General features: G+C 47.8%; 2 protein-coding genes and 2 long non-coding RNA genes across 4 annotated transcripts; 3 read left to right on the top strand and 1 right to left on the bottom strand.

Annotated features, from left to right (window-relative positions):
* Positions 1 to 24,264: 24,264 nt before the first annotated feature.
* LOC119464562 (uncharacterized) lies at positions 24,265 to 40,259 on the bottom strand. Its single transcript, XM_037725579.2, has 5 exons — positions 40,068 to 40,259; positions 34,688 to 34,803; positions 32,106 to 32,185; positions 28,247 to 28,321; positions 24,265 to 24,505 (listed from the first exon to the last, which is right to left on the bottom strand). The coding sequence occupies exons 1-5, from the start codon at positions 40,194 to 40,196 to the stop codon at positions 24,297 to 24,299; spliced, it is 609 nt and encodes a 202-aa protein (XP_037581507.1). The 5' UTR covers positions 40,197 to 40,259; the 3' UTR covers positions 24,265 to 24,296.
* Positions 40,260 to 62,353: 22,094 nt separating this feature from the next.
* LOC119464563 (uncharacterized) lies at positions 62,354 to 80,644 on the top strand. The gene is made up of 6 exons (XM_037725580.2): positions 62,354 to 62,478; positions 65,180 to 65,333; positions 67,731 to 67,858; positions 70,787 to 70,881; positions 73,987 to 74,070; positions 80,402 to 80,644. The coding sequence occupies exons 2-6, from the start codon at positions 65,208 to 65,210 to the stop codon at positions 80,551 to 80,553; spliced, it is 585 nt and encodes a 194-aa protein (XP_037581508.1). The 5' UTR covers positions 62,354 to 62,478; positions 65,180 to 65,207; the 3' UTR covers positions 80,554 to 80,644.
* Positions 80,645 to 86,269: 5,625 nt separating this feature from the next.
* LOC119464015 (uncharacterized) lies at positions 86,270 to 104,195 on the top strand. Its single transcript, XR_007463345.1, has 4 exons — positions 86,270 to 86,396; positions 91,775 to 91,921; positions 100,951 to 101,069; positions 104,092 to 104,195. It is a non-coding gene; the product is annotated as an uncharacterized LOC119464015 (long non-coding RNA).
* Positions 104,196 to 109,281: 5,086 nt separating this feature from the next.
* Positions 109,282 to 117,044, top strand: LOC125940165 (uncharacterized). Its single transcript, XR_007463403.1, has 2 exons — positions 109,282 to 109,546; positions 116,829 to 117,044. It is a non-coding gene; the product is annotated as an uncharacterized LOC125940165 (long non-coding RNA).
* The last annotated feature ends 27,135 nt before the right edge of the window (positions 117,045 to 144,179 follow it).

Below are 144,179 nucleotides of genomic sequence, written 5' to 3' on the forward strand. Positions count from 1 at the left end.
ATTAGACCATGGACTATCTTACCCAGTGACTTAAGTTAGCGTGACAATGGTGAGATGACACCGACAGACAGACAGACGCGGAAAGTTCGCGAAGTACCTTAATAATTCTAATTGCAATAAAAATTAGCAGTGGCTTAGCTCGGCTATGTCAGGATACACGTAGCGTGAGCTAAGTTATTGGCAATGAACGTGCCGATCAAGCTGCTCGTTCAGCTCATGAACAAGACAACCGCCTATCGATCCCGCTGTCTAGGACAGATGCTGCAAGGATGCTCCGCCTACTTGCACGCCAATGCACTTCATTAGACTGAAATAAACCACATTTTATGCACGCCCGATTATACACCTTGGATCCAACCTTAACTCTTCGACTTCTAACAAGACTTCCCCGAAGAGATGCGACCCTTCTGTGTAGGCTATGGTTGGGCGTCGCGTTCACCAATGCCTACGCGTTCCGCATAGGGATGGCCGACAGTGCAGCATGTGACAATTGTGGAGATGCGGAAACGATTCGCCATGTTCTTTGTCAGTGCCCACAATACAGTGTGCAGAGACAATCGCTCTCCGTCGTGCTGAATCAGTTGGATGACCAGCCGTTATCGGAAGAAACAATTCTGCAACATCGACCCGACTCAACATCGCATCAGAAGGCCGTGCAATTTCTCCTGCGGTTCCTGAAGTCCACTGGCCTGTGTGAACGTCTGTGATTGGAACGCCTCCTTTGTTACCAATGCCTGTGTTTTTTTCTGTTTTTTTTTCTCTCTCTCTCTCTCTTTGCACTGTCTCCAACCCCTTTATCCCCCACCCCAGTGTAGGGTAGCAAACTGGAAACTGACTTCTGGTTAACCTCCCTGCCTTTCCTCTCTCGCTTGCTCTCTCTCTCTCTCATCCACATCGTTCACAGCCGGTAGACCTGGTGGCATGGGCAGGTTACGATACCCATTGGTAACGCTAAAGAATGGAATCTTCTGCTTAACGAGAAAGTTGTTGCACGTTGTACAAACCCGCGCCACGGTTTCACCCCACTCAGGCGGCGCCGCTAAACTGAACGTTTCACGCATGACACTACTTACCGGCGTCAAGTCTTTCATGTGCCACAGTCTTAAACACACGTCGCACACATATCCAAACGGATTATTTACGAAGTCCGTCTCGAACGTCCGAGTCGCACTGGCGCTTTCGCTAAGTTTCACTGTACAGACCGAATGGCATGACCTTGAACTCGTAGAGGCCGTCTGGCGTGATAAAGGCGGTCTTTTCGGGATCTATCTCGTCGACTTCTATTTGCCAGTAGCCAGTCTTGAAATCCACTGACGAGAAGAATTTATCGTTGCAGAGTCGATCCAATGCGTCGTCTATCCGTGGGAGTGGGTATACAAGTTAATCCCTGTAGTGATTTACAGAGTAGTCATTATGATGCTTTGTCCATTAAAAACATGAGTGCGAAGTCAGTTTTCTTCACTCCTACGAATTGTGCTGAGGTTTTTTCTTTTATAAGCTCTGTTAAAAGTAGTAAATCGCAGGACACAGATGGTATTCAAATTGGACCTGTAAAACATGTCCTTGAAATTATTTGTCCTGTTCTTACTCAAATTTACAACTTGATTCTATCGTCTGGCCAATTTTCGAAAGACATGCAAATTGCTCGAGTGCAGCCTGTGTTTAGAAAAGGTGACAAAAACTTGCTAGACAATTATCGCCCAATTTCGATCCTACAAGTATTTTCTAAAGGCATTGAAAAAATAGTTCACGCTAGAATATTATCATATCTTGACAAAAATAATTTATTAGGCGATTTTCAACATGACTTTAGGAAGCATCGCTCCACCGAAACAGCTCTTTAAACAGCTCTTGGTATCGCCTTGGAGCTCTTTGAATCTTATTTATCGCATCGAGCACAATATGTAGAGTTGGAGTGCCGCAGGGAAGCATCCTTGGACCACTCCTGTTCATAATGTTTGTAAACGATATGCCAGCAAGTTCAGCGCGAGCAAAATTTATTTCTTATGCTGATGATACAGCAATGTGTATTACTGCTACGTCAGAAACTGAACTACAGCTTCAGGGGAACAGAGCGTTAAGAGAATTTAAAGATTGCCTGATGCAAACTGTTTCGCGAATAAATGCCAGCAAGACAAAAGTTGTTGTCTATATGCAAAGAGGCAAAAAATTACGACGTTCAATAAACATGAAAATAGATAGGGATCAATTAGAAATTGCTAAAACAGTCTCTGTCTTAGGCGTAACATTCGCTAAAGACTTAAGTTGGAATGATCACGTGGAACATGTAAGTAAAAAGCTATCATCTGCTGTAGGGATAATAGGTCGATTGAAATCCTTTCTTCCTATTAAAATTAAAATTTTACTTTATAATACTTTAGTATTGTCCATTCTGCAATACTGTAACCTCGTTTGGGGCACTACTAGCAAGGTAAATCTTACGAAATTGCATTTGCTCCAGAACAGAGCAGTGCGATACGTTGCCAATGACCCTCGTTTATTTTCTACGACAAATCTGTTCTCAAAGTTTAAAATCTTGCCTGTATTCTCCTTATACAACTACCGTTTAATTTTGAGCTACAGGACATATTTGAAGTCTAATAAATCTATTGTGTTTTCTCTGGCCGATTCAAAAGCAAACCGTAGCATCCGTGATAACAGACATAAAGAGGAATAGCACGTCCGCACACCTCGGACCAATTACGATAAACAATCATTAACACATACAGTACCCATTCTACTTAATCAACTCGCACAGGAAGACTTTGATCCGGTATGCAACTCCAATAATGAAATAAGACTATTCTGTCAGTTATGCGAAATAGACTAGTATCCCATAAAAGTTTTGTTCACATATTACAGTCATGAGTGCGTGTTAGCACACCTGTACATACGTGTATATAGATCTGTGTGCATTGCTTGTGCATATGGTAGGTATCTGCATGTGTGTATATATGTATAAATGCGATATTGTATGTGTACATAAGTACTTTGGAAACATATTGGATTTTTATTGCGAAGTAAAGAGTCAAATTCATTTATATATCGATCATACGTTTAAAATTATTCCTGGTTCAGACAGCATAACAGTCCTTTTAAAAATTTCATGCAATTAAATGTTGTCACGTAGTAGTGACAATGAAGAAAACAGTCGTAAAACTGTGTATGACGAAACTGGTTGTTTATTGGGCGAACCTGTATCCACAAAAGCAAACTACACTCAAAGCACAACGATAGCGGCGAAAACAGTCGGCGATCGTCGAAGTCTGATCAGCGGGTCAAGCGCGTGGGCTGCTATACATGACTCATCGAAGGTTCCAGAGTAATCCCTGGTGCCCGCGTGTCTTCCAGAAAGTACTAGACAATTCGCGTCGCGCATACATGCAATGAGATTACACAAGGTTTGATGACAACAGACAGTGGATAGAACCGTCGATAACATTCGAGAAAGTTCCGATACATGCAGGCACGTTCTGCGCTGAGCGATAACATTTGTTAGACGGTGAAACGCGGTCACCCGAGAAATATAATCAAGTACACGTTTCACTTTCATGTCACAAGAGTAGTTCCGTGAAATGAAAGCCAAAATGTCACCTACATTATTTCATCCAAGACATCCAACTTGCCTGTTTGTTTTTAAAGACACTACGCATGAGTCAGCTTCTCATTACTTAAATCTTTCTCGACGCAAGACATGGAACTTTCCAATTTATATCTAATTACATGGCTGGAATGCAGTGACCAAGCTGTTTGCGGCGTGACGAAGGCCAAGAAAAGCTACAACGACTAGGATAGACTACAGATGATTTCATCTTCTTAAGAGCACTCCTAAATTGTGTAGCGACTACCTCTCTACGATCGACCTACGCAACCCGCATAAAGTATACATGATCGAAGGGTCTGAGAGAAGCTGCTTCTTGCAGGCTCTCCGTGTGATAGCATGAGCCGATTTTTTGTATGTTATAATTACGCGTATGGCAAAACATGAAAATGTTCATTTAGAAGTACTTCTGATTTTATTGAATTTTATTTCTCAATAATCGTTTGCGAACTTATGGCCGATCAAAGGTTCCCCATTTTTACCCCGTGTGACATCATTCTTCAATTTCTTTTACACGTGAGCAAACCTGAGACGACACCGCGCAATTTTGATATATTCATCTTGTAGAATGTCCTGCTACAACCCCATCCTCAAATCTCCTTACGAAATGCATTGGCGTTCCGCGTAGGTTTAGCATATTGTGCAGGAAGGATTTGTTATAGGCTGTGGCTGAAGGTACATAGGACATATCACTTCAAATTTTTTACAGGTACAGTGCGACCTACTTATAAGAATATTCCACTGCCAAACAGAATAGACTCTTATAACCAATGATACTTCTAGGCGCGCTCCGCGAAAAAAAAAAGAGGCAAGAGAAGGACTAAACATTTTAATCCAAAGGAAAGAGCGTCACTTTCAATACTGCAGCCATAATCTGCTTGCTTCACGCGAAGCCTGCTGACAGGGTTTTTTCTAAAGCATACAAGTGATCCACACAATTAAGTGACAGGTCCTTCACTAAGACAAAGCTCCGTAGAGACTTAATCTTTGGCATCCTACAAAGACAAAACCTGGACAGGCGGCACTATAGCGTGTCGTCTTCAGAGTTACCATTGCTGAGGCTCGCGCTTTCGCTGGCTTCCCGAGCCGCTTTTTACTCTCTAAACCAGCTCATAGCAGCCACGTCCATTCTTATAACCAATTCCCAGCCTTTCCATCCTAGTTTCTCTCTCTCTTATAACCAATAATGCGACCTCGGAACATTTTAGAAAGCGGGTTGTTTTACATGGAACACCTACTAAAGGTGATGGTGCCGCGACTGTTACTCTTACACCTGACATATTTTTATAACCGGCCTTGTTATGACTGGGTGGGACTATATGTTAGATGGGATCCGGCCGTGTTGTTGTTGTTGTTTTAATTTTTATACGAAGGTACGTCTGACGTATCTTTGGTTTCGGCATGTTTCACATTAGGATACTGAGGACATAAGCCCACGGAACAGCTAAGTACGCACTCCTCTAACGTCAACATTCCTGCGGTGTGTGGCGGTGAAGCGCATCTGAGTGAGCGCAGACCGCAGGGCGAATCATTTCCGGAACAACTGCTGCACCTGCTTTTGTGGCCTCGATGCACACTTCCACAAAAAGAAAAAAACGTATTCTTTGCGGTGCCTGTTGACACGATACTATGACAACGTACGCTTCTGGCCAAATAGATGCCCAGTGATACAAATACGATCCGCTACCGTTGCTGCTTGGGTGATTGGAATAAATGCGTTCGTGTCGCAGCTGGTGTTTGTATATGTCGAAGTTATAACTATGTCAAGTCTACGCTGCGGTCCACAATATAGCGGAAACATTGATTAAACCGAAGCAGCGAAGTGCAACTCATCGCCTAAGAGTGAGCTCCTCTGACCGCTCTTCAAGTCGTTGTGAGATTTCATTTGCGAACAGGCGCGAGGGATCCTTGTTGTACCGTTTGTCTTGTCACTAACAAGCAGTTTCTCCTTGATGTTTCTTCGCGAGACTGTGTTTTAGTTATGCATGTATTGAGACCACTAATAAAAACATGGAAATTGGTAGCGCGTGAATATGGCGTGGTGTGAGACGTGCTTTTGCATAAGTTTAATTCGGTCGTTGTCGGTGCACATTTATGCTTTGGTGCTTCTTAGCTACTTCAAGTAGGGAATTCTGTAGGAGGGGTTTTGCTCTAACACACGGCAGAGTCAACGCGCAGTAGCTGACTTCGACGCCAATCAGCGTGTCTGAGGACTCGCTCTACAAACGAAACAGATGATTCGAAATGGCTGTGGGCGTGGGGTACGTTATTCATAAAAGCTTAGAGTATATAATGCACGTAGAGCGCACAAGAATTGGCCTCCAGAAACGTCGAAGTTATAAAGAAAAAAATTGGAGGACGCTGAAGTTTCGCCTTTAAGAGTAGAACGCGATAGCGTTCTACTCTTAACCCGTTCGCATTGCATCGTTCGCATACGGCAAGTAGGCTTCATTCCCTGTCACACTGAACGTGGCTAAGCCAGCTTGTAAAGACCAAGCTTACACCGATCCCCTTAAAGTCGGCTTCACTTTTAAATTGAAATACATTGCTGGAAAGACGCTTTTCCAGGGGCAATATAAGTGCTTTTATATTAAAATGTGAAAGCCCTGGCACGTTTTTTTATTAGTTTATTAATTGTTTGCTATTGCCCCGACGCACGCAGGTCTGGTAGAAATGCTGGAAAAGGGGTTTGTGTTTCAGTTTCCTCGTAGCAGAATTAGGTTTTCTCGCACATTCAAATTACAATCCGACGCCGATTGATAAACAATCCGACGGCGAATCCAACGCCAAATGGTAAAGTCGTACTTTACCTTTTTTCTGACGGATTTCACTCTGAGAAATTCAATTTTTGTTCACCAAAACCTTGCACCACGTGGAGGGCCTGCGCGGTCGATGTGCTTGGATGATTTTCTCCACCACCCGCGATCACACGCCGGTTGCCGACGCCGGACTTTCTGCGACACGGGGCCCTAAACGCTATCGCGTTAAAAGGTTACCGTTGATGGCAGCAGCGGCACCAAGAGCAGAACCAACAAACCAACCAAACACGCAAACAAACAAGCATTATGGAGTCTCCATGTCTAAAGTACGAAAGTTCATTCTTTTGACTACAAATTAAAGCTTTCCCAGAAAATATGTATAAGCGTTCAGTGGTTTTAGATAAAAGTCTTGTACTTTACACCAGACGCTTTTACATGCTTTCATTATTGACAAAGGTGCAATGCATTGTGAATATTACATGACAAATATCACTGAGAAAAGCGGACCCAGGAAGGGCTTTCCTTAAACAACCTGCAGTCATGAGATGTACGACGACGGTACCGAATGATCCTAGCCATATCAGAAACTTTTTTGGAGTCTACATTGGGCATATTATTGTCTGCAGATACGTTTTCCCAAGCCATTAATGCATTTGATCAGATGTACAAGGTGGGCACTAAAAGTTATAATACTATATTTGATGCCGTTACTATATTTGATGGTTACGACGCTCGCTTGGGGACCGCGGGGGTACGCGGGATCGAATTCCGCCTCGGCAAGAAAGTTTATTTTCTTTTCTTTCCTGGTAGTGCCCTTTCTACGGCTGGCTTAAACAGCTTCGCTGTTAAAGTAGGTTTATCGGCTGCATAAACTTGGACATGGTCGCTTACTAACTGAATTAACAAGCATGGTGTCAGTGCGCACAAGCAAACATAAATAGATAGCACTCGATGACCGCAGACAACCGCTGTCAAAACGCTTGCGTAAGCAAGCGTGGTAGCTGCAGTAAGCGAAAGTTCGTACGGTCTATCGCTTCGACGGAAGAAGGAGAGAAAGCTGCTATTTATTGCCTTAACAATCGCTCAAACCAATGTGGCTTATATAGCCAGCGACTCTAAAACAACAATTCTTAACTCTGCCCGCAGACGCGTCCATCCCCCAGCTTGGCAAATATTGAGAATGTGCATCCGAAATTCCGATAGACGTATTGAGCTCGTGTGGGTGCCAGCTCACTCTGGCAATCCCGGAAATGAGGCCGCCGATAACATAGCCCGAGGACTTGTTAGCCGGGCAAATGGCGACCCCAGCCGGGATTTCTCGAGGGAGCGGGCGCACACGTTCTCCGAAATTACCCAACAAGGACGCCTTGCCCGTCGACTCTACCCTCCTCCCCACCCCCGACTATCCCACTCCCAACAAATCCTCTGGAGGCGACTCCAGACCCGAACTCCTCCCACCCCTCAGCTCCTATCCCACTTCCCGCCCGTTTCCCCACAGTGCACTCTCCGTGGAGAGTCGCACGCCAGCTTAGACCACATCCTCTTCGGCTGCCCTGCCGATCCTCCCCCGCAGGGACAGCCCTCCATCGGGACATGGGAGGCCCTCCTTGCGTCGCAGGACCTGGACACCCAACTTCGCTGCGTGAACAGGGGTGCCAGTGCTGTGGCCCTACGTGGCCTGGACACATGCGCGTAATGTGAGGGCTGTGCGGTGGCCCTGAGCCCTTGAAGGGTCCAAACCCGCTCACTTAATAAAGTTTTTCCATCCATCAACGGAAACTGAGTGGCGAAAGCATAGCGGAAGGTAGGAGCTGTGTACAGATCGCTTTCAAGATACGGTGCGCGCCACCGCTCGCAGCCGCGCAAAGTACAAGTGCGTTGTTGCGGGCAGAGTAGAATCCGCACCCGCTCCCTCCAGCGTCGCTTTCCCATTTCTCCTTTCGCGCGCGAGATTGAATCGCCAGTTCCCCTTGAGCCGGGTCGCTAAATGCGCAGTTTATTCGGGAGCTCTACGGCGTCCCCCCTCCCCCCCCCCCCCCCTTTGTCGCTTCCATCCCCCACGGCCTTTCCGCCGTGCTCTCCGCCTTTGCTCTCCGCCGTGCGTTCTCTCTCCGTGGAAGCGCGCGTCCCTGGCGCGCTGTGTGTGCGTCCCTCGTACATACACATACGGCACGCATCGACGATTTTATCGCCCTTGGACTTTATACGGAAGCTCACGGCGACGACGACGGCAGAAATCCGCTTAGAGTGTCCACATAATTGCTATCACAATAAAAGCATGCGGCAGAACCCTTGATACATCACCAGTGGAGAAACCAATGCAAGTTGCCGGCGGTTGGGGTTAAGCTGTAATCTCTCATTGTCGCGCTAGGGCGCTCAGGTCAGATCCTATGCCGGGTTAGGGCAGATTTTGTAACGTGAACTACACTGGCCGAGGTTGAGCAGTTTCGCGTGGCTACGGGAGAGCCGTGCTGCGCATGCGCGAGGAGCGTTGGCGTCACACGGCGCACAGCTGGCGCCGTGTGAACTGGGCGTTTGCCGGTGTGGTATAGCCACGCAGGAGAGCGAAATTGCTGCTCAGCGGCGCAGAAGAGCGAAGAAGCTTAACTCATCGGATCCCGAAGTAGTTGCCTGGCAATTGGCGGTTGAGCGTAGGAAGAACGAACAGAAAAAGGCTAAACGTGCTGCGGAGACACCGAAGCAAAGGGAGGAACGTCTAGCAAAGCGGTGTCGCCAGGAGGCTGAGCGACGTGCCCGACCATCTCAGCAGCAGCAACAACAAGACGCCGTCGATGACGTCAAGGCTCGCCAGTGCGTGAGTTCCAGTGCGTGATGGACACGGTGTTAGCTGTGTTGAAGTGTTAGACCTGTCTTGTTTACTTGGATGACGTTGTCATCTTCGCCTGGAAATTTCGACGATCACCTTAGGCTGCTTGCGACAGTACTAGAGGCCATCAAGTCATTAGGGCTCACTTTGAAGCCGGAAAAGTGCCGCTTCGCATACGATGCGCTTCCGTTCCTGGGCCACGTCATCAGCAAATCTGGAGTCCGCCCCAACCCGCAGAAGACAGCTGCCATCGCAAAGTTCCAGCAGCTCATCGACAAGAAGGCAGTGCGTAGATTGCTTCGCATGCGTGCCTACTACAGGTGGTTTGTCAAGGACTTTTCACGCATTGCTGAGCCACTGACACATCTAACTAAATCTGATGTCAAGTTCAAGTGGGAAATGCCACAGGCCAAAGCATTTCAAGAAGTCGATCGAACGACGCATGGAGTTGCCACGGGTACTTGCGCACTTCGACGCAGACGCCGATACTGAAATCGACACTGACGCCATGTAGCCTAGATATCGGTGCCGTCCTAGCCAAGAGGAAAGACGGACTTGAACGGGTGATAGCTTACGCTAGCCGGTAGTTGTCAAAGGCGGAAGGCAATTATTCTACGACCGAAAAGTAATGCCTCGCCATCATTTGGGCTACAGCAAAATTTCATCCTTACCTATATGACAGGCCGTTCAAAGTCGTCAGCGACCACCACGCGTTGTGTTGGCTAGCGAAATTAAAGGACCTTACGGGACGCCTGGCCCGGTGGAGCCTCAGACCGCAAGAATATGACATCACTGTAATCTACAAGTCCGGACGAAAAAACTCTGATGCCGACTGCATGTCTCGCACTCCCGTGGACCCACCGCCCCAAGATGACCAAGACGAGGATGCCTTTTAAGAACAATAAGTGCAGACGGCTTTGCCGAACAGCAGCGAGCGGACCCGGAGCTAAGAAGCCTTGCTGAGTACTTGCAAGGCAAGACCGACTTTATCCCGTGGCTATTCAGGCGAGAATTGTCATCGTTTTTTTTCTGCGAAACGACGTCCTAGTGAAGAAGAACTTTTCGCCAGCCCGCGCAAACTACCTTCTCGTTGTGCCCACAGCCCTCCGGTCAGAAGTCCTGCACGGCCTGCACGACAATCCGACCACTGGGCACCTCGGATTCTCCCGAACGCTGTCGAGGATACAGTAAAGGTATTACTGGCCGCGCCTGACCGCCGACGTCACCCGTTACGTCGACATGCCGGAACTGTCACCGACGCAAGACACCACCCAGAAGGCCAGCAGGATTACTACAGCCGATCGAGCCTCCTTGCCGACCACTTCAGAAGATCGGGATGGATCTGTTGGGGCCCTTTCCGACGTCAGCATCTGGAAACAAGTGGATCGTCGTAGATGCCGACTACTAGATTACCCGCTACGCCGAAACGAAAGCTCTGCGTAAAGGAAGTGCGGCCGAAGTTGCTAAATTCTTCGTCGAGAACATCCTGCTGCGGCCTGGTGCCCCAGAAGTCCTCATCACCGACAGAGGAGCGGCCTTCACTGCAGAGCTCACCCAAGCCATCTTGCAATACAGCCAGACAAGCCACAGGAGGACCACTGCCTACCACCCGCAGACAAATGGTCTTATGGAGCGGATGAACAAGACCCTCGCCGACATGCTTGTAATGTACGTCGACGTCGAGCACAAGACTTGGGATGTCGTCCTGCCGTACGCAACATTCGCTTACAAAACGGCGATGCAAGAAAGAGCGCAGATCACGCCATTCAAGTTAGTTTACGGCAGGAACACTACGACGACTCTCTACGCCATGCTGCCGCACGTCACCAACGTCACCACCTCGACGTCGCCGCCTATCTCTGCAGAAACCCCGGAATCGATTTTCACCAACGCACTTAACGATTTCGGCCTGACGCATGGTTGCTTATTTAAATAACTATAATGCTTGTTATTTTTCACTTATTCTCGTAATTATGCGCAATAAAATAATTTTTGGTAATTAGAATAGGCAGTGCGTAGTAACTAACACACAGTTCGTTCTATTTGCGAAAACTTTCCGTGGGCGTTTAGCAACGACAATGCGTGCTTGAAGAGCAACTTAAAAGGTCGACAATATATGTCACTGCTATGCAGAAGCGTACAAAAACTAAACTGAAGAAATCTTCATGGCAACGTAGTATAGACAGTGACAAGTACGTGACAGTTAAAAAAAAAAAAACCGAAAGACCCAACACATACGCTGATGCTATGTTGAGAGTTAATTCCCATCAGACGTCGCACTGTACAGCCGTCCTGTGAGTCTCAGCATCTGTTAAGTACCGGCTTCAAGGCAGCTCGAACCGTGCATTGCATTTTTCATGCTTTGCTTTAGGTAATACGTCTGATTCTACGTTTAGTTTTCTTGTAAGAGGGGAGTGCGTGTTGTGTGTGTTTCGAATAAAACTGCCTGTAGGCAGTCGGCACAAATGTCGTGCTCTTTTCTCTGCAGCGAGGTCCTTTCCCGCTACGGCGCGCGTAGTTATACTGCTGATATATTGACCTAGGTACCGCCATATTTAGGAGAAGAACGTCTGCGCCAGTTTATCGCTACAGTACGCTATACGCCAAGCGAGTATTAGTCCGAAACATCAATAGCTGAGGCGGTAGAGGCCGCCTACCGCGAGTAGGACAACCTCTCTCGCCTTCTTCACGCAGCCCCTTCAACTTTAAGATGGGATAAATAAAGCCGCTTCTCTCTCTAAATAGTTGTTCCATATCTCGCTATAAAACTTACTGCGGCCTTGGCTTTGTTCATCTATACACACCCTGATTTGGACGTTACGGCAGTTCGGCCTGGTCCCACTGGAAAGGTACCAAGACAAAAAAAAAAAAAAAAAAAAAAGCCGCCATGCCGCCCTGCGAACGTGAATGTCCAGCGAAGCTGTATCAAACACCGCACTGTTCTTTTGGTGTCTTTAATTTCCGTGGTCTACCCATGACAGTCATAGAATGAACTGAGTTAGTTGCTAGATGGGTCTCCCTTTCATATATGAACGTGTGGCGACGTCACTAAGTATATATATATATATATATATATATATATATATATATATCCATTTCCTCACCAGAACAGGAATTGGCCTCCCTGGTGCAGTATTCGGCCACTACCTCCCTCATGACTCCTACAAGTTACCCATGGCCCGCAGTCCCCAGCAGCTACGGCGCACACGACCAAGGCGGCGGTCAGACCTGCGACGCGGCAGAGGGTGCTAAGAATCTCCGGGTCCGGACAGGCCGCCACTGGAAAGTGAACCTGGCAACGTTCAACACTCGCACCATATCGAGTGAGGCTAGTTTAGCAGGGCTATTTGAAGAATTATTAGGTATTGCCTGTGATATTATTGGCCTTAGTGAGTTTAGAACTGATGAAGCTTATACAGTACTGACTAACGGCCACGTCTTCTGCTACAGAGGTATTCCAGATAAGTGATAATTCGGGGTAGGATTTCTAGCCCATAAGGACATATCGGGCAACATTGATAAATTCTACAGAATTAATGAGAGGGTAGCAGTCGTCGTAATAAAGCTGAATAGGAGGTATAGAATGAAGGTGTTACATGCCTACGCCCTAACATCCAGTCACAATGATGAATAAATAGAACAGTTTTATGAAGATGTTGAATTAGCAATGAGAAAGGTGCAAACTCAGTATGCTGTAGTCATGGGCGACTTCAATGCAAAAATGAAAAAAAAAGCAGGCTGGTGAGCAAGCAATTGACAACTACGGCATCGATTCTAGGAACACTAGAGGGGAGATGTTGGTAGAATTCGCGGAAAGGAATAGGCTCCGAATAATAAATACCTTCTCCAGGAAAAGCAGCAACAGGAAGTGGACATCGAAAAACCCTAATGGAGAGACAAGGAATGGAATAGATTTCTCTGCCGATCCCAGCATACTGTAGTGTACGGCAGTACCGATAGATGGCAGCACTGCATCCGCGGCTATATAAGGGCTCAATAAATACAGTTGGCAACTTGCCCGCCTGGAGAGTAGGCTGCTGTGTCATTCGCTCGCTCGACATGGTGTCAGAAGTGGGATTCGAACAATGCCTCGGGTTGCTCGGAGAAGCCACAGTTTTCTCCAAGCTAGACGCCACGTCGAGCTTCCACCAGGTCAAGTTGTCACCCGAGTCCCAAGAATACACCACGTTCATAACCCGGCTTGGCCGATACTGCTTCCTCCGGCTGCCGTTTGGGATCACGTCTGCACCGGAGTACTTCTAGTGGCAGATATCCCGGATCCTCGAAGGCCAAGCGGGTGTGGTGAACATGATCGATAACATCCTTGTCTTTGGGTAGACACCCTCCGAGCACGACCACCATCTCCGACAATTCATGGATCGGCTAGCAAAGGCAGGAGTCCCGCTCAACCGGGAGAAGTGCACGTTCGCCACTTCCAGTGTCAAGTTCCTTGGCGTCGTGGTCAGCGCTCAAGGCATATCTCCAGACCCAGAGAAGGTTGCGGCGATCCGAGCCATGCATGCACGCGAAGATGTCGCAGGGGTCCGTCGCCTGCCTCGTGAACCACATCGGGCGCTTCTTACCACACGTTTCGGAGGTGGCCACGTCGATCAGAGCATTGCTGCTCAAGAAGTCTGCCTGCACTTGGGGCCATGCGCAGCAGTCTGCCTTCTCCCAACTGAAGAAGCTGCTGCGCTCAGACATCTGCGTGGCTCGCTACAACACCACATACAGGACCACGGTCTCGGCCGACGCCAGCTCCTATGGCCTCGGAACAGTAGTTTTCCAGGAACAGCCGTCGGGTGTGCGTCGGGCCATCGCTTTCGCATCGCGGTCCCTTACACCCACGGAACCCCTGTACAGCAAAACGGAGAAAGAAGCTTTGGCGGCCACCTGGGCGGTGCAAAGGTTCGAAGAATATGTCCGGGGGCTTCAGTTCTTCCTAGAGACGGACCATCAACCTCTGGTGGCGCTCTTGGGTTCCATGGACGTTGACCTGCTGCCACCACGGATCCAACGGTTTCGCTTGAAGCTGATGCGGTTCCAGTACCAAGTACTCTACGTACCGGGGAAGCTGTTGGCAACTGCCGATACGCTTTCGCGCGCATCGCTGGATTTCCCTCCATACAACCGGGTGAATCAAGTCGAGGTCTTTGCCCAAGAGGTCGTCCGCTCCTGCCCAGACATCGTGTCGTCACAGCTCGAGCACCTGCGCCAGGCGCAAGCCAACGACGGCGAGTGCAGTCTGCTGCTGCAGTACTGCGGTAACGGCTGGCCCCGGCAGTCCCACTTGCCTCTCCACGTGAAGAGGTACTGGCCGTACCAAGGGGACCTCAACGTCTGTGAAGGACTGCTTCTGAAGGGGTCCCGCATCGTCGTGCCGTCCGCCCTCCAGCGCCGCACGCTGGAGCTCCTTCATAACGGGCATCAAGGCATCAACCGGTGCTAAGCTCTGGCTCAGGAATCAGTCTGGTGGCCGGGAATCAACAACCAGATAGACACACTGGTGTCTAACTGCCCCACGTGCGCTGAAACCAGGGTGCAGCGCTCGGAACCCATGTTGCCGTCAACCACTCCAAGTCGGCCCTGGGAAGTGGTGGGCGTCGATCTTTTTTCATTTGAACGGCCAGGACTACGTCCTTCTGATGGATTACCGGTCACGCTTCCCCGAAGTCATCAGCCTGCGCTCGACGACAGCACCTGCTATCGTCAACGTCATCAATGCGTCTTCGCGCGCTACGGGATCCCGAGACTGGTGTGCAGCGATAACCTACCTCAGTTTGCTGCAAGAGTGTTCTCCGCCTTCGCCGAGTGCTACGGTTTGCGCCACGCCACTAGCAGCCCCCATTTTCCACAGCCGAACGCGGAGGTGCAACGGATGGTGAGGACGGCCAAGGACCTGTTGCGGAAGGCGGATGATCCGTACCTGGCGCTTCTGGTATACCGGGACACCCCTGGGGTAAACGGAGCAAGCCCTGCTCAGTTGCTCATGGGCAGGCGTCTACAGACCCGGGTACTGAACACGTCGCACCAGCTGGAGCCAGACTGGCCCCCGTCCGTCCCATTCACTCGGCGTGACCAAGACAACCGGAGGCGCCAAGCATCCAACTTCAACAGATGACACGCGGATAGACAAGACAAGATAGCAGGCCGGCAAACAGGTTTGGGTACGGGACGCCAATTCCCCGTGATCTTCATGGGGCCAGCTCAACGCCACCGCTCCTAGGTGGTGGAGACTCCGACGGGTGTATTCCAGCGCAACCGGGTGCACCTGGTACCTACGACGGGACGTCCTGCGGAATGCACTACCAGCCCACCTGAAACTCCCGCGGTGGCGCAGACCGCCATGTCCCGAACAACGCCTGGAGCTGATCAAGCAGGCCAAGACCAGAGAACCACATCGCCTTAGGAAAGCACCTCCGCTGCAGATGCACCCCGCGGTTCTACTTCTACGCCACGCGTCTCAAAGTTCGGCAGAAAGATCCGCAGGCCGAGAAGGCTCGACCTATGAACGTTTTCTTTCGGAGAAAGAATTCCTTTGTTTTGCTTCTTGATTTTGCAGAAGGGAGGATGTAGTGTACGGCAGTACCGCTGGATGGCAGCACTGCATCCACGGCTATATAAGGGCTCAATAAATCCTGTTGGGCACTTGCCCGCCCGGTGAGTAGGCTGCTGTGTCATTCGCTCGCTCGACGCATACTGCAGGATGTAGAAGTGTTAGGTAAGATAAAGTGCAGTGACCATAGGTTAGTGAGGTCTAGGATTTCTCTCAATTTGAAGAGAGAAAGAATAAAATTAGTCAAGAAGAAACAGGCCAACCTAGACGCAGTAAGGGTAAAAGCATACCAATTCAGGCTGGTGCTCGCAAACTAATATGCAACTTTAGAACAGGAAGATGAAGACAACATAGAGGTAATGAATGAAACCGTAACTAGGCTGATCTCAGAAGCAGCAATTGAAGTGGGAGGTAAGGCACCAAGGCAACCAGTAGGTAAGCTCTCCCAAGTAACAAAGGGCCTAATAAAGAAACGGCAAAACATGAAAGTGTCAAACTCGAGAGATCAGATAGAATTCGATGAACTGTCGAAACTGATCAACAAGAAGAAATTAAGGGATATCCGAAATTATAACTTGGAAAAGATTGAGGAAGCAGTAAAATATGGACGCAGCATGAAATCAGTGAGAAGGAAACTTGGCAAAGGACAAGGCCAAATGTATGCACTGAAAGATAAGCATGGTAATATCATCAGCAATTTCGATGACAGAGTAAAAATAACGGAAGAATTCTATACTGAGCTGTGCAGTTCCCAGAGCAGCCAAGCTACTTTCATTCGAAGTAGTGATCAACAGGATACAGAGGCTTCTTCAATAAATAGCGATGAAGTTAGAAGGGCCTTGAAAGACATGACCAGGGGAAAAGCTGCTGGAGAAGATGGAATAACAGTCAATTTAATCAAAGGTGGAGGAGACATGATGCTTGAAAATCTTGCGGCCCTTTATACGCAATGCCTCACGACTTCAAGTGTACCAGATAGCTAGAAGAACACCAACATTATACTGATCCATAAGAAGGGAGACGTTAAAGATTTGAAGAATTATAGACCCATTAGCTTCCTTTCAGTATAGTACAAAATATTCACCAAGACAATTTGCAGTAGAATCAGGGCAACACTTGACTTCAGCCAACCAAGAGAACATGCTGGCGTCAGGAAGTGATTTTCTGCCATAGATCATATACACGTCATCAATCAGGTAATCGAGAAATCTCCGGAGTACAATCAACCTATCTATATGGCTTTCATAGATTACGAAAAGGCATTTGATTGAGTAGAGATACCAGCAGTCATAGAGGCATTGCGTAATCAAGGAGTACAGGAGGCATACGTGAATATCTTGGCAAATAACTTCAAGGATTGCACAGCAACCTCGGTTCTCCACAAGAAAAGTACAAAGTTACCTATCAAGAAAGGTGTCGGGCAAGGAGACACAATCTCTCCAATGCTATTCACTGCATGCTTAGAGAAGTATTCAAGCTCTTTAGACTGGGAAGGCTTAGGAGTGACGATCAACAGCGAATATCTCAGCAACCTTCGGTTTGCAGATGACATTGTCCTATTCAGCAAAAAGGGAGACGAATTGCAATAAATGATTGAGGACCTTAATTGAGAAGTATAAGAGTGGTGTTAAAGATTAATATGCAGAAGACAAAGATAATATTCAATAGCCTGGCAAGGGAACAAGAATTCAGGATCGCCAGTCAGCCTCTAGTCTGTAAAGGAGTACGTTTATCTAGTTGAATTACTCACAGGGGACCCTGATCATGAGAAAGAAATTTACAGAAGAATAAAATTGGGTTGGAGTGCATACGGCAGGCATTGCCAAATCCTGACTGGGAGCTTACAACTGTCGTTGAAAAGAAAAGTGTACAATCATTGCCTTCTACCGGTGCTAACATATGGGGTAGAAACTCGGAGGTTAAGAAAGAAGCTCGATAACAAGTTAAGGACTGCAGAAAGAGTCATGGAACGAAAAATGTTAGGCCTAACATTAAGAGACAGGAAGAAAGCGGTGTGGATCACAGAGCAAACGGGGATCGCCGATATTCTAGTTGACATTAAGAGGGAAAAATGCTATTCACTGCATGCTTAGAAGAAGTATTCAAGCTCTTAGACAGGAAATGCTTAGGAGTGACGATCATGGCAGGCCATGTAATGCGTAGGATCGATAACCGGTGGACCATTAGAGCTACAGAATGGATACCAAGAGAAGGGAAGCGCAGTCGACGAAGATAGAAAATTAGGTGGGGTGATGAAGTTAGGAAATTTGAAGGCGCACTTTGGAATCAGCTAGCACAAGACAGGGTTGATTGGAGATCACAGGGAGAGGCCTTTGTCCTGAAGTAGACATAAATATAAGCTGATGATGATGATGATGATGATGAATCCGCGGTATATATAGCAACGTCACATTGTGCATTGGTCTGCGGCCGCTATAGTGGCATGCAGGTGACCGCTGCCCTTGGCAGGGACCGTCCGTGTCCGGCCTTGTGGTAAAGCATAGGTAAAGAACAACCACTGCAGAAGTCAAAGGCGGAAATAATATAACAATGCAAATTGAAAAAAAAGAAGAAAGATAAAATAAAAAAACGCTTAACCTTGCACTCGACCGCGCAACGCTTGAAACAGCGATGCTGGGCGATGGTAGCCTAGCATTTTGCGGAAGTGCGCGCGAACTTTTATTATTACTCTCGATGATGATAATTTCTTTTCGCGCGTCCCGGGCATACGGTCGTCACTGCGCGTTAAATAGCGCAGTTTGCAACACCGACACTGCGTTCCATTGCCGACACCGCGTTACAGGAGATCGGCTCCGCGAATGAGTCTCTCTCTCTCTCGCTCTCATACAGCGCAAAACTTCTTCACCTTGCACTCGACCGCGCAACGCCTTGAAACAGCGATGCTGGGCGATCGTAGCCCAGCATTTTGCGGAAGTGCGCGCGAACTCATGATGATGATAATTACTCATGATGATGATAATTTCTTTTCGCGCGTCTCGGGCATACGGCGGTCACTGCGCGTTATACAGCGCAGTTTGCAACACCAGCACTGCGTTCCAATGCCGACACCGCGTTCCAGGAGATCCGCTCCGTGAATGAGACTCTGTCTCTCTCGCTCTCATAGCGCGCAAAACCTCTTCACCTCGCAGAGCACGAGCGTACGAACGCGCCAGCTGTGGACGAAGACGACGACGCTCGAACGCAATCATATGGTTCGCATAAATGCAGGTTCTGCAAGCATGGCTGTATAGCCTAGTGGTTACGACGCTCACTTTGGGACGGGGGATACGTGGGTTGGAATACCGCCTCGGCCAAAAAAGATTATTTTCTTTTGTTTGTTGGCAGGTTCTTGCTACGCACCACAAATTACGGCTGTCTTACACAGCTTCGCTCTTAAAATAATGAGTTGGTAGTTTGCGCGTCCGTCCACGTCTTTGTTCCCTACTGTGTTATTTTTGGCCAGTGTTGAAACTGCGCGCAACGTGATCATCAACGTGTACCACCTAGCTCCTTTCATTGCTTTACTTAAGGTCTTCAGCCATACGACCCTAGCGTGGGGTGTCACCCCCGCGTACGCCAACCAATCAGGTGTCTTGCTGTGCTCCCCTTCCACACCTGCGCTTACTACCTCTGCTCCTTACTCTCTTCCCACTTTTCACAGCGGAACGGTTAGCCTATAGTTGGACGGGATTTTTCAAGTCAGGGTGCCAAATGGTCACACAAGAATGCCGGCCGATCCCGTAGACAGTGCAAAGAAGCGAGAAGCGCAGTGTGCTGCTGCTCCAAGAGGCATCGCGTGACATCATCGCGTGACACCATACCTTGACGATGACGTCATCGCGTGACGTCACGTTTGACGTGATGATGTTACTACGCGACGTTTCAGGTGATTACGTTATCTCGTTCCGTCGGCATGTCAAACGTGATGTCACCACTTGGTTAAATGGGTTGTGGTACCGTCGGATGTCAACGCCGGATTTTTCGCTTCATGAGTCATTTAATGATTTCGTATTTAAAAAGAATGCCGCCCCCCCCCCCCCCCCCCTCAGCAGTTGCAGTGGCGGCTTTCCACAGCTTCGCTGGACATCCCCGTTCGCAGGGCGGCGAGTCATTTTGCTTTTATTGTGCGTGATCGGGTGACGCCCTTACAAAGTGGGCGAAGTAGCTTAATGACGTTATCGCTTTTTTTGCCACGTAGGCACTTTAATTCTAGAGGATTGTCCAAGAATGGGCACATACGCACTGCCGAAGTGTTCTGTTTGGGCAGATACGTAGCGACGCACACCCACTGTGCCTAGTTGTCTTCTAGGCCAGGCTGCAGCCAACAGCTAGCTGTCGACTCGAGCGCCCACCCATGCAGTCCATTTTGTTTGCTGGGCAACGCAGAAGCATACCTTGTGACCCAACTTGACTCTCCTCCCGGTTTTCTTTGTGCGAGATCGACCGTCGTCCTTTCAAAGTGGTAGAAGTAACTAAGAAAGCTATTGCTACAAAAACATCACACAAAAGCTCCTCTGGGAGTTGTATAAGTATGCGTAAGCATTGTGCCACTGGCTCATCCAGCCCGGTGTCATTCTCTATGTTAAGAAACTTGATCTGACCAGCATAAACACTTATCAACCATCATCAGGTGTTATCAAGCTTATGGGACTCGATCCGACCCTTATCAATCCTCATCGATTGTTAACAAGCATCTGGGGCTCGATCCGACTCTTATCAACGATTATCAGTTCTTATGAACCTTAGTTCTTATTCAGACCATTATAAGCCATCATCTCTCTTGCACCTTATCCATCCTCGTCGAACCATTATCAACCCTGATGAGACCCATATAACCCCTCATCCCTCCTTATCAACAGATTGACTGCTTATCTGTGTGTGTTGCGCGGAGTGAAGCACATGAGCCTTCAGGGATCGGTTGCATCTCGGTTGGTGAAGGAACGCCCCAACGGAAGGCGCATCCCATGACCACCGAAACGCATCGGGAATATAGCATGCTTGACATAAATTTTCGAAAAAAAATCGAAATTTTCCAGATGTCTACAATGCTCGGCTCTACATGTGGTCCGGCTCTACATGTCGGCTCTACATGTGGTCCTAGAGATGGCTTTTATTCCACCATATCTAAATATTTCAACAAAGCCTTCATAGGAACTTTCTCCTCCTGAGATTTGTTTTGTACCGCCGATACAACACTTTCATATGGTTTAGATATATTCATTCTTGAGAGCGATAAGGTGCGTTTCTCGACGGAGTACCTCAGCCACTTTCCTAAAAATATATATCCATGTTCAATGTAGGTAGTGAAAGAAAACTCCTAAAAAGGGTAAAGCATATGCCTATCGGGCCATCGGGAAAGTCTTTCTTTTTTCAACTACATTCAAATACGCTACCAGTAAAAGCATGGCTTCAGGAAAGAGGTATTTTCATTCCCTGGGCTGTAGATTGTTTACTGTGTCACAAGGAAGCAACAATTGAACACATAGTCATAGACTGCGGGGACGCCGTGTTCCACTGGGATATCATGCAGCGAACGACAAAAGATGTCGCAGTTTCACCCGAAAGGCGAAGCATCAATTGCGATAGCAACTTAGTAGAGAGCTATACGGAGTAAGGATAGTAGTTTTGTCAGCTGTATAAACTTGGACATGCAGCAGCACCGGCAACGCGCAGAACTGTTGTCGACGCCGTCGCCGTTCTGCCCGCGTTCGCACCGAACGGGCGCGGCTTTGGTGACTGTTGCCAGGGCCTCTGGGGGCGGCTCGGAGCTTTTCGCCGAGATCAGAATGGGACACTCGTGGAGCAGCATCGGAAATCTTACCCATCTTCTCGCCTCGCAACGTTTTTATATAAATACACATTTGGTCCCTGAGCTAAACGTCGCCTCCCCTTCCTCCCTCCCGTCTCCCCACGGCCTTTCACGCGACGGAAGAAGTCGCGTTTGCTCTCTCTTTATATATATATATATATATATATATATATATATATATATATATATATATATATCTATATAGTTATTGTAAAGGAGGAAAGAAACTCTTAATTCTGCAGCCCTTCAGGGAGCACGGCGCAGAACGCGCGTTTGTTCTCCCCCGTGAGTTCGCTACCCGTGAAAGCGCGCGTCCCTCGCGCCCTTTCACTCGCACATACAGCGTCCGGCGCGCGGCGACGATTTGTTGACTTCATACGGAACCTCACCGTGACGGCGAGGGCGACGACGACGCCGACGGCAGAAATCCTCTTCGAGTGTTCATATAATTGTTATCGCAATAAAAAAGACTGGCTGATAACACCCTGTGACATCCGTTTTCTCCCAGCGGAAAGTGAAGGAGGAGCGCCGTACGACGTTTATGTTATTAGGGTTGCACAGCCTGTGGCGCACGATAATGGCTGTTAGATACGCTGATGTACATGTTCGAAGTACTCGTGAACATTTTATTGAAAGTGTCTGTTACATAAAACAAGTGTGCGGTGCTCAAAATGAAAAACCAGAATCGATTAGTTTGTTAAACGAGCTTGCGAAACTTGGGCGTCTTTAAGACCACATGCACACCAAATATTGGTAGGCACTTTTACCATTTGGCAAGTGTAAAAATATTTCATAAGAGAACGTTTCATAAAAATAGGGGATGGAAATAACAAATGCAATCATCATCATCATCATCATCATCATCATCATCATCATCAGCAGCAGCAGCAGCAGCAGCAGCAGCAGCAGCAGCAGCAGCAGCAGCAGCAGCAGCAGCAGCCTATATTTATGTCCATTGCAGGACGAAGGCCTCTCCCTGTGATCTCCAATTACCCCTGTCTTGCGCTTGCTGATGCCAACTTCGGCTTGCAAATTTCCTAACTTCATGACCCCACCTGGTTTTCTACGTCCTCGACGGCGCTTCCCTTCTCTTGGTATCCATTCTGTAACTCTAATGGCCCACTGGTTATTCATTCTACGCATTACATGGCCTGCCCCACTCCATTTTTATTGCGATAGCAATTATATGGACACTTCAACCGGATTTCTGCCGTCGGCGTCGCCGTCGCCGTGAGGTTCCGTATAGATAAAATCTTCGCCGCGCGCCGTATGCCCGAGCGGAAGCGTGCGGGGACGCGCGCTATCACGGAGAGCGAACGCACTCAATCTCCCACGCGCAAGCAAGGAAGCGGAAAGGCAGCGCCGGAGGGAGCGGGGGGGGGGGGGGGGGCACTTCTACTCTGCCAACAACCGCGCTCGTCGCTCGACCGCACCGTCTCTTATTGTGATCTATTCATGTTTGTTTGTGCGCGCTCACACCACGCTTGTTCATTCAGTTAGTAATAGTCGGGCCACATTTTCCAACGCACGCTACACATGTAATGCTGCCCGGATCGGCAGTGCAGCGCTACAGATGTGTCCCTTCGCACGCGCTGCCCACGGGAAGCGCTTCTCATCAACACCACCGTTTCGTTTCACACGCGCCTTCTCGTGGTCATCGAGTCTCTCTTCATGTCGGTCTACTTACGCCGCAGCACACCTGCTTACTTAATCAGCTCATGTTTACTGCAATTCATATTGCTACCAAAGCCGCTCACCTTACTTCGTATGACATTGCTGTGTTGCTATCACATTCATTGCTTCGCCCTTAGGGCGAAACTGTGACATTTTTTCCTCTTAATGTCAACTAGAATATCGGCTATGCCCGTTTGCTCTGTGATCCATACCGCTCTCTTCCTGTCTCTTAACGTTAGGAATAACATTTTTCGTTCCATCGCTCTTTGTGCGGTCCTTAACTTGTTCTCGAGCTTCTTTGTTGACCTCCAAGTTTCTGCCCCATATGTTAGCACCGGTAGAATGCAATGATTGTACAAATGGCAAATGACAAATGCATTGCGCGGCGAAACGTTATTCTTTCTGACGTAATTATCAACCTTGGAAATAGTTTTTAAACCATACGTTTCTCATTATTTTCACATGTTATGCGTGTCGCCCTCGATGTCATCGGTAACCTGAACGAGTCACTTTGTTTATGTTTGGTGGAAATGGGGAAATAGGGAACAATTCAAGGTGTGTGGGTTCTCAATGGCCTTCGAAGTATATTATCTCTGCAAGCCCTACGGGGCTTGCGTAGAATTCGGGTAAATGTACAGGAAGAACGATAACAGCCACTCGGATCGCACCGATAAGTGGTCTACCTTTTGTAAAAGTTAACGAAATACACTGAAAAAAGTTCAATGCGGGCAATAATTCAAACTTGTCAGTAATATGCGTGCAACGTATAAAAGTGCTTGGTTAAATTGCAAGCAACTGAAATGCCTAATGCAACAGCCAAAAACAGCACTACTGGGAATTGCACTGTGATTTCACAAGAGCACACAAGTTTGATGTCTTCTTTACAATAATAGCAGTAATGTACTAGCAGTAATGGTATCGGTAACGAACATACTGCTAGCTTTGCATCGCTTTTATCATCTCAGACACTGGAATTGAAACCAGGCGAATTTCATCAATAGCTTAGTGCCTGCCCGATGTAAAATGCCAAATAATAATTGAACCAAAATACTTTATTGATCATTTCTGGCTCAAAAAGTCTCAGCTTTAATGACAACTTCAAACCAGAGTTGTACATCGACTGATATGCCACCTCCAGTTAACATGCAATCAGTAGTACTCAAAGTGGTGTCTGCAGGTAATCCGGACCGTCGCATTACCTCGACGGCCTTTTGTAGTACTTCGCTCGGAATCGCGTGAACTGGCTTATGATACATAAGCGAGACGGCGTCCCCACGGACTGTGAAAGACCAAGTTGTCAAAGAGAAAACATTATGTTGCGTTAGCAGGCAATTCTTAGGCGCCATCGGATATATTTGTTCGTTTCGTGTCCTGTTCAGTTGCTGCAAACGTCACAAAGTGGCAGTATACAAAATTTGTGATGATTTGCAAATTGTGACGCTTTCCGGGTGAGAGCAGCCAATCGGCAAGCGGTGAACTTCCCGTATCTTTCATTTTTGAAGACGTCAAAATGACGACACGCTCCTGTTGATTTAGATTGCGAGCACGTCGTCTGCTAGGAGCAGAACGAGACGAGAGATGTGAAGTTGGAGCGATCATCAGCTCGCTACGAGGCCGGCTTCGCATGGCACGTCTGGTGGATTGGATTGGACCCAAACGGTGTCTACGGAATAGTTTACCGCTTGCCGATTGGCTGCTGTCTCGTTATCCCAAATTTTGCATACTGCCACTTTGTGAGGTTGCAGCAACTCCACAGAACTCGTTTCCAACAAAGATATCCGATCACACTCCTGGTTTTATTGGTTAAATCAGTTTCATAGTGCACATAAAAAAAAGCGTGGGCAGCTTGCACTAGTGGCGCTAAGCTAGTGTAAACAGCGGAGATGGTGATCGACCTAGCTTACTAGGCATGGCTGAGTTTTGCTAGGAAATGCTAAACGCTGCTAGACACGGTATTCCGAATTGGCTCGCCGCCGACGCGCAGATACTCGCTTGGCCGTGTGACGCGCTTCAAGGTGAGCGGCTTCTTCTTCGGGTGTCCGGATCTTCTTTGGTCGCCCCATGTCAATGGTACATGTACTCGCCACAGAGTCAGCGAAAGTCCGAGCTTTATCTCCCCGGTGACGTCACGGCCAAGCTGCGCCTCCACACTTGCGGGGCGTGGCTGGTCAAAACCTGCCGAGCCTACGTCAGAGCTGCCTGCTGCAGTCACGGACACCGCGCGCGTTCGACGCGAACGCGGGGACACGGGCAAACGCGGGTGGCGTCGGCAGTAGCTTTGCGCGTTGGCTCGTTGGTGCTGCTACAACTTCTTTCTCTCTCTCGCCATCCTTTTCCTTTCCCTCTCCCGAGCATTGCGCGCGCCGCGCGCATGCTCTCCTTCCCTCCCCTTAACGTCCCATGTCAAGGCAACATGTGCACGGCACGGAGAGGAGGCGAAGCGCACGCCGCTCCGCGAGGAGGTTGCTAGGCAACTCAGGTGACTCATCGCTCAGCGATGTTTTGCGGTTCGCGGCAGATCTTACGGCTGCCTTAAACAGCTCCGCTGTTAAAAAAAAACGAAAAAAAAACGTGCTAGGGCTTTTGCCGCACGGCGCTACACTGGTAGTGATTTTGTGCATGCGATGACTCGTGCGCGCGTGATGAATGAGTTCTTGGCCATTTGATGCGCGCGTTTGATTGACTTGTGCGTCAGCGGTCTAGGAGAGCTTCTCGGCAAAGCTGCTCGCTTGGTGGAAAATTGGAATCAAGGACAATGGGGCTTGTGAAACACGTTTCACTGACCTGCCTGCCTGCTTATAAATATTTTTTATGCAAAAATGTCTAAGTATTATGAGCATTTTTACGATCAGCCTTTATAATTACGTAAAAATGTTTCCTCGACGAGGCAGCTTACTCTTACCTAGCAATGTAGCAACAACTATGTGTTTGTATTTTACCATATTGCTTCAGCGTATGCACTGTTCTTCTCTTTGTGGTATTTGCAAGGAACTGAGTTATTAGTAGTTTGTAACTGCTAGCTGCATAGAAAAAAGAGCACTATATTTAAAGAAAACGATAAACTGATTGTGTGTACGTTAGCTTTCGGACGCATATGCTTTCACGCTATTTGTTTTCCGAGTGGCTCGTGGTGCTGAGATCTAGTGAGACGTACGTCTCAGGTGGACACCTTTCCGAGACAGCGCCATCTTAAATCATCGGTATTGTGTAGCGATGAATGTGGCCGATGATTGATGTTAGCATGGCGCCACGGGTTATGTATTATGGCGTATTCGGAATTTTTCGTACAAAAAAAAAAAAATCTGGATAAGTCTGGCAGGTTGAATTTCACGTACTTTGAATGGAATGTAATAGCTTTTTTGCTCAATAAAGGTGAATAGCGCCTTTTGTGATGTCACAGAAGAGCGCAGTATAGAATGTCACAGAACAGAATGTCACTAAATAGCGCCTTTTGTGATATTTGTGATGTCACAAATAGTTGATGCTACCATTGCAGGGAACCTCGCCGCTAGTGTTTTCTTGTGGGATATTTTCTGGATTACAAAGCGTGTGCTCAATACTGGATTAGCAGTGCGAATAGAGGACAAGGACAGACAAGCCAAGACGGCACAGTGACCTTCAATATATATATATATATATATATATATATATATATATATATATATATATATCCTCCTGAGACCCGAACAGAACTATGGGATATAATCGGTCTTCAACGTGGTCTTTATTGTCTACTGTTATGTTTTGCACTTGAAAAACAATTTTTAAAATTTGAATACCACGGTGAGAAGCCAAAAACCGCGTCTCGATGTACGTAAAAAATCACTATCTCCACCAGATCCTCACGTTTGCTAAGGTAAAAACTGCATTCCATTGAATAAACGCAGAGATGAAGATGGAACGGCGTGTAGTACATTGCCATGTTGCTATCGCGTCAGGTATTTTCACGCAATCTCGGTGATTTCCAAGTACACCTCAAGATTCCTTTGGGCCGTCTGGGATGACACAGAGGTCTAGACCAATTGAATGCCAAATGTCTCGAAAGCGGATGACAGGAACATGAATAAACCACTTCTTTACAGCTACACATGCACCGTAATTCGTGCTCAGATTGAATATTTTTGCGTAATCACTTCCGAGTAAACTTAAAAAAAATGTTGAAGGCAGCGTGCAATTTATTGTATAAGGGGTCTTAGGAGAATATATATATATATATATATATATATATATATATATATATATATATATATGTTTCATAGACACTTATGACCGGGTGTTTCAGCGAACACTTTCGAAAATTACTAAACTTGCCTGTGGAAGATAGCACAATTCTAGTTTATGAGCTGGTCTACTCGCAGAGGCGGACATTACTTGCACAAGAAAATGAAATTCATAATTGACTAATTAACAAAAATTCACTAATTAAGCTTTTAACTAATTACATGATGGCCCATATTGCAATTTAGAAATTGTAGCCGTGGAGGTCGCAAGGCGGACCCACTTGGAACGAATTCTCTGGATGACACCAATTTCGAGATACACCAGTTTCGTTCCAGTTACTTGCTTAACAAAACGTCGCTTTATGCATTGAAGCACAAAAGTAACTGGGACGCCAATGCATTTCTTCGCAAAGTTCGGGAATTAATATCTCGAAACTGGTGGCATCCTGAGAATTCGTTTCAAGTGGATCCGCCTTGCGAACACCGCGGCTACGATTTGTAAATTCAATATGGGCGATCAGGTAAATAGTTAAAAACTTAGTTAGTAAATTTTTGGTAATTAGTCGATTATGCATTTCAATTTCTTGTGCAAGTAATGTCCGCCTCTTCGAGTAGACCAGCTCATTAACCAGAATTGCGCTATCGGCCACAGGCAACCTTCAAAAAATTTTGAAAGTGTTCACTGAAACACTCTGTTTATATATTATGCCCACGCAATGAGTTCAAGCTGGCTTTAAAAGCGTCGCGAAATTGAATGTGCAACTTTTTTTGATCGAACAGTTGCACAAGAGAATACTTACTGTTGGAGCACTTATGCTCTATTATCCATGTTTTATAGTCCGTGTCCAGTATTTGATAGAAATGAGGATCGCGACCTGCAGAGAAACAGTCATGAGTTATTCCTGGGACCGTTCATTACAAGCTTATAAGTACGCCCGTTCGCGAACTTCTCGAAAGTGCACGATGTTGTTTAAATTTATATATCGCATGTATTCCTTCGTTTCGTTTCTTCATATGCATTACTGAATGTCTGAGCTAAATGCTTGATCTTATTCAAATTACGTCACGGATTCACTCATTAGCCTTCAGAAGGTGGCGGGTGCTGACCCGAACATAAAACATTTGAAAACAGCCTATAAGAACTTTTTGTATGTTTTTTAATTGGTTCTGCAGAATGTCCGTATACAGCCGTCTGATTTTGGACTTGACACATTTTATTGTTATTATCGGTTAAGGTTTGGGAAAAGAAGACATTCGGATATCTATCGTCAACCAACTAAACTGATGGGACTTAAGGGACAAAATAAAAAAAAATACGACAGAGACACTTATGACTGCTTACGTGTAGGAATGAGAAAGCATTATACCGTTTGTAGACCTCGGGACGTCATGAACGCGCTCATTTTATACACTAATGACGTGGCGCCACCTCCTCCCCATTGGTTGTGCCGTTACGTGCCCAATGACGCAGGCACCAGGCTACATCTTTAGTCAGCCAGATGGCTGTGTATTTGCGTATACGTGGGTCGCAGCGTTGTGCGGCTGCCGTTGAGGTTATACGAGGTCTGTTAGAAAAGTATCCGACCTTTGGCCGAAGAAAAAAATCACAGCATATCCACTGGGTGAATGATGATGAGTGGGCGAAGCTCCGGAGGGAATCATCGGATCTCCCGCTTAAGGGGACGCTAGCACAAACGCGTTAGAAACGTGCAGTACTCTCTAGTAAGGGGGAGCGGCCACAGCGTCTTACGCAGCCATTTACACATGCCGGAACGTGCACCGCGTTTGCCGACGCCATCACATGACTGCTGAGAGAGTATACCCCCCGTATTCATAAACGCTCCTCGACTTGAACTTGACTTGCCACCGCTTTGGGCAGCGCGTTCGAAACGCGTTGAAGGTAAGGCGGAGAGGCCACAGCGTCTTACACCAGCTTCTTACACGGGCCGTAACGCGCTAGCACAAACGCGTTAGAAACGCGCTAGAAACGCGGCCTTTCGTTAATGTTGGGTATTTATTGCCATCGTGGTGCGTGTGTCCATGTCCGCTTCGTGGCGTAGTGGGCTAACGCCGCGCGCTCGGAAGCGAGGGGTCCCTGGTTCGATTCCGCGCTACGGACACAACTTCGGAATTTTTTTTCTCAGTTTTCTCAGACTGTTTACACACTACTGGTTACACACTACTACTACGACGACGGGGACGGAACGGGTGCCGCTATAAGGAGCTTCGCCCCTAAAAAAACTGGCATAAGTGGAGCGTTGGAAACCTAATCACCCTCGAAGTAGTCTCCTTGGGACTCCACACACTTCTCCCAGCGGTGCTGCCATTGTTGGAAGCATTTCGAGAAGGCCCTGTTTCGGAATGGAGTTTAGCTCAGCTGTCGTTGCAGCCATAATGTACTCTCTTGTCTGAAATCGCGCTCCTTTCAATGGCCTCTTGATTTTGGGAAACAGCCAGAAGTCACAGATGGCCATATCAGGAGAGGAAGCAGCCTGTTGAACTGCAGGAGTCTGGTTTTTCTCCAAAAAAGTCTGAATCAAGTGCGAGGAATGTGCAGAAGCATTGTCGTGATGGATGCGCCAATTTCCTGTTCACCACAACTCCGGTCTCATGCGCCACACAGCATCACGCAGGCGACGTTGGACATCCGTATTTGGTGATTGTTCGATCCTGTGGTGTGTAGTCGTGGTGTACGACACCGCGGGAGTCAAAGAAAGCGGTCAGCATCAATTTGACGTTGCTGCGCACTTGGCGGGCCTCCTTTGGTCTTGGTGACGTGGAATGCTTCCACTATGACGACTGGGATTTGGTTTCCGGGTCGTACCCGTACACCCAATACTCGTCACCAGTGACTATGGTGTTCATGAAGTCGGGGTCACTGTTTGTGGAATCCAGCATGTCCTGTGAGACTTCAACACGAAGTTGCTTTTCCTCCACCTTGAGCAGCTTCGGCACGAATTTCGCCGCAACTCTCTTCATGGCCAATTCTTCGGTCATAATGGAATGTGCAGAAAAAGCGCTGATGCCCACCTCTTCCGCAATTTCTCGGATAGTCACACGACGGTCTTGCATCACCACAGCGTTCACTTCAGCAATGACCTGGTCATCTCGGCATGTTGATGGCCTACCGGAGCGTGGCTCGCTCTCCACCGATGTGCGGCCTTCTTTAAACCGGTCGTACCACTCCTTAATCTGTGTGCTGCCCATAGCATCGTCACCGAAAGCCGTCTGAATCTTCCGAATGGTTTCCACTTGGCTGTCGCCCAGTTTCTGGCAAAATTTGATGCAGTAGCGCTGCTCCAGTCGCTCCGTCATTTTCCTTGCAATAAAAAAATCGACGAGAGCACTGCGCACTACCTCACTCAAATGCTGCGTCCCAGCGACTGACGATATCGGCAGGCGGGAAAAAATTGGCGCATGCGCACGAAGGTTCAAGGTAGGCTGATGCAAGCGCGCTTGTTTCATATCCATCAGGTGTTAGCAAAAAACAAAAATAAGGACGGATACTTTTCTAACAGACCTCGTAGACGCTTCAGAGTCCATCGCAGTAGAGACAGCACCAATGAAATCCGAAGAGCTCATGACGTGGCGCCACCTGACATGCCGTCACGTGCCCAATGACGCACGCACTAGGCACACCTTCAGTCATCCAGAACCGTGGAGCCGCCGTAGGGTCAGGGGACGCGTGTTCGTCTCGCACCCCGGTGCCCACCGATTCCCACCCGCCAAACTTGACCAAATTTTCTTTTCGAAGACATTAAATTATTTTGTTTACCGGAACCTCCCTGAGAAATCCGACGTCAATCCGAGGATTTTCGACGTGTTTTTATTCCTTGCGCCGTCGGCCATTTTTGGTACCATCTTTCGGTGGCGCCGACGGATTTTCGCGTCATGGGGCATATAATGCTTTCGCATTAAAACGCCAGCGGCACCAAAATTCAGGACTTCGTAAAAGGCCTTGCTGCTGATACTGTACTGTGTACTGTGCATGTACAACCTCTGCTCAAAATTTTACCAATGAAACACGAGGGGATTCGCACAAAACGAGGTGGTAACATATTGATGTGTTTGATACATTGAAAAAGTATTAGAAACAACAGGGGAGGAAAGGGGGTGGGAACGACGCCACTATTACCTCTCGCATGCGCATGCGCATATAACAGGCAGAAGGAGGCCTCAGGAGCGCACCTGAAACCGTCATAAAACGGGAGGAGCAGAACTCCAGGATACACGAGGGGCATAGTAGACACACGAGGGGAAGTATGGGGTTAGATGAAGGCTGTAACCAGAGAGGTAAGTGGGTTGGGGGCCGCCGAGGTCGAGGCGTGCCTGGGTGGCTGATTATATGATCGGCCGTCGACCATGTTCTTGTACCTGCGGATCGCGGAGGAACATGGAGAGCTCCCAACCAACGGACCAGTCTGGGTTGCAAGTTTCGTTTCTCCGCTGTCAGTTCTCGAGGTGCCACCAAAGCGCATTAAAATGACGCATTGTCTTAACTTCGTCCGCGTAAACACAATATAAAACAAAGCAATGACTCCATGCATGCTATCGCTTTTCTGCGTCCCGGCAAAAAAAAAAAAAAAATCTGCATCAACTACGTTTTCATGTTTTGTTGTGCACGTTTTCATTCAAGCGCAGGGAATAATGCGGGCTCACCATGTTTAAATCGTATTGTGTCTCCATCGACTTCTCCCTTGTCGTAGACTTTGGAGATGTTCCACGTCTGTCCATGAACTCTACGAAGCAATTGTAAGACATGGTCATCGGTAAGTATCATCACATTCGCCGTCGAAAAAAAAATGAAAATGATTTGCTTCACCTCAAGCGTGCTCAGCGCGTTCGGAGAAAAAAAAATGTGACAGTTTCAACCGAAAGGCGAAGCATCAATTTCGATAGCAACTTAGTAGAGAGCTATACGGAGTAAGGATAGTAGTTTTATCAGCTGTATGAACTTGGACATGCAGCAGCACCAGCAACGCGCAAAACTGTTGTCGACGCCGTCGCCGTTTTCCCCGCGTTCGCACCGAACGCGCACGGCTTTGGTGACTGTTGCCAGGGCTTCTGGGGGTGGCTCGGAGGTTTTCGACGAGATCAGAACGGGAAACTCGTCGAGCAGCGTCGGAAGTCTTTACCACCTTCTCGCCTCGCAAAGTTTTTATATAAATACGAATTTGGTGCCGCAGCTAAACGTCGCCTCCCCTCCCTCTCCCGTCCACCCACGGCCTTTCGCGCGACGGAAGAAGTCGCGGTGGCTCTCTCTCTCTCTCTCTCTCTCTCTCTCTCTCTCTATATATATATATATATATATATATATATATAGTGATTGTAAAGGAGGAAAGAGACGCTTAATTCTGCAGCCCTTCAGGGAGCACGGCGTAGAACACGCGTTTGTTCTCCGCCGTGCGTTAGCTCCGCGTGAAAGCACGCGTCCCTCGCCGCCCTTTCACTCGAACATACAGTGTCCGGCGCGCAGCGACGATTTCATCGCCGTTGACGTCATACGGAACCTCACAGCGACGGCGACGACGACGCCGACGGCAGAAATCCTCTTTGAGTGTCCATATAATTGCTATCGCAATAAAAACACCTATATGTATAGCTGCGCCACGTTCGACACCAGCTATAATGTAACTTGCTGCAGTCGCTTACCATTGTGCTTACTTTCTATAATGCCTAGTTGAAAAGGAAAAATTGGACCTTATTTAACCAGCTCGAGTGAGCGAATCCAGGGATATCAGTGAGGTTGTGGTAATCATGCTCCTAAAGAACGCAGTCTGTAACTATTTCATCCGCAGGTTCGGTTTTCCAAGTTTGCCCGCGCGTAGAAAGATTACTCGCCTAAAAATTATGTTACCAGCGCCATGATTTTTATATTTGGCTCACTCCCGATATCGTGATCTCCCACGAAATTCACCAAGAAATTCAGGTTTTCTCCTAAAGGCCGTGGTACAAAAGTACATGCCCAGCCGGATTTGAACGGCAAAAATATCCCCGTTCCTCATTGGGAATGACCGTTCGCATCTACAAAGTTTATGGTCGAAACGCGTCCAGTTTTCGGTTAATTATAGATCACGCTGCCATCTCCCACCGCCCGGATTAGTTTTCCTAATTGGTAGATCAACGTCAAGGAAATGAGACGGTGCTAGGTTTGATGACCGGCGCACGACATCATAACTAACACCAGCCTATTTTCCTGTTCAATGCGGTACTTTCCACCTCCCAGACGTTTCCTATGACTCTACGTTGCATCAGCTGAATTCATTTTGTGCTTGCAAATTCTATGATCTTATCGCACTGCTTAATTTATCGGTCGTCCTCGACTATGGCGGTGCGATAATTAGGCGGTGTGATAATATGATAATTCGCGCGCATAACACCGGTTGTTGCTGTACGTGCTACGCAATCTACCCAATTTCTCGTCTTGATCATAATCTCGACTAGATAATCAGCTTCACCCATTACTGTCTAACCGGTATTCCGGAATATATTAAGCCCTCGTCACGGGTAGCACACAAGTTTATTTATCTGCGAAGCCTTCTTTGTAAAGCTCACGCAAAAACTTCCCACTCGACACCACAGAGTGGTTGACGCTATAGCATTCCGTTTCATGATTGTTTCTCCACTTCAAGGTCTTCCACGTTCATTTCGACCGCAAATTGTCAGGTCTTTCATGAAGGAACGTTAAAGAGAGACACATTATCTGAGCCGTATGAGCGAAACTGCCAATGTACAAACTGCCTCTCTTACAACGATATGAGGCTTGGTGAGCTGCAGAAAAGATGTCATGACGTCAGACGCCGTGACATCACGTGTATGACGACATCTGCTTGTAAGTGTGCACACGTAAAAATGAACTACATTGTGTTCGTCCCCAGCCAAGGACTGAAGTTAGCAGGTTTCAAGAAATTTTGCTGAGCTTCGTGAGCCCGAACTAGGAAAAATAATTTGAAATCTGTGACGTCATAGTAGTATACCGAAGCTGTAGTTCACGCGCGAAATTAAAAGTTTGGCTTTTCTTTTTTCTCCCGCTAATAATCGCGCTATGTATTACCGCAAAATTTGCGGAGCTATGGTTTTGAAGTCAATGCATTATCATTTTAAACTCTTGTATTGTTTGTCTTTAGTGCCGCTTCAACTAGTTTCCTCGAGCTGTGTTACGTATTTACATTAAGTGCGACAATGAAGTTGAGGCAGCGCGCAGCCGAAGACTCGTGTGAAAACGCTGTGCATAAGCTTACCCTCCTATGGCTCTCAGGTGTACTTGGCCTTTGTTGGGGCGATAACTTCGTGCTATACATTGCGTGACCGTGTGGGGTTTATTGACCTTCAACTGAACCCAAAGCGTCTTGTCGAACTGCAAAATAAGGATAAGCAAACGAGAGAGTGAAGAAATAAATGGCGTCACGTCAATACTGTTGAGGAAAACACACATTCCGTGATCTGTATCACGTCGAGCATGAAAGTCCAGTGATATTTATGTCTTTTTTTTGAGCGATATTTGGTTGAGCACTCCACGGGGGGCACTGGAGTTAATTGTGACCTGTGAGGTAACATTAAGAGGTAAGTTCACATCGCGAGTTCTCCTTAAATACAAGAAAACCGAGAATTGTTTTGCTTGGCATCCACTGATCCTATTTATATTCAGTTAGTTGATAAAAAGAAATATACGGACTGTCGGCAGAAGATATATTATTTAGGTCACATATATTTCAAGACAAGAAAAGTTGCGGAAATGCGATAACTTCCATACAAACTGCAACATCGAGTTTGCAACTCCAGAACATGAGACGATATCACAATTCTGTAGAGTGCGTTGGTCGGGATTTTGGTAACGGGGTGCAGAATCAATACGTTGTACACTTCGTTGATATATACCACTAATTTACGAGTTGAACTTTTGCAGAGTTGGCGCGAACGATTCAGTAGGTAGAATTGTTGACGTTCGTAAGCTTCGAACTGATACTTCATATCTGTTCGCTTTACAAGGTACGACATATAAAACGTCAATAAAGGTAAGAAGCTTGCGCAAAGAAATGACGACGAAAGCAGAGGCGAAGCAGCCGTTCGTCGTGTCATCTTATTTCCTTATCATCCATATCATCCAACAGGCCTGGTAACGCCACTCCTAAGGGTAACGTTTACAGAATAGGGATATATATATATATATATATATATATATATATATATATATATATATATATATATATATATATATATATATATTCGGCTAATGAAACTGTTAACATTACGCTTCAATTTTCTTAAGATTACCGAAATTCCGAAATTTTCGTAAAATATTAGAGGTCATAATTCAATAATCTTCTTTGAGGAGTCAGTGCAGCTTATCCTTGTTTCTTAATTGCATCAGCTTTTATTGGAGTCGGTTCAAATTAAGTCTGATGAGAGTATGTCTGCCCTCCACATGCATTTGAATGGGACAGTACAGGAACGAGAGAGAGAGAGAGAGAGAGAGGGGGGATAAATGGAAACCAGGGAGTTAAATAAGGTCTGCACCCGGTTGGCTATCCTGCATTGGGGAAAGGGGAGGGAAATATTAAGAGAAGGTAGAGTCCAATGCTGATATCGCCGACGTGAGTGTCCACCTAGTGGAATGTCCATTTCGGCCATCACTGATAGGCTGGAGCTGCACCCGTGAGCGACATACTGGATGAGAATGCCTGTCCCCGTTCTCAATTGAAACCGAGCCCAACGAATCAGCACTTAAGCAGCAGCCGAAATAGACAGTCCACTGGGTGGACTTTTCGGAGCTAATGTGAGGAAGACGCAGCTCTGACAGCGTTGAGTTTCGAACTGTTCTATTGAAAAAAAAAATGATATCGCGCTGCATACGCTGTGCGGCTGGGAGATAACTTCCTCTTGCTTGACGCGGGACGAGGCAAGGGGCTCTACAGGGATGATAGAGCGCTGCGTATGCAAGCGCGTCAGCTTTTTCTTTCCCAGAAATACCAATGTGGGAGGGAATACACTGAAACTTTACTGTGAAGCCTTTGTTGTTGAGTTCTTCCAGGAGGGCTTGTGATGTCCGTGGGAACTCGACGGATGGAAGACCACGGTATAGTTGTTGTAACGCGGCCTTTGAGTCCGTAAGGACTAACCACATTCTGCGGAGGCAAAGTCTTTAGTGTGCGAACTGCACGGCATGCGACGAGACAGGAGACATTGAACGCTTTCTGTGGTCGTGCCTGAAATTCCGAAATGAAATGGTCGTTCTTCTGGGGAATCTGCAAAAAAAAAAGGGACCTTCCGCACGCGTGCCTGCAACACCTTGTATTTCCCGAGGGATGAGTGATAGCCCACAAAGAAACTTCCCGTCTCCGTATTGAATTCTTAAGAGAGACTGGTTTGATGAAGATATGGTGAAACCCTGCAGCCATATTGCAAGAGACGCTCAGGCGGAGCAATTGCTGGCCTTGATCACCAGGCTAAACACGCCTGTTGCTACAATTCACCACCACAACCACACGGACCATGGGTGTCGCTCAGCAGGAATTACAGGAACAAGGTCACGAAACGAGGTACGCAGCTCCCGGGTGTAGGTGGAAACATCACGGGTGCAAGGTGGCGACGACGGTGCGAAGAATTCTCCGGGAAGGCGCAGGGGAACGCCGTTGACAAGTTCAGCCGAATGGCAACCTAGGTCAGCCTTCAGTGCTGATTGGATGCCCAGAAGGACGAAGGGAAGGTGGACGAGCCAACGTTCCCTGGGCTGATAAGTGGTGAGGGCAGCCTTCAGCTGTCGATGAAATCGTTCCACCATGTAATTCATGGAAGGATGGTAGGTGGTCGTATGGATGTGTCGCAGGCCTAGCATGTTGGAAAGCGTGGTGAATAGGGCCGAATGAAACTGGCGGCCTCGGTTGGTGCTGACGACAGAAGGGCATCCGAAACACGACACGCAGCCGCTCATGAAAGCCGTAGCATCTGTCTCTGCCGCATTGCCAGTAATTAGAAACGCCTCGGTCATCGGGTGAAGCGATCCACACGTGGGAGCAGTTAACAGGCCCCACGTGATGATGGGAGAGGACCGACAATATCGACGTGGACGTGTGGAAAACCTCGCGTCTGGAGGCCTTTAGGGAGTTAGACGTGATGGTATGGCGGTGAACTATAACACGCTGGCATTGAAGGCAGGTTCGCGCCCAGCGACGGGCGTCTGCATTGATGCTTGGACAAAGGAAGCGAGTGGTGACTAGCTACATGAGTCAGCCAGGCTGACTCATGTTGTGAAGTTGATAAAAAAATTGCGCGAAGAAAAGCCAAAGGCACGAAGGGTCGAGGAACACCAGTGGATGTGGCCGCACGTTATCCCCGAGGAATAAAGCGGAAGCGGGCACTCAGTGAAGGACAAGCACGTGGATAAAGAACGAAGGCGATGCAGCTCAGGGTCATTGCGTTGGGCAGCTGCTAGCTCCCCATGTCTACTGGTGATTGGGCCGCCAGGGCATCGGCATGGGAGAGTGCATCAGCGGCAGCATTTTCCGGCCCATGCACGTGGCGGAAATTCATTGTGAAATCGCAGATAAAGCACAGTTGGCGGATCTCCAGTGCAGTGTAGTTGCTGTGATTCTGATGGAAGGCAAACGTCAAGGGCTTATGGTCTGCGACGACGCGAAAGTCCCACCCTCCAGAAAGTGGCGAAAATGTTTGATGGCGAGGTACACCGCAAGGAGTTCTCGACCGAATGTGCTGTATGTATCTTCTGGATGCTTGATGTTTTCGAGAAAAAAAACCAAGAGGCTGCCAACCAGATACGTGCTGCTCGAGAACAGCGCCGACTGCAACGCTCGATGCATCGTTGATGAGACGAATTGGGACATCAGGAACTGGATGTATTGGCATGGTGGCCTCAGTGCCTTCTTCGCAGTAGCGCAGGCAGATGCACCGTCCTCAGTCCACTCAAGTGGCGCAGCCTGATCTTTTTCGATAGTCACTAGGCCGGTCAGAGGCTTCGGGAAAGTGGCACCCTTCAGAAGAAAGCGGCGATGAAAGTTGAGTGGGTTCAGGAATTCTCTGAGTCATTTTAGTGAAGTCGTGGTTTGAAAGTCTTTAATGGCCTTCACTTCGCAGGTTAGAGGCCGAATACCTTGTCGGGTGAAGAGGTGGCCTAAGAACTCGATGTTTCGACGCCCAAGAGGCACTTGTTCGGATTTATATCAAGTCGGTGGAAAAGGGTGCGCAGGTGAGCTTTATGCTCGTTGCCGGGATGAGCTTCCGACGAGGTGATCATCAAGGAAGGCGATCACGAAGTCGAGACCTCGCGTGACCTCGTTGATAGTGCGCTGAAAAGTTGGTGCAGCATTGCGCAATCCAAAAGGCATTCTCACAAACTCGAACAAGCCAGCCGAAAGGGGTGGTAATGACCATCTTCGAAACGTCAGCAGACTCCACGGGAATCTGATGATAAGCTGCCACTAAGTCAGCCTTAAAGAAGATCGTGCACCCAGCCAAATTTGATGTCAAGTCTTGTATGCGAGGAAGTGAATAGCGGTCTGGAAAGGTGTGGGCCATGAGAGCCCGGTAATACCCACATGGTCTACAGTCACCAGGATCTTTCTTTGGCACCATGTGTAGTGGCGATGATGCCCAGTTGCTTGAAGAAGGTCGCACAATTCCGAGTTCAAGCATGTGCTCAAGCTCGCGGCGAGTGATGGCAAGGCGGTCTCCGGACAGTCGACGGGGCCATGTAAGGACGGGAGGTCCAGTGGTCGCGATGTATTGAGTGATCGAGTGCTTCACCGGTGACTCTCAGGTATGCGGCTTCGTAAGATTGGGGAAAATCGGCGATATTTTTGCGTACTGCGAAGTGGGTGCGAGAGCTCGAAGTCCCGTCGAGGCTGTGCAGAGTACACCATTGATGGAGAGGCGCGTGCTGATATCAGTGAGGCGATGAGCATGCGTGTCTGCTGCGAGACTAAAGAAACTGAGGAGGTCAGCGCCGAGAACATCTTGCGAGACATCAGCGAGGATGAAAATCCGGCGAAACGTACGGCGCAATCCAAGGTTAAGTGTAAGAGACCGTTTGCTGTATGTGCGGTTGGCGGAGTTGTGGCCTGCGGCCCGGACCGGAGGCAAGGGGCGCTACAGACTCTTACAGAATACATCCCTCCCCCATGCTCTTCCCCGAGGATAGCACTGCTGATTAATGGTAATATATATATATATATATATATATATATATATATATATGAGGGAAGAAATTCTGCGGGTCCGGTGTGTAATAAAGTAAAAGCGCAGGCGCACGTAGAAAGGAAGAACATTGAATTTCGACGCTGCGGCCGGGGTCCGACCTTCATCTTCAAGGCCGGACCTCAGCCGAAACGTCGAAATTCAATGTTCTTGCTTTGCTTTTCTACGTGCGCCTGCACTTTTAATTTCTCTCTCTCTCTCTCGATTTCTCTCATCTCTCTCTCTCTCTCTCTCTCTCTCTATATATATATATATTTTTTTTTTTTCCAACGCCCACAATCCACGCACACATGCATACTTTATAGCCTGGGAATTAGCAAAGTGAGGAGCATGAGTCTCGTACAATGCACGACGTTGGGATTTATAATTCAATGCAAAGGTAGAAGAGTTGCAAGGAACTCCAGACATTACCTTGTTCCAATCAACATTTGTCAAGCCTTTCAGCTTTCTACACTTCAAACATTCCGATGAGGGCACTTGAGCAAGCAGGAACAGTAGCAGCACCGGAGTGGCAATGTGCATAATTAAGGCTGTGCACATGACAGTTCCCCTGGACGTTGCGCTCCAGGCAATGTTTGCTGCGGTAGAAAAGAACACAGAAGGATAATCTGCAGAATAAAACACATCAGCTTTATGCAGTTGTAACTCCAGATCTCGAAATCAATTGTCGTCAGAGGCTATGTAATTCATAGGTCGGAAAACTCACTCGTGTGTTGGCTCACTCAGACCAACCCGTCAGTATGAGTTGCAGCGAGTCCGGCGGAGTAGAATTTTTGTGAGTCTGAGTTCGTGTGAGCCCTAGCGAAAAGCCTATTTTGTCAGTGAGTCCGAGTGAGGTCTGCTTACTTTGATGACCTGATGGTCTCAGATATTGACTGAGTGTTCTTAGGGCGAATAAATTAAGTTTTTAACAGCGGAGCCTGTTTAAGCCGGCCTGTAATGTGTGCCGCTTGCCACTGCGTTGCCTAGCAACCGCCTCGCGGAGCGTCGCGCAGGTATGCTCGGGAGAGAGAAAGAGAAAATGAGAGCAAGAGAGAGTGCGAGCGTCGCGCGCTGTGATCGGGAGAGAGAAGCAACCACCTCGCGGAGTGTCGCGCGCTATGCTCAGCAGAGAGAAAGAGAAAATGAGAACGAGAGAGTGTGCGCGCGTCGCGCGCTATGCTCGGGAGAAAGAAAGAGAAAATGAGAGAGAGAGAGAGAGAGAGAGAAACAAATTGTAGCAGCACCAACGAGACAACGTGCAGAGGTGCTGCCGACGCCAACCGTGCTTCTCCGTTTCCCCGCATTAGCACCGAACGTTCGCGGTGTCCGTGACTGCAGCAGGCGCCTCTGGCGGTGACTCGGCCGAGCTCCCACCAGCTGCACGCTACTGCGCATGCGCCGTGACGTCATCCCTGCGTGTCGTCCTACTGCGCGCCGCCAGGGCACTGTGCATAACTTTCGCCCCACTGCCCCTACGTGTGCTCGGACTACAAGTGCTTTCGCGAGGCGATCCCCGATGCCACGGACCACGAGGAAATGCTTATACACTTCGTATAACTTAGCATCACTTCGTATAGGCAGGACCAGCTAGGCACCGACCAGCTACGCTGTGTCTTTAGCCTTGCGCCAGTAGTGCAAGCTACCTCAATTTTTTTCCCGGGAACATAGCGCGTTCTGGTGCCTCAGTGGTGCGCCTCCTGAATTACTATTTTTTAAAGTAATATCCCCACTAAAGTGACTTTGGACGTCGTTTTTTTGTTAGCCCAAGATTACGTTTAAGTTTATTGCTATGTTGAAGTTCTTTTTTTTACATCGTTGTTACTCGTCGAAAAATTCAAAGGTAACTGCGTCGCCATACGTTGATGCCGTGACTGAAACGCTGCACCCCTGGCATGACCTTCAATATCCCTCGCGCTGTTCTACAACGGCACCAATCTGGATCTCCGAAACACTATAGTCTATCTGCTAGATCCAATATGACCTGCTGCTCTACCAATTTGAAAAAAAAAAGAACAGTCATTAGAATTCCTGCACAATGCAGGGTTGTATTTATATTGGTGTTTGTTTACAGCAGAGCTGTTATACGCTAGGTTCTGGTGGTTTGTGTGCGTAGGCGAAAAAGATGGCGGCCACCCCACATGCTCACGGACCAGCCGATCCGGGTGATCAAAACGGTGATAAAAGCGTACCGCCGGGTATGCCCCAGCTGCGTTTATTGCGAGAAGTCTCTTCTTCTTCGTTCTGGGGTTTTACGTGTCAAAATCAGTTTTGATTATGAGGAACGCCATGGTGGAGGGCTCCGGATTATGTTTGACCACCTGGGGTTCTTTAACGTGCACTACACACGGGCGTTTTTGCATTTCGCCTCTATCGAAACGCGACCGCCGCGGCCGGGATTCGATCCCGCGACCTCGTGCTGAGCAGCGCTACGCCTTAGATAACTGAGCAACCCCGACGGGTCGCGAGAAGTGTCAAAATGTATTGTGATACAAAAATATCGTAATAAAGAAAGTAAAACAGGAATGGACACTGTTAACTATGGATTGTGGTTTAACGTCACGGGCTCTATAGGCAAACCACGTTACCTTACCTCAGTTCCCTTCCGGCCGTGCAATGAATGGGCCGCATGCGGTGTGGATTTGGAAGAACAGCGCTCCAACGAAGAACACCGCCGTGAACAGAAGCAGTAATAGGCGCGGCGACGGCGGGCGGCACGTAATACGAACGAAGATCGTGCAGCAAACGCCAAACGTATGCACCTTTGGTTGGATTACCCCTACCGACTCCACTCCCATCGTAATTGGGGGTGATTTTGCCATAGACGTGTCTTGGCCAGACGGAGAGTGGTTCGTGGCGTTTCTCTTGCAATGGAAAGGTTCGACATTCAATCTTACCCAAACGTCTGTGTGCCCAAGACGCGTCATCGGTCGTGTATAGACCTCACATACAGCTCCGCTGGTCATCCACCTTCACAGACTGGAATGGCTCTGAATTTTTTATCATGCCGTAAAGCAGACCTCATCAAAATGTAAAAAAAAAAAACTAAAAAAGAACATGCGGGCATCTTGCACTAGTGGTGCAAGGCTGGAGTAAACAGCGGAGCTGGTGATCGACCTAGCTTCTTCCAGGTTTTACTAGGCTTGGCTAAGTTTCTATGCTAAATGCTAAATGGAAATGCTAAATGCAGCTAGGCACGGTGTTCGGAAATCGGCTAGCCGCCGACACGCTGATTCTCGCTTGACCGTGCGACGCGCTTCAAGATGAGCGGCTTCTTCTTCGGGTGTCCGGATCTTCTTTGGTCGTCCCATGTCGAGACTACATGTACTCGCCACAGAGTCAACGAGAGTTCTGCCGCCGTCGCGGCGGCTCTGAGCTTCATCTCCCAGGTGAAGACACGGCCAAGTTGCGCCTCCACACTTGGCGGGGCGTGGCTGGTCGAAACCTGCCGAGCCGCCGCCAGAGGCGCCTGCTTCAGTCACGGACACCGCGCGCGTTCGGCGCTAACGCGGGGAAACGTGGACGGCATCGGCAGCAGCTCTACGCGTTGCCTCGTTGGTGCTGCTACAATTTCTTTCTCTCTCCCTCTCATTTTCTCTTTGTCTCTCCCGAGCATAGCGCGAGCCACGTGCATGCTCTCCTTCCCTCCACGTAACGTCCAATGTCAAGGCAACATGTACTCGGCACGAAGAGGAGGCGAAAAACACGCCGCTCCGCGAGGTGGTTTCTAGGCAACGTGCGGTGACGTCATCGTGGTGACGTCATCGCACTACGCGGTAAAAGTTAAAGGAAACGGGCTGTGCCTTGCATTCTTGTGCGAGAGCCTATACGGCTGAAAGCGATTTAATGTACTAGTAAAACCCCAGATTTCATCGAGGTGCAGCTACTCTTACGTCGGAGAATGCCTCATAAACATACGGTAATAGCTGCCATCCTTAACAGGTAGAGATTGGACGTAAAATTTCACCATGACCTGATCTTCTGTTATTCATGCCCTTCCTATCGTCGATGGTTCGCCAGGGCACCTATGCACTCTCACACTATTATTCCTGGTATGAAACTACAGAGGGAGCCACGGCGACTGCCGTCTTCCATGCGTTACTTAAGTAACCGGCTCAGCATTCGCTCTGGTCGGTGGTAAATAGCTTTGGGGGGCAAATAAAAGGTGGGAAATATAACGAGGGAAAAACACGCCCATGCCAGCACACTAGGAATAAACATGATGCTAATCATTATTGCAGGCAGCTCGCTAGAGAGTTAAATAATTAGAGGAACGACAGAGAGGTCGGCCTCAGCTAGTATGCTCGGTTTTTCTGCTCTGAACCGAGGGAAAAGGAAAGGGGACAAAATAGGAGTGATGAAAGATGATGCTGAGGACAGGAAGAAGGGATGCACATATACGATATCCACGTAACACTGTGGTTTCCTTCACATCTTGAGTCAGTTCGGCGCTCTTCAAAAAGTCCCGAACAGTCCTTGTAGCTGCTGCTACTGTACGGTCACACATTGCGGACAAAAGAATACTTTCAGACAGTCTTGTCTGCCAATGCCTGCAAGGGCATAAGCCAGCGTCTTCTGCTGTTACGCGTAGAGAGAGCATTCGCAAAACAGTTCTTGTAGAGCTTCAAACACTTGGCAGCGTTCACAGTTCGGGCTGTCCGTATGGCCAGTAAAATTTATGTAGTGTTGAGTGAGCGTGATGCCCAGGTGAATCCGGTGAAGCATACTTGCTTGGCTTCGCTTGACTTAAGCCGGGATGCGAAAAGTCCTGCCAGAGTCTATTTGCCATTGGCACTCAGCTGTACAAATGGTATGACTGAGCCCAGTAATACGTTGCGCAATCTCCCATGAGTGCAGTCAACAAAGGGTTTACGTCACTTCGAAGTATGGTATCTCTACGTTGAAGGCTTTGAAACTGCGGTTCTTGCTTCCGCATTAGATAGCTTGTTCCCGGCCAAGCCACACGGACCAGGTACCCATTGGGAGGTAATTGAGCGACCCTTCCTTTGCGAAAAATCGAATACCTGTGCGGACGTCTAATGCTAAGACGTAATACTAACTTGTTCTTGAGAAAGAATGAACGGCTTGCAGTACTGATCTTGCGTCAGAATGTATAGTCCAAGTACGCGGTGTCAGGCAGGAGACAAAGCGGACAGCTTTCCGTATTGTAAAAAAAGTTATTTAGCTGTTGATAACGACTTGTGGTGTAATTGGTATCGGTGGGAGTTGCCCAGCTGAGGGATCACAAAGGCCGTGGTCGAGGCGTAACAACTCACTGATCCCTCTGTGTAAACGTGCGTATATGGCGCTTGTTCTAAAAGCGGGGCTAAATATGTATTCCAAGTTATCCAAACTTTCCGCTCATGAACTGAATCAGGATTACTGTGTTTCACTCTTCGTTATTTATTTGGCAAATCTTTTGAAGCAGTGGCTTGTCATGTTTCTGACTCAGTGAAGTTCCTCGGTGCGGCACACTCAGCACACCCATGAGCGATTATGCAGAAAACAGTCAGACAGTGACCGCACCGAGGAACTTCACTAAGTCAGAAACATGACAAGCCGCTGCTTCAAAAGATTTGCCAAATAAATAACGAAGAGTGAAACACAGTAATCCTGATTCAGTTCATGAGCGGAAAGTTTGGATAACTTGGAATACATATTTAGCCCCGCTTTTAGAACAAGCGCCATATACGCACGTTTACACAGAGGGATCAGTGAGTTAATACGCTTCGACAGCGGCCTTTCTGATCCCTCAGCTGGGCAACTCCCACCGATACCAATTCCGATAGATTTGTTCTTGCTGCGCACAAAGCTCGAAAAGTAGCTGGTTTGTACGTTGTAATACCTTGTAGCAAAGATGTGTTGTCGCTAATCTCTTGCTTACTCTTGTGGACCGTCACGAAACATGCAGCTTCGGTCATTATTGTGCTATCGGTATAGCCCGTCATATATTGTGCGTATATAGTGCGCATGTATTCAAGTGTGCAGCCATTCACTTATTCTTGACACGTTGGCGATAGAGTGGGTGTATGTTTCCGTGCCAGTTGGAATAGATGTGTGTAGATACTGTGCGCAAAACTTACTATGACAGGAAGCGGCGCTACTCCCTTTCTCATTGTTTAACGAGTGGTACTCACTCTCGCCGACGTTCCGGGACTGAAGTCCTTTGAGTGAAGGTTAGCGATACAACGCTGGTGGATGAGCCAGTTTGTGTATCTTCGAGGAAAGCCGTACATCTCCAAGTACCGGTAATACATACGCACAGTTGCAGCAGTGGTCCGCGAACTTGGCCACACAGATTCATTCCACTCCTTAATATGCCAGTCACTATTTTTGTAGCCAACTACTGTACACGTCTTCAATCCACATGGTTCAATCCAGCATGACTGGGTCACAGTACGTTAGTGGAAACTCAGTTGCGTTTCCGACAGCTGATCGCAGAGAAGCAAGGTCGTCGAAGCGGTAATGGTTTCGTATTCGTGCGCTCTCGCTGAGGCCACGTGCAGTGCGCTGCCGGAAGCGCCATCTCGTTTCTCTAAAACAAACTTCTCCGCGAAAAGGGTCTGTACAAATTACTGGCTTACCCGTAATCGAGAGTAGATGTAAGCATGAAATGGCAATCGGCAAAGCACAGTGGTTGGAAATGACACTACCCATAGTCTTAAAATGATTGTAGTGCATGTCCGTCATATCACCCCCCCCCCCCCCCCACACACACCACACCGCAGCACGCCATACTGTGCACTGGTTCATATGAACGCTGACCAGCTAGAAGAAAACATGCTGAAGGTGGCATGACAGGTCGCGAAAGACACCAGGGAGACAGAGCGCACTGCCCAGCTAGAAGAAAAGCGCGCCACGCAGCGTGGCGCCATATCTCGAGGTGGCGCAAAACCCGTGCCGTGGAACTCACGGACCGCTGGCGTTCAAAAGAGCACAGACAACCCTGTCTCAGTGCCAAAAGATGACTATGAAGTGCACCATGCCCTGTACCTGCCTTTTGAACGTCGCTATTGGAAATGACAAATAAAAATTCAGCGTACTAGAAGTTACAGCTCGAGTGATTCTGTGAACAAACATTAGAAAGAACTCGGAAGCAATTTTGTTGTTACTTGTTTGGGCAGTAACTCGCGTAAGTAATGCGGTCCTGTACAAAGGGTTTGTGGGCCAGAGACCACGCCTTGATTTTGACTGGTTGCCCGGATGATGTCGTTTTGTTCTCGCAACGATGCGCGGATGTTCTCGTTTGAGTGCCCGAATAACGGCACTAGCTTTTGGCTCAAGGTCACTTGAAGGTCACCGACAACGGGAGCTGAAAGCATTTCATACTTAAAACTGGATAGCTTGCTTTGTGGCGCATCGACATGCTTCGACCGAGACAGACGGCGGTCATTTACTACACCTAAATATCTGTAGTATGTGACAGCAGGGATCACTGCTTCGTCAGCGAATATCGGATACCATGTCATTGATCTCCCTGTGAATGCCATTGCAGCACATTTTTTCTGTAGAATGCTGGAAGCCTTGACGGTACAAGTAATTTGATGTTATGTTTGTAGCCCGTTGTATAGTCTTGCTCACATTTGCTGAAAGCTTTTGATAGCCCGTATTTAGTTTACGCTGAAAACATACTGTGATTTTAACAACCATTCCTTCAAATGGCGAACAATTACAAGTGGTTAAAAACAATTAGAGCTATTTCTATATAGGGCACCTACCTGAGTTTTCGCCGAGCGGGAAAACTAGCTAGAAAGTCTGAAGGCGCTCGTTATATAATAGGCAAAAAAGAAAAAGAAAACTGGGGCGCTTTGCTTTCTCATTATTTCCAACCTTTTGTTGTCTGGCTTATTAGGAACACACGATGGACAGTAAAGGCATCTGCATCGTCTCTCAGCAATTGCTCTTTATGAGCCGCGATATCTGACCGTCCATCGAAATATATTAGGTCTTTTCACAATGGAATTCCAAACTTTTTTTCATGTAGTCATTTGGAAACCTAGGACGGTGAATAAAAATAGAAAGAGTGCGACAGGGAATGAATGAATGAGAAAGAAGATAAATAATTGAAAGCGAAAATAGGCCACTCTGTCACCTTCCTAAATTTCTGCGATAACCATTACAAGCGGGACAAACTGTCCATTGTTTATTGTTTCACTGCATAGAGAAGAACGTTGGTTTCATGATCTTGATCCTTTTCAAATGCTTGACTACAAATGTTTGCAGCATTTCTTTTTTGGCATCGCGTTACACGACGGCGACGATGTCACGTCGACCAAATGGGAGGCTGCCCTAAGCAGCCCCGATCTTGAAGCACAGCTATGGGCTGTCCATCGGGCCCGCGACGCAGCAGAGAGGCTCGGCCTTTCTGTGCCGACGTGGGAGCGGCCCGCTACGTGCTGACGCACATTCCGATGGGCAATAATAAAGTTTTACCATACCATACCATCGCAGGTACATCACGTCGGAGCACTAAAGCAAACTCTGTCCCTGTCATAAGTTTGCGCTAGTGCTCCGATCTTACAGTAATGATTCGGAAAGTGTACGGAACAAAACTAAATTGTGGAATTGACGTCACAAAGCTGCACAGTGAACTATGAGCGAGGCTGAAGTGGAGGGCTTCGAATTAAATTGGAACTTCTAGGGTTCTTTAATTGGAATCGGCCAAACCACGGTACATCTTTGAACTTCGCCTCAATCGAAATGCAATTGTCGCGGACGGGAATCAAGACCGAGGTTACCCACTCAAGACAATGATAGCACGGCCACTGTGGAACAAAATAAACAGAATATTTCTATCTTTGAACGCTCATTCTAGCATTGCACTATAGTACGGGGCTTAACAGGGCCATGATGTTACGGAGCAGTGAGGCATAGTGTAACTTTGAACTAAGACTACTACTTCACGAAAAGAGCGTGCGGCTGATTCTGGCAGCCATCTTGTGTACACAGTGTTGCTGCAACTTGTACATACTTGCAATTCACCTACGCTTCTCTAATACAGCCCCGTGGCAATATGTTTGCAGACACCGCCGACGCTGGTCAATGGCAATATATTTATCCGACACATTGTTAGCACAACCATAACTGCACATCTCTGGGCCAATTGTGGCGCATGCCAGGCAACACCACGGACATCCATACGGTGGTTTTCCCTTTGCGATTTGTGATATAGGTGTGCGGCACCACAAACGAAAAGGTGCAGGTGGTGGTGCTGCGAGGTACACCCTCGCGAGGCAAGGTTCAATCGTTCACTGCATCGAGGCGGCACCTTGCTGCACCTTACTGTACCTTAGCTTACATCCCACGCAATCGAGCACGAAGGTGCAGGGGACAACGCTGTTCCTATAGGAGAATCGAGGGCCTAGGCGTAGCGCAGCGTGAATAGGTGCAGAAGGTGCATAGGAACTTGGCTCAATCGAATACACCTTTCATGTCTCGCATTCGAACATGTGTGCGCAAACAAGCGTTGAGGCACTGCACAGAACTTGGCGTCTCTCCCGCCTTAATTACGTGTCGTGCTTGCGCCGCTCGTCGTTCTTATTTTCACAACATATAGTCAGTGGTAACCTAAACCTTCAGTGACGCGAAGCTGTACGAATCAGGAAATTCGTATTCATGCACCAGCAGGTCACTCATTTTCGTGACATCGCGGTGGAGGTGAGCTTTATTTTTATATCGGCGTCAATTCGCAACTATGTTTTTGCAAAAAAATTTGCAATTTGTTGCAAATTTCATTGAAACAAATAATGCCACAAATTTCATTGAAATTGACCCAGTGGTTATCTCAGAAAAGCGTTTCTGCACGTACACGTAAGTACATGTAAAACGCAGAAACGCTTTTCTGAGATAATCACTGGGCTGATTTCAATGAAATTTGTTGCACATGAGAGGGAAAGTTAAATTCTAATGACTGTTGCAAGCGGAATTTCGATTTAGTGCTTGAATTGCTTTAATGAAATTTTCAAATATTGCTAAGTTTGAAAAATATAGAAGCACCAAGTTCACAAATTCGTAGATGTGCCCCTAGAAACGGATATCGCAGTTCAGTAAACTGCATCCACTCGAGCAACCAAAGCGGACAAATTTGATATGTTAATCAATGTTAATATACCACCATTTTAAGCATTTCGTGCTTAAAATGGTGGTGACATGTTTGTGTCACATTCTATATTGAAATGCATTTGAGTTTTCTCGGATAAGACTCGCACAAACCCTTCATGTAGGACAAGAATGGGCGCAGGCCCAATCATCTAAAGATGTGGTAGTTGAAATATTAAAAAAAAGTTATGGTTGACCTATCTTTCCTAGTAATCGGTAGAACACGAAAGTAAAACGTGTCCTTCATAGAAGCTGTTACATCTTTGCTTCGTGAACTCACGATCCACTGAAGCGAAAGGCGCGCGCCATCCTGTTGGCGAGAGGCGTCCAGCTGCCGAGTCGCTTCGGCGACGTTACGAGCATTTTGGTCAGACTCTAGTTTTTTTTTTTTTGAGCAACCAGTTGAGTTGCGACCCGCTCAACCTTAGGAATGCGAGTGGCAGGTTTCTCGGCGTGCGCCGCGAACGCCGGACAAAAACAAGATTCGCCCGTCGACACCGTTGTCTTGCCGCACCGCTTAGCGCAGCAGTTTTCTTAGTTGTTACCATTGCAAGCGAAACAGTAGGCGGCCTGCAAGCACGGCTGATGCATGTTGAAGCTGCACTCCGTAGGTGAGGATCGAGGTGCCACAGGCTAATCCGATGCGAAAGACAAACCATGCGCGGGAAGTGCCAACACCAGGCGATACCGCGTTGGAGCCTCCGCTGCGCTGTGACTACGTACCGTAGCGCTCCCTGTCGACGCTCGTTAGTGTCACGATGCAGTACTTCGCTTCACCGCTCCTAGACGGAGGCACCATCCCTGTCAACAAAAGTCCAAGGTGTCCTGAGCTATTTATTGCCGAAGAGACGCGCAGGCAAAAGCCTTGTAAAGCCTACTGTAATTCGCCTTAATCCACTTTAATCCTCCCTAATCCACCCTAATCCCCCTGGATCCTCTCTAATCCATCCTAATCTACCTTAATTGTCTTTCTTCCACCATAATCAACCTTAATCCACCCTAATCCACCCTAATACTCATTAATACACCTTAATCAACCTCAATTCACATTATTCGACCTTAATCTACCCTAATCAACCGTAATCTACCATATTGCACCTTAATGTACCTTAATGACCCCAATCCACCTTAATCCACCTTAAAGGGCCCCTAAACCACCTCAGATATTTTTGAACATTTCAAGTAAACACGCGCATCGAGTTCAGAATGCCGTCACGATGAACGATGCCAAACACTGTAGCGCTACGCTCCGCGCGCGTGCCACAGAAAAAAAAATACAATGCCGTCCTCCTCTCCTGGCCTTTCCGGTATCCCCAGCGGTCGTCACGATGTCAGCAGGGTGATTCTAGTGTTGTCAGCATCGGTGACGATGCCCATTGGTTGAACAAGAACCTACGACTTCTGGTTTGTCTGCTACCAGGTACGCACGCTCCCAGCTCTTCCTTGTCGTGTTGCTCGCTTGTGCACCCTTACGAATCGGTAATTACAGCCCGCAACGCAAGTGCCAAATCGCTCGCGTTCCAACACAGTCGTGCTTAGCGGTCTGATTAGCTACGCGAACAGAGTGCGACAGTGTTGGACTTTCTAGACGTGTGCGCAACACTGGGTCCATAGCGGCACGCTTCGCATGAACACTGGCCAGCACTGCAGCAACAGCGGGTAGCCGACAAGCGCTGAGTCCACGTCCCCGTTACCGGCACGGTAACTCACGCATGCCGTTTGTAATTCGCGGGCCGCCGTTCGACGGCGGTTTTCCTCGCGAACGGCGAGATTTCCTTGCCGTAGAGAGGATGATACCGGGACCCATTTGTGCGGTAGCCTCACCGCCCCCGCCGCCGATCGCTCGACGGCGCCGATATCGTCGCTAGGCCTTTTCTGGCTCACTTCAAAGCTAAAACGGACGGCGCTTCGGAATGAATTACAGACGCTCACAAGCCGCAATATTTACTTACCATTGTTATCGCTCTTCGCAATAATTGCACACCAAGAAGAAAACACGCTTATATTAGCGGCGCCGTCGGCTGCGATGCGAGCAAGCCGAGCCGGTCGTCTCGCGTCGGTAGCCGTGCACTGCCGCTGAGCACGACAAGTATCGGATCTCTCGTTCATGTTTAACGTTTGACAGTGGATATCGTTCTTCATAAAATGTACAATTTACGCATCACTTTATCTAGGGAAAATTATTTCGCTTGGAACAGAAGCTGCAGCCGATGTTTTCGTCGCCGGTGGCGGAGGCGCGCAGCTTCGCAGTCGTCGATTGGCCCGTTGATGGTGTTGCGGGCGGTGCGCCAGCTGAACTGCCGTCTACTTTGGACAAATCTCGCGCGGCAGACTTTACAGAGCACTGGAGGCCGGTTCGCCGTCGGTATATTTTGCGCTAGAGTACACGCTACCGCTAGCGTGGACGTGCCTTAACTGGAAGTGGGCAGCGTTTTCAGAATCGCGTTGGCGATGACGTATGTCACGTGACATTTGGAGAAGCACTCGGCGAGGAGGAGAGACCAGCTGACGAGGAGAGTAGTGAAGGAAAGAGCAAAACGAGCTAGGGCCGTTTTTCGATCATCAAACGCGTGTAACTCCGCAATTACGGCACCATTTCGAAAAATTCTCGCGGCTACGTGTTCGTTGTAGACTCGCGCACAACTGCAACAAGAAAACTAAATTTCGACCTCTGGTTGGTTTAGGGGACCTTTAATCGTCCTTCATCCACCTTAATCGACCTTAATCTAGCTTATAGTGCTTCCTAATCCTCCTTAATACACCACAGTCCCCCTGAATAGACGTTTATCCAACTTAAACCACCCTATTCCACCTTAATCCTTCCTTAATGCACCTTAATTCTATCACTAATCAAACATTAATTACCTTTGGTAATCGTCACATGATATTTTATGTACCTCACAACGCTATCTTGAGACCCAGATCTAAGGGTTTCGCCTTAAAACTTAATTTACTCTCTGGTGCCGAACGTCACGTCCGTTACATTCTGCAAAGGAAGTTCATCGCCGACTCCGGCATAAAACACTTTCATGTTAAAAAAAATAAGAACATCAACACCATTGAATATCATGCGCAATTCTATCAACCGGTCGGTATGCTTTAGAGATATAAAACGGTCGATATTATGTGCGCAGGTTTCGCCTTAAGTAAAGCAGACATGCATTCACTGGCGCTATTTCGTCGGTAAAAATTTCATTTGGGAACACCTTACAGGATGTCGTAGCCCAATTATGAAGATGTCAAAGGACGGGTTCAGCAACATGTGCTAATCAAAAAGAAATTTGGAGGACGCTTAAGCTTCACCTTTAAGAGTGTAACGCGATAGCACTCAAATATCCCTAACTGATTCACACGCTTCCAGGCAACTGCAGCTTATGTAACCGTAATGTTTACCGGGAAACGCTGGCGGTGAGCGCTAAGCACGAAGATGAGCTTTCTGGTAAAAACGCGGCCTCTTGCGTGGGCTGATCTGTTATTGTTTAGCTCTTTTATTATTTCAGTCAGAGAAGATTCAACATAAAAGGCATGCGCTGTCGGTGTTTTGTTTCACGAGACTTGTTGGTGGGCAGTAATTCTCAAAATTCCTAGAAATAACTTTGTAAAGAACGCAAGAGAAAGTGGGAACAACTTTAGTGGTAGAAGAAGTACCTTCGTGGCTCAAAATGTCAAGGAGCTGACTTACGTATGGTATTGGGAATTGTAGGGGCGCCTTAAGTCACACTGACAGTCTGCAGCACTCTTAGTAAGTCAATTACTGCACCGAGTCGTCATCGTGTACGATTTCGCTTAGAGTGTCTGCTGACGTCCCTGCGTGTTTAACGTCAGGGACGTCCACCTCTCTCACCATAGCGCCTACAGTGCCGTTGACTCCCTCGAAGGCCCAAGTCTTCGGCGTTGTGCCTACGGGGAATGGTCCCGAAACCGTCGTCGACGCGACGGCCTCGATAGTTGGCCTCTCTGAGACTGAGGTCTACAGCGTTCAACACATGGGAGGCCTCAACTTCCAAGTCACCGTCAAAGGCATGGCTTCCATGCCTCTAATCGTCGATGCTGGCTGTCTTGTTATCGGTGGCGAGCGTTGTCAAGTTGTTCCCATGGGCCCGCAGGTCACCAACGTAACCTGCCTCTTCTTGCCGTCCTTCGTTCCGAACGAAGTCCTCGTCCAGGCCCTATCACCATACGGCAAGGTACTGTCTATCAACGCTTGTCTTGTGAGCGGACGACGTGGCGTGCTCACGGGTACCCACTTCGTTCGGATGAAGATGAGCACCACAACCCCTGTCCCCAATTATCTGCGTGGCTCTGGTCACCGTGTGACGTTTGACTACCGCGGTTTGAAGCGCGTTTGTCGTCGGTGCGGCTCCAGCGACCACTACCGTGCAAAGTGCACCGCAGCCTTCTGTGGCCGTTGTGGCATCATGGCCACGAAAGCGAAGGATGCGACTGTCCTTGTCGGCGCTGCGGAGATGGTCACCCTAGGAAGCCTACATGCAAGCGCTGTTTTAAACAGCGCTTGCATGTAGGCTCCCTAGGTCACCCTACGGTCGCTTGCCCGGTGGCAACTGCCCGGTGCGGCGCTCATACTCAGACGCTGCTGCTGGAGCCCTTCCCCTCCATTACCGCCGGCGTCAGCTGCGGTCGCGACTGCGCGTGACGCCGTGACCAAAGAAATTGCCTCGACACCGCATCAACCAGCGTCGGCAAATGACAAAGACGAAGCAAGCAGCTCGGGCAATCGCAACATGCCATGTTCGCCGGCGTCCTCGACCGAAAAAGAAGGCCGTGCTATTGATGACGTGGCCGATCGCGACACGCCCTGTTCGCTGGCCTCCCAAGAAGCAAAGGAGACGCATGCTGTGGCCGATATCGCCTCCACTTCGGTTGCTACCGTCAGTCCTGATCGCACCGTGGTTTTAGACATCGTTAGCACACCTGGCCCTGCAATTTCTTAGCCCGATACACCCACGAAATCTCCAGTGGCTTCACCCGCCTCAACTGCGTCTCCTACAACGCCGCAACCGATTTGTAGCTCTCGAAAAGCCATTGTGCCGTTGCGTCTGAATGAGCCCTCGGCTGCCGAAGTTGTCGGCAGCGATGACATCGATCTTGCAGCCCAACCGCTACCACCATCATCATCAGACAACAGCTTCAGCCTCGGAGTTGACAGTAGCGTTGGACTCTCACCTAGCCTGGATGGATTCGACGTTGAAATGGCGGCCCCACGAGAAATAAAGCGTGCCCACACGTGAGCCTCTGGCTCGGACGACGCCCCCGGATCGCTGCGCCGAGTTACGGCGGCCCAAGAAACCTCGTCCTTCTTTGGTAGGGTCGAAGTGTGCCTTGTGGCGTGTGCAGTGTATGCCCCCTGGACTTGTTCCCGGGGCGCCGACTTAAACAACACAACCTTCAGTTCGGCGACACTTTTTATAACTAAAAATGGCTGACACCCTGAATAGTATTTCATTAAACGCACAGGGTTTCCGAAGTCCTATAAAACAAGCCGAAATTATCAGTGTGGCCCACGATAAAAATTGCTAAATTCTGTGTTTGCAAGAAACAATTTTTTTCCGTTGGACATGTTCTTGCTTTCAAACGCACTTTTAACTAGATTGTTTTTTCTCTTTCGCGACATCACGCTCTAGTGGAGTCGGCATCATTATTTTTAATAGAGCTCTTTTGCGAGATCATCATGTTTTTATGATGGGACAGGGCGGATATTGGCATTCGACTGTGAACTATTTTCAGTTAGGTTAGGTATTTTGTGCATCTATGGACCAGCGCAGGCCACTAAGTCTAATGATTTTTTTCGTGACCTGGTCGTGTATTTCCTTGACGGTCGTCACGTGGTGCTTGTTGGAGATTTTAATTGTGTTTTAGACACGCGAGCAGATGTGCCAGGCCCGAGCTGGGGTCGATCTGATTGGAAGGCATGGGAGTTGTGTCGTCTCGTCCAGCACTTTTTGTTGCTGGATACATATCGACTTTTTCATGGATCTTCGTTTGTCTGAACGTGGCGACGTGGTGCGTCGTCATGCAGGTTAGACCGTGTCTATGTGCCAAGCATAAATTTAGCTCAGTATGTCTCACGAGCTGCGGTGATAACTTTACCTTCATCTCATGTTTATATTTCCGATCATAGACCAGTTATGTTTGAAATTGGCTTCCCTCCTTCCTCATCAGTAAAACCTTGGCGCCTCGACAACCGCGTTCTACATGACGCGCGCTCACGCTCTTGTTTGGCAAGAGCCTTGCGCGCCTCTCTTTCTGAATCTGACCCAGATTCATGGGACGCGCTCAAGCTGCAGTGGCGTCTGCATTGTTCTGTTGAAGGGCGTGCACTCAGACGACGTATCAGAAGAATTGGCGGATACTGCCATGAAGCTCGGTATTGCATTTCGGGTCATTCGACGGACTTCTCTGACGCGGTCATGGCAGCGTGAGCTACGGAGGCGTTTCCAACGCTTCATCGCAGCGTCGTCTTTGTGAGCTGCTGCTTGGCGATGCAGACGTAATCCGTGTGCACACCCTGCAATTCTGCGCCTTGCAAGAAACTCACTTTTTAGACAGCCGAATCCATTCGGTTATAAGGCCACAAGAGCACTTCCTACTATGTCGCTTCCCGCACGTGATTATTCACTCTTTGGAACGTATTTTGAAAACATGGCGCGTACGACTATGCAAATAGATCATGGTACTCAAGGATCTTGTACAATGCTTAGTGGGCTGCCTCAGATTCCTGAGATGTCTGACCGTCTTTGTGCACGACCGTCAGCTGATGAGGTAAAGGCAGCATTATCTGTCATGAAACGTGGCTCGGCCCCAGGGCAGGACGGGCTGCCTGTTGAATTTTATCTGACCTTCTGGGAAGATATTGGCGCCACTTTCGTGTCTGTTAACCGCCGCTGCTTTGGGAACATTAAATTTCCGGCTAGTTTTCGCGACGGTCGCATTGTGCTGATACCTAAGCATGATCCATCATCAGTTCGTCCAGAGGAATGGAGGCCAATCACGCTTCTCAACGCTGACTACAAAACCATCACAGCTGTTGTCACTCGACGCTTGGGATGCCTGATGCCTTCTTAATAGGACACCATCAGGTTTGCTCGGTCCCTGGCAGAGAGATACACAGTCTCTCGTTCGTTACGCGTGACATAATCACGTACAAGGCGACCAGGTCAGCACGTGGTCTCTTGGTTTCACTAGATCAAGAAAAGGCATTTGATCGCCTTGAACATAGTAGTGTACTACACTACTACTACACTACTACTACACACTACACTACTACACTACACATTTAGTGTACTGACTACGTTTGGCTTTTCGTCAGATTTTGTTGAACTTATTAGGAACCCCTATTCAAATATCCGAAGTACATTGTTTCTTGATGGTCGTGAAAGTGCACCATTTACCGTTGGGTGCCCGCTATCCCCAGTACCCTTTGTGCTCAGCCTTGATCCATTTTTGCAATCGGTACTGAGAGACCCTTACGTGTGCGGTCCCCCACTGCCTGGTAGCGGTGTTGTGAGGGTGACAGCCTTCGCCGATGACATCACATTGTATCTCAGGAACGAAGATAGCTTATCCCGTACCCGCCTTGGTTGCTCAGTGGCTATGGTGTTGGCCTGCTGAGCACGAGGTCGCGGGATCGAATCGCGGCCACGGCGGCCGCATTTCGATGGGGGCGAAATGCGAAAACACCCGTGTACTTAGATTTAGGTGCACGTTAAAGAACCTCAGGTGGTCCAAATTTCAGGAGTCCCCCACTACGGCGTGCCTCATAATCAGAACTGGTTTTGGCACGTAAAACCCCACAATTTTAACTTATCCCGTAGCCTTCGAATTTTCACTGAGTACGCAAATATTTCAGGTGCTGCACTAAATTTTTCAAAATGTCGTTATTTGTTCATTGGTTCCCCACAGGCACGCCTAACTCCCCTTTTCCTGTGTTCAAAAGAGCGATTCTATTCGTATTTTAGGCCTTGATCACACCTATGATGACATATCTGACTCAGTGTGGCTTTCAATTCTTGAAGATGTAAGGCGAAATATTCAGGATGTTCAAGGGTATGAGTTACCCCTATAAGAAGGAAGGTACTTAGCACAGTCTGTATTTTGCGGCCGTGTGTGGTACATTTGTGACATTGTACAGCCACCACTACGGGTCACTAGATCATTGCAGTCCCTTCTTGGTTCCTTCTTCTGGTCGGGCAGTACATAACTGGTCTGTCGCGCGGCACTTGGGCAACCACGCTCTCGCGGTGGGTTCGCATTCCCATCCGTGTCTGTCCGCTGCCGGTTACTTGCTCTACGATTTCTGCTTCGCCTATTACACGGTGATCAGTGTCCCGCACGTGAACTCGCCCGTTATTTCCTTGGCGCGTACAGTTAAATCGCGGGCCACAAGTGTTAAACGAACCTGCATTTTACTCTACGGCCGTGACATTTTATCGCCACGTACAACAGGTATGTCCTGATCTAGACGTCCTCGAAAACCTTGTTGTAGATACCAATGTCAGCCTTACTGCTTCCTCTGGTTCCCCTAGCGCGCCGCGCACGTTCCAATAATGTGTCGTGGGATGCGATAACGGCGTCCTTTCTGCCTGGCCATCTACGCGACTTCATGTGGCGTCTAGGGTGGCAAGTGCTCCCAACGCGTGACAGATTAGAGTGGTGGGATACGGCCCCATCTTCGTTGTGTGCCAATTGCCCCCTTCAAGAATCCAACAAGAATGTGCTCCTGAAATGCGTCGTTGCTAGGGTATTTAGGAGGGTCGTGCATGCTGGTTTCCGTGACCTTGGGGTTAACCCCTTTATTACATCTGGTCGTTGCTCTCGTGGCCGCTTCGCGCGAATTTTAATTGCAGCGGGGGCGTTTTGTTTATGGCGTAACCGCTGCGAAGCAGTTGCCGGGGGAAATCGCCGCCGCGCTCTGTTTCAACTTTTGGAGAGGCTCTACTCGGAGTTACTGTCGTTTTTGTCAGAGGAGTTGTTCTTCCTTGGGGAAGAGGAATTCCTTCGACAGTGGTCATGCCGTTTCCTGTCGGTGGCTGATGGACGCGTATGGCTTAATTTCCGACCAGCCTGGTTCTTGTAGCCAGGCCATCAAAAGGGTTCACTGATTATACAGAGTGTGTATACGCGCCCGTGATTTCTGTGTGCGCGTGATCTTGTACGGGTGATCATTTTTTGTAAATACACATCACATAGCATCACTACAAATTTATGTAAAGTGCCTCTGTCACATCATTATTGTAAATAACCATTCATACACTGCATATATTCAACATCATCGTATATAATGTGATAATTAGTTCATGTGTAACTGTGCATTTCCGTGGGTCCGTATGTGGTTATATGTTAGTGAGTGTGAACTCGGAGATTTCTACAAAAAACGTGCCGTGTATACAGTGCTCCGTACTTTGTATATGTTATCGTCCTAAGGAAATGTGCCGTCATTATGGCTCAGTGTTCGCACCGTCTTTTGTTGAAATAAACTTTTTCTAAACACGTGCAACGCTCTTTTCCGGTGGTGACAACACCAAAATTTGGACCGCTATTTAGCGCCAAATTTGGTGGGTAGCCATTTTGGCTACCCACCAAATTCTGCCTTTCTTTTGTCACGCTCTGACGTACTTATGTTGGCACGCGATCTATTACATTTCTTTAATTTAGTTTTGCGCCAATGCGCACAAGAAACCTGCCTACATCTTTATTAGACTAGTTGTCTTTTCCTTTTATTTTAACGCATCAAACTTACTTTTCTATTGCATGTCGTGCGACATACATAAAGCAACAAGTTACAAGACATGATGGCGTGCTCGTGGTAGCATTATCTCACGCCAAGAATGTGAACTGCATTAAGCATTTTCATTGCCTTCCAGTTGTACATAATATATAAAGGGTGCTTTTCGAAGTGTGCCGTAATAAAGACTGTCCTTACTAGTCTGTTTAACTAAAAGGTAGACGTGCCGTGTACGGCGCTCAGACACGCCATTTGTCTCTGGCTTCTGAGGCCAAAGTTTATTAAAGAAAGTTAATCAATTTCACGACACCAAGGGCTGCGGGAAACGAGGTCTGTCGGCTGGTCTTTCGCCATTTTGTGCCCCAGATTTAACACGCCAATTTAGCTGGCGGCAGCAAGTACCCTTACAAAGCCTGTCGGCTCTCTAGTAAATTGTTTAATGCTTCATTGCGCAGAACACATTTGCGCTGTTTCACACGATGCCTGGAAGTGGAACAATTTTATGGTTCCCATCACCTTTCTAGATAATCGATTTGATTTCATTGATACCGTTTTGTTATCACAGACGACGAAAAGCAACGCCATAGTGCATTTTAGATACCGCGCTTTGGAATGACATTCCAGTATGTAAAGTCAACTTGGCAAGTCAGTACGCATTTAAACAGCTTGACCTCGACATTTTGGCTAAGAAAAGCTGTTTTTACCCTGAGAAATATGAGGTAACACTTACTTTCTCTGCAAACACAGAGATAATGGTTTCAGTTTCTAATTGGGGTATATAAGGAAAGAAAATGTTCTTTTTTCTAAAGCATTATTTGCCCCATAACGCAGAAATCCGGCGGAGTCGGCGGCGTGACAGAGCGGTGGTGCCAAAAATGGCAGACGCAGCAAGGAGTAAAAACACGTTAAAAATGATAGGATTGACGTACAACTTCTCGGGCAGGTTCCTGCAAACAAAGTAAATTAGCGAATTTGAAAAGAAAATTTGGTAGATTTCGGTAGGGGTGGGAATCAAACCCAGGCATGAGGGGTGCGAGCGCGCTTCCCAGATACCACGGCGGCTTCACGGTTCTGGCTGACAAAAGGTCTACCTAGTGCGTGCGTCAGTGGACACGTCACGTCGCAGCCATCTGGATGACTGAAGGTTTCCCTCGAGGGAACTATGGTTTCGCATTACCACACGTAAGCCGTCTTATGGGCGTCCGCCGATTTTTTTCTTCACATTCGTAATAACTACCGTCACGGAAACCATCCTGACAGGCGATTATGCCCATGAGCTGCCCTCAGGTTTCAATATATATATATATATATATATATATATATATATATTTATATGAACGAGAAGAAAGGGAACCGAGGGGCCCGATTTTTATTAATCATATCATCAGAAGCCAACAAACATTGACACCAAGAACAACATAGGGGAAATTACTTGCACACACTAATTGAATTAAAGAAATGATAAATTAATGGCATATGAAAACGGATGAGAATACAACTCTCCGCAGGTGGGGAACGAACCCACGTTTTCGCATTACGCGTGCGATGCTCTCACCATTGAGCTACCGCGGAGCCGTTTTCCCATCCGCTTTCTGGGGTATTTATGTTTTACAACTAGAACTAACTCTGGGAGTGTTAGCCAGCGCCACCACTCACAAGCCTAGGGGCGGATGTGGAACATCCTTTGTGCCGCAGGCGTCACGAGCACGTGATCTTTTTGGGCGATGGCAACTATATATATATATATTTACGTGCTTTCCAGAACTAGAAAGTACCTGATTTGTACAGTCAAGACGGAGGATCACTGGGAGATGGAGACGACGTCAACAGTATTCGAACGAGGACAAGGGATGTCGCTATAGAGCCAATGTTTCGACGAAGACGCTTGTCTATGTCGGGGAAACAACTGCTTTCCGTTGCAGCATGAATATAGGTCACTCTCTCTGATCTCCAATGGGGAATGAGAATAAGCGCTTACACAAACAAGGGTGAGATAACTCGCAATCCTTCAAAAACAGGATAGAGATTTTTTTTTCCGTAGCGATAACGAGGGAATCAAGGCAGCTGGGGGACGGGATGGAATTGTGCTGCCTGTTCTCCCAAGTGCAGCGCTCGTATGGCCATAAAAATTTCAGTCGCGTCTTTTTCATGCTCATTTTTAAAACAGCGTTCTTGGCATAGTCACACCCAGACCAGTTTCTTTCCGGCTATGCTACCTAAAAAAAAAAGGCTGATGCCAAAGATAGTGCAGTCTAAAATATCTGAGTATGTTCCAATCTATTTTTTCGGAAGCCTGCCTTTAGGACTAAATGAACATTTTTGACGCTAATTTGGTTCACTGGGTACGTTTCATTCAGTACACACATCACACACGACGCGTTTCTGCTATTCGCATACTTGTATGGTAATCGTAGATAAGCCTATCCGATTTTTTCGACTATATGGTAACTTGTACAGTTCACGAAGAAACGAGATAACGTATCAGTGATCACAGACATCGCTTTGAAGCTTCAAAACCAATCGCATCTTAACACAAAGAGCACCTCACAAGGAGAGAGTAAGGGGAGGTTCGAGGTGAGGGGAGTGGGTGAGGGTAGAACAATTGGCGACAATACGACGTAAAAAAAGAAAGCAAAGCATCAACTGTCACTTGTGAAGAATAATCGCTTCTCTTAGTTGACGGTCGCAGAATTCGCTTTGGTTTGACGCCTGAATGCTGCCGTAGCGCCACCATTTGTGTTCATACAATGGTGGGCCTATATTTAGGATGCCTCCTAATATTTCTGAAATCACACAAAAATAAAGCATTGATCAAGATTCAGGAGATCAAGGGCCATTATGATTCATCAGTCGTCTATAACCAGTAGCATATCGTCGTTGCAAAAAAAAAAATGGTAATACACTTCGAGACCGACCGAAATAGACGTATGTTATTTTTAACACGTCGCGCAATAGGTATTGTGGGCTTGGTAGAGTCACCACTGGGACGCGGCGTTTGCTACGGTAAGTCACTAAATATTATGGTGACTTCACTATTGGGTTGTGTTGTACTGCGCTAGGCTTTCCAAAAACAAAGCTAGCACGTTGCAGTTCCCAAGCAAAATAAGCGCTGTGAATAATGTATGAACTAGATTATAGAGACTCCTGCGTCGGCAGCAGATTCCCAGCGTCAACTTTGGGCGTGCCCTTGGACAAAGACAGTCGGCAAAAATGTACTTGGAGGTGGGAAGTTAAGAACTGACCAACCTAATCACTATGAAAGATGGATAATGGACAACACATTCTATAGGTCGCCTTTCTTGTGTCTGCGTGAAACTGGCCTTGCATGCTTACATTTATATCATCCTAAAGTTATGCCGCATGGCAATACAAGCGGATAAAAAATTATTTCGGCATAGTTCTAGTGTATTTCGTTCACGCACAATTTGACACAGTGGAAACAAAAAGCGAATGCACTTCTCTTATCAAGAAAACGCGAACCCAAGCGTGTATTCATTAACGTTTCACACACAGGGCACAGTCTGCGCTGAGTGATCATGTGAAGGGAGAACCATGACAAATAATCCTCCCCTTTCGAATGCTGCAAGCCGGATTTTCTGTCCAATATTTATGCACAGTAACTAAATACAAGTTGTACAGGCACCTCAGTGATACCATGATTGCATACCCATGTAACACTTAATACCCAGTGAAGGTCAGACACAAAATGCACTGAAGAAGTAAAGCATGCTTATTAAATCACTGACTAAATATTTTTTTACCTTCAAACAGCGTAGTAATACTCTTCAAGAGCGAACCTGGCTGAAACAAAAAGAATTATTGATACATTGGTCCCATCAATACTTCCTTTGAAAGAAACCGCCAACTATAGAACATGGTTTTCTTTACTGTTGGGATGCAAAGCTTTGATGGGACATCCTCCAGCGTCCCATTAATAAACAGTTGCCTTTACACCAACATGAAATCAAATTTCTACCAGTTTACAACGCGGGGCGTGTGCGGCACGGCCTTGTCATGCTCCTAGGCCTCCACTGCACACGGAAGACACGAATGCAGGTGAGGCATGCAAACGTCAACGTAGGTCCTGCGCGCGAAACCTTTATCGAGAGTGTCGCGTATGTAGAAAAACAGACCGGGAACAGTGGGAACCTCCTGTATTTGACAAGGTGATGGAATAATGTATTTGACATGGTGATCGAATTATTGACAACAAAACGTACTTTGGCCATCTCAGAGCGGTTGTCACGGTTTTTTTACCCATTTCGATGAGTTTGTTGTTGTAATTGGCCAAATGAGGGCGATAAAGAAAAAAAATTAATGAAAGCAAATGAGGGATGCCGTACCATGAAAAAAAAAAAAAGCTAACATGTGATGTCATGCGCTATAGCGTCGTGCTTGAGGAACACGTGTCACGTGGGTTCCATTTTATCCAGCGCCGCAGGAATTTGTTATATTTTTTTTATTCAAGGTATCGCCAAATGGTTGGATAGACACCCATCAGAAAGTGGGCGAAGTTTTCTAAGAATGCTAATTGCATTATATTTTATAATATTTTGTTGTCTGTTTCTGTTTTCTCCATGTGCTCCCTTTCACAGTAAAGGTATGCGAACGGTAAATTTTGCGACCGAATTGAACACGAATCGAATGGAGCCAGAAGTGAACCGAATACGTTTCGAATAGTTTTCAAATAACCAACAGCCACTTTTCACAAATATTGTTTACGAGGTTCCCAGTCGTAGCGTTCGTAACGTCTGGAATTTAACGTCATTACACTGCACGCTATATGAAGCGTTGTTTACTAAAACACAAATAGAGCATTCGGAAGAAATAGTCAGTTTGTTCGCATACACAGGACTGCACAGGTCGCTTCGGATAGGGCCAGTGATCACGGTATAAGTGGTAAAGTCCGGTTGCCTGACCGACATATAGCCTGTTCTAAGATGCAATTGCGTACGTTTTATGGTTATACCATGCCCTCAGGGATAAAACTTACCCTAGTTTTGCTCCAATTTATGTGGTTGACTGAGCACAGTTGAGGAGTTTGAAATATTCAAAAGCTCTTCGAAAACGATCCCTTTTTTCGAATTATATTCAATTCCATGACCGAATTCACTCAGACGCTATTTGATTCGTTATTCAAATGGTTTGAATATCCGCATGCCCACTTGAATCTTTGTTTTGTTCTGTCCGTGTCTCCGTCATTTCTTTATTTCCTCTTTTCTTTTCTCATATTTTCATTTCCTCTATTCCCTCCTCCTATAGGAGCAGGCAGGCGTTGTGCCCCTCTCGGTGGCAGTTGTCAGCTTGCTCCCTCCTTAATCCCTTTGTGTCCTTGTGTGTATATGTGTACAAATCAAATAATAATAATAATAAACAACCCTATTGTATGTATATAAATATATCAACGTGGACGACCCCACTGTATGTACTCGTACGTAGGTACGTACGTACGTACGTATGTACGTATATGTATGTATGTATGTATGTATGTATGTATGTATGTATGTATGTATGTATGTATGTATGTATGTATGTATGTATGTATGTATGTATGTATGTATGTATGTATGTATGTATGTATGTATGTATGTATGTATGTATGTATGTATGTATGTATGTATGTATGTATGTATGTATGTATGTATGTATGTATGTATGTATGTATGTATGTATGTATGTATGTATTCATGATCATTACGCACAGGGCCCTCGTCAGAGGACAGCGTCCAGCCATGAGTCTTGCAACAAAGACACTGCTATTGCTCCTCTTCGTTCAAATGGGGAGCGCAAGATACTACCAAGGCGAGGAAGGGCGTTGCAAAATGGTGAAGAATGAGGACGAGTTTGATTGGAAGAAGGTAGCGCACTCGTTGTTATTTATTTGCTTGCCAGAGCCACACTTTTTTCCATAATTTGATCGCCCACATAGTTTCTCAATGTCTGGGCGAGCTCTGTGTTTACAGCCGCAAAATTTTCGACATGTTCACACTAGCCTGGTGGCGCTTCAGAGACGCTCCACTCGTTGACACGAAATTTTTCGAGTAACAATAATCATTACTCCACTGGCATACTGCTGTAAAGACGTCTCGATCCATTGTCAAGCCGTTCCTGCCTAGGGTGCTAGTCTAGCCATTAGGGACATAGGCGAATCCTCATCGCATTGTAAAACTCTGCAGTTTGAGGCAATCAGAATGGGCCCGTATAAGCCCTCTGGGCCAATCAGAGCTCAGAAGATGGTGAATTCGACAAGATGGCGAAATTCGCGTACGTCCAGAATAGGATCCCTGGGAGGTTTCGAATTCAGAAACGTTGGTTCAATCTCTTAACCTTGACGCGTTGATCCCACCTATGCAGGGTAAAGCCACTCTGCGAGACGAATCAGAGTAGACATGATGGTGGAGTTTTACAACATGGTTGAATTTAAAAGCGTGCAGAACAGCTTTCCCAGTATATAAACTAGGCGAGTGAGACTTAGACGCCTTTTTTTTTTTGCGGAACGTTAAATGATTTCGCTTTTCGTAACAAACGCCTCTCGCGCTCTCTAACGAGACGAGATGTTTTTCACAGCTACGACTGCCAATAACGCTTGAAGCGACATTAAAGATTAGCGTTAAGCGGCATCGGTAAATTACACTTGTGCAATACCACAAACATTTAGGTTTACCTTTAGTATGGCCTTCGTTAGCGAGAATTAAAAAAAAAACACAGACGTTTGTGCTAATAGGGCTGCATAGTGCTCATAGGGCTGCAAGAACTTGATTAGATAGTAACCCGATTGAAATATATTGATGGTCAAGAGTATTGTCAGCGAGAATAGAAGCCACCATTGATAAGATGATTAGCTTGAAGAGGACGCTTCAGCCCTTTGCCAATTCCGATGCCATCTATAGTAAAAAAAAAAAAAAAAAAAAAACTTGTAAAACGCAGAACTACATCTATGACAAAACCCCTCGACCTATCTCAATGAAATTTGTTGCATTTGGGCGAAAAAGGTAAATTCCAGTGACTGAAGGAAGTGTAATTGTGATTTAGGGCCTGAGAGTTTTAGCAAATACTGCCAAAAATCGGTAAGTTATAAAATAAACAAGCTTGAAGTTTACAACGCTGTAACTGTGCGATAAAACAAATCTCGCGGTTCTGTAAATACGAGTGCCCGTTAAAATATCTAAAGCGGACAAGTGGGATGTACGACATCGCAGGTTACGTGAATTTCTTACAGTGTTTAGAAGGACATTGCAAAAGTTATGCTCACATATTGGTGGTATATTTCACAGCGGTATAAAATATATCAGTTGGATCTGCTTTAGACAGTGTTATTAGGTGTCTTTTACAAAATTGTAATACTGTTTTTCATTGCTGAGTTACATAGTTGTGAACTAGATAGTTTTGGTTTTTGAAATATTGAACATTTCAACTATATAAGCTTTATTGAAATATCGACGGCCTAGATAAAAAATTTGCTTCATGCAGACACTGTATGTTAACTTTTTCGTTTAAGTCATTTCTGTCATTCAATGCGACCAACTCGCGCTCACAATGTTGCATATATATAGTTCCTGTATGTGCGTGATCCTTCTTTATTTCAATGCTTACATTGAAAGAAAACTCATGGGTGTGGCGTTCTATTAATGGTTCTATGACATGTAGGGTGGCCTATAATCGGAAACGCCTTCAGCTAAGCTCCGCTGTAGGATGATTCATGATATAAGAATGTTGTTACATTAAAAATCTACCTTTTTTATTTATTACTTCTGCAACGGAAGCTTTATCGCTTTGGGGAATCGCTGCTCAGGTGCGAATAAATAAGTATGGCTGGTTGCTGTGCTCCAAGAACATTTAGGCTATAGAAGAAATGGCCTATAACTTCTGATGAACAAAGTGAAATTACCATAAATATAAGTCATATATAAATTGCATTTTATTTGCAACTTTGTAAAAAGTCAACATCCCGAAGGTACCTGATTTCTTCAGCAAGCCGTTATTCTTTGAACTGTCTTGAATATTGTTTTGCAGTTGCCAGGGATTTTCTAGGTGTATTTTCTATAAACGTTATTCAAACGCAAAAAAGAGAAGTTGTGGCGAACGTACTGCTTCGGTGGACTTTTTGATGGACTTTCGAAAAAATCGCAAGAAAAATACTTAGATGAGTCCAGCCGTCCTCGTGTGTCGTTTCAGGATATGAATGGTTGCAAGAGAAACTGGCAACTCTTCTTTCATCACTTTGGTTTTCCTGCGCTTCCCGCCACTTTTCGCAGTTCGTAGGGAAGGAGTGGATGCTCGCGCTCGACGAATCGGGTGAGATCAAGGGATACAGGATGGTTGGCTGCATAACGTTCACATTTTACCCGAAGAAAGGCTACCGCCTGCGCCGAGAATACACTACGTAAGTCGAATGCGTTTTCCTGCGCAGAGCCGCGTCTTCTTTTGCAGGCAATGTTTTGCTTTCTGAGTCACACCATTTTTTTTTCCGCATCAGGCATCTCGATTTCTAGCATTTCCGATGGGCCGATCTCTTCGATAGAGCAGTCGCGAAATTTAAGCAGTCCGACGCTGAGGCCTTATGCGAGGGTTGACACAATAGAGCGGCCGTGCACAGCGACTACAACCTGTTATATACCCTAACCAATCCAACAAGATATTATAGAGTTTTGGATTGCGGGATACAAGCCGTACCCAAGCGTTGGGGGGGGGGGGGGGGGGGCACAAAATCTAAAAATCTATTGTGGCCTTCGCACTCTTTTGTGGTCGGTTTGGATTCTTTTGTACGCCCGGCGGTTTGCCTCCCCCAACATTTGGATGCGGTTTGCGTAAGCACTAATTTCGCTGTAAGAGGTTGATTACTTCAAAGCGTACGCAGATTCAACGCAATTTTGGAATTTGTGTCAAGTGAAGCATCGCGAAGTGGTTACCTAAATGCTGTAAATGTGCATATTTCATTTCTGGCGCGAATCAAAGTGTCACGCGCGCATGCGCTCTCGCACACCCGTGCTATATATGTGTGAGAACTGTTATATTGCCTTGTGTATCTTCGCTTTCTTTTTCTCGTTTATTTTAAATGCACCGACCACTTGGCCTATCCTCCGTTGTGGGTACTCGCCGTAATACGGAAATCATCATCGTCATGAACACGTGACGATCATCTCAAGGAGCTAGCTCACTTAGATTTTTTTCCCGCGATATTTAGGCATTTCCGCCTTCGTCTTTGCAACAGTTGACATTTTATTTCGAAATTGCAAGTTACCAATTCCTTTTCACATTATCTTCCATGGGGAACGCGGCTGGATCACTGCATCGGGTATACGTAATTAATTTTTTTTATGTATTAGCTGTTTGGCAGGAGAGCAGCAGCACCCAGCAGCTACAGTCAGGAAAGTCCCTGGATGGTTCGCAAAGACATCTTGACTTTAAAAATGAAGCCATAACTCCGTTTTTTTGGGCGGTCATTTTTTCAGTTTCGGGCCAGACTTCACTTCAGTGTGAGAGATAAGTGGCTCGTCTTGAAAAAGGGAAAGGTTGGCGCTATCTTCTGCAGCCATTTTGGAAGAAAACAAAAAGTATAAGGCTGATAATAAACATTTGGGGTTAATCCTACTATTAAATGTTTCTTTAAATAACCATATATGTGTAGCTCAAGTCTGATTTTGCTGTCTAAGCTTTATCTTTATTACATACATTCACATCATAGTTGCATATCCAGTCGGCCCAGGCTTGGCAGTCGGCAGGTAACACGAATACGAGTAGACACTGGGTTAAGAATACAATTTAAATTACAATACGTATAAAAATAAATAGGATAGTATTGGAAGATTGATTACAATATGTCATATGCATGCAGATACGTGTACAAGAAAGGTTTTAACGAAAGACATTGGCAGGTACGATGACTCGCCAATCGGTGAAGCAATAACAGGTTCCGATAGCTAAGAAATAAAAAAAGGCACATAGTATTTGGCCATGGTCTCAATGCAATTCGCCACTGCATACCTGTTTACAAATTCCTTAGGAATAACTTACTAATGAAGCTGGGCACTAAATAACACCTATGACTTTAAGAACCTTTTGTACTTGTTCAGAACCGGAGATCTCATTATCTTATAAATTATTAAACTTAGCCGGCACTTGGAAAACACGAGTCCTCTTGTCGTGGTTTCTCTACACATATGTGGTTATGTGCCTAGTTGGACAGTTAAGCAAGAGGGCGTCTCATACACGAAAATGCTCTCGCGAGCCTCCGTCGCCGTTGTTCAAGAGATACAACCTGTTAAAGTTTAGCTATCTATACCGGCATAGGCTAGCGCGAGTGTATTCATTAGGCGTTAAGCAACGGAAGCTCTTGTTTACTAAAATTGCAAATTTAGAAAGAAGTTCTGCCACCTATGACACACGGAGGGCCGAACTTTTGAAAGTTCCGGCTTGCCGTTCCACGTATGGTCTACAATCACTGAACAATAATTTGCTGCGCTTATTAAACGAATTTTATATATTGGGCATAGACATTTCGCTATTTAATCAGTCTGATTTGGTTGCATTATTCGTTACGTAAATTACCTCTGTTTATACAAATTGTGTTGGAGCGCTTTTGTCAAGGTGACATACTGTCTTTTCGTTGCTATTTTTATTGTTATTGCCATTGCTTGCTTCTTGTTTCACAAATTTCCCAACATACCTTATATATTTACGCATTTCTCAATGTAAATGTGCCAGCAGTTTTTGCTTTATGTGCTGACATGCTGCACCAAATTATGCCTTTATTGTCTTTTCTTTTTAGTATTAGTTTTCTTTATTGCGTGTTTTGCTGCCTGTCTCACTGCAATCGTGCTGTCAGGGGGTTGAGAGTTTTCAAGCCGTTTCATTGCGGCTTTTTTTTTCACCCTCCTCCATTGTTCAATGGGAAATAAAGCCAGCTGCGAAACTCCTATTATGTGCGTTTTCACTTGTTTACTGAACTGTTTGGGACTCTTGGCGTCCTTTCACTCTGTTCTGTGCCTTCCTTTACTCGCACATGCAACTTAGAGTGTTTGCCATCGTGGACTATCCCCAGTGTTTCTAAGTTTTCTTTCGCGCTTTCAGTTTTCTTTGTACTGAAAAGAGAAGTAACCGCCACCAATAAAGGCGCCGACCTTTCCTCAAATTTCATATAAGTAATCTCAAAAATAATTAAGAACTTGAATGCAAAAGCAACAAAACACTAAAATTAACCAAAAGGGCATATCACACACGAAAACGCTATCGTGCTTGCTAATGCTCTCAATAATATTAACTTAGTCCTCGCCATGTTAAAGAACTCAGCTGCAGGGACGTTTTTCTGCAGTGACTCAGCTGATCCACACTACACCGAGAGGGAGAACGGCACTCTTCAAGAACACCGCTTCTTGTTGATGGAGGAACTTTGCGCTATTTGTGACGGTAAGTTCATTCCTGTTGTGCGTTTTTAATACAAGTATTGACGAGTGAGGTCGAAAGCACTGAGCCCTTTCAAGGGCAAGTAATAAAGCAATATGTTTTCTGGGTTTCTTTTTTTTTCTGGGGGGAGGGGGGAGGAGGGGCAAAACAGCTTCGGTGAAGAAAGGCTGCGATTGGAAAGGGCAATATGACGTCAGTCATCCAGCTATAATCCTCAAGGCAGCCTCCTCTGACGTCATTACTCCGTTCCCTCTGAGCCCATCTGTACGTTGGCTCATGGTAAATAGCCCTGTTTGGATGCCACATCTTTCAAGCCATTGTTGGATTCGTGGCAGCTCTTACCCCAGTGTTATCAAACGAACCTCGACTCGAAGATCTTCCCCCACAACATCTAGATGATGATGATTAATTGGCATCCCCTTCTAAACGGGCATGTGACAAGTAGTCAGTCATATAGCCTGCTTGAGCTAATCAGGTAATGTGTTAATTCTTATCAGTCGCGCATTTTGCCTAAATCTATTTAATTTTTTCTATGTTCCTGAAAACGTCTACATATATTTTGTATAGTTATACCGGGTTTTCAGTGAGCACGTTCAAAAATGTTTGAGGTTACCTGTGGCAGATATCACAATTCTAGTCCATGAAGTACTCGAAGAGGCGGACATTACTTGCACAAAACATAGAAATGCATAATCGGCTAATTGACAAAAATTCACTAACAAACTTTTTAACTATTTACCTTACGGCCCATATTGCAATTTAGAAATTCTAGCCGTGGAGTTCGCAAGGCGGATACACTTGAAACGAATTCTCAGGGTGACACCAGTTTCGAGATATTATTTCCCGAACTTTGCGGAGAAATGCATTGGCGTTCCAGTTACTTGCTTAACAAAACGTCGTTTTATGCATTGAAGCACAACAGTAACTGGAACGCCAATGCATTTCTCCGCAAAGTTCGGGAATTAATATTTCGAAACTGGCGTCATCCTGAGAATTCGTTCCAAGTGAATCCGGGTTGCGAACACCACGGCTAGAGTTTGTACATTGCAATATGTACCAAAAGGTAATTAGTTAAAAAGATAATTAGTGGGTTTTTGATAATTAGTCAATTATACATTTCAATTTTTTTTTCCAAGTAGCGTCCGCCCCTTCGAGTAGACCAGCTCATGAACTAGAGTTGTGCTATCTGCCACAGGCAACCTTTAAACATTTCTGAAAGTGTTCGCTGAAACAACTTTTCACAATTTATATTCACGCAAGCCAGACGCGCGTAGGTCTCGGTGGCCTGATGGCGTTGTGTAAAACGTGTGGCACTTTAACGATATGACGAGAACACAAAGTTTTCGCATCGGCAGTGTGAAGGTCTCCGATTTACGTTCTGTAATAATTATTTTTAGAGCGGAATTTGCAGCCGGTCTCACTGGCAGCGGAAGACTACCATCCAAGCCAGCTGCGTAAACACCTTAAAAACGCGTCTTGTTGGGCTATATATTGGGTAAACGTGCGAAACACACACACACACACACGCACACACACACACACACACACACACAGTCCCATCGCATTTCGTTGTGTCTGTGTTTTGTGCCTTCAACGAAATTGTAAAAAAAAAGCATTCGTGTTTTCGAATCAGTCATCACTCATCAGCTACCCCATTTACGGACTGCATGCTGCAACGCAGGGTATTCTCAATTTTCTTATTTCGTTTACCGTTCTGTAAATGTGCAGATGGGTAAAAATTGTTGGGGGGAATACATGTCAGATGATGTGGTGCTCTACACATGGCTTTGGTGGCATTAAATCATGGCTCTCATGCAGACATTGACTATGAAACCTTGTTGAGCATGTTTTCCGCAGCAATAAAGCGTAAACCGGTAACTGTTATAAAGCGGCCGGTCATCGATATCTTTAATATAAAGCGGCCACACGGCTTCTCAACGTAGAGGAAACAAAATGCATTCAATACATATAGCGATTTTCATGTCGTAGATTGTTTATGTCATTGACGAAACGACCAGGAGAGCACAAAGTTGTAGGCGGCTAGATAGAGAGATAGATAGATACGCTCAAGGTCGCCGAAGTTCCCTAAGAAATGCTTCGCATTTAAAAGCGCACAACGTAGGCGCAGATCTTTACGCACTTGCAGCTCATGCACAACAAGCGTTTAAGAACAGCGCATTTTGTGCTATCCAGAAACGAACGAGTTAAACACGCACGTTTACATGCCAGATATCAAGACTACAATACGGACAAACGCTACGGGAAATAGCGTGCAAATGAACGACTATTATACACGATGCACTGGTGATTGCGATTAAGCCCGATCGGGATCTGATTTCTCAACAATGATCGGCTTCCTTCTACAGCTTGCGCAAGGCAGCTGATCAGGATCGAGAAATTTGATCCGGATAAGGCTCGATCGCGACCAAAAGTGCCCGTGTCACACAGCTTTAACTCCCCAAACACAGAAAGGGCATAACTTATGCTGCACGAACAGGAACGGTCCGTGGGTTGCCACTTGTCGCTCCTGATCTTTACCAGCCACAAGAGTCGCCTCTTCGGATCTTTCGGAAATCTGAACATCTTCCAGCCATTTCGCGAATGGTTTGTGCACTGTGGCACGCAACACTCGGGCATTTTGCCCTAGAAGACGCCGCACACGTGTCTCACTCAACCACCCGCGACAATGCGTGGGGAGCGCAATGGCGGCCGCCGGTCGAAAGGCGGCATTCACCCCTTCACAGAATGACTCCACCCTCCACGGCGGCGGAGGGGGCGCACGCATCGAGGAACCCTAAGTGGGAAGCGTGAAAGCGGAACCCGGCAGCAAACACGACTCATGCATGACGCGGCTTGTCTTAGTGTTGGCAGTACACTGTGTCGCTATCTGGCTTCAATGCTGGGTTTTACCGGAGTGTTTAAAGTTTGCTTAGAAAGGAGAAGCTACTCGGTATTCGAAGGTGTTTTTGTTCTCCAATCGCTCGCATATCTATGATCGCTCGCACGGAGCGAATGCTTCGTTTCTGCCTAATATTTTTTTTTCCTTTGATGTAAGCTACGCAACAATTTAATTTTGACGGGTGACTGTTTCTCCGCTGCATTGCACAGAAAGAGATGCAACAGAATACGTGGAAATCTTGGGCACCGATTATGAAACCTGGGCCGTAATGGGCCGCTGCACCCTTAGTGGTGGTAAGTGAGACTTTCAGAAAGGTTCCACGCCAATTCAGAGCGTGGGTCGAGTTTAAGACATTTTCTGAGAATGGTAACGCACATATGTTGGCTGGTAGAAAACGACGTTATTCGATGTTTCTAGTGCTTTCATGTGGAAGCATCAGCATACAAAACCGCAAGTATTCACAAAAAACGAATATCACAGCTTTGCAAACTGAATCTGCTTAAGCATCTGAAATGGGAAAGTGTGATGTGTGAGCTTGAAGATTACGGGAAATTAGTAAAATATTCAGAAAGGTATTGTAAGTGTCCTAGTCTCAGATTAGTGGTTTATTTTAGGACAGTGTATAATGAATCACTTTTTTTCCACTTTAGTGACCACACTAGGGGCAGTTTAAAGAATTATGGTACTTTTTTAAGTCCGAGTTACAAAGCTGTCAACTTGATCGTTTGATTTTGGCGATATTTAACAATTTTTCTTTAAAAATGGATGGCCTAAATAAACATCCGGGGCGCTATAACGTAAAGCTATTCCAAACTTTTCTATTCCAACTTCTGCAATTGGCCCTCCACGATTGGTAAAAACATTTTCGGGCCACCCCCACTTCGCTCGTCTGTCACGCGATGTCAGGAAAACCACCCAAAGCTTCTCATCTGATATGACGTGCACACACTGATTATGCACCATTAGACCCAACAAAAGCAAAATAACTCTTTCCTATTCTACACCTTTTTTTTCACTATCAGCCCTCCACAACTGGTCAAAAGTATTCGGGATGCATCCACTTCACCTGCCTGTCACGCGACGTCACAAAACGGCGAAAATTCACCGCGCCAAAATCACGTGTACGCATAACGAAGCATTCATATGACGAACAAAACGAAATTGTTTTCGGAATAGTCAGAGACTACCCCGTTCCGAAACGAATAGAAGACGTTTGCCATAGCCAGTGCCATCGATTGCTCTGGCGCTGGCTGCTCGAAGCTGCCGGAGAGAGCAGATTTATTTCCCGATAACAATTTAAAAAATGCGTGGCAGTATAACGTTGTCGCTCCCTTTCGGCAGGTATACGACATCGCTCTGCCAACTCATCTTCGAAGAGCATTTATTTTAGCGGCATTTCTAACCTTCTGTTCTGCGCCATCTCAATTTTCGACCCGCCACCTCAAGCATAGCAAGGGGCAGCGGACCAATCCCAGACGCTGGCACCACCCCCTCCCAATCCGGCTATCTACTTTCACCTGCGCAAACTCGGCCCCACCAAAACCTTCTCAACTTCTGGGGGCTCCTCGCCTCTAGTCAGCCAATAAGATAAGAAAAGCCTGTCAAAGTAGGTAATGCTATTCGCTTTGAAATCAAACAAAAGTGACCTCCTATGAACGAGGAGAACGTTTGACAGGGCGGTTCAAACAACACTGCTGGTCACCATCCGATGCCTGAGCAGGCGGTTACGTAAATTTGACGTCAGGACATTGAAATAACAAACAGATTGGAATAGCTCTATGTTATAGGCCCATGGTTAGTGCACGGAGTTGCCTAAACCTCAACCTCCTGGTTTCAACGGCTTCGTGATTTTGAGAACTAGCTGATCACATTGAAGAACGCATTGCGGTATATGGGAAGCATGTCGTGAACGGGCGCCCTGATCATAATATATGGGCGCTTCGGGGCTCCCAAGCAAACTGCGTTGGCGGTTGTTCTTTGTTCGACATTTAATGCCGACCACGCCATCATTATCCACCTCCTCAGCAGCGCAAACTTCTAAATGATCTCCAACCTGGAGCCAGTAAAACGCGACACACACGAAGCGAAAACTGCGGATTACTGGCCAAAATAAATCGCTTAAAGAACTGCCCTATACGCAAGCTAACCTTTAGTTTAAAATCATTGATAATTACGTTCTAAAACGAAAACTTGAGGAACAGAAACAGCTCCCTCGTATCTACCAGGCGTCTCAAAACACTATCACCCGGATCCTACATACACACACACATGCTAAGGCGCTTTTCCTTGTGGGGATGACGTATGCAAAAAGTTCGTCCGCTATTGGCCACCAAATATGACAGGCCTTCGTTTTGATTCTCAGTTCAGGATTCCGACGCAGCTTGCGCTGCCCGCTGGTCTTTTATTGACATTTGACATCGACAACGCCGTCACACCCCGTCGATTAGCGACGCACACCGTCGTTAAAGACCGTTGCGTAACTATCCATGTAGCAGCTTCATGTAAAATGAACTGAATGCACTTCCAGCTCTTCACGTTAGTCGCTGTTACCAACCGCGCGTTACCCACGCTCCGGAATTTCTTGCTTCGGTGTTTCCTGAGACATGCTATAAAGAAACAAATTTGATGAATTCCAATAAAGCAAAAAAGGGCAGTATATTGTTCTGTTGTTTTGTATTATCAGTTAGTAATGATGTTAAAGAATAAGACGGCGGAAGAACTGCCGAGTCACGAAAGTAACTCTTTATTGGGCGGAACTTGTGCCAACAAAACAACCAACACTCAAAGCACAACGATAGCGGTGAGTTCAGGCGACCATCGTCGAAATCTGATCTGCGGGTTAAGCGCTTCGGCTTTAATAAATGGCTCACCTAAAGTTCAAGCGTAATCACTGGTGGCCGCCGGCCTTCCATAAAGTACTACACAACTCGCTTCGAGCGTACAATCACATTAGGAAAGCTTTGGTGACAACAGTCAACGGACAGTACTATCGATGACATCCGAGAAACGACTGATAAACAAAGGCGCGCTCTGTGCACCGAGCGAAAACTTCTAACATTTGTTAGCCGGTGAAACGCGGTCACTGAAAAAGATTAAGCAAATACGCGTGTCAGTATAGGATCCCTATGCATGTTTTCTACGTGTATTACGACAAAACTAAATTTTATTGATCGCGTGTCACCATCTCCACGTGCCAGCGCGTAAAAGAAAGAGCTAGCAATACGCCTTTCAGCCTAATTCAGAATCAAAATGAAGGTCTGCTATATTTGGTGGCAAATAGCAACAGAACGTTTGTAGATAATACCTTGGCCACTATCCAAACCACATCGCATAGCAGGCTTCGTAATCCACATAGCTTCACTCGTCTTTTCGCGCCGCACCGAAGCCTTTAACGCATCTGCGCTTCTATACGTGTAATTAGTTAATGGAATGACCTCCCTGATGATGTCGTTTGTAATCATGACATTGTGGCATTTAGAAATGAAATAATAACCATCCTTGACTGTTTTGCTAACGATGCGATCTCTTGAAACCATGTTCATACATTTCATAACGATATCATGTAGGCCAACTCAAATTTGTATAGTACATACTAAGTATTTTATTATTACAATGTTACACCATATCTGCTACATTTTGGCATTGTATAATACTCGGCACTTGAATTTCTTTTGTTCGTTTTTGTGATGTCAAAAAATATTGTCTAGTCCCTCTCACATAATACTCTACCTGGAGCTTTGATAAATAAATAGATGTCATTACCATAAAAAAAGCGCTAGAGCGCCTGTGTGTAGGTGCAGGATACGGGTGATATGACGTTGTGAGACGCCTGGTATCTGCCAGGGAGCTGTTTCTGCGGCGTCACAGCTGTTACCTCGCGCGCAGCGTAGCGCCACCGCGTCGTCTCTAGCATCTTTAGAACACCGACCGAGGAAATCGAGCCTAACTCGAAGCCTTGCTGTCACTGTAAATACTTTGGCCTTCGGACAAAATTGTTTCTACGTTTGTGTGCACGTGCAGGTACGGAGCTACTATCTCAAATATTGGCGGGCACAACGAACTCACACTTATTTGGAATCTGCGCCCGAATTCAGAAAAGCTTCTTGCGCTAGAATTGTTCGCAAGAAAGAGTTTCAGCCAATCCGGATGCAAGACATATTATTATCTAAGGCGGCCGGCCAATGGCAAAGAGCAGTTCCGAAAAACAATGGCCGCATATCTACCTGCTTCGCTGCAAATGACGTCGAAAGACGATAGTCTTCTGCCGCCCCTGATGCGTAACACCCTCTCTTCTCCTCCTCCCACCTCTCACGCTCTTCCCCTTCCCTCTCACTCCTCCCATGATGGATGCAATGGAGGTTTTGCTGAATTAAATAGGCGACCCGTAAAAGAGCGAGGGATTCTGGGATGCGCCGTCTGCTAGCTGTTTCCGGTTCGAGTCGGCGCAGCCGCCGCCACCGCTTCGCCGTTGAAGCCCATTGATGCGCTTGCAGTCCGGCTTTCTCACACGCGATGATTACCCGGTTGTAGGCGCCAAGAAAAACCATTGTCGGCTGTTCAGCCGTTGGCTGCTCAAATTCAAGCGTTAAAGGTAAACGCGTGTAACTACTGCCTTGCAGCATCCCTTACTGAGTCAGCTGTGCACAAGCATCATAGGGCCATGGCTGCCACTTCCAAAACTGTAACAAGGAAGTGACCATCAGGGAACAAGAAAATGAACGTATACAGTGCCACTTATCAGGCGGCGATGAGCTGTGTAAGGGCCGACACGGAATGATTCGCAAAGATATTTCTTTCTCTAATATTGACAACCAGAACAATTTCTGTACTCACATGCACATATAGCGGTATTATAAAACATGATTTTAAGACGCAAATTTAAACGGGATACAGCGAGATAACCCGCCGTGGTTGCTTAACGGCTATGGTGTTGGGCTGTTAAGCACGAGGTCGTAGGATCGAATCCCGGCCACGGCGGCCGCATTTCGATGGGGGCGAAATGCGAAAACACCCGTGTACTTAGGTGCAGTTTAAACAATACCCAGATGGTCGAAATTATTCTGGAGTCCCCCCCCCCCCCCCTTCCTACGCCTGCCTCATAATCAAATCGTGGTTTTGGCACGTAAAACCCCACAATTTAAGTTAATTTAACAGCGAGATGCATAATACACGTAACCAACTAGCCCACATTAGTTCCTTGAAAACCGATAGAGGTAATGCGCAGCCGTAATATGTTGGCGATATGGCCATTCCCTCATCTAATTGACAAAAAAGCGCAACCATCTAACTACGTATCACTTCAAATGAATCTCGTGTTTCGACCCAGAAATGCCGTTGACATCGCGCAAAGTTTTCAAACATTTTCAGCACTTCAATATCTAATTACGCTAGCTGCGCCGTTACCGACGATATCGGTTGCAGCGACGATCACAGAGCAGCATTTACCAGACCACTGTAGTCATCGCTTCATCACCCGATTTTCTAAGTAATGCTTCCGTACGCTTGATAAATTATCGGATAAATATAACTTTTTCATCTGCCTGACTGACCCGCAGGCAGAGCAGTCACAAGACGATGCGTCCAAGCAGCGGCAAATGTCGCAGAGCTAAACCTGTCCGAAACAAAAAAGGCTGCCGAAACGAAAACCAAAGTTCGTTTATGAATAAAAGCGTATCCTTGCCTTTCTTGGCTCGTCATCGTCGCGCCCAGAGTGAACTGAAACCCAGAAATCAGCTGCATGAATGGTACGACATTGCTGGTCGACAAAGCGGACGCAAAGCTTCGCACGACTGACAGTTGAAACGAGTTGAAACCGTGCAGAAAACCACGTGCGCCGGGCCAACACCTAAGGAAGCGTTGGCCGGGCATGCCACCGATGCCGCCGCGTCGTTCGTCGAACCGAAAGCTGCCGGCAGACGGCGCGCCTCACAATTCCTTGCGATTGCTCGTTTTACAGGCCACCTATTCAAATTTCCCGCGTTCGCCCTGCTCTCGTGCCATCTATTGGGACCTTTTATTACTGTTGGCTTAAAGCCGGCTACAGAGCCGCGGGTTCAGTCGGCTTGTCTTTAACGCGTAGCGTCTCTTCGACACCATTTCCAACGCGTTGAGTTTTTCATTTACTAACCATTTACCGCTTACAAACCAGTCGAATGTGTATTCTTAATTAAATGAACGCTGAGGATCATGGTTATGTACAGTCTCGATCAAGATTTGGAGACCAAAGGCGCCGCGATATTTAATTTTTGTTTCGCAGCCTTGCCATACCGGCCGAAATCAAATGCGCAAGCGTACGCGCGCTTGTTTGGCCAAAACAGTGCATGAAACCAATTACAGGCCGCGCAGCTACGCTTGAATATATTTTAGTTCTTCGCTGGTACCGTGGTCTCTAAGCTTTTGATCGCGACTGTACATATATTTTGCCTCAAGTAGGCCTGAGGTTTCCTTTGCGCTGTATAATGTTGACTTGTATGACCCCGTGCTACTAGTGCTAGTAGCTCGCTTGGTTTTGGCCGGGCGGTTGAGTCGAGTGACAGACAGACAAAGTTTTTCGCGTTTAGGTAGCCCAAGAAAGACTATCGTCTTTAAAAAAGCTTTGTGAATCTGTCCCCTGTTTTTTTACAGATCTATGGTATCAGCGGTTTGCTGTTCTGCTCAAGAAAGCGAACCTAGACAGCCTTCCTGGTGGTATTGTTGAAAAGGCCAACGATGCGCTAAAGAAGAAAGGAATCACGGACAAGATCAAATGGTCGACGACGAGCTGCATACTGGATTGACAGCCAGATGCGGAAGTGACGCAACAATGACGTCATCAGGAGGCCGGGCAACTTCGCTCTCACAACATAATAAAGCAGCTGTACCTGCAGAGCTCGTTGCACCGAAGTTACGAGAAGTGGCCATGGAGGCAGGATGGCGGTGGCGTTCTGCTTCTGAGCATGAAGGACACGGGTTTGACCCCCACCGTCAACGGTCGCACTTTGATGGGCGCGAAATTAAAAAAAAACAAACAAAGCTCACGTCCATTAAATTTAGGTGCACGCGGTAAACGAGAACCCCAGGTGGTGAGAATTAATATGAAACCCTCCCTTACAGCGTTCCTCAAAACCTCACTGTGATTATTCGGGACGTTAAATTCCCCAATTAGTTTTTTTAGGTTTCAGGAGTTTGGGAAGGAAGTGTGCGTAAGGCTTCCTGCTATGCCAATACTTTTGCTTTAACTTCTTATTTCTCCAAGCGGAAGACATAGCCACCTGTCTGCACATTATTTGTACCTATTCTTATAACTATTGAACATTTGTGTATTTATTGGTATTTCTCGGTCATTTCTCCCGACTATGAATTGAACGGTAAGCCAGTCGCTTTTGCATTGTCACTCCCATAAAGATGTTCCTGGGACTTGTCAAGCTATTGGAAGCAGCTTTTAATCTAGGACCCTTTTCGGAAATGACTTTTTTGTTTAAGGTTACTCGATTTCGGGATTTGGGCCGGTATACTGTAGTGACTTATTCGCTTGATTCTACTTCGTGCACATTTGAAAATGCCCGTCTCCTGATACGCCGACACCTCCTAAAGCAGCACCCAGACCGGCGTGTTGCAGACGGATCGTTCCCTCCACGCGTTCGTGGTCGAGGCCTGCCCCGTCGTGCTAGAGCACTGTCATACAAGTTAAGGGTTGGGTGTGTGTTGGTGCGCGAACGCCTATACCGACAAGGACGTGTGGACAGCCCGTCGTGTACGTTTTGTGGCTCCTGTGAGACACTTGAACATCTAGTTTTAGAGTGTCCCGCATTCGTTGCGCCGCGCGCATTACTAATTAAGGAGTACAGACTTATGGGGCTGCCATGTGCGACCCTTCACGATTGCCTTTTTCCAAGGGGGAGCGCTGCAAGACGTGACCAGGCCCATCGAGCCCTGCTAAGTTTTCTGAGGGACACTGACTTGGCCTCCCGTTTATAGACGTTATTTCTATTTTTGTTTTGTTTTTGTTTTGTTCTGTCTGTGTCTCCGTCATTTCTTTATTTCCTCTTTCTTTTCTCATATTTTCATTTCCTCTATTCCCTCCTCCTGTAGGAGTAGGCAGGCGTTGTGCCCCTCTCGGTGGCAGTTGTCAGCTTGCTCCCTCCTTAATCCCTTTGTGTCCTTGTGCGTATATGTGTACAAATCAAATAATAATAATAATAATAATAATGACTTTCCTATCATTCTCTGCTGACGAACAGCCGATATCGGTGACAAGGCCGGCGGAGTGCAGCTCGGGACACTGCCGCAGAGCGAAATGAAAAACAATTGGATTAGAATCGTTATTATAGATGACATGCAGGGTTCCAGCTGCCACGTTGGAGGACTGACACGGTGGTAGGCTGCGTCTGTTGGCGTCCAGCGTGTTTTTTTCCGCCGATTCTGCCATGGTCCTAGCACAGAAGCCAGTAGTGTTCCAACTGCGTATCTGTGACATTGAGAATCAGGTTACCCGCGACATAGAATATGACACCCCGATGTAATCCTAGCCACCATGCTTTGAGAGCAGCGTGGTGAGAAGCTGCGTCCATGACGTCACGTGCAACCTATCTACACTCGCTCTGGTCTATAGTGCCGAAAAGAAGTGAGTAGCACATTGGTGGGAGGCTGTCTTCGAACAACTGCACGATTCCACAAGCTTGTTTCCACACGTGGTGATTGGTAGTCGAGCTCTTCAGTGTAAGGTGAAATCTAGGATAGCTACAAGGAACTAGCGTTAGGACTAGAAAATTTCTGCACTAATAAAAAAACACCGCATATCCACGAAGTGAATGATGATGAGTGGCCGACGCACCGGGGGATCATTCGGGCAAAACGCCGGAAGCGTTCTCCGGAAGTGGAACCGGAAGCCGGAGCTTAGCGTACACACACACACGCACACACACAAACACACACACACACACACACACACACACACATATATATATATATATATATACATTGTGTATATATATATATATATATATATATATATATATATGTGTGTGTGTGTACAGTATATACAGCGCTTATATAGCCCTTGTGCACCACGGCGCCCCTAGCGGTCTCCATGCAAACCAGAGCTACGGACAACGAGGGACAAGGCTCGGCCCTAAGGTGCTTCGCCGCTAAAATTGGTTGGAGCGCATATGACAGGGTGCTCTCGAATCGTGAGCGCCAGCTTACCACTGTCCTTGAAAGAAAACGGGTACGGTCACTGCATTCTACCGGTACTAACATACGGGGCAGAAACTTGGAGGTTAACCAAGAAGCTTGAGAAGCCAAGGGCCATGCAGCAAGCAATGGGACGGAGAACAGCGGAGGCAACGCTAAGAGACAGGAGAACAGCGTTGTGGATTATGAAGTAAACGGGTTTAGCCGATGTTGTTGTAGTTGAGAGGAAGAAACGGAGTTGGGCGAAATGTGCAGGTCCAGTTGCCGGCGGTTTGTTATAATTACAAAGCGAGTGCCAAATAAAGGGAAGCGCAGTCGAGGACGACCTAGGATTGGGTGGTATGACGAAATTGAGTAAATTAAGATGAAAAAACTGGCAGTTTCACCTGATGAAGTTGCGTTGAAAGTGATAACAAGGCCTAGCGCGGCGACGGAGGCGTCTTAGTACGTTACCGCGATGAGGAGAGACGCAAGCGGCGTCGCAGGCTTCGCACTTCGCTGATGCACGAGGCGGCACCGAGGGAAAGCAGTCGGGGTCTGCCAGCGCCTAAAGAAAGCATTGTGCTCGCAAACAACTTTTCTTGGCTGTATGAATCGAAGGCTACGAAACCAAATCGCACGTGTGGCAACGCTATACTTGAAGTGGTCCCCGCAAGTTCGTTCTTAACGCTTTCTTACGAGGAAAATAGAGAGCACGACTGTTTCGTTTTCTACAGTACGTGCTTTGAAACGATACGTAACATTCACCGATCAGCAACTGATAGTTGGTCCTATTTCTTTTTTTTTTTGCGTAGTTTGTCCTTTCTACTTATCACACAGGCGAGACAATCGCACGTTTTACGCAATTCTCAAAGGCACAATGCCGGCCGAGTATTCTAATGATTGTTCGTCGCTTGCTCATTCAAAGACACGTTCAAATTTCGATGACTGCTGAATGTTCGCACTAATTCGTGCACTTAAGCTTGCATTCTTGTACTCATGAATAAATATACAATAGCCCCATGCATTCTAAAAGAAGGGTACCTCGGCCAAACATTATAGGGCGGAAATATTACGGTAATTAAATCAATTGGCGTAAAAATTAGTTTTCAAGGAACGATTCAAGCCAGAAACAGCTTAGTAGCGCGTTATGGCTATTATCTCTGATGTCTAATGAACAGAAAGATTACCTCACAAAATACCCTTCCAGTGTTGTTTCGCTGAAACTCGAAGTTCCTGGCGTAGCAAAGCAAAGGTCCCTTGTTACATTATTCACAGACAAAATATGCATTTTCAGCTGCGCGAAGAACTTTTTTATCAGTTCTCGTGTTCTCAAGGTTCCGAAAAACAAATGGGTGCGTTGCGTATATTTAAGTATAGATTAAATTGGTTTATGAAATTCGCTCAACTCCTTTATTAAGCCGAGTTATGACCAAGGCTATGGGTTAGCACAGATACCAAATTTATTTTTGGGTTCTATCACACATATTTTTCATCCACATCAGCTACATGCTGTTTCCAATTTGCAAGAAATATCGGAAACATAATTATCACAATTTTTTCACATATAACTTTAGAATAGCTTCCAGGAGAACGATCAACCACCTCCTAGCTTGCTGCGGCTTCTTTCAACACTTCTCATAAAGTTGTAGTATCGTTATCGCAAATTCATGCAGCTTGAGTATGTGCGGGAACGCATAGCTGCCTTCTTTATTATTAACACAGTACATACTTAGGTATAACTGTGACAGGACCGGTACGAGTTTGCCATGGTGACTGCAGAGGCACTTCCCGCGAAAGGCTGGCTATTCGTTTGGGCCTGAAGCGGGCAGGCTGGGTTCCACCGTGTCATGACGTAGTTTTGGTTCCATTCTGATGCTAGAAGTCTGCGGGACACCTAACGACAAACTATATCTGCGGTAAAAAAAAAAGAAAACGCATTCTCGTTTATTACGCGCCTTTGCCGAGGTGTTGGCGCCCATGGACATGCGCTAAAAGTTTAGCCAATGCGACAGCTCTGGTTGTTTTGTTTCAACACAACGTTGCTAGTTGCTACCACCAGAAGTGCTCCTGGTCAATCTCATCCACCCTCCATTAGCGCGGAAATTTAAAGCATATGGAAGCAGTATTAGCAGGGGAAAAAAAGCAGGGAAGAGATGGAGCCGTGGTCGTTACACACATAGATAACTGTACGATATAGACATAGAAATGTTTACGATGAGGGAGAATGTAAATTACAGATGGGCAAAATGTTATTGCCCGATAGATGAAGTAAAGCCATATTAGCTGAAGGAGGCTAGGTGACTGTTCATCGCCGCCTATACTTGACGCGGGACGCCAACAGAAATAATTATCGTCTGCATCTTTCGGTTTGCGTACACGCTAGCATGTCTCTGCTCGCCAGTAAAATCGGGAACATTGTCATCCACTCAGAGTAGCAAGAATACGGAAAGCTTCACAAATGAATTATAATTGCTCCTGGTCCGTGGACGGAACCAGGGAACCATTGATATTTCGGAGCGGTCGCTCTACAACATCTGAACTAGGCAGAAAGCTAGCCGAAAGCAGGTGAGGCCGAATCGATGACTCGAAGAGCATGGAAACTGAATAGAATGGTACAGCGACCGCTCCGGAAAGGCGTTGGTCTAGAGTTCCATCCTCTCATCAGGACGAATCTTTCTAGAATGCGAAGCTTCCTATCGGAAAACCCGCACGGGTGTTCGTATACCTTCGTGATTCTGGTATAAGTTGGATAAGAAAAAGTCATATTTTGTGAAACTTTGAAAATTTTCGTACAACTAAATTATCATATTCGGTTCCCTAATGGCGATCAGGAATCTGATAGAGATCAGCCTGAAAAGAGGCTGAAAGATTATGATCATTATAATTGTGGTGGCGACGACGGGTGTTATTTTTGTCATGGTCTCGGGTCAGTGCATATCATAGAGTACATCAAAATCCGTGAGAGCCCATGACACGTGTCTCTGTAAAATGGCGTTGGACAATTAGAAAAATAAAAAAATTGAGCACAGATTTTTTTAAAAACTTGAATTAGAAAAACTATGAAAGGAATTGTCAGCAGCTTGCAAAGAACAATAGATCGCATTTCACTAAAGGTAAGAAAGCGGAGCGAAACAATCGCAGTGCTATTTTTCGTTTATGTCGATCAAGCGAGAACAGTCATACTACAACCCCACTTCAACTCTAACCATAAGTACAATAACGTGGCGAGTTCCTTTATTTGCTGCCTTTTCTAAAGAAATAGCTTTTGTTGAATATGACGTCGAAAGGTTATCCGGACAAAACAGAATTAAGAAAATGCTCAATTGTACAATAACTGATGGCGTTTGGACAACGCAGTCGACAGAGCTCATAGAGCGCCACAGAAGAAGCTTTTGATTTGTACACGTCACACAACAAGCGGCGCCTACAACCTGCGGTATACATTGGAAAATCATCGTTAGCTCGGGTAAGTTGTCCTGGCGAACGTTGCTAATGACATTTCGCTTTTTGAACTTTACACAATTTCTTGTAACTTCTGGGAAACGGTTACTGGGCTTCAAGACTTGTGTGCAACGTAATTAAATCCTTCCAAAGTGCCATCAAATAAAGCTTGGAAATTGCGGGTACCTATTTTTGTTATTACGAACGTTATCGAAAGCCAGTACTCGCAGCAACACCGCTAAAGAGCTTCCCCACCTCACTCCCACCCCTTCTTTGATTTCATTTTTCGGCTACCTTGTGCAGCCCAAGATTTTGCTCACCGCTCTAGTGGAGCAATGTTTTCCAAGCTGTTCATCTGCACCGTGAAATGGGTGACCACAATTATTGTGCGGAGCCGCGGTAAGGGCACCCGCGTTGTATTTGCAGAGAAATTTTAATCATGAGTCCTGAATAAACCGATCCCAGGATTGAAAAGAAGACTTATCGGTGTACTTGGATTAAGAACGTTCTTCCATGACTGTGATTAGGTGCGTACATCTTAGAACATTTTTCCCAGTTCGTTAGTGTTGCTAATTATGCGAGCAGTGTAGCGGAAGCCATCCGAAGCGCCAAGGTCTTCCACACATTCATGCAATGAAAAACAAATATTTGGCAACTCGACCTTATATTTCCACATGTACTCTTCGCGAAGTCATAGACTGTGGAAGTCTGGTTGAAAGCGGTGAAGTGTAATGAGTGAGAAGTCTGAAAAGCTTTATGGTCTTGCTTCCCAAAGTAAGGCCCCGAACGCTGATGAATCCGTGTAAGTCGTTGACAACGCAGTTTATGAGCACAGTTGAGAAAGTGAGGCTTCGTGACGTCACAGGCTGTGGCAGTCCGCGTGAGATCAGTTCAAAGTTTGCCAATAATGATTACATAACTTATTGAAAAGATGAGAAGCATCAAAACGGTTACCCACTGTTTTGTGGGTAACCACAAGACAGTGGGTAAGACAAGACATTTGTCCCATCCCAGCAGTAAATTAGAGATGCCGCTGTGGTAGAATTCGTCCAGCTGACTGTGGAACCAACGTCGGGCGGAAGTCTTGGCTTCACGGCCTCTTGCGAAGTCCCAACACCCCCACCTCACACTTCTCAAGGCGAGACACCTTTCCCCATACATGGGCTGCATTTCCCCATGGATTTCGTTGCTCGTACGCCATGGACGTATGAAGCACAACCGCCATCTTCAATAACTGACAATAGCGCCGTGTGCCGCGGAGCTACCAGCAGATAAGGCCGGGCCGGTCCAAGTAAGGTCCATCGCTGGGAATGGATATGTTGACTTCGCATTTACAGCCGTAATTTGGCTTTAAAAAAATTGGGGTCAAGACTTTCTGATTCGCCTTTGTATGCTTGCCCCGCATTTGACTCTGCTTTAAAGGGACACTAAAGGGAAAAATAATTTCTTCTGTATCAGTAGATTAGCCTTCCACAATGGCGAAAACCCCACTCTTATTGCGAGATGCCGCTTGGTAAGCCAGAAAGAAACAAAAAACACAAAGGGCGAGTGGTGACGGCACTTTGAAGTTCCCGCACCAGCTCACCATGACGTCATGGATTTTGACAGCGTCTTCTAGGCCCCAGTTAATTCATTAGCGGTAAAGATTGACTACATTGTCTTCTAATGGAGCCTAAGATTGAATATGACAAGTTTCGCGAACTTTTACTCAGCCAACGTGGCCCAAATACGAAGAATATCTTTAAAAGTCGTGACGTCACACTGAAGTGCTGACGTCGGGGTTACCGCGCGAAATTCTAAAAAAAATTACCTTGAGCTTCACTTTCTCTTCTAATAATTGAGCAATTGCAGTGTAATTAACGACAGCAGAGATTTCCAAGAATACTTTATCTCTCTAAGATGATTTATTGTTTTGCTTTAGCTATCCTACTCCTAGAGAAAGTACATTTAATTAGGCTAGGCGCACGCACACAATCACGTTGCCGTCACATATCACATGAATGGGCTGCTACTCGTCCTGCTGGCTCACGTGCCGCCATTATCAGAGCAAGCGTGTAAGCTGAAAGGCTTGAAAAAAATAGACTGGGACAATGTATTGTGACACAGTATTGCTTGCCGGGGCGCGTATTTCCAATTGCTAGTAGATACAGCGCTCGACCGCTGGCGCCACGCTGCGCCGCTCGCGCGTACCATGTTTCTAGCCGCCGCCGTTGGAACGGAGGAGGCGTTGACGGAGAAAACGCTGGGCTGGTGGTGACTAACTAGCCTGCTGTTGGGATCGGTGGTATTATAAACGCAGCACTGTTTTGATGATCCAAATATAATCTCACTATCAGGGAGGGAGCAGTCTACCTGACTGGAGCAGTATTTTTTTATTTGGGGTGTTGCTACGCTGCGCTCCGCAACACCCCAACGACCGCCGCTTCGCGTCGGCGCCCGGCACCACGGCTGCCGCCGTGGCACCGTGGTTCAAACGACCGCGCTGGCAAACAGAGAGGGGAAAAAAAGAAAAAGCGTGATATTAAGAAAAAAAATTCTAGTCAGGGCGGGATTCGAACCCCCGTACGCATGATCCCGAAGCGAGCGCCGTAACCACTCAGCCATACAGACACTTTTTTTTTCTTGCATGGTATTTATTGCATCATGTATATACGAGAGAAATACTATCTGCGGAAAACGTGCAAGCACCAGCCAACACATCTCATACTCATGGCCTAGAAATGGCCTAAAATCTCGTTAAGCACACCCTGCACGAACAAAACTGCAAGTAGCTTTGTTCTTAAACACGTGGCAAGTAACGTTGATCCTAAAAAGGTGGCAACGACAAGCAACGTAGCAAGCGATGGTACCAGTCCGGTTGAAACTCTGTCAAGTCATACATGTCCTTCACGTGACCAATCATTAGAGCGTAGTGAAATTTCGCCGAAACAACAGGTTCAGCGTTTCTGTCTAACATGCGTGTCTTCCATAAGCTGTGTAGTCCAATTAAGAAAAACATCAAAAGGCACGTCTTCTCCGTGGGGTGCAATCAAGTATCGGATGGTATGGTGATTCAAAATGAAGTCTTTCTTGAGAGTTCTTTGGAGCACATCCCAAAACAATATTGCGTCTTTACAACTTATGAAGCAATGCTCTATAGTCTCAGGTACATCACAAAGGCGACAGTTCACTGTGGATACAAAAATTCCTTTTTTGTGCAACCAAGTTTTCACAGGTAATGTTTCACTGTGTAATTTAAAGAAAAACGTCTTTGTACATGGGGATAAAGGCATCTTGCGGACTCGTTTAAGTACGTCTTTCCCTGGCAAACTGGAGAATGTGGAACGGTAAAGTGGAGGTGGGAAAATCATTGATATCAAATCTTTGTATAGTTGTTTTCTGAACACTGTGTAGAGATAGTCAGTAGAAAATCGAACCATGAGGAACTGCACAGCGAAATATACTTCATACATAAAACCCCACAAACAAGGTCTTTCAGAATATTGGGATGAAACTACCAGATTGGGTAATGCATTGAATAAGTTCACTTGTATGAATGATCGTAGTATCGGGTGTGAAGTATCTCTAAAAAAGAAGAAACGCCAAACAATCTGTCGCACATATAGATGCACTAGGCCAAGTCCGCCAGCACATACGGGTCTAAAGATATTATCTCGTCTCATAGGCTCAAAGGTGGAGGACCACACAAAAGTAGCAAATATTCGATGAAGTCGTTGAATATAAGTCCGGGCACAATAAGTATTTGCAGTACATAAAATATTTTGTAGCCAGGAACAAGTTACAAGCTGCCGCCCTACCAAATATAGAAAGGCGGTGTGGCGTAAAGGTATCCGCATGGAGTTGAAGTGCCGGTACACGTTCCCGCCAGTAATGTGCACTAAGCTTATGTGCATCAAAAGGCACACCAAGGTATTTAGGTGGCACGGTTGTCCATTCTATACCAGCATATTGGGTCGGCGTACATCCCCATAAGCCAAACCAAAGACCTGAGATTTTTGACCAATTTATCTGGGCACTAGAAGTAATACCAAAATTTTCAGTCAATGATAGCACATTGTCAATGCTCGGTTTGTCTGAGCAGAAAAAGGCAAGATCATCTGCGTAAGCCAATACTTTGAGTTCATTGCCCAAAACGTTAAAGCCATGAATGTCACTGCATTTTAGAATGCTTATACACAATGGCTCTAAATAAAGGGCAAATAGAAGTGGTGATAACGGACAACCCTGTTTTACAGAGGAAAGAATAGACACCGGCTCGGACAGATTTCCATTAACAATTATATTGGTAGAACAGTTAGCGTAGCACATGCGAACACCGTTGTAAACAACGGATCCAACATTGGCGTGTTCTAAAAGTTTGAAAAGGAATGTGTGGTTCACTCGGTCAAATGCTTTTGCTAAATCGTCTGAAGCAATGCAAAATGATCACAGTGGGACGAGCAGTGCTGAAGAGCTGTTCGGACTAGATGCAAATTTGTTTGTATGGAACGGCCTTTTAATCCGCAAGTCTGGTGAGGTCCAATAAGTAATGCCATTGCATACTGGAGTCGATTAGATAAGACTTTTGCATAAATTGACGATTAGATAAGACTTTTGCATAATTGACTGACGAATGTAGACTACAAAATTTATGCAGCTATACAGCCACGCTTCCAAGGGTTGCATTCGTGCGAACCATATGATTGCGTTCGAGCGCCCTCGGTGAACGGAACCATCTAGAAACGCGGTACGCGCGAGCGGCGCAGGGTGGCGCCAGCGGTCAAACGCTGTATCTACTAGCAAATGGATTGTTGCTGCCGGGGCAGTGTAAAATTTCACGGTGTGATTGGGGCCTTGTCGACCGGCAAAGGCGCATATCACCTTCCTTTCGAATGCCCTTACCACAGGACTCCAAGACCCCGACTTGTGACTAATAACACTAGATAGTTGACCGTTAACAAGAGCTATGCAAAAGTGCGCATTGATAGCATCGAAAATAAATTTGTAAGGGCAGCGGCATTTTTTGAAGCTACTAACAGATGTAATACGTTTTGTTCTTAAGAGTATTCCTTATTTGTGTTGTCTCCTTTTTATGTTACGTGATGTTGTCGCTTTTGTTCATGCTGTTGCTTTTACAGTTTGCTTGTATTGTCACTAGCTGTGTCAGCACGTTTTGTTCCGTGTCATGACGTCCCCATAATATCGACTACGCCAGCTCCAGCATATCGAGGTAAATTTGGTACGACCATAAAATACCTTATAAGCGCTCGCCAAGCTTCACACTTGCTAATGAAGTGTGATCATTTTGCGTTCCAGAAGTGTGTGGTATTCTGCTGCCTCAAAAATATAAACGTCTATCTTGGCTCTCTAAATGACAATCGACACCGATTCTTACAGCCAACACTCCTGTTTTCTTGGCTCTAGGGAATCCAAAGCTCGGGCGCAGGCGTCCAGCAGATTGCCATGGACATCGCAATACCAGCGCTGCTACTCGTCCTGCTGGCTCACGTGCCGCCATCATCAGCTCAAGCGTGTAAGCTGAAAGGCTTGAAAAAGATTGACTGGGACAAGGTATTGTGACTACGTTATCAATCCATTTGATCTGTTTTCACGCCATCTGCAGAAGTTAACTGACTTTGTTAATTTCTTTTCACAATTCATTAAAGAGTAGTCATAGTGATGTCTACAGCACCCGGAATATGCAGATCTTACGCGCTGTGAGAAGCGGTTCAACCGGAGCTTTCGCTGGTCTTTCCGAAGAACGCCGTTCTTGCTTAGCGACCATTAAAAGTTGGGAGCACAAGAACAAGTTGGACTTGGATTCAATGGGATACGCCTCTCGAACATCCCGATCCCACACATGGCAACAAATCAATGACCATGACAGAAAACAATGGTGACGAGGACGGTGTGACAAGTGCATGACACACATTGGAATCCCCAACGAAAACATTACGGCGTTGGCACGACGACTATGGTATGAGGAGAAAAGAATGACAGAGATGAGTGCACGACGACGCGGTATGACGACAACGGCATGACGACAATGGGATGACGAAACTGTACACGACGACCTGGACGGCATCACAAGGAAGGTGTGACCACGAATGCATTACGACGACTGTGTGAGGATGACGGAACGGCGCCAGCATGAGAGGATGGAAGGACAATCGCCGTGATTATACGACTGCATCACGACGACGGTATACATGACGACTACGAAGTGACGACGACCCCAACATGATGACTAATGGAATGACCACGACAGAATGGTGATGACGGAATCAATGATGACGGAATTTAGGCGACGGCGGAATTATGACGAAAAGACAACGCAGTGAGACAAAAGAAGGAAAACGGCGGAACTTTGATGATGGCAAAACAACGAAGAAATGATCACAATTGAATGAAGGCAGATGAAATGACGACAAAGGCATTGCAACGTTGGCAAGACGACGACGACGGCGGGTCTGTGCTGGAGCTCACGTCCACGCTAGCGTGCGCTGCCTGCCACCCAGGGCCACCTTGGTTTGCCGTATATCTTGTGCTTAATGGTTTGCACTCTATTTCCGGTACCGTTCAATCTTGCAAGAGAGCAGCCTGCAACCAGCGTCCGAAATGTGGAGGGAATGAGCAAACAAAGCGTTGCTTTTCATAACTTTTGCTAAATAACCAGCTAAAGCCCACAGGAAATGGCAGGGCACGCTAACATCGTATATTCAAAATGCATAGTGATCTGGCAACACTCACTGCGTTCGCCATCTCCTCTAACGCGTATATAGTTGCGAAGTTCATGTACGTTGTGCGGCTTGGCGATTATCGCCATCATGCTATTCAGTACTCTAAAATGCAACTGTTACCTTCGTCGTACGGCGAATAATAAAGAGCGACCTACAATGTGTACCCGCTAGTCAACAAAGCCCCGCCTACTCATTTTCTCACCCTAGACCACGCCTACTGATTTTTATTGCGATGGCAATTGTAGAAAACTCCAAGCGGATTTCTACCGTCGGCGTCACCGTCGCCGTGAGGTTCTGTGTAAAGTCCAAGGGCGATAAAATCGTCGCCGCGCGCTGTCTGCTGTATGTGCGCGTGAAAGCACGCGAGGGACGCGCGCTTTCATGGGGAGTGAACGCACGGCGGAGAGCCCGCAAACGCGACGTCTTCCGTGGCGCTAAAGGCCGTGGGGGGATGGGAGGGAGGGAGGGGAGGCGACTGTTTAGCTGCGGCACCAAATGCCTGTCTTGCGACCGGGCGCAAGGGGAACTGGAATCTCGAAGGGGAAAAGAGGAAAGTGGGAAGGCAGCGCGGGAGGGAAGGCGTTCGACCTCTGCTCTGCGAGCAACTTGTACTTTGCGCAGCGGCGGGCGGTCGCGCGCATCGTATCTTGAAAGCGATCAGCAACACGGCTCCTACCTTTGCATGCGCTGTGCTTTCGACGCTCACTTTCCGTTGAAGCGATAGACCGCACGAACCTTCGCTCGCTGCTGCTGGCGCGCTCGCTCAGGCCAGCGTTTTCACAGCGGTCGTGTGCGGTCATCGAGTGTGATCTATTCATGTTTGCTTGTGCGCGCTGACATCATGCTTGTTAATTCAGTTAGTAAGTGAATGTGTCCAAGTTTATACAGCTGATAAAACTACTATCCTTGCTCTGTGTAGCTCTCTACTAATTTGCTATCGCAATTGATGCTTCGCCTTTTGGGTGAAACTGCGACATTTCTTCACCCGATAGATTCGCCCAGACGGCATTCTCACGAGGCGTACTGCTTTGAAGCCGAAATGTTCGCTCAGTCTGTTTTCGCGGTGACGTGCGAACCTGAGCTACCTAAAGGCTGATTCACACTAGGCCGATACGGCACCGACTTTGGTCTGCCGACTGTTGGTGACAGCGTTTTCCTTCCTTTGAACCATTGGCCACAGCGTTTTCGATCCTGTAAACTGCTCGCGTCATCAGTCGGCAGACCAAAATCGTTCTCGTGTCGGCGCAGTGTCAATCAGCCTTAAGTAACCTAAACTCTATCATACACTGTCGAATTTTCGACTGATGCCTCTAAAACAAGATTTCAAACAACCCACCAGATTCGTCAGGTCCGCAAGAAAACGCGTTGAGAAGATTTAACATAAAAGGCATTGCGCTGTCGGTGTTTTCGTTTTCATAAAATTTGTTTGCGGGTTATCATTCTCGAAATTCCGAGGAATAACTTTGTCAAAAATGTAAAACAACGTATGAACAACTTTAGTGGTAGAATGATGTGGCAATATAACCCGCATATACCGCATGTGATATAGCAAGTGAACAATCGAAACTCCAATGCTGTTCCGCGAAGCTGATCAAGCTGCATGCATGCAACTAAAGTGGTTGCTCCTCCGTTTGCGTTCGAGCCTCGCTTTGAGTGTATGCACTTCAATAGTGCAAGTCAGGCTGCACATGCACGTTCCGCGAAAAGTGAGGAGAAACGTGATCTGCAAGTTGACGGTCAAGTTAATCTGTTGCATGCGCTGCTTTCGATCTGCCCTTCACCACCACAAATATTAAGATATCAATTACCGTAAAGACTCGTGTAAGGGCCACACCTTCTTTCACAATTTCGCGAGGTGCGGCCCTTACACGAATCCGTACGTTTCAGTCAAAATGGTGCCGGCGCAGCCGGTGACGTGCACACACCTGATCTTGTGCACAACCCAGCTATCGCCATCTAGTGGTGGCATGCGCAAGTAAGCAGCGTGCGAAAATTCGCCGATGTTCGCCGATGCTCGCGTGCGGCTTTGGAGAATCGAACGCGATTGCTTCTCCGTTGGAAATTTTTTTCTCCACATTTTGAGCTGCCAAGTTGGGGGTGCGGCCTTTACACGGGTGCGGCCCACACACGAGTCTATACGGTATCAAACGATAAGGCTGTCGCACTCGTTGTCTTTTAGTTGCATTCTGTGTACTTGCTAATTCCCGCACTGCGTTTGTGTTTCAGGCGTTCGTAAGTATGCAGGACATCATTGTTTACGGAGGCTTCGGCTTCAAGTACAGCGCAGTAACATGAGAAACATTGGAAACGCAGGCCTAGAATCACTATGTGTCTTGGCGGTTCAATAGCACAGCCGAAAATGAAGACACACGTCGGTAATTAAGTGCCAAAATGGAAGTACAGAAAATGAACGCTGATTCTATTCAATGGCGCTCTGCGTGGCGAAGCGGCGAGCAAAAATGCCAATGACTCAGCGAAAATAGATTAACACTTAAAAGCCACTGAAATGGGTTCTGACGTGGGTACTAAGTGAAGGAAACACTAACGGGTAATGGTAGAAGTCGCAGTTATGACCATGACTGAGCAAAAATTACAATGACTCAGCGAAAAAAGATTAACACTCAAAAACCACTGAAATGGCTTTGGACGTGGGTACTAATTAAGGAAACGCTAAAGGATGGTGGTAGAAGTCATATTCATGAGCATGACCCAGCAAAATGTCAGTGACTCAGCAAAAAAAGATTAACACTCAAAAACCACTGAAATGGGTTCGGACGTGGGTACTAAGTGAACGTGGTCGTTTCGTTAACTTAGGTCCTGCTGACACTACTTCGCATTACATCGATTCCCACAGAGCGTGGGATCTGCTGGCTTTTTTTAATTCTGTTTACAGCCGCAAAAAATGATTTAAATTCCTAAAAATCCCTTAAGTGTGTCGTATATAAAATAGCAGTGCCTTCACATAGAGAACAAAGAAATAAAAAATATTTGCCGACGATTACGATACTCCCTAATGCGAAATTTGAGCGCAGCTCTGTACCTGCTTTCATTTCGCGATATGTTGACTGGGACGGGCAATCTATCTCGTGCGGCACGTTGCAAACGGAGCGAATTGTGTGTGGTGCGGCTACCTCGCTAATGTGGAGATCGCGACAGCCAATGGGTGGCTGACGCGTGGGCACGATTCACAGCAGCTGCCTCCGACAAACCTCCCCGACAACGCGCGCTACTCTGGCGCCATCTCGTAGCCATAGTCACCGCATTACGCTTTTCTTCTCACGCTTTCGCCATACCCTCCTCCTCTTCCCGCCACATGGATTCCGTTGCACCCTCCTCTCCGTTTTTCTCCTCGTGCCTCGTCGCTCTCGCCGCTTCTTGCACCCCCGCTGCGCTCTATCATCTTTCGCTGTGCTCGTTCGCTCGGTTACAAATGACGCCAACGCTCGCCGCAGAAAAGGGCGCCTAAGAGCTTCGCTCTAAAATAGTCACCTTCATATAGGCGAAACAGGTGTTCGCATTCCAAAATAATTTTTCCTACGGAAGCAAAGCATTCCCTTGAGCAATAATTTAAACGATGACGACCTGGTGAAAACAACTGATTTTTATATTTTACATCGTAAGGATAACCGTCACAAACCCGGCACGAGGAAGCGAGACGGATAACGTCGTCTGTGTTGGCCACTGTTTAGAATGCGGATTTTATTTTCTTGCGATAGCAATTATATGGGCAGCGCAGGTCAATTTCCATCGTCGGCGTCGCCGTCCGTATAAAGTCCAAGTGCGACTAAGATTGCGGCTGTGCGCCGTATGCTACAGGCGCGTGTGAAAGCGTGCGAGGCTGAACCGAGAAGGAGGGTGGCCTGATCTCGCGCGCACAAGGCAGGAAGGCGCGGTCGAAGTGTGCCTTCTTTCATGTGCGGTGGGTACAAAGTCTAGGCGCGTCTAGGGTCGCGATCTTGTACGCGTTCCAAAATGGAACGGAGGCGTTCCGTTCCATCGAGCCGCACACGATTGGTCAATTTCAACCGCGACGTTCAAATTGACCAATCGTGTGCGGCTGGATGGAACGGAACGCCTCCGTTCCATTTTGGAACGCGTACAAGATCGCGCCCTAGGTCTGATGGCTTCGTGTACGCTGTGTGCTCCCCGCTTAGTTCGCGTTGAGGCTAGAGGAACGCACGAAGAGCAATTCGCTCACTGTCGCTGCCACTCTTCCTCGCGCCAACATGTTGACAGATAGTGTCCGTGGTCATCGAGTGAGATGTGTTCGCCTCTGCGCGCGCGACACCAGGCTTCTTCTTCTTCTTCTTTCTGGGGTTTTACCTGCCAAAACCAGTTCTGATTATGAGGCACACCGTAGTGGAGGGCTCCGGATTAATTTTGACCTCCTGGGATTCTTTAACGTCGACTACAACGCAAGCACACGGGCGTTTTTGCATTTCGCCTTCATCGAAATGCGAAATGTGACACCAGGCTTGTTGATTTAGTTCGTAAGCGAATTAGGGTCAATAAAGCCACTATAGTTATTTTGTATAGCTGGCTCATACTTTGCTACCGAAATCGATGCTTCGCCTTTCGGGCGATACAGCTAAGTTTTTTAATGTGTCAGCCTTAAACGCTCATGCGAATGAATGCCCGGCGGCGTATGTCGGTTATCTCGTGGCTTGGGAGAGAAGAAAAGTGCGGATAAGGAGTGGAAAGTGTGGGACGTCACAAGTGTAGAGTAGGAATGAAGGAGGAAAAGCGCGTTAGAGAGGTCGTGTGAAAAAGAGGGAGGGATGCGTGACGTCACACCAATAGGAATAAGTGGGTCACGTCGTACTTCGGCGCTCACAGCTGAAAAGAAAAATTAAATTATGGAGTTTTACGTGCCAAAACCACGATCTGATTATGAGGCACGCCGTAGTGGGGGACTCCGGAAATTTGGACCACCTGGGGTTCTTTAATGTGCACCTAAATCAAAGTACACGGGTGTTTTCGCATTTCGCTCCCATCGAAATGCGGCCGCCGTGGCCAGGATTCGATCCCGCGACCTCGTGCTCAGCAGCCCAACACCATAGCCACTGAGCAACCACGGCGGGTGCTCACAGCTGGCAGACCGCGAGGGGAGAGGAGGGAATGGCGCTTTGGCGCACTGCGGTGGACTTGGCAGATTTCCTGTGGCATGTGACAGGTTCAGACAGGTCTTGTGAAGGCGCGTGCCTTTGAATAGTTTAAAATGGATGCAGTGCCGTCAACGAGCTGTATGAAAACTCGTGCTGAGGAACGTCGCAAGGCTTGAAAAAAAATAATGGTCAATGAATTGGTTGATGTGACGCAAATGCGCTAGCATTAACTATTAGCAAACCTTACGTAACCAAGAGGATGTCTAAAGAACGCCATAAAGCTTCTTAACAACGTTTAAGGCATGTCACTTCATGCCTTATTGAAATACGTGTATCTGCGGCAATCAAAAAAATTACGAAAGGGAACGTGTGCGCTTGACTCAAAATACCAGGTGGAACATTCGGTGGGAAGTGACATGTGGTAGGCGTCCTTAAGGAGCCTTGTGGCGTTCTTCAGGCATCTTGTTGATTACTTAAGGCTTGCGAAGGGTTAATGATACGACATTTCCGTCGAATCAACCAATTGATCAACCATTCGGTTTATTCGCCATTTTGTTATGCATATTCCTGAAAAGAAAGTCGCAGTTCCGCCCGAATGGCGAGCCATCGATTGCGATAGCAAATTAGTAGAGATCTACACGAAGCAAGGATATATAGTTTAATGGGCCGTATAAACTTGCAAACATTCGCTTACTAAATACACAGACAAGCACGGTGTCACGTGCGCACAGATAAACAGGAACACATCTCGCTCGATGACCGCGGTAACTCGCTGTGAAAACGCCGGAGTCAGAAAAGTGTGCCAGAACCAGCGGGCAAATTGACCTTCGCGCTGTCTCTCGTCTCGCTTCAACGCGAACTAAACGTCGAAAGCACAGCGCATACGAAGCTACCGGCACTCGGCGCATGCACTTTGTCCCCATTGAAGATCGCTTCGAAGATGAGGCCCGCGCGGGCGCGCACTTCGCCCACATCGTAGATCGCTTTCAAGATATGGCGGTCGCGCGGCCGCACTGTGAGCAGCAGCCGATGAAGCAGAACGCAGCCCTCTCCCTCTCCTTCGCCTCACTCCCTTGCTTCTTTTGCGCGCTTCCACTCTGCCTTCCTCCCTGACGTGCGCTACATTGAGCCGCGATTGCCAGCTCACCCTCGTACGCTTTCACACGCACACACAGCGTACGGCGCGCGACGACGATTTTATCGCCGTTGGACTTTATACGGAACCTCACGGCTACCACGACGCCGACGGCAGAAATGGGCTTGCAGTCTCCATATAATTTCTATTGCAATAAATAATCAAGCCGGCGTCACCACAAACCCCTTGCTTCACATATAGCAGCTAGCAGTGAACAACTGTTGGGCGAATACAAAGAACAAGGGTGAAAGCTGCAACTGTGCATGTAACTATGCTGTTGAGTGAGCAGTTTCGTTTTGCTGGGGCTTCGACAAGATGGCGGATGACGCTTTGCGGCCAAGTCGATAAAAGACGCGCGAAATTTGGAATATCCCCAACCCTATCGGCGGCCCTAATCCCACCATTATTGGAATAGGTTGGAACAATCCGCGAAAAGTATTCGCGAAATTAGTCCATCACAAATGTGCTTTATTTAAACAATTCAATAATTTCATACAATATAGTTGGACCAGTAGCCTAAGTGACTAGTACCTGGTCCAATACAGAAAATTTATATATAGATCAACTACGCAAATACTTGCTCAACGAGTAAGAACATTGTTTACCTGATTAAATCTTAATTTACCAAGGAATAGTTATTACATCTACCTAGGGCAAAAAGACGCGTTTACATGTGAGGTCCAAGTTTCTCGTTACATTTGTTTGCTCAGGCTCAGCGTTCGTAAGATCGCGTAATAAATATCGTAAAACAGTATCGCAAAACAGTATCGTAAACAGTCACTCTACTCTTTCATTCTTATCCTCAGTTCGCTCCGCGGAAAGTATCACTGAATAAGAAATGCTGGCTCCCCTGTAATCGAGGTACATGTAAGCGTAAATGACTACCATTTGCGTCTTTTGCTCCCTGTGGTACCACCGCCTTCAACCACGTTTCTTCTTTCAACAGTGCAGCGCGCTCAGCGTCGGTCGCTACTTTTTCTTGTCGCGGACCGCTCACGACTCACGGACCAGTGGCGTTCAAAAGAGCATAGGCAACTTCTCTATCTGCCTTTTGAACGTCGCTATTGGAAATGACAAATAAAACTTCAGCGTACTAGAAGTTACAAGTTGAGTGATATTGTGAACAAATATTGGGGAAGAAATCGGAAGCAATAATAATTGTAACTTATTTGGAAAGTATCTAGCGTATGTAATGTGGTCCTGCACATAGGGTTGGTTGCCAGAAACCGCATTTTCCTAACTTTTGACTGGTTGCCTGGATGATGTCGTGTTGTTCTGGCAACAACGCGCGGATGTTCTCCTTTCCGTGCCCGGATAACGTATCTGGCTTTTGGCTCAAGGTCAGTTGAAGGTCGCTGACAACGGGAGCTAAAAGCATTTCATGCTTAAAAAACACCCTTCCTGTAAAAAAAAATACAATGACCACGGGGCGTTCACGTTGATAGGAAGATGCGCTCAGAAATTCCTCGTGGCATTTATCCTGCATTTGGGAATTACATATATGCACATAACTGCTCTGTGGTGCATCATATTCGTCACGACTGATAGCAAGCGCTTGTGACCTACGGGAAAGAGCAGTCACACGTTCCTTTTGTTCGTGTACCTGATCTATCTTTGCAGTTTGCGAGCAAGGAATGGTACGCAGCGGTCGGCAAGAGGGTACACCACGAGTACCTCGTATGCACTTCAAGGCTTTATTACCCCAAGAAAGGCCGCGTCGTTGAAGTTCAAAGACACGGGTAAGCGCCCAGCTGCGTTCCGCTCTGTTCGTCTTTTGTCGGTGTAGAAGTGTGCGTTATTTAAGCGTAAAGGGCCAACCAGACCTGCAACAAGTTTGATTGGGCACCACATGCTAGAATAGAATAAGCCTTCGCCTTTTAGGAGACCATATTCGCAGCAATAAAATACCGAACTTGCTCGTGTAAGGACTGCCATCGTGTAGGGTCTGCATCCCCACGCTGGAGCGCGACAATTTCGAAAAGAAGTTTCTTTTAGCGTCCCGCGCATACTCGCGTGCTAATTAATTCCCGCGAGCCGCTACACGACGGCGCTAGACCGTTTCCAAAAAAGAGGTCAGCTACTGTAAATGTGTTCACAGTCGGCCGCGAGCGGTTGCATTTATTTGCATAGCCGTCTGAGCGCAGTATGAAGCATCAGTAAATTGCCATAAGCCGGCCTCGTGCAAAACATACAACACCTTTAGTGTGCAGGAGGTGTATCGAAAACAATGACCGATTGAGGTTTACAAAGACATGAACCGGGTGCACTTGAGACTGACGCTCATTGAAATTTCGAATGGTTCAGAATTCACGGGGTTAGCTCCGACGGTAGAGCGACCGACCCGAAAAGGCGTTGGTCCCGGGTTCGATTCCTGGCCCAGGACGAATCTTTCTTCAACTGCAAAACTTTGTTTTATGAGTAACCCGTATGGGTTTCCTTCGTAGCTTCGGGTGACAGGCGTGTGGATAACAACTTTCCTATTTCAACTTAGCATGTAGTTTACAGTCCTAATAGGCGTAGGACGCTTTTGTTGTCACTTTGCAGTGAACGTAACTCACCCACATTAGACTCAATTTTAATGCATAACAGTATATGGCGAGTAAGTTGAAAAATTCCGTGTGAAGCAAAAAAAGAAAAACCTTCTTAATGCAGGGTGAGAATGCGCAGTTTAAGCATCGACAGAAGTGTTATATTTCGAAATTATAACTTACCCCTAGCAAGGAATGTACATGGAAAACGCCCAATACAGTTTCTTGGAGTCAGATTTTGCAAACAGCTTTCGCTTCATATAAAAAAGACTCCTCACGCATATATAAATAAATAACGTATACTACATCAGCATAACCCCCCCCCCCCCCCCCCCCCCGCACACACACATCTTTACCATGCTTAACACATTCCGCATCACGCCGACCGCCATATAATGCTACGCATTTCTTGGACAGTTCCCTTTTAGGGAGGTTCCGCTTCAATTTTTCTGCTGTATTGGTCGTACTTTGGAGGCATATTTTATCTCTTTCTTTGCCGCACTGATCCAGACTGGATGATCCAGTCTCGATATGCCACTGTCGAATGGCGGCACACAAGCGAAGCATTGCTAGGCTTAGGTCAAACATCGGAAGCTCCTACGTTGTACTGGGGCATGTCGAGCCGTCTGGCTTGTAGCAGAAAAGCAATTGGGCTATACATATGCTTCGTTTTCTTTTGTCCACTCGATTTCGATTTTCGCACCGAGTAAATAAGCAGTGTTTAATATAACATCAAATCTAACTACTAAAGCGCCGTGTGCGCTCGACGAAAATCTCGCAATTTAGCTGTGTTGACTCCTTCCATGTTCAGCGAAGCAGTTCCTCTTACAAAGCCACCAAACACGCTAAATCGCCAACAAAAGTCACTGTAAACGTTACCACGGCTTCCAAAAGGCAAGATTGTCGCCAAGGTGGCGAAATATTGGCTAAAATTTTCGACAATGTCGCTAAGTTAGAGAGAGTGGTTATAAAGCCGTGAGCAACAGCGCTGGTTGCTCCATCTCGTGACGTTAAAATCAAGCATGTTGGGCCTGGCTGCTCATGCAATTGCGGGCTGTTTGCTACTTGGACAGCTAATGCAAAGGCGTCAGACACATACTGCATTGTCCTAAGAAGCGTGTCATGGAGAAAAAAATTACTTTTTCTTCGACACGCATAATACGAAGCACACACAAAACCGAATACACACGAAAGCACGGCTTTGACGCTTTGCAGATAAACAAACCACCACAGCATGTTGCTATACTATCACTGCTGCTTCTCACATCTACATCTTTAGTACTAACATAAACTCCATCACGTACGCTCGCAGAGTGTATTAGTTATCTTGTTCCCAAAAAGTATTAGCTAAAACTTATTGTAACAGCAGCTCGTTGAGCACTGCCACGCTTGAAATGTTTGCTACCTTGTTATTTGACTTATGACCCCTTCCCCCAGCATTGTTCTGGTGCAGGAGGAGTCGTAGGAAAATAAGGAAGTAAATAAAGAGATCAGTGTTGACAATCTCTATAGGCTGATGCAGCAAAGACTCTTTACGCGTTTAGAGCGGTGATTTCGCAATTGTGAAATCCATCGCTGAAAACATGATATGAGGCTACGCGCAATATACACACGTTCCGGTTAACTTCCTCTGGAAATAATTGTGCGAAAAAGAAGAAGCGTGTTTTTAGTTTAGCGCCTATACTACATTTCAAATCTAATGTGGCCAATCCCCCCGGTGGGTACGAGCCATGTTTTGAGGCAACAACAACAACAACAACAAACGGTGACTGTAAGCGCTGGTGATTGGCGTTTGGAATACATGAACATCCTTTTTAAAATTCATATGTTTCACATTCATAATCCTCCATCATCACAAAAAAAAAACTGCATATCTTCTCACTTAAACCAGTATGATCCTATAGAATTATGATAACTGGGATATGGGCCTTTTTTTTACTGCGACGCTGTTTATGGCTGTTTCTTTTTATGTTAATAGTCATTCATTTTTCGTGCGTGTGGGCAAAAACCCATTCTGTGTCACCTCTGTCTGTGTGGTGTGCTAAACAGCTTCGCTGGTCAGCCATCTTGACAAAGTGGAATGGCTTATGATTTTTTTAAATCGTCACCTTTCGCATGCGGCTATTTCATAATCGGGCTGTCCAGGAGATATGTAGCCTCCAATAATACCAAATAGCCCTCACGTGCTTAACCCTGCAATCAAAAGTACTCACGTCTAGTAATTACCTTTCAGGAGGGTCGGTGCTAAATCTTGGAATGAAACTGCATCCGGCGGCAAGGTCGAATCAGACAAAATTCGATTTATTGAAGGCAAGTCAAGCACTTTTCTTTCCTACACAGCAAGAAAACTGAATACAACGACAAGATTCGCGTACTAATAAAGTATAGGGCCGTGCTTATATTCCTAAGTTCAAATGCAAATTGTATAGCTCTGTCGAAATGTACCATCGAAATGTTCCATCTGAGAAAAGCCGAAATGTATTGCTGAAGTCTGGCCATCTCAGAACACTGGGCGTTCCGAACGTGCCTATCAGAGCGCGGGCCATCCAATGCGACGAGCAGTAGTTGCCCTGCCGCGGTGGCTTAGCTGCTATAGTGAGGCGCTGCTAAGCACGAGGTAGCGGGTTCAAATCCCGGCCGCGACGGCCGCATTTCGATGGGGGCGAAATGCAAAAACGCCCCGTGTACAATGCATTGGGGGCACGTTAAAGATCCCCTGGCGATCAAAATTAATCCGGAGTCCCCCACTACGGCGTACCTCATAATGAAATCGTGGTTTTGGCACATAAAACCCCGGAATTCAATTCGCGAGCAGTAGTTCTCTCAGCACCCGACGAGAAGCACCCCGCACTTCTCCTTGACACACCCTTTCAATCTCTGGCAGAGGCACAGGCAGTGGATCACTATGAATGGGAGCAGTGCGCCTGGCTGAACGTCCTGCAAGACGAGTTTACGCGGTAGTTGCGACATCATAAGGAGCAGTCAACAATGCAAGTACAAAGATTAGAAGCAGGACTGTTGGCGATGTGGGACAGGAACGATCGAGAACATAAGTCCATTTAATTTCAGTTGTAGCAAGAGATGCGAGCGGAGAAATATTGAGAACTTAAGGCCTTTCAAGCTCAGTTGCCGCAAGAGAGACAGAGATGCGAAGTCTTGCAGCTACAAGTGCAACGACTGCAGACGATCTTGCGCGGCTGGGAGAGCGAGCGACAGCAGGTAGAAGTCGAACGGGCAGTAAGTCCTCATGATATTGCAGGGAACAGCCGGAAAGCATGGGAGACAAGTCAGGGATGTCAGAGTTGCCCTCTGAGAACTGGCAGGACATACGTGAGAATGATGACAGCTGTACAACAGACAGGGTCGTCACTGAGGAACGCCTGAGATGCACAGGGTGGACTACGATGAGCTGGACACCAACAGAGTTTCGCAGAGTAAAGGCTGCCAGGGGCAAACGAGCGAGAAGAAGCGGAGGCAGATGCGCGAAAGTCCATCATTGACGGCACCGTCCAATTCCCTGTGCTCCAACCAAGAGCAGAAAGCACCTATAAAACCGCCGATAAGAGGATGTGCCTTTGGCTTTATAGACGTGAACGCCTTCAGAATTAGATACTCCATTTCACGGGCCTTGAAGTTGAGCAGGCTTGTGCATTATTGGACGAAGGAGGACGCCACCTTTCAGGAAGTGACTGCAGAAGCGGGTGCAGTGGCTGATGGTTCGAATGTAACTGAGGCGATCGTTGTCTTGCATGCCGGATCAATGACGTCGTGGGCAAGGACACCAGTTCGGAGAAACTAGCATAAACTCAAGCCCACAATTCAGACCTGGCAGACAAGAGCCGGAAAGCACGGCTGCGTTTTGTACGGCGTTGCCGGATCAGTGCGGAGCATAGACCCTGCGGAAGGAGTGCTAGCTCCTGAGCAAAAGCCTGAATGGAGTCTGCACAGAATTGGGACCACTCGTAGAGTACATAAGCACTACACAGGCGCCAACAGGCGGACCGCACAACCTATTCCATAGGGTGAGCACTGCCGAAAATTAGGCACGCATCTGGGCCACAGGTTAGGTGTTTTTCAAGACTTCGTCTCTCTGGCCCTGCAATACAGCGGACGTGGACGAACACCCACCCTATGGCGCTGATCATGGCAGCTCTCGGACAAACAATGCTACAGATTGCAGGGAAACAAGACCAGGTGAGACACAATGCTTCCCGAAGTCCCAGGACTCGGGAAGAAGGCGTCCTGTAGACGCCATCAAGGTGAGAAGTTCACAAAAAAAAATGCGGCTTTTCTCCACATGCACGGGGCAAGCAAGCCTAGTAAGTGGGAGGAACTGCACGAGATGCTACACACGTGGAGCTTTATGCGCTAACAGAGACGAGTTTTCGTGGCCTGGAGAAATACCCTGTGTATCTAAAATTGGTCTGGTCAGGTTTCAGCCATGAAGTCGCTACGCTCAAACTTGGGAGTATAGGTATCATGTGGCATTCTGGAACAACACAGGAAATGCTTGAGTGACCATGCACGGAGCACATGTGGATAAATGGCAGCATTTAAGGGATTCCCGTGATGGTAGGCATTGTGTACCCTGCAGTGACCATTGGCCAGCATGAAGGGAACTCCACAATTATGCACTGTGTTCCGGACAATGTACAACGGTGGGCGATGGGCAGGGAAGTGCTTATAGGGGACGTTATGGCCATGTGCAGGCATTGGACAGATTCCAGGATTTCAATGGAGAACTGGTGGTTCAGAAGGCACAGGTATTCTACCTCAACGTAGCCAACATCCACGCTGAGTGCGAATATGAGTACACGTGTTGTACTAGGAATAGCCACTCGACCACAGACTATGTGCTGGTGCCACTTCGGCTAGCACGTCATGTAAAGTGCATCAAGATTGATGCGGAGGGGGGGGGGGGTAGTTCCGTCTTTGCAGTGGTCCAACAGAATTATACTGACCAACTCAACATCTGCATGGCACCAGGGATACAATTAAAGGATATTGTGAGCTTGCTTTCGACCACCTGCCTGAAGTGGCCTATGAAAGCATAACTGTAGAGTTAGAATGCAGTTTCCTTAATCTGAAGTCGCCTACTTATGACGCGTATGTAGATGAACTGCATCATACAATGCGAGCCGACGTTGTTCACTTCAATGCACGACGGCATATGGTGAAAGCCATAGGCCGTGATCTCTCTTGAGCTCTCTTCTCATGAAGGTCGCTGCCCTGCTGTTTTGTCATAAGGAAACTAATCTGCCCATGACTTACCTTTAGAAGCACTTCACGGAGCATATGCGTAAGCTATACCACCCTGAGCTTGAACAGCCTGTGAATCTGGAGACTATTGCTCCAGTACGAGCTCACGAAATGGCAATTGACACGGCTGACCCTGGACAGGGTGATTACACGCACTGAAGCGCAAACAGCAAAGGGACTGTACGACATACCTGCTGGCCTTGTTAGGCGTCTGGAAGACAAAGCGCGGGATCAGCTGGCCAATATTTTTTTCTGGCATCCTGGCGGGCGACCCAATTTGTAATGACTGACTGTAAGAGTGTGCCTCGTACAAAAAAAAAAGAAAAGTTGAAGATGCTGGTATTTTAAGCGATTGCAGGGCATTGATGGGGACAAGCATTTTATACCGCATCATCCGGACAAATCCTCAAGACATGGATGAGTGCACGGGCAGAGAGCAATACGTGCACACAGAACTACATTATTGTTTCCGAACTGGCCGGCGCGTAGAGGAAATGATTTCTGTGCTGACACAAACAATAAAGTAGCTCGCAAGGAGTCGGGAAGCTTGTTTGGTTACTTCCTGGATGTATCAAATGCATACGACAGTGTTCTTCATGATCACTTGTTTCACGGTATGGCAGACATGCGAATGCCAGAAGCGCGGATTGGTCTCTTGCGCCTACTGCACCAAAAAACACTGCCGTTGGATGCTTCGGCGGAGGCCTGTCCCAACCAATAGTCAATACACGCGAAGTGCCTCGATCGGCCAGTGGAGCGCCAATTTTTCGTGTATTCGCAGGCATCTTTCACGCTCGGAAAAACACTTTTATGTAGCACGTATTGAGCAACTGAAAGCTGTATCGGGAGTCTTTCGTGTCGCTCTACAATTTTCTCATTCACACTTTTCATCTATTTATAATAATTGTGAAGATGATTAATTATTTAGGACTAATTACCTAATTAGGCGGAATGTACAAAATTAACTGAGTTTCTTCAAGCGACGGCAAACAACATTACCTTGGTTCTGTCCAGCTACGTAGGATTTGAATATTTTTAATGTTTGGCTAAAGTAAAGTGAGACATCCTGTATATTCATACAGGCGCCACGCGCGGAATTCCTGGCCGCACCGCTAGATGGCGCCGCGAAGTAATACGGTGTGACGCGACACTGCTTCAATGCTAATCGCATTATTGTCGACATCCATCGTGACATGGGTCCTGCTGGATATATTTTTACCAAAATTAAGGAAGATACAATAAACATGTAATTGATGTTTGGCAGATGTAACTCGAAATTACCAACATTTATAACCAACGCGATACTTGGCCATGAGCTCCGAGCTCTGCCGGTGTACGCGGCGTGCTCGAAATTCCGGGGCTATATTCTGGGATCCGCCTCACATACATTAACTACCAGGCGCCCGTGTTGCTTGCTAAGCAGTTCTGTTATTTAGGGCTGCTATTATTATTAGTCAAATGTTGAGGCCATTATCAGCTCTGCAGCATTTTTTCACTATTACTTCAGTATAGTAGGTAGTAGAATTATTAGAAAAACTTGGAGGACGCTTAAGGTTCGCCTTTAAGAGTTGAACGCAATAGCGTTATCGGGACCCGTTCGCATCACATCGTTCGCATACGGCAAGTAGGCTTCATTCACTGCAACACTGAATGTGGGAAAGCCAGCTTACAAATACCAAGCTTACACCGATTCCTTTAATGTCGGCTTCACTTTTAAACAGAAATGCCTTGCTAGAAAAACGTTTTTACAGTGGCAATATAAGTGGTCCTATAATAAAATGTGAAGGCCCTAGCACCTTTTTTTTATTATTTTAGTAATTATTTGTTATTGCCCCGACGCGCGCAGGTCTGGTAGAAATGTTTGAGTTTCCTCGTAGCAGAATTAGGTTTTCTCGTCCATCAAATTACAATCCGACGCCGATTGGTAAACAATCCGACGGCGAATCCGACGCCGAATGGTAAAGTCGTACTTTACCATTTTTGCTGACTGATTTCACTGTGAGAAATTAAATTTTTGTTCACCAAAACCTTGCACCACGTGCATGGCCTGCGCGGTCGATGTGGTTGGATGATTTTCTCCGCCACCCGCGATCACACACCGGTTGCCGACGCCGGATTTTCTGCGACACGGGGCCCTAAACGCTATCGCGTTAAAATGCTTAGCCAAAGTGGCCCGTATTTTTCTCACGAGGTCGCTATGCATCACTAGAATAGTAATGATACACCATAACGTGACTAGTGTTATGATCAGACCTTTTAACGAGAAAGTAGACGACAGCTGGAATCAAAATTTCTTCACACGTCGTCGGAAGCTTAACTTGTGGTCATGTTTGCTGCAGACAATGCTCTGGCTCCCAGTGGAGTGATCTACTACCAAATCTTGGACACGGATTATACAACATGGGCGCTCGAGAGTGTCTGCACACAGTGTAAGTAGCCTGTGGAGCAGGAAACCAGCGTTCACGTGCCGTGGGGCAAAGCAGAGTCATAAAGGTCAGCAACAATAGTTCGCCGGGCACTGCATTTACGAAAAACCCCAATTCCTGGAAAGCGTGGCCGCATGTCGGAAACTAAAGGATTCAGTTTGTGATGAATTTGACGAAGCGGCGTTCACGTAGTGATATCTTTATTTCATCAAACAGAATACGAATTGAATAAGAACCGAATATTGGATACTTTCGCATCTTTAAAGAAAGTAACTTGCAAAATCGGCGTGTAGTCCCAATGCTAAAAAAAAAAAATGCTGTAGATCTACAGCACATGTTGGGAATCCATGTCAGCGAACCTTAAGCAAAGCAGGTTATATAAAGGCTTCACGACTAACGGCGATGCGTGCAATGTTTGCTTTCATCCAGTACAACGTGTAATCTCAAGGAATGTTTATCCACCACAAAGGTGACAACTTTATTGCTTTGCAACTTTTGTGCTTATTCACAGCATCGTTGACAAGATATGCCGGAACGGAAACTCCAATTCAGGCAGTTGCACAATGTGAGACGTATGCGTCGTGACGTGACAATGACGAAGGCGATGTATGATGTTTGATGAGAAAAGAATGGTGATGACAAGTGTAGGTTCAGAAAAGTACGACACGTGTCAAGCAGCATTTAGGGATTCGGTACATCTTGTGCCACGCTGGGAAATGCACATTCTGGAGGATTTGCCAAGAACGGTCACGCCCACAGTAGCCCATAACAAATGGCTAAGCAAAAAATGTAATTGAATGAAAACGTGAAATATCATTAAGTTGCCATTATATTAACAAATTGGTTCTCTTGAGAGATATCTGGGAGTCCACATTAAATGTTGAGGATTTATGTAGGAATCGTAGTGGGACTGGAAATGATTGGCGAAATCTCGAGGATTAGCCATTCTAGATGGATTTCCATAAAATTTCCTCAAAATAAATCCGTCCGTTACGTAAGAGAATGAATGGCTCATACCCCCTTAAGCAATGGCTCCTACCCCCGTAAACGCGGCCTCCCCATTACGACGACAGAAGTGAAGTGAAATTCTACGCTGGAGTCATTAGCGGCAACGCAGCTAGCTGTGGAAGCAGACGACGACGACGACGAAAGCGGGATCAGTGGCACAAGCGCGTGCCGACCACCTTTGCAGCTCTGAGTGTGGCTGGCTTTTTTAGGGGCGAAGCACCTTAGGGCCGAGCCTTGTCCCTCCCTCGTCGTCCGTTGCTCTGGTTTGCATGGAGTCCGCTAGGGGCGCTGCGGTGCACAAGGGCTATATAAGCGCTCGTTCCCGACGCGCGCTCTCTTTCTCTCTTCAACCATGGATGATAACGGTTGCTTCTGATAACGGCGCGCCCGCTATGGATGAAAAGGCGAGAGTAGCGGCTCAACTGCAAGCGGAGTCGAGGGCTCGCAAAGCTGCTGCAGCACGGCGACACAGAGAACAAGCGGACCCGGAGTCTAGGGCGCGGGAAGCTGAAGCAAAATGGCAACGCCGGCCAGCGGACCCGGAGCTGAGGTCTCGCGAAACTGCAGCAGTACGGCAACGCCGGCAAGCGGACCCGGAGCTGAGGGCTCGCGAAGCTCGCGCTTGAACCGAGCATCGGCGCCACGAACCTCAGGTAGAGAACACTTCAGGGGTTTTGCCGCCGCTTCCCGCGCTCTCGCCCCCTCTGGGCGAGGCGGCGAGAGCGCGGGATACTGCTTCGCCTTTCCCACGTTCCTACCTATTTGAAGATCAAGGGAGTGGCCAAGTCTCTATCTACTGCCCTCTGTAGAACAGACTGAACGAAGTTCAGATCGCTTATGGAAGACGAATGTCAAGAAGGCCACCCATCATCTCTGGAGAATCAGATTAGAAATGCACTGCAAGAGGCTATGTTCACTTTTAGGCCTTCTCCAAAGTATAATGAATATGAAGGTGAATTGAAAAGGCTTCGAGCGATTCGCCGACGCGCGGAAAGAAGATACAGGCGCACGAAATGTATTCATGATCTGAGGGAGGCGAGGCGGATCCAAAAGAATATCCAGCGCCGCATCGATACGCTACAATATCACAAGTGGAAATCCTTTTGCGAGTCCTTGGATCCTCGAAAGCCTCTGTCCCACATATGGAGAACTCTGCGTGGCCTACAATCGTCTCCACAACAGCGCCACCCTTTTAAGTCTCTTGCCCTGCATTAAGGACGACGTGAGATCGACGTTGCTGAGGATTTCTGCGCAAGAATCGCTGGCTTGTCATCACGACCTGTACCATTAGCACGTGATGTTGCGGCATCCAAAGACTCTCTCATGGATCTCTTGTTCTCTATAGAGGAGCTCGAAGCTGCGCTGGCGACTTGTAGAAAGTCATCATCGCCTGGGCCCGACGGTGTCACATACAAGGCACTTGGAAACCTTGGCCACAAAGCCCGCAGTGTACTCTTGGAGAGATACAACGAATCCTGGCGCGAAGGATTGATTCCTTGTGAGTGGAAAGTCAGCCGCCTAATACCTTTACTTAAGAGCTCTAAATCTCCATTAGACTTGGCATCGTACCGTCTCATCGCTCTTGCCAGTTGCGTTGGGAAACTAATGGAAAGGATGGTGTTGACGCGTCTTGAATGGTATTTGAAACACAATGAGGTATATCCCAATGCAATGGCGGGCTTCCGGCGCGGTCGGTCATCGGTCGATAACGTGCTTGGTTTGGTAACATCTATTCAACACCAAAAGAGCATGAAACGTTTAACGGTGGCGATGTTTCTTGATGTGAAAGGCGCATATGATAATGTAGCGCACCAAGCAATCCTCGATGCTTTGATCGATGTGAGCATTGGTGGCTGTGCACTGCGCTGGATTCACAGCTATTTGGAGGATAGATCCTTCTTTGTACTTACAGAAGATGGAATGACTTCCCACCATGTCACCAGCAAAGGTGTGCCACAAGGCGGAGTGTTAAGCCCTACGCTCTTCAACGTAGCACTGCTAGGCCTTGTTGGATCATTGCCAAGGACGGTTCATATATCCATCTATGCAGATGATATCTGCATCTGGGCAGCCGGCGTAACTCGTCCGCAGATACGAGTGAGACTGCAGAAGGCGGTCACACAAACGTCGTCCTATCTGCGTATGAAAGGCCTAGAATTATTCTCCGAAAAGTGCTGATTAGTCGCATTTACGCGCAAAACAATGACTCCATATGTTATACGCATAAATGGACAAGTAATTGCTTACGAAACAAAACACCGTTTCCTTGGAGTCATCATCGATCGTGATTTGTCTTGGACGCCACATATTTCATATATGAAAAAGAGGTTGACTGCAATAGCACATGTATTCAAATTTGTCGCGGAAAGTCTTGGGGTGCGTCTGTGCAATCGATGCTACAGCTGTACCATGCATTATTTATGGGCTTCCTAAGATACAGCCTGCCCGTGCTGGGAAGCACCAGTAAAACGAACCTTCGAACACTCCAGAGTATGCAAGCCCAAGTTCTACGGACGTAGCCTCGGCCTCCCTAAGTGTGCATCCACAGCGGCCACAATCGCCATAGCACGTGACCACCCTGTATCAACGTACTTTGAAGTCGACGCTCTAAGTGTGCACATTCGACATGTCGCAAGGACGCCCTTTCACCATCTTGCTTGCCTGCCAACAACTAGGCCGCATACGAGTTTTAGCCGTCTCCTGACTATACACGGAGCATCGCTACCATCGAATTACGTCCCTGCAGCATGGCCTTCGTTACCACTGTGGTCTCTGCATTCACCTCGAATATGCCTCAGCATTCCAGGCGTGAATAAGAAGGCACAAATGCCGTCAGCAGCATTGAAGCAGGCAGCATTATTGCTACTACATGAGGTCCACAGTGACCGCTTACATGTTTACACAGATCGATGCACTCCAGTTCAGCAGCTGCAGTATTTGTCCCAGCAAAATCTACAGTAATAAAATTCCGGACATCGCACTTGACATCGACGACGGCTGTCGAACTTACAGCTCTGTGTGCAGCAATGAAATTTATCGAACAGGAACCGCCCCAGAAATGGTCTATCTTCTGCGATTCCAAGGCCGCCCTCCAGAGTTTGCTCTCTGCACTACGCCGTGGACCCCACGAACGACTTGTCGCGGACACACGCGAAATTTACCATCAGGCAGTTGACAAAGGACATGACATTTTCTTTCAATGGCTGCCAAGTCACTGTGGTATCTTTGGAAACGAGCAAGCGGACGCAGCCGCTCGATCTTCACATACCAGTACCGATTGCGTCGCTATCCCTATGTCCAGAACAGACGCAGCAAGAAAGCTCCGTGCGCTTGCTCGCGAGCTTACGTTAGCCCACTGGAATTCAACGGACTTTAAAAACCAGTGCCTCTGTTCCCTGGATCCTAATCTGAAGTTCCGCCTTCCACATGGCTTACCACGACGGGAGGTAACTCTCATTTGTCGCCTAAGACTTGGAGTAGCATTCACCAACGCGTACTCCTACCTGATGGGAATGGCCACAAGTCCAGATTGTGAAACTTGCGGGTGCAAAGAGACGATAGCACATCTTCTGTGTGATTGTCGTCGTTTTAGTGCACAAAGGAAAGTCCTCAGAACCACGCTCGACAAGATAGACAGCCGTCCCCTTACGGAAGCCAGAATTCTTGGTCCCTAGTCCCAGCCGACGTCGGAACGAACTGCTTTAAAAGCGCTAGTACGCTTTTTTGAAAGAAACAGGACTTCATGAAAAACTATAGAATTGTGCGGACAGATGTGTTTTTTTTCTTTTTTGTTTTTGTTTTCTTCTTTTGAATCTTCTCTTGTTTTCTAATCTTTTCTGTCCTTACCCCATCCCCCCGTGCAGAGTAGCCAACCGGACACTTAACCTGGTTAACCTCTCTGCTTTTCGCCTCTTATTTTCCTTCCTTCCTTCCTTTCCCACGAAACTGCAGCCTTCTTCTACTTCTTCTTTTTTTTAGCTGTCAGTACGAGTATAAGCGCTGCTGCGCATGATTGCTATTGATTCTGATTTCAAGTGAATCTGGCTTGGCCTCATTTCATATAGTGAGTGAATTATATTTATTAAAGGCTTCTGCATGCAAGTGCCGATGTTTCCATCCCTAATAAACGTTGTGAATTAGAGAAAAGTTATTTTTCATGAGTCGTTAGCATTGCCTACTGGAAAGCGAAACAATACTGAGACACATCATTCACGTGCATTTCACACACCGTTGATAAGACACTGCCGAAGGGGTCACTGAAGTCTGCATGTTTTTTTTTCAAGGTCAAAAAAGCGCGCAAAACAATTTGAAGCGAGGTGAACATAAAGCAACATATTAATTCTTAGGCATAGGCTATATTCATACCATTAGGAACATTTGTTAGTTGGCTACCTCCTGCGCCGTGAAAAATATAATAAACTTTGCCATGTTTATATATTTAAATATATTTGGACTGTTCACAGAGGAAATTCACATAAAATGTTGAAGTGAAAAAATACGGATGAGGTAGCCGCGTGTGGTGCGTCTAATGCGCTTGTCCTCATACTGTCACGATTTGCCGAATTAAAGCGAAAGTATGAATTAAAAGCCATGCCCGTCCGCACCAACAATCATGCAGTAAGCTTTTATCCACAAAAGATTTGAGGGAAATGATAGAGGTAACAAAAAAAAACCCTCAAATGATGTGGGTAAAAGAGTTCTGGTAATAACCCTCTGTAGGGGGGGGGGGGGGGGGGGGTTCCGGAGCTCAGGCTCCGGAACCCCCCCTCCCCTCCCCTTTCTCCGTAGTCGGCACCTATGCATCCTTGCTCCAGTTCTTGGTGAATTTCCACCGTTTCATTACATTTTCGTCCATCGTATACAATTAGTGCTCGGCTGTCTCTATATATCTCCCTCAGAAACCACAAATTTGTCATCTATGCCTTCTTTTTTTTTTAACTATCCCATACCAAATCCCTGTCTACGTTGGGTTGTCGTAGGCTCCCTTCATGTCTATAAATGATATCCATTATAGTCTATTCTGAGCTATTGAAATATCTGTGCACTGAGTAAGTGCAGAGCCATTATCCTCTAAGCGTCTGCCTGCTCTGAACCCGTTCTGTAGTTGCCCCAGTATATCATTTATCTTTGTTTTTTGCTTGCGTTGCGACGCGGCAAAACGTCATAGTGGCGTTAAATATAAGCATGCAGGCCCATTTCTTAATGATACTGCAACAGTGACCTATAAAATGCCCTGTTCATAGTCCATCTTTCAGAGTCTTCAACTTGATTGCTGTTCAATTTCACACCTTTAAGAACACTTTCGCGAATCGCCTTTGTCCCAGGACACGTTCTATATACAGTGTAGCATCGACGTTGCTGTAACAAACATGTACGAGCTCGTCTTATCCTTATCCAAAATATGTCAAAGGGCGGCACTGCCATCGACTATCTTGAGTAGGGAAGATATTGATAGGGCCGGATCCGTTACAGGCAGTGCTTAAGGTCTGGTTCCATCGAAGGGTGGAGGGAAATAATGATGGGTAGAGAAAAAGCGGCTGATAAGTTTCTTTTATGCTCAGTTTATGACGCTGAACTGAAACAAGCGATCCCATGCTCTGCCAGGGTGCTCAACGGCGTCCGACATAAAACAACTCACAGTGAAACGAAGCGTGGACACTTCGACCGTATGCAATATTATTCGCGAAACCATTGTTATAGTATACGGGACATCAAAGACAAAAGTAGCGTTTCTGAACAATCTCGAGTATCTGGTGCGATGGAGACATTGTAAAACTAGGTAAATGTACATAAAATGTTTGCGAAAAATGTGGCTTTAACTACACTTTATACAAGAAACGCGTGATTTAATTACACTTAATACAAATAATCAGCGAAGTGAGGAACTATTAATAAATTACTCTGCAAGGGAACGAAACGAGAATTATCAAAAATATAACAAGAACAACTGAGAAGTCTAACGAGGGGGGGGGGGGGGGGTTCTCAGGGGTCCGAGACTCTCCGAGGCACCCCTGACTTTGGTGACTTTGGTAACGGCGGCCGCATAGAGCGATCGGGGCGAAATGTGAAAGCACCCGTGTACTTAGATTTAGGTGCACGTTAAAGAACCCCAGGTGGTTCAAATTTTCTGGAGTTCCCCCCCCCCCCCCCCCCCTACAGCATGCCTCATAATCAGATAGTGGTTGTTGCACGCTAAACCCCATAATTTTTTTTAGAATACGGGAGTGAGACTATCTGTTAACCTGATAAAGTTTTATCTCAACTTGATTTCTTACAGTCGGAAATAATTTCTCACTCCTGCTGACAAAGCAAATGCGCCGCGTTCCGAGAGCGATAATGCGGAAAGTCTGGATTGCCTTACGTAAGGCAGGATACATAGACGACGAAAGACAGTGGTTCCCAACCGGCTGCCTCATAGAAGACGGCAAAGGTGATGGCCTGCTTACGCTGATGCTTGTTGTAAAGCCCGTCTGAATAAAGAGCAACAAAGCGTCTGGCCGGTAGTGTGAAGTGGGCGAGTGCGTTGGTGAGGGAGGAGACTCGTGAATGAGCGGGTTGAAAAATGAGTGAATTGGTCGGTGAGTATGTGTGTGGGAGTTAGTGAGTGAGTGTGTGAGGGGTTACGTTAGTAATTTGTCATTGAGCCTATTAGGGAGTCAACGGGTTGGTGAGAGAGCGAGCGGGTTATTGAGTGGAATAAAGAGTGATAGCTTGGTTGGTGAACGAGTGGATTGGTAATTGAGTGAGGTGTTGGAATAATGAGTGAGCGAGCGGGTTATTGAGTGAGTAGGTGAGTGTGTAATTAGGTTAGTGATTGGGCTGTTTACGGGTGAGTGGGTGGGTTATTGAGTGAGCGAAAGAGCGAGTGGACTAGTGATAGAGTGTTCAATGAGTGGGTGAGTGGATGACTGAGCTAGATATTGAGTGAGTTACTTAGGGAGTCAGTGCGTTGATGAGTGAGTGAGTAAATCGTGATTTTGTTGGTGAGTGACTGGTTAAAGAGTGAGTGAATGGGTGAGAGAATGAGCCAGGAAGTTAGTGCGCTACTGAATAAGTGAGCGAGGGCTGGATTACTACACATAGACATAGCCTCGCACGGAGCATGAGTCGGGACGTCTCACCTCAGTGTTTCTCACTTACAGAGTAATTCCTATCACTGCGCTGCCTTTGCTTTGTCTGTGATACCGGCGTCCTCCCAATAAGCAAATACGACACGTTTTCTCAAGGAATTATCGCGCTTCAAAGACATACAAATAACAATACCGCCAACACCATATAACAGAACACGCACATGTCAAATGTATTATTGTCTTTGTGCACGTCCTTACGGCGCAATAAAGAAGGTACTTCAGAGACTAATCCAATGTCAAACTATTCTAAACGCAACGCTATAAGCTTGGTGCCTTCAAGGTGCGTCTAGCAAGAAAGATAGACGGACAGATAACTTCAATATTTCGTCAAAACCTGTGAGCCGACAAACGACAAGCACGTGCTCTAGTGGGCCGGGCTGCCAACCGGCCTTCGTCAACGATAAGCGATCACCGCGTGTTTGGGTCCTACTTCGTGCGCACTGACTGAAGGAAAAACCTTAATCCCGTGCTCCGGGGGTTATTAGTGTTATTATTATGAGTGCAATTATTAGAACATTTATTAGTAAATAACCCTTCCGCAAAATAAACTGACCACTCCTCCCATAATGAGAGGTTTGGCAGAAACCAAAAGAAAAGCACGAAATTCAGTAGATGGTTGCTGTCCTGAAGTTCGTGCACCAGCTCATGGTGACGTCACAAATTTTGGACAGCGTCTCTGTTCGGGTCTAAATAAAACTTTATCCATAACTTAGGGTTTCTTGCATTGCGTATACACAAGGAACCAAGGACTCAGTCCAGCATGTTCTCGGTACGTTGCCTGCCCCAAAGCAGTCCAAATAACGGAATACACTATACAATTTCTGACGTTAAGCTGCCGTACTAGTGCGAAAACTTCACCGCGATCTTCATAAAAGGTAAGTCTAGCTTTCATCTTCTCGTTAGAATTAACCAACCGTTTTCATCCTGTTATACGAACCTACTGTTTTTAACAATACTTTACCACTCTAAACCTATTTAGTGTCCCTTTTAAAAACCGGGGGTGGGGGGGGGGGGGGGGGGGGTTAGAAATTATGAAGCGTATGAGTGCGAACGTTTGGGCAAGGGGGATAGAATCCATAGTGACAAAGAGACTCATCGTGCAAGGCAAACACACGAAGATATATAGCAAGAACAGGACGGCAGCTGACTCCCGACAATGTTTAATACCGAAATAGGATAAGCGCAAAACCTCGATTTAACGAAACCGTATTTGCCTCAATTATTATTGTAACGAAGCGCGTTTTCATTCCACGACACATATTTCGGGAGATTAATGCGCCGGAAACCTCCGGTCGAAAGTCAATTCGTTATAGCGAAGCTCTCGAGTTACTAAAGTGATCTCTAGGTTTCATCAATTTCGGTAAATTGTGGTATATCTCTATTTAAAAGCTAGCAATAGTTCGTACATTCGTGCGGCTTCAGCTGCGCTTTCTTCATGGGAGATTTCACTAGGCCTCTAAAATTGCGATAGCCATTTAGCAGACAGCCATACGAAGTAAGGATGGTACTTTTATCGGCCGTATCAACTTGTCAACATTCGCTTGCTAACTAAATTAACAAGCATGGTGTCAGCGGGCACAGCCAACATGAACACATAACACTGGATGACCGCGGACACTCTGTCAAAACGCTGACGTGAGGAAACGTGGCCGCAAGAGCGAGCGAAGTGACCTGCGTGTGGTCTATCGCTTCAACGCAAACTGAGCGCCGACAACATACAGCACGCACAAAGCTACGAGCCGCCGACGCACCTAGACTCTGCCCCCAACGCAGATCGCTCTCAAGATACCGCCGCCGCAGTGGCCACAGCCGCACACAGTATTGTGCGTGGCGAAGGTGTTATCGCCCTTGGACTTTATACGGAAACCTCACGGCGACGGTGACGGCAGAAATGCGCCTGGAGTGTCAGTATAATTGCTATCGCAATAAAATCTGGACCACTCACCGAGTTTACATATTTAAAAAAGGCGAAGCATCAATTGCGATCGCAAATTAGTAGAGAGCTATACGGAGTAAGTATAGTAGTTTTATCGGCTGTATAAACTTGGACACATTCGCTTTCTAACTGAATTAATAAGTATGGTGTCAGCGCGCACAAGCACACATGAATATGACCACAGACAACAGCTGTCAAAACGCTGGCGTGAGTAAGGGCGGTCGCAGCAGCTAGCGAAGGTTCGTGCGGTCTGTCGCTTCAGCAGAAACTGAGCGGCGAAAGCACAGCGCATACAAAGCTAGGATCCGTGTGCAGGTAGCTGTCAAGATACGATGGGCGCGACCGCCCGCAGCCGCGCAAAGTACGAGTACTCAATTTTGCTGGCCACAACCCCTCCCTCCCGCGCTGCCTTCCCCCTTTCCTCCTTTTGCGTGCGAGAACCCTTGCACCCGGTCGCAAGATACGCAGTTGGTGCCGCAGCACAGTGCCGCCCCCGTTGTTATCGGCTATGTTTCTCAATGTCTCGAAATAATTTGAGCTCACACTGCGCTATTTTGCGAAAATGAAGAAATGTGTGTCGGAATTTGAAGTTTTTTGGCCTAAATATAGGCAATGCAATAAAATCAAAGAATTTTTCCCCATATAAAATGCGTAATGCTAGACCCACGGTAGATTTCGCCGGTGTCCTCAGTGAACTAAACGAGGCGTGTTGTTTTTATTTGGAGACAATAAACGGAACCCTAAGTGCACGGAGTAAGATAGACAGGAGCGCCGACTCCGCCGCCGCGCAACGCATTCGCTCGGGACAAAACGTGCAACGCAAATTATACATCTCGTAGCGCCATCTGTCGAGGCGCGTGGAAAACACTCATCAGCTTGCTTCCATGTGCGCATGCGCTGAGTGGCGGAGACCGGCGGCGACGGCGGCGCAGAACGGGCAGCGCGGCACCCGCTGAGCGTGTCGTCTGCTGCAAACGTGGACCGTCGGCCGTCTCAATTTGACAGCAATCAAACACAAAAAATATATGCGCACAAATAATAAAGCGCAAGTAAACACGCGGTAGCGCTTTTATGCACGCATACGAAACATTTTTAGATGTCTTTAGAGGGAACAGACGATAAATGATGCTGTACAAAAAGACACAACACAGACGTACTTGTTTTTCACTCCTCTACGTCTGCACGGAAGCGAAGGTGGGAAATTTTCGTCTTCCTCGCTTTGTTTACCATGTCTGCAGTATGTTTATTCATGCCTGACGAAACAAGGTATCTTGATACTTGTGCGTGAAGAGACTGAGCAACAGGACAGTGTTTTGTTCCCGGCTGTAAATCTGGGTACGGCAAAGGACGCGAGAAGTTTTCGCTCTTCGCTTCGCCATCTGATCTTCAACTACTCCACCAGTGGCGTCAAAAATGCCTCAAATAAGCGAGCGCTTAAAGCAATGGACAAAATATGTGTGCGACACTTCGAGAAGCAGCTTATTTTTGATAGTTACTTCAGCAAAGACAAAGGTGATGTCCTACTAGATCTAAAGAAAGTGCCTCGACTTCGAAGCGGAGCAGTTCCTTCAATTTTTTAGGGAAGCCTGGCGTAGCTCAATGATGCTGAATGCCAGGAGGAACCAGAAGACGCCAATGCGGAAGGACGGGAGGAGCTCAATTTAAATTTCTCTTCAACTACACACAGTGCAGGTGCCTTTCCTTGCCCATACACATGCCGTAATGTAGAGAGAGAGAGAAAGGTAAAGAAACACAAGGAGGTTAGCCAGTGTAAATGCCGGCTGGCTACCCTGTAAATTCTCAGCCTCGCCTTCGAGATGATTCCCCTAGTTATGCAGACACATAGTCAGAGCTTCTGTTGTGAAATAATGAGCAGGAAACACTGGCAGGAATTCCCAATTATTATGTTTAATGAGAATGTGGGGATTCTGCTCACAAGAGAACCGGGCGACACGAAAAACACCGCGAGAAGCAAAGAAGCAAGCGAAGCATCTCAGCACTTGATGCGTGCTCAGATAAAGAAGAGTGATAAACGTCAGCTTTTGCGTAAAAACTTCTTTTCGCTGTCGTCTTTCATTGCTTGAGACCACCCGAACTGCCGTTATATCGCCTTACCATTTGCTATAGTTTTTCTCTCTATCTTTGTTTATTTTCTGTTCCTGTGCCTTGTAAAGTTTCATGTAGGCCACCTGACAAATGCCCTGCATTTGGCCTGTATAAAATAAATTAAATAACATGATACATGACTTGTTTCTCCTGCTAACGTCACTCCGTGAACCGCAAGAGCTATGCGTACTACAGGCGTCAGGGCGTGCGCGGAGCAGACGACAAAATGGATAGGCAAGCAGGCGCCGCGAGAGAGCCCCCGCGCCTTTGCTCCTCTCCGCTGCAGAGTTTTTCTTAAGTCGTAGCGCCGTCTGGCGAACACGCTGTGAAGCAGGAGCCGGCGTTGCAGAATGTGTCCCTTCCAGACGAGCGGAGTCGGCGCTCCTGTCTTATCTTACTTACTCCGTGCCTAAGTGTAATAGCTTTTCCAGTAAATCACGCATGCATGTGCTCGGGAAGGTTATAAATATAGTTCACGAACAGCGCAGAACGTTTAAAAAACTAAAACAGTTTGTGTTGGTTAAAATGATTCCACAAATTGGAGGTATCAATGTATCTTAGTTTTTTTATTTCATTTTGAAATCGAGGACGTTTTATGTGGACACCCTGTATATGAAACCCCCGTGTACATAGCGGCGTGCACCGATTTTGAGAAAGTGTCTATGGAAAGTGACGATGAGCATACGTTCGATTCCTGCATTTCGTTGAGCGCAGACATCACATGGTGAAAGTTGAGACAATATCCTTCTAGAAGCAGTTGTTCGTGCATGCTCAATGAAGGTCTGGGTAACTTATGTGTTCTACGCGCCACTCTGCAGTGTTCTCAGAATCACGATCGCTTGATTCCCTTTGCAACACAGTGCATGCGGTGAAGAAAATCTCAGATATGCTTCTCAGTCATTTACAATTCCTTCTTAATTTCAATAGCCATGGCGCCTTACAGATATAACATTTTTTATGGTAATGATCGAGCGCTTAACCTAGAATTACGCCACCGACCTAACAAGCGTGACACAAAGACGACACAGAGCAGTCGTGGCTTTGTGTCTTGACTTGACACGACTTGACTAAAACATGACGGCTTCATTTCAGGCGTAGATGTTTCGCTTGAACTTGAAGATTCGTCTTTGATGCACACTTGGAGTTTGACTCCTCGCCTATATAGTGGCGGTGCCACGTGCGCTGATGGCGTTCGGATCCGAAGCCACGGCTTCTGCACAGTTCTGGCTTACTAAAGGTGTGCCTAGTGCGTGCCTCACTGCACACGTCACGTGGTCACAGAGACGCGCTCGTGACACTGCCCGCGCGTTCGTCATCGTCTTCTTTCACAGCTGGCTCCGATGCCGCTGATCAGCCCGCGTTCCCATACTGCCCCTCGCGCTCACGCCACTGCTCGCGCGTTCGTCGTCGTTGTCGTCTGCCACAGTTGGCGAAAACATTGCTGCTGGCTCTATCTTGAAAGCGGACGGACAGACCCTAGGACAGTTTTCTCGTTGGGCAACCATAGAAATACTTACGCACTTAAAAAGTCGCACTTTCGCGCGAAAGGCGAAGCAAATTGGTAGACAGCTATGCGAAATAAGCTTATTAGTTAGCTAACGCAAGGGAACAAAATGTAAAGGCCAGGCAGTGATCGCCAATTGCGTCCGACTGACCTTGATTTCATTCATTTTTTTACAGCAATGATCAGTTACCTTTTCTCAGTGCGTACAAAAAGAAGCATTGCGATAACAGGCTCACGCGCGGGACAAAACTGCTTTACGCCGACGTATACTTTTTGCGACGTAACTAAGACTCAAGTAAGGGTGGGAGGTAATTTACTTACGTAACCTGGAAAAACTCCTGGAGGTTATATAAAGTAGTATCTTCGTGGCATGGGCGGAACTATTGGCTCTAGTCGGCTCCCTAATTGGCGCGAACCATTCCCTCCCTCATGTTAAGATATACAGGGTGTTTCAGCGAACTGTTGTTTGCAACATTTTAAAGGTTGGCTGTTGCAGATAGCGCAATTCTAGTTCATGAGCTGGTCTACTCGAAGAGGCGGACATGCGAAAAAGTTGTCGCAGTTTCACCTGAAAGGCGAAGCATCAATTGCGATAGCAAATTTGAAGAGAGCTATACGGAGTAATGATAGCAGCTTTAGTCAGCTGTATAAACTTGGACATGCAGCAGCACCGGCAACACGCAGAACTGTTGTCGACGCCGCCGGCGTTTTGCCCGCGTTCGCTCAAAATGCGTGCGGCGTTGGTGACTGTTGCCGGAGCCTCTGATATAAATAGCCACTTGGTGCCGCAGCTAAACGTCGCCTCCCTTCCCTGCCCCTCCCCCACAGCCTTTCGCGCGTCGGAAGAAGGTACGTTTACTCTACATATATGGTGATTGTAGAGGAGGAAAGAGACGCCTACTTCTGCAGCCCTTAAGGGAGCACAGCTTAGAACGCGCTTTTGTTCTCCGCCGTGCGTTCACTCCCCGTGAAAGCGCGCGTCCCTCGCGCCCTTTCACTCGCACATACAGCGTTCCGGTGACGGCAGAAATCCGCTTTGAGTGTCCATATAATTGCTATCGTAAAATAGTCGATTATGCATTTCATTCTTTTATTGCGATAGCAATTATATGGACACTCAAAAGCGGATTTCTGCCGTCACCGTCGCCGTGAGGCTCCGTATGACGTCAATGGAGATGAAATCGTCGCCGCGCGCCGTATGCTGTATGTGCGAGTGAAAGCGCGCGAGGGACGCGCGCTTTCTCGAGGAGCCAACGCACGCGGAGAGCAAATGCGCGTTCTGCGCCGTGCTCCCTGAAGGGCTGCAGAATTAAGCGTCTCTTTCCTCCTTTACAATCACCATATATATATATATATATATATATATATATATATATATATATATATATATATATATATATATATATATATATATGTGTGTGTGTGTGTGTGTGTGTGTGTGTCGCCTCCCCTCCCTCCCGTCCCCCTACGACCTTTCGCGCGACGGAAGAAGTCGCATTTGCTCTCTCTCTCTCTCTCTCTCTCTATATATATATATATATAGATAGAGCAAATGCGACTTCTTCCGTCGCGCGAAAGGTCGTAGGGGGACGGGAGGGAGGGGAGGCGACGTTTAGCCGCCGCATCAAATGCGTATTTATATAAAAAAGTTGTCGCAGTTTCACCTGAAAGGCGAAGCATCAATTGCGATAGCAAATTTGAAGAGAGCTATACGGAGTAATGATAGCAGCTTTATCAGCTGTATAAACTTGGACATGCAGCAGCACCGGCAACACGCAGAACTGTTGTCGACGCCGTCGGCGTTTTGCCCACGTTCGCTCAAAATGCGTGCGGCGTTGGTGACTGTTGCCGGAGCCTCTCATATAAATAGGCACTTGGTGCCGCAGCTAAACGTCGCCTCCCTTCCCTCCCCCCCTCCCCCACGTCCTTTCGCGCGTCGGAAGAAGGCACGTTTGGTCTACACATATGGTGATTGTAGAGGAGGAAAGAGACGCCTACTTCTGCAGCCCTTAAGGGAGCACAGCGCAGAACGCGCGTTTGTTCTCCGCCGTTCGTTCACTCCCCGTGAAAGCGCGCGTCCCTCGCGCCCTTTCACTCGCACATACAGCGTTCCGCGGCGCGCGGCGACGATTTCATCTCCATTGACGTCATACGGAACCTCACGGCGACGGCGACGGCGACGCCGACGGCAGAAATCTGCTTTTGAGTGTCCATATAATTGCTATCGCAATAAACGTTGTCGCAGTTTCACCTGAAAGGCGAAGCATCAATTGCGATAGCAAATTAGTAGAGAGCTATACGGACCAAGGATAGTAGTTTTATCATCTGCACAAACTAGGACATGCAGCAGCACCAGCAACGCGCAGAACTGTTGTCGACGCCGCCGGCGCTTTGCCCGCGTTCGCACCAAACGCGCGCGGCGTTGGTGACTGTTGCCAGTGCCTCTGGGGGCGGCTCGGAGGTTTTCGACGAGATCAGAACGGGACACTCGTCGAGCAGCGCGTCGGAAGTCTTTACCATCTTCTCGCCTCGCAACGTTTTTATATAATTACTCATTTGGTGCCGCAGCTAAACGTCGTCTCCCCGACTGGTGCTAACGCTCTCTTGTAAATGACTGACTAAGCTTAAGCAGTCTCAACCATGCTTAGCTAGACTTATGCTCCTGTCAAGCGGGCAAGTTAAGTGCACTTACGGGGAGTGCACTTCGGGACCTTGAGTGACACTTAGGCTACGCGGTTCTAAACGGGAAAACAGAGTGCACTCGCAGTAAAAAAATGGCGACAGACTACGAGCGCGTTTTGTGAATACGTAGATTAAAAAGAAAAGTACTTCTAAAAAGTCATTGTCTTACGTTGTATCATTAATTAAAACAAACTTAATCTATGTTTTTTCAACAAAAAACGAAAATATTTTTTATTTAAGAGTGTGGCAAGTCAATGCTGGCAGAGAAAAATGCCTAGCCAATCCAGAACGAGATAGCGGCGTGCGACGAGGCGGCATTTGATCCTGCTCGAACGGAATATGAACGCGTTTTAGGCTATTATTTGTGCGCAAGAGCTGTTTAACCACTGAAATGAACTTCTGTGTCCTTTTTTTATGCATTACATTTTATACCATTGAAACTGCTGGCGACGAGGCTACGCACTCGGCCAGCAAAGTGCGTTCCGTGAACGCACTTCGACCGGAGTACACTCTGCAGCGAGTGACACTCCACTTGCGACGTTTAGATTGGGCAAAGTGCACTTAAACCGAGTGACACTCTCCGTAAGTGCACTTAACTTGCCCGCTTAACAGGGGTATTAGTCAGGCTCAGCTTCGCTAGTTCACAGGGGTATTTGCCGTTGCGCTTCGACCCTTTCGGCATTGCCGCCAGGATCGGCCCACATTTTGTTTACAACAGACAGATTACGCTCGGCATAAACAGCTCCGCGGTTAAAACCAGTGGAGTGGGTTCGGACGTGGGTACTAAGTGTAGGAAAGGGCTAAAGGTTGATGGTCGAAGTCATAGTCATGAGCATGACTAAGGCTTTCGCCTTAAGGTCTCTTAGGCGTAGCTAAAAGGACTTCTCATTGTCTTTTCTCGCTGTTTCGCCAATGGAACAACACTTACTCGCCCGACGTTCAACACTATACGAGTATTGTGGGTTCGATGTATGAAACGCCATATAAGCAGTAATCACGATCACATTCGCCTACCCATTATTGATAAACTACCGGTAAAACCTTGCATTGATTATCACGTTCTCGTTTTGCTCTATAAAATCATGTACAAAATCATACTATGTCCTTCTGTAAAAATTATCAAAATACCACCATACCCTTTACGATCAGTTACCTCGAAAACTCTAACCGTTCCAAAATCTCGCCCTAATTATGGATAATTTACATTCTCGCATGCCGCATCGCAGCTCTGTAATAAATTACCAACAGATCTTACAGCACAACAGCCATTTATCAGCTACAAAACTAATCTTCGCTCTTTTATGCTCGCGTCACTTGCTTCGTGAGTATGTGCCATATTTGTACTGTCTCGCACATTCTTTTTTCGCACGTGCTCTAGTGTTTATATAAAAGCATATAACATACGGGCCCCCTCCAGAACTCCTACGAGAGCTATAGGGCCCCACCTTTATATCTTACCCAATGTACATATCTTCCTGTGATTCATAAAATCCAATTCAGAATTAAAATTCAAAATTACAGCTTTTTTTTTCATCCGAGTTTATGAAACCTTAGTGAGCACACGGCACTTGCAGCTTTTCGCCAGACAGCAAATTACGGCTAAAACATTTTGTCACTGTCGTACGACCTGTTTAACTCGAAAAAGTTATTTACATTCGATTATCGGCTCGCTATCGGCAAGTAGAGCAGATACGCGACACGCGCGTCCACGGCCGGCTAGGTACTATCAATTGCAAACAAAAAAAATGCAGTCGAAGACGTTATTACACGACATGACAACTGCGCATATACCGCGGTCAACAAAAGACCTCTCAGCTTCTACGCCCTACTTGTGACTGTACATTGTGCGACGCGTATCACGACTGTGCACTCTAAGCTCGCGTCTCTGCTTTCCCCCTACCACTGTTGACAGACAGCGTACGTGTCACGAATAGCACCGCCACCGGAAAGTGTTTTGCCCAGAGTGCCGTAGTAGTAATTGCGCATGAGCGCGTAACGGTAGAAGCGGCCACCGCACTGGTCGGCGTAGTTGTCACTGTCCAAGTCGAGGAGGAGGACACAGGCGTGCGGAGAGTCACCAGGTGCCGATGCTAATTGGGTCGCGTTGATTTCAGCAAAGTCGAGGCGCTTCCGTAGAGTGCTGACGTCATCGATCAGGAACAGCAAGTCGTCCTGGAGGCCCGGCGAACTTTTCACCACGAAGAAGTGGAAGATGCACGAAGTATGTGGGGGATGGATCTCGCAGATGTTGGTGTGCTCGCATTCCAAGTAGAGGGGCACGCGTCGAAAATCCGTTCTCGCGTATTGGAGGACCAGTTTAGGTTCGAGGTCGGTGCTTGCGTGGAACGGCATCAGGCTGTCGGTCAGGCAAAGCTGGGACCTCCGGAGTTTCATCGCAGGTAGAGCGCTCGCGAACCACCGGTATGCCACGTGCATGTCATTGGTGCCAGCCTCGCAGAAGTCTTGTATGTTGACCCAGTTCAGTGTACGCTCGTTCTGCGTCGCCAGGAAGAAGTGGTCGACGACGTCGGCAGTTTCCCGAGCAACGAACTGGCTGCGCGCGTTCAGTTCGAGCATCACGGTCACCAAACCGCCGGACCTTGCGTCGAACCGTCTGCGAAGACTGCGCAGAAGTCTGCTGAGCACGCCAACGTCATCAGTCCCCTGGCAATCAGCCCGAGCCTCGACCCAGTGCACAGTGACGCCGTTGAGGCCCAACCTGTACACAGAATCGACAACGTTGTTCACCAGCCGGCCCATTGTGGCATCGTCCCGGCCCAGCGTAGAGAAGTGGGGCCCGTCCTGGGGGTATCCACCTAGTGCCAGCAGGATCTTGACGGCGGTGAAGTTCAACGCGTCGGCTACTGCCCTCAGCCGCTGCAGGCCATACAGCTCGTCGAACACGGGCTGCCGGCTCGTCAGATTTCCGTTTTCGATGCCCACCGACCAGTAGATGATGTGCGGGCACAGGGCGAAGGGCACAGCCGCGAACACGTAGTTCCACCGAGATCCGCCTCCGGGATCACCGTAGGCCCGCGTATTGTTGAAGAGGCAAAATATGGGTCTCGAGCTTTCGTTTGACGGTCCGAACGAGTCCGGGGCGCTGACGTTGAGACGCGGCGCCAACGCTGGCAACGTTAAAGGCGCGAGGCAGGCGGAAAGAAAGTTCTGCCCTGGGGAAGTGCTGGTCGTTGGGACGACCGTAGTCGAAGAGAACGGAGTGGACGACGGCGGGGACGCGGAGACGGGCGGCGGTGAAACAAGCGTGGTCCAGTTGGCGTGAACCACGAGGGGAACCACGACTAGCCACGCGGACAGCACCAGGGGGAACGCGAGGGAGGCGCCCACGACCCAGAGGACGATACAGAAGCGCTCGTCCTGGGGCTGCGTGGCCTCAAGCGCCGCAACCGGATGGCGGCGGTAGACCGGGAAGTCGCGACTGGGCCTCGCTTGGTCCCTCTGCGACGACGCCCCTCCGACAACCTGAATCCGCACCGGTGGTGGTGAAGGGCTGAGCGTTTCTGGCCGTGGCCCGGCTGTCGAAGAGTGAGCTGTCGGGCCACCGCTACTGACAGCTTGCCCGCGTGACTTCGAGTCACGCAGGGCTAGGATCTTCAGATCGGGTGCAGATGTTGCCATGTAGATTGAACAGAAACCGTGGCTGTGAGCGAGTGCGGGGCGTTCTGATGATGAAGCCTCAAATAATGGCACAAACCCACTGTGGGGGATATGCCACGAACCAGGTGGTATTATGATTCAAAATATAAAAGAAATTAGTTAATAATAAAATAAATAAAATAAATAATAAAACAGAAAAATAAGGAAATAATTGAAGGTGAGAAATGAACCGGGATATTGAAACAAATAAAGTAGTCTATACTAAGGTAGATAGTAGGCCTTGCATAGATAGGAATAGTGATATGAACTTAATAATAAAATAAGTGCAGTAATGGATAGACGTAAAACTGTGCAAGTTAAATTTTGAATAATAATAATATTATTCATCTTAGCGTCGCATGGCACGTTCGTTTAGTTTTCCTTTACTGATGGCGCATATACGCACTAGGGCGGGATTGGCCAAGATTCTGCTGGTATTAGGAAAGAGGTTGACTTATTACAATAGACATTTGCGGGAAGAAATTATTGAAATATACCGCACGAAGAATTCCTCAAGAAAAGCGGCTTGAAGCACTTTTAAGAGGAATTCTTCATCTTTGGTTTGGGTCACTGTCACGTGAATGCGGAAGTCAGCTCCTCAAGGTAGCTGGCTTCGTCACTTCGTCATGATGATTTACATAGTTTTTAACCCTTTAGGCCCTGGCGTCCTATATAAAGGACACGAAAAGAAATTGTTCTTAATCGTTACGCAAATGGTTAGCAAACTCAAAAAAGAATTTAAGCTATTCTCCATACACCTCCGCCAGCATAGGCGACAGTTTCTTCATCCTTGTCTTTCTCAGAAAGCCCTAGAGGTGAAATCAAAATGGCGGAAGGCAAGAAACACGACTGCAGCAGTTTCCGCGTCTTTTGATAATATTTTACTCAACACCTATTGTCTCGGTAGCAATCATAATTTTGTGTGTTGTTTCTGATATGGTTAGGAGTGTATTTATATCGGGAACTTTTGCCTATTATTTGCGCATAGCCCGCAGCACGCCATGATCTGCGTGTCCTAAATATAGGACACCAGGGCTCAATGGTTGTCAAGGGCCCGGCATAAGCTGAATGTACAGTGAGGACGCTGTTGCTTGTAAAAGCTTCCGATTTCTTGTGTTATTATTCCCAAGGCGGTAAGTCAGCCTGAACTTTTGCATTCAGTGGAAAGGGGACTCCTATAGTAATAAGTGTGTGTATCAAGGACCCAAATATGTTTGCTGCACTATAGGAAGTGTGCGTGTTGGAGGTAGAAGACGATGACGATGAAAATCAGGATATACAGTTTGCCTTTGCAGGCTAGGGGAGCAGTAATTGCTGCACAGTAGACGATGAAATTGCCATATATGGCGAAAATACATCTGACAAAGTGACTATCAAGTAAATGGAGGCCATTCAAGTGCAATAATGAAGGAAGTGGGCGTGTTGGAGGTAGATGACGATGAAAACCAGGATACACATGTCCGGAACCGAGGGGTCTCAGCGGAGCGCCCGAACAAGAGGACCAGCGCCGCATGCTTTTAGAACAGACTAGCGCGTGCCATGCTTACGCATCGAGCACGCGCCGCCCAACTTTATTTTCGTCGTCTTTTGCAGCCGGCACCAAGGCGCTGGCCGAGAGCGCCGACCTTAGCGTCGCCGCGTTGCGGCGTCGGTGGGAGCTACACACAGTTTGCTTTTGCAGACTTGGGGAGCAGTAATTTCTGCACAATAGACGAAGATTTGGCCATCTATGACGAAAATACATCTGATAAAGCGACTATCAAGTAGATGGAGGCCTTTCAAGTGCAATGATGAAGGACGTCTGCGTGTTGAAGCTGGCAGACGATGACGATGAAAAGTGGGATATAGTTTGCTTTTGCAGGCTTGGGGAGCAGTAATTTCCGTACAGTAGAATAATTGACTATCTATGACGAAAACACATCCGACAAAGCGACTAGCAAAGATAGAGGACATTGAAGTGCAATGATGAACCGTGTATAACCAGCACGAAGAATATTTTTGATGCCTCTGATGCAACAGAACCACTGTCAAATGACCATCATGCAAGTTTTTATACATTTAAATGTGTGATACAGCCGAGAATAATATGCAACTTCGAAATACTTCATATTGCTCTTTACAACCACTAAGCCCTGGTGTCCTATATATAGGACATGATGCCATATCTTATGCTTATGTGGTACTCCGAATAGAATAAGTATTTTTGTGCTTCTTAGGCCGTAGTAAATCAATACAAAACGAAGAAAAAATTTTCTGCACGTTAAAAAAAAATTCAGGGCTGAAAGGGTTAACGGCAATTGGTTGCTGAGTGAAGGAGCCGAAACTTTCCGGGACGCATGGACGCTTCCGGGACGCACTTGTAGCTTTTTTTATCATTGGACGAATAAGCTTACGTCAAGTCGCTGTCACTTCGCGGAATGTCTTAATGTGATAGTACTATTTAAGAGCGCTCGGCGTTATGGGTTATGCGGGTATAACAACTTGGATATGTAGACGGAGAGCCGCCTGTAGACAAACAAGTAGAAATAGGTCGGAAGATGAGGACAAATAAGTTTAAAGGTGACAAGAGGCGAGCGCTAACATAAGTTTGTCTACTATATTCCAGTGTACAATTTCAACTGTTCCCTCCCATATACATTTTAACCACCTGCTTCTAGGCCAATCCCCCGTAGTGGGTATGCGTCATGGAATAGGAAGCAATCAAGCCAGCAACCAAGGCGGGCGATTACGTTGTTGTGACGTGTCAACTTGACATCGCCCGCCACGCTTGCGGGATTGTGCTTGTCGCGTCACCAAATGCAGTCACGTATTTATTTGTTAATCTAAAACACGTATAAACCGCGAACAATATATCCAAGCACCACACTACATATCTAAGCGACTGGGCCACTGTTTGAAGGTCAGGGAATTTTCTTCTGGGGGTGACGTCTTCCGTTATTCCTTTTTTGTTAGAACTGTTCGAGATAGGAACAGTTTGCCATCGAGCATTGTATACATCACGTCTAATGAGGCTTTTTCTCACGCATTGAAACAATTTGTTCATGTACCAAGTTAAGTCTGTAACCTCCCTGCGGTAATGCCCTACGGGGCGATGCAGGTAACTAATAAATAAACATAAATAAATAAAAAGCAGCAGCAACAAAACGTCGCAGTTTCGTCCGAAAGGCGAAGCATCGTTTGCGATAGCAAATTAGTGGCCGTATTCGTTTTATCGGCCGTATGAGCTTGTAAACGTAGGCATACCAACTAAATTGACAAGTATGCTGTCACGCGCGCACACGCAAACATTAACGCATCTCACTGGATGACCGCGGAAACTCGCTGTGAAAACGCTGGTGTGAGGAAGCCCGGTAGTGTAGCAGCGAGCAAATTGACCTTGGTGCTGCGTCTCGCATCCACGTGAACTAAGCCGGGAAAACAGTGCACGGTCGACTGTGTCACCGTCGCAGATGACTTTCAAGATACAGCGGCCTGGGCGGGCGCGCGCGGCCTGCCGGGCCTCCTGGGCCGCTGTATCTTGAAAGCCATCTACGCTGCCGCCCGGAGTAGAACTCGCACCTCCCCCCCCCCCCCCTCCCTAGCCTCCCCCCGGAGCGTTGAGCGCGACGGAAGCTGGCGCGCTTTTCTTCCCGCTTTCCTCCCTTTCGCGCGGCGAGATTGAGCCGCGATCGCCGGCTCACCCTCGCACGCTTTCACTCGCACAAAGAGCATACGGCGCGCGGCGACGATTTTGTCGCCCTTGGACTTAATACGGAACCTCACGGCGACGACCACGGCGACGGCATAAATGCGCCTGGAGTGTCCACATAATTACTATCCCACTAAAACGACAATTGGACACCCTGTGGACTATGCATACTTCAGACCGCCCAAGTGCCTGAAGGCGTCGCCGCGACCACCAAACAGAATTCAAACAGGACTTTGTTCGGGGAGGAGACGAGATATGGATGGTACTGCGGTGGGAAGAAGGCTGAACCGTGTTCGAAAGCAGTGGGCATCTTTTCAGGCTGCCTTTAAGGTCATCATCATCATCTTTACTACGATCTTACAGTAAGGCTTGAGCGGTAAAGAAAGGCCACGTTACCTCGAAATCGTGCAGTTTTTTTTTTAGCGATAGCTACATTACGCCACGTTTTCGCCTCTTCGCCGTCGCCGCACTTTGAGCCGTGGCCGCACTGTGACGTCACACCACGGCCCTCGATTCTCCAGCAATTCGGCTCGTCGCGGTCGCCGCGCGGCCACCGCTCCTGCCTTTGGTAAAGCCCATTGGTAAAGCCCTTTAGCCGTCGGGCGCTCACCGCGCCCTTTGTATGACGTCACACCCCGCGCTCCGCAGCTGTGATAATCCGGAGTATTGAAGGGGAGAGCTCGCGTCGCCGCAGCCATAGCTGAGGCCGCAGTATGGATGGTGAGAAGTCGGCCAGCCTGAAGGAGGCCAGGGATCGCCATAGAAATGAAGAGGAGACAGCAGGCTGAAGAGACTCGAGAGGAGCGTGCCGAACGGTTGGCCAAACGCCGTGAAAGCGATGCCGTTAGACGCCTAAGCGCAGCCGGCGGTCTGTAGCTATCGCTACTCGACTATGTTTAACTAGAGCTAAAACACAGCCAATTTTTAACAGCGAAGCTGTTTAAGCCAGCCGTAATTTGTGGTGCGTATCAAGAAACTCTCAAGAAAGAAAATAAAATTTCTTGCTGAGGCGGGATTTGAACCCGCGTACCCCTGGTCCCAAGGCGAGCGTCGTAACCACTAGGTTTATTTTGGAATTAAACATGGAGGGGCTGGCGCGCACGCCGCGGGTATTTCGTTTGGCTCCTGCTTTTTGCTCATTTTTCGAATGTTTATTGAGTGTGTGTCCTTGAACTTCCTACATTTTTGGATCCGTGAGGTCAAGAGGAATACGCCGATACCCGACTTTTATAGGTGGGTGGACTTTTGTGACTTTTACTGCCGTTTTTCTATGAACTCCGACGTGACTGTGTGTTGACCCTAACCGCGTTAGGGTTAGGCATCGCTCGCCCGCCTCTTCTTTTCCACGGACTTCGTGATGATGGACTGTGAGGTGGAGGGGGAGATTTTAACTCCTGAGGACTTTACTAAAGACTCCGGGTGGCAGCTCGTTGCCGCCAGACGTTCAACGAGAAGGAGACACGCTGCCGCCAATCAGACTGGCGCCGATGTGGTCGAAGTTCAGCCTAACGCCGGTTCCAACGCTCGGTGCCGCCCCGACCACGCGGGCATTAAAAGCAAGATTATTCGAGGGGGCAGGATGCCTCCGCTGCCCAAGGAGGAGGCAAAGATCATCGTGCGGCCTAGGGGAGGTCTATGTATCAGCAAGGTGGGACCTACTGCGGTTGCCGAGGCCATATGGCAGGCTGCCGGACTCGATTCGGCGACACGGGACACCGACACGATGTGTCCCAACTTTCAACAAAATATAATGGTGATCAGCACACCCAATAGAAACAACGCTGCACGCTATGTCGGTATCTCGGGCATCTCCGTCGCCGATCGACGCTTTGAGGTGAGCGCTTGCGAGGCCGCCCCCCACTCCACGTGCAAGGGCGTCATCCGCGGCATCTCCCTCAGCGACGGGCCTGTGATGATCGACAAAAAGCTCGTCAATCCAAGAAACCCCACGGTGCTCGGCGCCAAAAGAATCAAGAACACCGGCACCGTGGTGGTTCTGTTCGACGGTTACAAGGTGCCCAATTTTGTCTCGTATGGCGGCATTATCGTCAAGTGCACTTTATTTCGCAAGCAAATGGACGTGTGTTACAGCTGCGGCAGACTCGGGCACCGCTCCGACGTCTGCCCTTTGCCCAACGAAGCCATCTGCAGGGGATGCGGAGAAGCAAACCCCGACGCTCAGCATAGGTGCGATCCCAAATGCAAGCTCTGCGGAGGCGACCACCTTACGGCCGCCCAGGAGTGTAAACAAAAATTCCAGATGCCGTATCTCGTCAGGCGCAGACGGAGGGAACGCTCCCGCGCCCTCAACGACGCGAATCAAGCCCGGCAAGCATCGCCTCAACGCCGATCTGGCCGCAGCCGCTCCCGGTCCAGGGAGAGATCCAGGTCTCGTGGACGCAACAGGAGCCGCACCGTCTCCAGGTCCAGGTCGGGATCCCGGGTCCGATACAAATCTAGGTCCAGATCCGGTTCCAGGGGCCGCCAAGGTTCCAGAGCCCAGCCATCATCCGGACCTCAGTCCGCCTCCACAGGCTGCGGGAGGCAACCGACCCTCGTTTGGGCCGATCTGGTGCGTCCCAAGCCCGGCGCCAATACGGGGGCCGCTCCGGCACCTCGTAACGACCCGCCCCCAGAGCAAGCTAGGGACTCGGAAGTCATTCGCTTACGCAAAGAGAATGACGACCTCAAGAACACGATCAATAGGCTCGTTAAAGAAATGGCGGAGATCAAGAAACTTGTTTCGAATGCATCGGGTAACGATGCGGCAGTCAGGGCCTCTGAGACTCCAATCCCAGCTCCGGTAGATGGTACTGCAACGTCCTCAAAACGCAGGGCAGTCGTAAATCAAACATGCGAATCGGGAGTGTTGTCCGCAGAAGTCAGCGAGATTAAGCAAACTCTCACTGCGCTGGCAGACAGCCTCAAACAGGTCGTCCCTAGCGTTACTTTCCTCACCGACAGCGTTCGCCAAATTCAGGTTGCGCTCGGGGACCCCAAAAGGGGCCTCGGAGCTCTCGCAGATCGCATCGACGCCATTGAAGCGCGAATGGCTTCATCCGCCACCGTCGTTCAACCGCTGCTGAGGGAAGCTAGACTTAAGTATCCCACCAGCGCTCCGACAGAAGGTCCCATTCTTTGCGCAGCCCTAACTGCCCCGTTAGGTGGTTGTCCGTCCGGTCAGCCCAATAATGGATAGATCAAAAGAGAGTTTTCGCATTTGGCAATGGAACTGCAGGGGGTGTTCTAACAAGAAAGCCCCGCTGCAGCAGTTTTTCAGGTCTTTGGTGATCAAACCTCAGGTCATTGCTCTTCAGGAAACATTAGTCTCCGCTGCCTCGCTCCAGGGCTACAGGGCCGTGTCGGGCCGGCCTGGGGGGCGAGGCATTTGTACCTTGATCGATAAAAGGCTTACTCATCTCACCCACGACCTCAAGCTGGGGAGCGATAGAATCGAATATGTCATGGTTGAGATCCTGCTCGACGCGCCGCAGCGGAATCAGTGCAGAAACAGTGTCTTCGTTCTCAATATCTATAGCAACCCCAGGGACTCGCGCCAACAGTTCAAGACCATCCTCAAGAAAGCGACCGACCTGGCCGGCCCACGACCCTTGGTCGTCGTCGGCGACTTCAACGCCCCGTACGGCCTCTGGGGTTACATCTACGACACTACCAAGGGGCGCAACCTGTGGCAAGACGCCAACGAGATGGACCTCACTCTGGTCACGGACAAAGCTTTTCCCACGCGTATCGGCAACTCCGTCACCCGGGACACGACACCCGACCTCGCCTTCGTCAAGAACGTCGATGACGTGGGCTGGGAGAACACCGCCATGGAGTTTGGCAGTGACCACTACATTCTCGAGACCCACTTCAAGGTGGCTCGGAGTAGGGTCAGGGAATTCACATTCGTCGATTGGGACCATTTTCGCAACATTCGGGAAGAACCCGGGAGAGCCAGGGAAACCACCAGCCTCGAAGAATGGTGCGAATGCATCCGCAACGACGCTTCCGCGGCCACCAAGAAAGTGGAAACTGATCTCGACGTCGAGCGAACGGACAGCAGACTCGCCCATCTCATCGAGGCCAAAAACGCCCTGCTCCGTCGATGGAAGGGCCAAAGGCTCAATCGCAGACTCCGAAAGAAAATCTCGGAGCTCAACAAGGTCATCGATGACCACTGCAAAGCGCTATGCCAGCAGCAGTGGGACGAGCTCTGCGAATCCATTGACGGACAGATGCGCAATGGCAAGTCCTGGGGTATGCTGAAGCACCTTCTCGACGAAAGCGGCTCCAAGTCAAATCAGAAGCATACGTTGGCCCGGGCCCTTCACGAAGCCACCAGGTCTCACACGGTTGATGTACTCGTCTCCAAGCTCATTCAGAAGTACCTGCCCATCCGGCGCGACGGGGATCCGGCGACCCAACTCCCTGACTACCGAGGCCCTCCTCGCCCCGAGCTGGACGAAGACTTCTCCGTTGCCGAGGTCAGACAGGCCATCTTCGCGCTCAACCGCAAGTCTGCGCCGGGTCCGGACGGAGTCACCAACAGAATGTTGAGAAACCTCGACGACCCATCGATTGTCTTCCTCACCGAGAAGATCAATGAGTCCTGGAAGAGCGGCATGGTTCCTGCAGAATGGAAGTCGGCCTGCACGGTGCTGATTCCCAAGCCCGGCAAGGCCCCGAACATCGAGAACCTGAGGCCGATTTCTCTAACCTCCTGCGTCGGCAAAGTCATGGAGCGCGTCGTCCTCAACAGACTCAACGGGTACCTCGAAGACAACGACGTTTACACGTACAACATGATCGGGTTCCGCGCCGGACTCTCGACGCAGGATGCAATGAAACTAATCAAGCATCAGATCGTGGACGGCCGTTCCAGAGACGTCAAGGCTCTGCTCGGTCTGGACCTCGAGAAGGCTTTCGACAACGTGCTCCACGCCTTTATCGTCACGACCATTTCAGACCTAGGTCTCGGTTCCAGATTCCACAGCTACGTAAGCTCTTTTTTAACGGACAGGAAGGCCAATCTTCGCATTGGAGACTTCCGCTCCGAAGATGTGCCCCTCGGAGCACGGGCACTCCTCAGGGCGCCGTAATCTCCCCCACACTATTTAAGATCTGTATGATTGGTCTTTCCGAGAGGTTGGCATGCGTTGAGGACGTCAAGCACACCATCTACGCCGACGACATTACCATCTGGTGCGCCGGGGGATGCGAGGGCAGAGTCGAAGAAGCCATGCAGGAGGCGATCGACGTGATCGAGGAGTATCTCCGCCCCACCGGACTTCGGTGCTCCCCCGCCAAGTCGGAGCTTCTGCTTTACAGAAAAGAGAAGGGAAGAAGACCGAACGATTGGAAGCCAGTCTCCGAAAGCAACATCTGTCTTCACACTTGTGATGAAGGGGTGATACCCAGGGTCAACGTCATTCGGGTCCTGGGCATGTTTGTCGAATTCAACGGCGGGAACGGAACGGCTCTCCGCAAGATCATCGCAAAGACGGACAACGCCTTCCGCCTCGTTCGCAGAATCGCAAACAGACACAGAGGCATGAAGGAAGCCAATCTCCTCACCCTTATCAACGCCTTCGTATTATGCCACTTCACGTACACGATTTCTATGCACAACTGGCTCAGAGCGGAGCGAGACAAGCTCAATGCTCTCATCCGCAAAGTAGTCAAAAGGGCTCTCGGGCTACCCATTAGGACCCATACCGAAGATCTCCTCAAGCTGGGGGTACACAACACCGCCGAGGAGATTGCCGAAGCCCAAGAACGCGCGCAACTCGCTCGCCTGACCACCACAGCGGCAGGTAAACGCATCCTCGAAGAGCTGGGTTACCCTCCTGTGGTATCTTCGAGGGTCAGTACCCCGATCCCTAGGTGCATTCGAGATAAGTTCGAAGTGGCCCCCGTGCCTCGAAACGTCCATCCCGTCCACAACGAGGGCAGACGCAAGGCGAGAGCAGTAGCAATTCTGAAACAGATCTATCAACAAGGCATCAGAGCACGCTTCGTCGACGCCGCGGAGTACAGCGATGGAAAGACCTTTGCCGTCGTCGTGGTCGACTCCAGCGGCAAGCTTTCCAATAGCGCTTCAATTCGCACTTCAGACCCCGAAGTCGCCGAGCAAGCCGCCATCGCCCTCGCCCTGCTAGACGGTCGTGGGTCTGAGATCTACAGCGATTCCAAAACGGCAGTTAGGGCTTTTCAGAAGGGTCGCATCGCCGAGCAAGCTGCTCGTCTTCTTAGCGTCTCCATCCGGATGCTCTCACGCATCATTCGATTCACTGGTTTCCCGCTCACGTAGGGTCGGTCGAGGGTGCTCCCCCGAACCTCAATGAGTCTGCTCACGAGGCTGCGCGCGACCTCACCGACCGCGCTTCCTCTGTAAGGAGAGCCGACACCCTCCCCCCTACGGCCACAGGGATGCTCCCGCTACTCACAACGAGGTGACAAATTTTTCTACATGTCCAGAAGGGTCTTTCCACCCCCTCAACTCAAATTGAATAGGGCGCAAGCTGTTTCGCTTAGACTTTTACAGACCGGCACATATCCGTGTCTGGCCATTCTGCACGAAGTTTACCCTGACGTATATCGCGACGACGCCTGCCCATCCTGTGGGCAGACCTCCACTCTAGCACACATGCTCTGGGAGTGCGGGTCGAGATACCCCAAGTTCAGCAAGGATGAGTGGGACTCGCTTCTGCGTAGCCCCGCTCTAGACAAGCAAATCCTGGCTGTCCGGTGTGCCCGCGACCGGGCCGGTGAGCTAAACGTGCCGATCCCCACGGGACTATCCGGGTGCGCGACGAGTTCGCGCCCTCGCCGGACCCTTAATAAATTTATTTCACTCACTCCAAGCTCGAGAGCCGTTGCTGAGCGAGAGCGCTCGACCCACTAGCGCTCGACCCACTACTAGAGCCAGTAGCGCTGAATCCACTAACGTCTGTCTTCTTCGCTAGAATCACCCCCGGGAGTGATAAGGCAGCCGTCCGGCGACCTAACAGATCATCACGATGAACGGGTCGTAGTAACACTTTATACAGTCAACATGGACAATGTCTCGTCCCGGCGGCGCATGTCTGAATATGGATCAACTGGTTCTATTACATAGTTCATAGGAGATGCGCGTTCGAGAATACGATAAGGGCCTTCATATTTAGTGACCAGTTTTCATGAGAGGCCAGGGGCAGTGAATGGGACTGATAGCCACACAAGCGCTCCCGGATTGAAGGTGACCGTGGAAGTAGCGTCACCGCGAGTGCTCCTCTGGCGCTCTTGATCATGAGTGACCGCATGAGTGACCGTGGCAGAAATAGGCACGCACTCGGATGTGTCCGGCCAGTACGCTAGAATGGTGTCGATGGTGTGCGAAGGGTGAAAATCCAGTGGAGCTCTGCGTAGTGGTATAATAAGCGTAGGTTACGAAGGGCAGAATGGCGTCCCAGTTCGTGTGGTCGGAGGTGACGAGCATCAGCTCGCCTTCACAAACGCCAGGGCTATCTTCACCAGCGTGGCCGAGTGTAATGAAGAGGAAGAGAAGCACTTGGGCTCGGGCGCTAGGACACCGGGCGCTAGGGGGCGAACGAAGAGAAGGACGACGAGAGAATAGAATAGCTAGCCCAGTGAATGGGTACTGTGTATCTGTTCCCTTACTATATATAATATATATATATATATGTATATATAGATTACAAATAAATTATGGGGTTTTACGTGCCACAACCACGCCCTGATTATGAGGCACGCCGTAGTTGGGGGACTCCAGAAATTTGGAACACGTGGGATTCTTTGCGGCCACTGTGGCCGGGATTTGATCCTGCGACCGCGTGCTCAGCAGCCCAGCACCATAGCCACTGAGCAACTACGGCGGATATATATATATATATATATATATATATATATTATATATATATTATGTATATAAGTTAACCTCTCGATTTCTCTTGCAGCAGAGCAGACACCTAGCGGCGGTGCAGCGGCAGAATGGTAATGCAGTTCAAGTGCACTGGCGTTATACAAGCCTGGTACACAGTACCGTGTTTCCCAGCTAACGTTAGCTCCATGTGTTCAAAGAAAAAAAAGAACAACACGGTGCAAGGTCTGACTATAAGACCTACGTTATAAGGTCGCCATCCTTTAACAGCGTAGTGACGTTAGCTGAGATACCCCATAATTTACGCGACACACAAAGTAACGAGTTTGGGAACTGCGTAGACCGCTGTCTTTCGGCTCATTTTCTTGCATATTCAAGAGACAGTAAAGTTCAACAAACTTTCGCATATCAAGAACACTTAACAAGCACGTGAAAAATAATCCTTACTAAGAAATCTTGACGGAGTCGTCCTGATCTTGGCTCCCCACGCCTGCTTTTCAAAATGCAGCGCGGACGTTCACGGCAGAGTCCCTACTTGACAGGCAACCATGAGTTACGTAGAAATCAGGGCAAAAGAACTGCAGTGGTGGGCCCATCACTTTGGTGAACAGCTTTGACAGACTTTGTACAGAGAGTGGTGACCTGGCCGCTGTCATAATATTGTTAATGGCGCTGAATCCTCGTTCACAATCAGCATTTGAAACAGGTGTGCAATCAGCTGCCGTTATGAAATGTCTGAGTCGGCAAGGAACATTTTACCGACGTTTTCGACGCAGTCACTGATGCCTAGTACGGCGTGCTTCTCGTTCTTGCGTAGCTTCTGCGCTAGACGACGCAATTCTTATTCGCCGTAAAGGACGTCGAGATTGTAGGGTTATGATGATGCGAACATTAGTTGCCTTGCTTTATTGAAAACTGATGATCTGAAAAAATCACAGCATATCCACGGGGTGAATGATGATGAGTGGGGCGAAGCTCCGGGGATCATTCGGGTAAACCAGAGCTACGGACGAGAGATAAAGAGAGCGCAGTTCGGGAACGAGAGAGAAAGTGAGCGCGCGTCGGGAACGAACGCCCTTGTGCAATGCAGCGCCCCTAGCTACGGACGAGAACGAGAGCGCGCGTTGGGAACGAACGCCCTTGTGCACCGCAGCGCCCCTAGCTACGGACGAGAAAAAGAGCGCGCGTCGAGAACGAACGCCCTTGTGCAATGCAGCGCCCCTAGCTACGGACGAGAACGAGAGCGCGCGTTGGGAACGAACGCCCTTGTGCACCGCAGCGCCCCTAGCTACGGACGAGAAAAAGAGCGCGCGTCGAGAACGAACGCCCTTGTGCAATGCAGCGCCCCTAGCTACGGACGAGAACGAGAGCGCGCGTTGGGAACGAACGCCCTTGTGCACCGCAACGCCCCTAGCTACGGACGAGAAAAAGAGCGCGCGTCGAGAACGAACGCCCTTGTGCAATGCAGCGCCCCTAGCTACGGACGAGAACGAGAGCGCGCGTTGGGAACGAACGCCCTTGTGCACCGCAGCGCCCCTAGCTACGGACGAGAAAAAGAGCGCGCGTCGAGAACGAACGCCCTTGTGCAATGCAGCGCCCCTAGCTACGGACGAGAACGAGAGCGCGCGTTGGGAACGAACGCCCTTGTGCACCGCAGCGCCCCTAGCTACGGACGAGAAAAAGAGCGCGCGTCGAGAACGAACGCCCTTGTGCAATGCAGCGCCCTTAGCTACGGACGAGAACGAGAGCGCGCGTTGGGAACGAACGCCCTTGTGCACCGCAGCGCCCCTAGCTACGGAGGAGAAAAAGAGCGCGCGTCGAGAACGAACGCCCTTGTGCAATGCAGCGCCCCTAGCTACGGACGAGAACGAGAGCGCGCGTCGAGAACGAACGCCCTTGTGCAATGCAGCGCCCCTAGCTACGGACGAGAACGAGAGCGCGCGTTGGGAACGAACGCCCTTGTGCAATGCAGCGCCCCTATCTACGGACGAGAACGAGAGCGCGCGTTGGGAACGAACGCCCTTGTGCACCGCAGCGCCCCTAGCTACGGAGGAGAAAAAGAGCGCGCGTCGAGAACGAACGCCCTTGTGCAATGCAGCGCCCCTAGCTACGGACGAGAACGAGAGCGCGCGTCGAGAACGAACGCCCTTGTGCAATGCAGCGCCCCTAGCTACGGACGAGAACGAGAGCGCGCGTTGGGAACGAACGCCCTTGTGCAATGCAGCGCCCCTAGCTACGGAAGAACGAGAGCGCGCGTTGGGAACGAACGCCCTTGTGCACCGCAGCGCCCCTAGCTACGGAGAGAAAAAGAGCGCGCGTCGAGAACGAACGCCCTTGTGCAATGCAGCGCCCCTAGCTACGGACGAGAACGAGAGCGCGCGTCGAGAACGAACGCCCTTGTGCAATGCAGCGCCCCTAGCTACGGACGAGAAAAAGAGCGCGCGTCGAGAACGAACGCCCTTGTGCAATACAGCGCCCCTAGCTACGGACGAGAACGAGAGCGCGCGTCGGGATCCAACTCCCTTCTGCAACGCAGCGCCCCTAGCTACGGACGAGAAAAAGAGCGCGCGTCGAGAACGAACGCCCTTGTGCAATGCAGCGCCCCTAGCTACGGACGAGAACGAGAGAGCGCGTTGGGAACGAACGCCCTTGTGCACCGCAGCGCCCCTAGCTACGGACGACAAAAAGAGCGCGCGCGTCGAGAATGAACGCCCTTGTGCAATGCAGCGCCCCTAGCTACGGACGAAACGAGAGCGCGCGGAGCGGGAACGAATGCCCTTGTGCACCGCAGCGCCCCTAGCTACGGACGAGAAAAAGAGCGCGCGTCGAGAACGAACGCCCTTGTGCACCGCACCGCAGCCTCACTAGCTACGGACGAGAACGAGAGCGCGCGTCGAGCAAGAACGACGCCCTTGTGCATGCAGCACCCCTAGCTACGGACGAGAAAAAGAGCGCGCGTCGAGAACGAACGCCCTTGTGCAATGCAGCGCCCCTAGCTACGGACGAGAACGAGAGCGCGCGTTGGGAACGAACGCCCTTCTGC

This window comes from Dermacentor silvarum, chromosome 9 (genome assembly GCF_013339745.2).
Source record: "Dermacentor silvarum isolate Dsil-2018 chromosome 9, BIME_Dsil_1.4, whole genome shotgun sequence".
Taxonomy (NCBI): Eukaryota; Metazoa; Arthropoda; class Arachnida; order Ixodida; family Ixodidae; genus Dermacentor; species Dermacentor silvarum.

Excerpts from the sequence above, each read along its gene's own strand:
- LOC119464563 (XM_037725580.2), top strand. The coding sequence starts at position 65,208 with ATGAGTCTTGCAACAAAGACACTGCTATTGCTCCTCTTCGTTCAAATG. Across the intron at positions 65,334-67,730 it reads ACGAGTTTGATTGGAAGAAG|TTCGTAGGGAAGGAGTGGAT; the intron begins GTAGCGCACTCG and ends CACTTTTCGCAG. Across the intron at positions 70,882-73,986 it reads ACTTTGCGCTATTTGTGACG|AAAGAGATGCAACAGAATAC; the intron begins GTAAGTTCATTC and ends TGCATTGCACAG.
- LOC119464562 (XM_037725579.2), bottom strand. The coding sequence starts at position 40,196 with ATGTGCACAGCCTTAATTATGCACATTGCCACTCCGGTGCTGCTACTG. Across the intron at positions 34,804-40,067 it reads CAAATGTTGATTGGAACAAG|TTCGACAAGACGCTTTGGGT; the intron begins GTAATGTCTGGA and ends CTTATTTTGCAG. Across the intron at positions 28,322-32,105 it reads CACAATACGATTTAAACATG|GTCGCGATCCTCATTTCTAT; the intron begins GTGAGCCCGCAT and ends GTTTCTCTGCAG.